Below are 142,349 nucleotides of genomic sequence, written 5' to 3'. Positions count from 1 at the left end.
TGCATCAGCAACTGTGCGGTGCTCACCAGCTAGTGCCTCCGAAGCCTGTCCACTAATGTCACCCACCGAGGTGTGTGTCTCTGTGCTGGTGGAAGGTGCAGGTGATAGCTGTGATACCTCGCCTATGTTCTCCTCGGAGCTCTCCTCCGAGGTGTTCTCTTGGGTGGTGGAAGGGAGGTGGGGGGGCACGGCTCCGGATGGCCCAGCCTGTCAGATGGTGATCCTGCGACACAAGGACATGTGGTCAGTGAGAGGGAAGGATCATTTTGTCTGACATGAACTACTCACCTGAGACAAGTCACCTGGATTAAGGAGTGGAGTATCCTCTCCTCTCTGGCACCGGCCACCTTCGCAGTCGGTGATTGTTCTCTCCTCGGGGAACCCTGCAATCTCCAAGGCTCATTCCTTATTGGAGGTGACAATTCAGGGGCGACATTCTCCGATCCCCTGCCGGGTCGGAGAATCGCCGGGGGCTGGCGTGAATCTCGCCCCCGCCGGTTGCCGGCACCGGAGATTCGGCGGGGGCGCGAATCGCGCCGCGCCGATTGGCGGGCCCCCCCGCTCGATTCTCCGGCCCGGATGGGCCGAAGTCCCGCCGATAAATTGCCTGTCCCGCCGGCGTAAATTAAATCACCTACCTTACCGGCGGGACAAGGCGGCGCGGGCGGGCTCCGGGGGGGGGGGGGGGGGGGGCGGCGGGGCGATCTGGCCCCGGGGGGTGCCCCCACGGTGGCCTGGCCCGCGATCGGGGCCCACCAATTCGCGGGCGGGCCTGTGCCGTTTGGGCACTCTTTCCCTTCCGCCTCCGCCACGGTCTCCACCATGGCGGAGGCGGAAGAGACTCCCTCCACTGCGCATGCACGGGAAACTGTCAGCGGCCGCTGACGCTCCCGCGCATGCGCCACCCGGAGATATCATTTCCGCGCTAGCTGGCGGGGCACCAAAGGCCTTTTCCGCCAGCTGGCGGGGCAGAAATTCCTCCACCGTCGGCCTAGCCCCTCAATGTTGGGGCTCGGCCCCCAAAGATGCGGATCATTCCGCACTTTTGGGGCGGCGCGATGCCCGTCTGATTGGCGCCGTTTTGGGCGCCAGTCGGCGGACATCGCGCCGTTTCCGGAGAATTTCACCCCCGATCTCTGGGATTCCTCCCTCCGTCTTTGCCTTTTCCCTATTATTATGGTCTATCTTCTTTTGCGGGGGACAAAGAGAAGGCATTGTGAGCCACACGCTTAATGGGTCAGGGGGGTCCATAGCAGGTGGCATGTGAGGGCATCTCACCTAGACATGAAAAGATTGTGCTAGTGGGTACCAGGTGGTTCTGAAGTACAAGCTTGAAGATCGGATGTTGGGAGGGTGTGAGGTGTCAGCCATTGGATTTGGGGAGGAGGAGAGGGGGAGTTTGGGAAATGGAAGGCTGGCAGGTGGGATTTATGCCTGGAGAGAGTAGGAAACTTACCCTTGCACCTCATTCGAGGTCATTTGTCTTCTTCCTTCACTGGGCCATGGCCCTCCCGGTCACAGTCACTTCAGCTGCCACTGCCTCCCAGGCGGCAGTGCTGACCCTGCTGCTGGTGCTCCGACCCCCCCGGGCGAGCAGAGTGCCCTTCCTTGCATCCATGGTTTAGGGAAACCTGGCCAGGTTGACATTCCCAAAGTGAAGAGCAGGTCTTCAAATAGCCATTCTCGTGTCTTGACTGGCCTTGAGTGTTGAGGGAGCGTTTAAAAGCTGCTCCCCCTTATTAGTGGCAAGCAACTGATGCGCAAGTTGGGAAAATTAGTTCACGAGGGAGCCAGGCATGGCGAGATTCACATGGGGTTTCATTTTTGGAATTAAGTGCGGGTGAAAGCAGGCCACGATTTTGCCATTGCAGCCAATGCGAAATATCCCGCCAAGTTGCCCAAAATGACAGTACAAATTTTTGGGGGTGGATTGTGCATGTATCTGAAACCCGAGGGAAGAAACTTCTAATGGAATCTGCTGAAGTTTGTCCCTGAAAATAGCCAATAACTGATGACGAATTTGCATGGTTTCCGGCTTTCTCCTATCAAAGGCACCCAGAACTCGATCGAGATAATATTACATGGTGGCAGTGGTCTTCGAATCATTCACTAAGGATCCCAAGTCACTTTTCTTTCTATTCACAGCCTCAAATTTCTCACACTCACTAAATTTTGTTTTAGCATATCTTCACACCTAAACTGTTTTTCTTTACTTTTGGGGAATAGTGGGGGATGTGTTTGGAGGCTTCCCGAGCTGGTTATCAACCCATTGAACCACGTTGAATGCTCCTTCCACACCCAACAAGACCTGGCGTTGGACTCAAATCCAGAACTTCTGGTCCAGAGGTAGGGACTCTACCACTGCACCACAAAGCCCCCACTCATTGAAATCACTGCCTTATGCACACAAACCGTACATTCACTCACCCAACTCTGTGGCCGATAGTGCCATATGGCTATGATTTCCTGCGCCGTTTCTAACCACCCACTATACCACTCCTTGAGCAGAATTTTGTGGTACTCATCTATTCTACTCTATCCTCAGATCCTGAAAGTTTACACTAATTTCCACTTGTTTACACCAATTTTATGTGTATGCAGAAGTTGAGACATTACCAGGAAATTTAAGAGAAAGTTGATATAAGTGGATGATTAGGTTTATTTTTTGGTGTAACTTTTCAATTATGACCCTGCAAAAAATTCTACCCACCATGGGCAATGCCGGAGGCTATAAACAGAATCTATGAAAACTATGGTTAACAAAGTTAATGCATTTTTGTGTCCAAATTAGGTCCAAGAATATATCTGGTATTAATAGGCACAGCATAACTCAAGTCCACTTCCACCATGAGAAACTAAATGAAATGCCAAACTATTACTGGTTAATGCATTTTTACTTAGTTATTTTGAAACCAAATTCAGAAACTAACTGAACTTTTTCCATCCTTCGGGCAAGATTCTTCCTCCTCCCAGCCGCGTGTTTCGCGGTAGTGGGAGGTGGCGCGCCGTCCGCTGATGTCTGGATTCTCTGCTCCCGCTGCTGTCAATGGGAATTCCCATTGAAGTCCCCTACATGCTGCCGGGAAGCTCACGGTCAGCGTCGCGCTGCCAGTGGGACTGGCGAATTCCGCCGGCGTGAATGGACGATGAATTCCAGTCTTCGCCAGATTTGAATCTTTTTTTTTCTAAACATTTTATTGAGGTATTTTTGGTATAGAAACAACAACAAAATAGACAAGATACATGAAACCATCAACACAGTGCAAAAACCGTTAACCTGTCGCACAGGACCCAACCTTATTACCCCCCTACTCTAACCTAAACTACTCCCCCCCCCACCCCCATCTGCTGACGATTAATTTTCCACAAGGAAGTCGACGAACGGTTGCCACCTCCGGGTGAACCCTAACAGTGAACCTCTCAAGGTGAACTTAATTTTCTCCATACAGGGAAAGCTAGCCATGTCCGATAGCCAGGTCTCCAACTTTGGGGGCTTTGGGTCCCTCCATGCCAAAAGTATCCGTCTCCGGGCTACCAGGGAAGCAAAGGCCAGAACGTCTGCCTCTTTCTCCTCCTGGATTCCCGGTTCCTCCGACACCCTGAAAGTCGCCACCTCTGGACTCAGCGCCACCCTTGTTTTTAAAACCTTGGACATGACGTCTGCAAACCCCTACCAAAATCCTCTAAGCTTTGGACATGTCCCAGACATGTGGACATGGTTCGCCGATCCTCCCGCACATTTTGCGCACCTGTCCTCCACCCCAAAGAATCTGCTCATCCGGGCCATTGTCATGTGAGCCCGGTGCACAACCTTAAATTGTATCAGGCTGAGCCTGGCACATGTTGCGGACGCGTTGACTCTACTCAATGCGTCTGCACATAACCCATCCTCTATCTCACCTCCCAGCTCCTCTACGCTTCAGCTCCTCGGTCTGCGTCTCCACCGACCACATAAGCTCCTTATAGATGTCCGAGATGCTCCCCTCCCCTACCCACCCTTTGGAAATTACCCTATCCTGTATCCCCCTCAGCGGTAGGAGCGGGAAGGTTGCCACCTGTTTACGAAGGAAGTCCCGCACCTGCAATTATCTGAATTTGTTTCCTCCAGTGCCCTCATACTCGGAAACCTCCCCTCTATGAACACATCCCCCATCCTCTCAATGCCTGCTCTCCGCCATACCCAAACCCCCCAACCATACTCCCCGGGGCAAACCGGTGGTTATCACAAATTGGGGTCCAGACCGATGCTCCCATTGCTCCCACATACCGCTTCCACTTGCCCAAAACTCTCAGTGCCGCCACCACCACGGGGCTGGTGGAGTACCGGGCCGGCGGGAGCGGCACAGTTACCAATGCCCCCAAACTGGTGCCCTTACAAGAAGACCAGATTTGAATCTTTAACCATTGCTCACCATCACTTGCAGCAAATTGTTGCAAACAAGTATTCTTTTCCAGTACTGAAATCTTCTGTGCTGCTAAAGGCAAAACAATTATTGTATTGACAGTTGTTTGTGATAACTGTATATTTTGTTAGCTCTATCACATGAAATGCATTAACACATAGTGATATTGGGTATTGCACACTTCTCAAGATTGTGCAAATGTTTTGTGGAGCCGGAATGCTGGAATTTAATGTACATTGGCCGGGATTTTCTATCTGGCAGCAGGTTTTCCAGTGGCGGAGGCGGCTTGCACTAGGCTGCCAGAGGGCTCTTCCGGTCCCATTGAAATCAATGACCATGTGTTGGCCGCGCCACGGGGGGGGGGGGGGGGGGGGGTCGCCTTCAGCGGCACTGGAAGATCCCACTGCCGGGTAGGGACGGAAAATCCCGCCCGCTGTCTTTATTTTGTGGATAGGTCATTGCAATTGGGAATGAACATTTCGTGAAACATTTCAAAAAACCAAACGCTAAAAAAACAACTGTTTCTGAAGATTATTATAAGAAACTGTTCAGTTCTTAAGGGCCTAATTATTCAGACCAGTTAATAAGAAAATAGCAACAACAAAAAAATTACAGACCAAGTTTGGATTTTGGTGATGAAATTGATTCAAGTGTTTTGTCCATGCTATAATTTAAATACTGTTCTCTGTGGTACTTGATGCTATACAGCAATAATGCACCATCTAGTGGATGAAGCCACAAACTTCGGTCAGATATCTAGTTTTGCCTTGATTACATTGGGCGAGATTTCCAGCACTGCCGGCCATCAGCCGGGAGGATGAGAAAATAACAGCTCTCCAATTTTTCCTGTCCGGCCTACCACAATTTCCCTTGGAGTTAGGGTCAACTGTTTCTCTGGAGATTCTGCTAATTTTCTGTTGAACTTGTGGCAACCGATTGGTCGGCTTCCATGAAAACTATCACTACAATTCTGGAACAAACCAGAAGTGGAAAGTTCAACACACTGAAAAATGGGGCAATCATTCTTGATAAGCTTGCAACATCTACCTGTCTGATGGCCCACAATCAGCTGCACACCATTTTGCATTATTCTGGTCACCAAGGCCCTCCTTGCTGTTGTGTTATGCTTCTTCACATAGCATAAGATGCTTCCTTGATGTATACTCTGACAAAGGAAGGTTGAGACTTGGAGATAGGTTTAACACATTTATTGAACGGTTAACAATTCTCCTACATTGGGTTCGACTCTTCTGCTAATCTTACTACAGTAACTCAATCTAACTAACCAGTCTGCTCTAATCCATGCAGTGGGTGCGATGCTTCCTGATCTGCCCCTGTCTCTCTGAGTGTCGCCTATGGAAAGAGAAAGAGCACGTGTGCCCTGTCCTTTTATATGGGTTGCCCCCTTGTGGTAGTGTCACCTCTGGGTGTGTCTTGACTGCCCATTGGTCGTGTCCTATCTTACTGACCTATTGGTTGAATGTCTGTGTGTCATGATGTCTCTGGTGCTCCCTCTAGTGTTTACTTGGTCTTAGTGTATTTACATTAACCCCTTATGTCTTTACAGTGATGCATATCACCACACTTGCAAAAACTGGACAGTTCATTCAATTCATGACAGCTGCGGCATCACAGACATAAAAGACAGTGGTTTCATCTCCATCGCTAGATTCCCCCTGATGCAGGACATCATTGATTGCACCAATATGGCCATCAAGGCACCCGATGACCGAACAAGCAAATAACAAGAAGGGTTTCCACTCTGTTCAATTTTGGTGTTTGATTATGTGTGTCTGTTGACTGCTCACTGTGTCTGATTAGTTATCCCTGAGCAGTGTCACTAAGAGATAGGGTTGCACATAGTGGCTAGTCGCAGTAAGCATGAAGATAGACGTTTTAAATCATTGAATCAAGTTCCTACACACATAGGGCAGGATTTTCCAGCCGTTCTCACCAGCAAGATATTTTGATCCCGCCAATGGTGACATCTGCTGCAGATTCCCTGGCAGTGGCAGGACCGGAAGGTCCCACTGCCAGCCAATGGCGGGCCACCTCAAAACAAGCTCAATCTCAAACCACCTTCCCACATGACTGGGACTTGAGCTCTTTAAATTACTTTAATTATATAGCTTTGAGTTCCATCTTCTGTCACTGTTTAACCTCAGAAGAGAACCAGGACTCCAAGTTAACACCTCTTCTGTCGACCATTTGCCACCGAACAGGTAGCAACAGAAAGCACATTTAATTATTTTGGGCTATTTGAACTTATATATATGTGCCTGTAAGACTCACTCATCTCTATATGCCTTCTTCCATTGTGGAAGTCATCACTTCCGGAAAGATGGATCACCCTAAAACTATTTCAGCCTGCGAAGGAATACGCCATTGAACATTTTCATTCTGGACTCACATAAAACCGTAATTCGTATTTTTTTGCTTGCCTTAGCCCTGAACCCTTTTCTTTCCATTATCCCCCTTTTATTGTATGAATGCAAACGTGGGGACGTTGCGAACCCTCTTCCCGCATTTTTTGAGAGGTTGCTAAATAAATTAACCCTCTGATTTTACCCTATCTCGAGTTTGCTGTAGGGGTATTAATAGAGGATTGGATCACTTTGAAACTGAAGGGTTGGGGAAAGTATGCCAGCACTTATAAAAGGGGAAATCAAAAATCAAAAACACCTTTCTGTTTATGGATCAGTACTGAGTAGAAAAATCAGACCTATTCTGAATGAATAAAAGCAAAATACTGCAGATGCTGGAAATCTGAAATATAAACAGAAAATGCTGGGAAAACTCAACAGGTCTGGCATCATCTGTGGTGAGAGAAAGAGACTTAATGTTTCAAGTCTGTCTGCCTCTTCTACAAGGCTGAAGAGGAGCAGAAATTAAATGGATTATTTAGCTGGAGAGAGATATGGAGAAGATGGAGCAGAATAGGAGGTCAGGGATAGGTGTGATTTTAGGAGAGATTGACAAAGATGTCATGGTGACAAGACAAAGAAAGTGTAAACGGTAGTGTTGAAGACTAAACAAGGTGCTAATAATGGCATCAAAGTGAGGTAACAGAACATGTTTACGGCATGATGCGACTATCAATTCACACGAGACGAAGAGTTGAAGTGAACAGTGGTTTTAATCAGCTAGATCTGTGCCTGCCTGCGACTGCTCTGTACTGAGTGCCGCCTACGAGGGGGTGGAGCCATAGGCGGAGCCCACAAGGGCATCAACATAATACAATACAATGTAATGCAAAACAATGGTGAATGGTAGCAGTAATACATTCACCACATTCACCCCCTGTTAAAAAATTGAAGTCCAGCGGGGGTGAAGTGGGCTCACAGATCGAGTCTGTCCGGCGCCTTGATCGTTCACTGCGATCGTCTGAGCTCTGGCTTCGCTGCGGGCACGGGTGTTGAACTCGTCGCTGCGGGCAAGGGTGCTGGGTTTGTTGATTCCGTGAGCGTGTTGTCTGGAGCTTCATCACTGTAGGTCGGCGATGGGGGGAGGATGGGTGTAGGCCATGTAGGGGCGGGGGTGGTGTTCGGTGTAGGGTGGGGGGGGTAGGTGATGATCGCAGGGGAACCGGCGGGTGCCAGATCCCGGAGGGTGACTGTATCTTGTCGGCCGACGGGGTGCGCCTCGTAGGCATACTGAGGGTTGGTGTGAAGGATCTGGACCCTCTTGACCTGGGGGTCGGACTTATGGCTCCTCACGTGCTTCCGGAGGAGGACAGGCCCCGGCATTGTCAGCCAGGACGGAAGCGAGACCCCAGAGGTGGATTTCCTGGGGAAGACAAATAGGCGGTCATGAGGGGTCTCGTTCGTGGCTGTGCAGAGGAGCGACCTAATTGAGTGGAGTGTGTCGGGGAAGACCTCCTGCCAGTGGGAAACTGGGAGACTTCTAGACCGTAGGGCCAGAAGGACGGCCTTCAATACCGTCGCATTCTCCCTCTCCGCCTGTCCGTTTCCCCGGGGGTTGTAACTGGTAGTCCTGCTCGAGGCAATGCTCTTACCGTGCAGGTACAGACACAGTTCGTCGCTCATAAATGAGGAGCCCCGGTCACTGTGGACGTAAGTGGGGAAACCGAACAGGGTGAAGATGCTATGTGGGGCCTTAATGACAGTGGCCGTGGTCATGTCGGAGCATGGGATAGCAAAGGGGAAGCGGGAGTACTCATCAACGACGTTAAGAAAATACACGTTGCGGTCAGTGGAGGGGAGGGGCCCTTTGAAATCGACGCTGAGGCATTCAAAGGGGCAGGATGCCTTCACCAGGTGGCCCTTGTCTGGCTGATAGAACTGCGGATTGCACTTTGCGCAGACTTGGCAGTCCCTGGTCATGGCCCTGACCTCCTCGGTGGAGTAGTAGTAGGAGCAGGGCAGGTTGCGGGCTTTGATGAAGTGGAGACGCCGGGTGACCCCCGGGTGACAGAGGTCATTGTTGATGGCCCGTAGTCGGTCATCTTGCACGCTGGCGCATGTGCCGCGGGACAGGGCATCTGGGGGCTCGTTGAGCTCCCCGGACGATACACAATATCGTAATTATAGGTTCGATTCTCCACCTCAAGATTTTATCATTCTTGATCTTGCCCCACTGTGTGTTGTTGAACAAAAAGGCTACTGATCATTGGTCGGTGACGAGGGTGAACCTCCTACCAGCCAGGTAGTGCCTCCAATGCCGCACAGCTTCCACAATGGCTTGAGCTTCTTTTTCAACCGAGGAGTGTCGAATCTTGGAGGTGTTAAGGGTACGGGAAAAAAAGGCTATGGGCCTGCCTGCCTGGTTAAGGGTAGCGGCCAGGGCGAAATCTTTGGTGTTGCTCTCCACCTGGAAGGGGATGGACTCGTCCACCGCGTGCATCGCGGCTTTGGTAATGAATGCCTTGATGCGGCTGAAGGCCAGGCGGGCCTCAGTCGTCAGGGGGAAGATGGTGGCTTTGATAAGTGGGCAGGCTTTGGCCGCATAGTTGGGCATACTGGGCATAGTTTGAAAAGAACCCGAGGCATCTTTTCAGGGCCTTGGGGCAGTGGGGGAGGGGGAGTTGCAGGAGGGGCGCATGCGGTCGGGGTCGGACCCTTGGACTCCGCTTTCCACGACATAGTCGAGGATGGCTAGTCAGGCTGTGCGGTAAATACATTTCTCCTTGTTGTAGGTGAGATTGAGGGCTTGGGCGGTTTGGAGGAACTTCTGAAGGTTAGCGTCATGATCTGCTGATCATGGCCACAGATGGTGACGTTATCCAAGTACGGAAACGTGGCCCGCAGCCCGTATTGGTCCACCATTCGGTCCATCGTTCTTTGGAAAACCAAGACCCCGTTGGTGATGCCGAAGGAAACCCTGAGGAAGTGGAAGAGGCGGCCGTCTGCCTCAAAGGCAGTGTAGTGGTAGTCTTCCGGGCAGCCTGGGAGCTGGTGGTATGCGGACTTCAGATCTATCATGGAGAAAACCCTGTCGTGTGCAATCTGATTCACCATGTCTGCTATCCGGGGAAGGGGGTACGCATCAAGTTGCGTGTACCGATTTATGGTTTGGCTGTAGTCTACAACCATCTGGTTCTTTTCCCCGGTCCTGACGACCACCACTTGGGCTCTCCAGGGGCTATTACTGGCCTCGATGATCCCCTCCCACAGGAGCCGCTAGACCTTTGACTTGATAAAAGTCCTGTCCTGGGCACTGTACCGCCTGCTCCTGGTAGCGACGGGTTTACAGTCGGCGGTGAGGTTCGCGAAGAGCAAGGGAGGGGTGACCTTAAGGGTTGCGAGGCGGCATATGGTGAGCGGAGGTAAGGGCCCGCCGAACATCAGGGTCAGGCTCCTGAGGTTGCACTGGAAGTCCAGTCCTAACAGGAGAGGCGCGCAGAGGTGGGGGAGGACATATAGTTTAGAATTGGGGTACTCGGCGCCCTGTATCGCAAGGTTCGCGACACAGTACCCCCGGATCTGCATTGAATGGATTCCGGAAGCAAGGGAGATTGTTTGGGATGCGGGAAAATCTGGAGAGAACAGCCTTACCGTGTCTGGGTGTATGAAGCTCTCCGTGCTCCCAGAGTCAAACAGACAGGGCGTTTCGTGCCCATTGACCTGGATGGTCATCATCGAGTTCCTGAGGTGCTTGGGCCATGACTGGTCGAGGGTGACAGCGCCGAGCTGCGGGTAGCCGGTGTGGTCGGAGGTAGCGGAGTGGTCCCAAGATGGCGGCCCCCGTCGGTCGCACGTGTCGGGCGGCGTTGAAGATGGCGGCCAAGATGGCGGCCCCCATGAGTCGCATGTGTCGGGTAGGGTTAAAGATGGCGGCCCCCACGGATAGCACGAGGCTGATGACGCGTCCGAAGGGGGCTGTACCGGCAGGCACGCAGCCACGCTGCGGCGTCTGCGTGCCTGTGAGCCGGGCCTGCGATTTATGAGCTTTGGATCTGGCAGGGCAGACTTTGGCAAAGTGTCCTTTCTTGCCGCAGTCGCTACAGGTCGCCTTCCGAGCCGGGCAGCGCTGCCTGAGGTGCTGGTTCTGGCTGCAGAAATAGCAGGGCAGTGCCCCAGGCTGGGCGGGCAGCCGCATGGCACAGGCCTGGGACACCCTCTGGTCAGGTGGCCACGAGGGAATCGCGTGGTTGGAGGGGAAAGTATTGAGGCTCTGGAAAGCTACTTCTAAGGAGGTGGATAGTTTTACCGTCTCTTCTAGGTCTTGGCCTTTCTAGGCCTTTTCGAGCAGGCGCTGTCTGACATAGTTGGACCAGACTTCCGCCACATAGGTGTCCCGCATGGCGAGTTCCATATGCTGCGAGGCCGTGACGTCCTTGTAACTGCAGTTTCGGGCGAGTACCCTCAGGTCGTGTAGGTATTCCTCCAGCGATTCCCCGGGGCATTGGTGACGAGTGGTGAGGAGATGCCACGCGAACACTTCGTTCACTGGCCTCACGTAGTGTCTTTTCAGGATCGCGACCGCGTCTGCGTACGTGGTCGCTTCCTCAATAAATACGGAGATTCGGTGGCTCACCCGGGCGTGGAGGAGACTCCGTTTCTGTGCCTCTGTGATGGTGGGCGAGGAGGAGGCGGCGAGGTAGGCCTCAAAACAGCAGAGCCAGTGTGAAAAGATTCCTTTGGCTTCAGCTGCCTGTGGGTCGAGTTCCAGTCGATCAGGTTTGAGGGCGTCTTCCAAAGCGATATCTTAGCTGATTAAATTGATGCGATCATCAATTCACATGAGACGAAGAGTTGAAGTGAACAGTGGTTTTAATCAGCTAGATCTGTGCCTGCCTGTGACTGCTCTGTACTGAGTGCCGCCTTCAGGCTGCAGGTCTATATACCTCCCCTGAGGGGGCGGAGCCATAGACGGAGCCCACAAGGGCATCAACATAATACAATACAATGTAATGCAATACAATGGTGAATGGTAGCAGTAATACATTCACCACACAGCAGAACAAGGGTCATCAGCACTTTATGAAAGAAAAACAAGGTACAGATGACCCTTTCGGGGAGGGGGTTGGGAAAAATCTAAATGGATGAGAGAGCTTATTGTCTGAAGTTGTTGAATTCATTGTTAAGTCCAAAGGCTGTAAAGTGCCGAGCTGGAAAACGAGGTGCTGTTCTTCCAGTTTGCGTTGGACTTCACTGGTCTAAATTAAACTCCTTCTTGTCCATAACAATATTATTGCCAATTAAATCTTTGAAACTATTTTCTAATGGAAAATCTTTGAAGACCTGCATGCTAGATGCTGCGTATGTGTCCATAGTGGCAAGCTTTTGTAAATACTAGCCTACAAAAAACCAGTCATTGAAAGAATCAATGGTCTCAAGAATGACTTTCCATCCCCAAGACCTGTCGGGAAGGGTCAAGCATTCATCAAACATCTTTATTATGGTGCTGGATATAATGGAGTCCAAATGGCCGATTGTGGAGATGTGGGATATTTCATTAATATATTTAAGTCAAACTCCTACTATGCAATTGGGAGCACAGATTTAAAGCTGACTACTGTTGTATAAATTGCCCAGGTGTCAGGAAACTGAAAGTCAAAGGTAGGTGGAAGCTTCAGGATTCACGATATAAGTGTCTCTACTAGCACTCCTTCTGGTCTCCTTATAGGCTAAGAGGCAGAGTTCTCCCCTGGCCTGGACTCCCAAAGAATCATTCAGCTTCACCTACATTGGTCATGACCACTTTCTCTCGACTGCTGCAATGTCTTCACTTGCACTCCAAACCATGTTGGACAACCTCCCCCTCCATCACAATTGCCAACGCATCCCCGAGGCTCACCAGCTGTGGCGTCCTACTGATTCTCTCTCCTGGCTGATGATCAGACTGTCAGATTGTCCAATTGCCAAACAGGAAATGAAACAACAACAAACTGTATCGCCATTAGGTTCAGTCGGACCTCTGGGTCCCAAGCCTTCCTGGGTTCTTCAGCCATTCATGACTTTCCCACAAACTCCCAGCCTCCCTGTAAGTAGCGCAGCCAATGATTTAACTGAGAATGTGAATGGTCAGCTCTGTAATGGATGTGTCTCAGCTGGTAATATTTAGTTTGCGAGTTCAAAGAATATTTGCATAACAGAGGAGTTTGCACAATTGACGATGACAAGAGACGTAACAACAATAAATGACCTCTTTGATGAGCTTGATGAGAGCTCAGGAAACATTGCATGTAAAGCAGATAAAAGCTGTGAGCCTGCCACACATGTAGCACACTCAATGGTGGGCAAGAAAGCAGTGGCAAAATTGAAACCAATAATGTAAATGATCAACCTAAACCAGTAATTTCATTATTTCTGACAGCTTTTTTAAAACAAAAAGATCTGTGTAATAAAACTCTGAAATTTAATCATATGAATGTTGTCCTGAAAATTGTATGTTTTGTTGGATGTTCAGGTCTCAACTACTGGCAGTTAAGTCAGCCATTAGAAGAATGTAAAAATTGAGGAGCTGTTTTAAAATATTACTTGAATTGCGTGGTGAAAGGGAAATATATTGATGATCTTGTTTTCATGGTGGATATTACAGAACACCTAAACTCACTCAATGGAGGTCTTGTGGCACAATGGGTAGCGTCCTTGCCTCTGTGCCAGATGCTCCAAGTTCGAGTCCGACCCCAGGATTTGAAGGCCATTACACGGCCAAACAGGTTTGTGTCAACCTGCAAATCCTTCCAACATGCTAATGGCTGGTGCACCATATGCCTCTGGTGAAAAATTAGCGACCTGTTCCAGGATGAAGTAGCTATGGAAACAGACAAAAGTCTGCCATGCAAGTGCGGGAAAAGAATTGGATGAAAACTGCAGAATGCAAGGGCACAACCAGGATGTGACTGAATACAACGTTCAGATCTTTGAGACAGATCTTAACTATGGGAGAAGCAGCGTCCCATACTAAGGAGGCATGTTTTCCTGCCTTGAAATCACTATGTGGTATTGTTGGGACTCAAAGTCACAGTGCTACAAAATTGGTATGTGGTCAAAATTGCTGAATGTAGAATGTAGAAAAGAATTTGAAGACTATAAGATGTAGGAGCAGAAGTAGGCCATTTGGCCCATCGAATCTGATCCACCATTCAATGAGATCATTGCTGATCTGATATAAGCCTCAGCTCCACTTTCCTACCTTATCCCCATTCCCTTACTGATTTGAAATCTGTCCATATCAGCCTTGAACATACTCAATGACCCAGCCTCTACAGCCCTCTGGGTTAAAGAAATTCCACAGATTCACTACCTTGTGAGAGAAGAGATTCTTCCTCATCTCTGTCTTAAATGAGTGACCCCTTAAATGAGATTATTTCCTCTGGTCCTGGATTCTCCCACAAGTGGAAACATACTCAGCATCTACCCTGTTAAGCCCCTGAGAATTCTATGGGCTGGATTCTCCGCTGGCGGGATTCTTCGTTTCGCCAGCAGCGCACCCACGCCCGGGGATTTCCCAACGGCGTGGGGCTGCCCACAATGGGAAACCCCATTTGCCGGCTGGCAAGACGGATAATACCGCCGCTGGCAGAGGTGCGCCGTATCAGAAAATGGAGAATCCCACACCATGGGCGAAATTCTCCCCCAATGGCGCGATGTCCGCCGACTGGCGCCAAAAACGGCGCCAATCAGACGGGCATCGCGCCGGCCCAAAGGTGCGGAATGCTCCGCATCTTTGGGGGCCGAGCCCCAACATTGAGGGGCTAGGCCGGCGCCGGAGGGATTTCCGCCCCGCCAGCTGGCGGAAATGGCGTTTGTTGCCCCGCCAGCTGGCGGAAATGGCGTTTGTTGCCCGCCAGCTGGCGTGGAAATGCGGCGCATGCGCGGGAGCGTCAGCGGCCGCCGACAGTTTCCCGCGCATGTGCAGTGGGGAGAGTCTCTTCCGCCTCCGCCATGGTGGAGGCCGTGGCGGAAGGGAAAGAGTGCCCCCACGGCACAGGCCCGCCCGCGGATCGGTGGGCCCCGATCGCGGGCCAGGCCACCGTGGGGGCACTCCCCGGGGTCAGATCGCCCCGCGCCCCCCCCAGGACTCCGGAGCCTGTCCACGCCGCCTGGTCCCGCCGGTAAATACCAGCTTTGATTTACGCCGGCGGGACAGGCAATTTCTGGGCGGGACTTCGGCCCATCCAGGCCGGAGAATTGAGCGGGGGGTCCCGCCAACCGACGCGGCCCAATTCCCGCCCCCGCCCAATCTCCGGTACCGGAGACTTCGGCGGGGGCGGGATTCACTGCGGCCAACGGCCATTCTCCGACCCGGCGGGGGGTCGGAGAATGACGCCCCAGGTCTCAATAAGGTTGCCTCTCATTCTTCTAAATTCCAATGAGTCCATCCCCTTGTTATTTCTTACCCCCACCAAATGGAGTCTACATCTTCCAATCCAAGAGCATTTCTTGCTATTGTACTTATTTCATAACTACTCTTTCCTTCCTGCCTGTCTTTATAAAAAGTCACATACCCCTAAATTTTTAATTCCCAGTTTTGATCTCCTTGTAACCACATCTCTGTAATGTCTATAAGATCATACCCATTAACCTTAATTAGTGTTGTTAATTCATTTATTTTATGCTGAATGCTACATGGATTTAAATAAAGAGCCATTAAATAATAGCTTATTGTCACAAATAGGCTTCAATTAACTTACTAGTCGCCACATTCCGGCACCTGTTCGGGGAGGCCGGTACGGGAATTGAACCCGCGCTGCTGCCTTGTTCTGCATTACAAGCCAGCTGTTTAACCCACTGTGCTAAACCAGCCCCTATAATTTAGCCTTGTTACCATTTTTTTCCTTTTTGACCCTATTAGTTGCTTTTTTAAATATGTGTACACTCTGTCCCTCCCTATCACAGTCTGGCCAGCATGAGCTAAATAGCTGGCTTGTAATGCTGCTGTACCCTTTTGCTTTATAAGACTACATATCCCCATCTGCAGAAATGCTCCCCGCCCCTACCCCTCTTTTTAGTTTAAAGCCCTCTATACTTCCTTAGTTATGTGGTTTGCAAGAACACTGATCCCAACACAGTTCAGATGTAGGCCATCTCAATGGTACAGCCCCCACTTTCTTCAGTACAGATGCCAGTGCCCCATGAATCGAAACCCACTTCTCCCACACCAGTGTCTGACCTAAGGAACCATGAAAGAAGGTTTGGAATTTTCAACACACCGTTTTCTGTCAATGTGCAAGATGTACACCAAGCAAAATTTTTGTGTGTCACTTTTGTTGTCGGACAATTTTTTCAGATTTTGATATCGCCAAACGTAATCAATACCTGGCACGAAATGATTCAAAACCGAAGATCTTTACAGCAAAATTCTTTCCATGGACATGTCTGAACAAATATTTTCTGTCAAATATCAACAAGTCGAGACCACATCCACCAGCTAATGTCACAAACCCAATCCAATATTCAAGGTAACCTCAGCCCAGTCACTTGCTATTTATGCAATAGTTCAAACTAAGGGATGCCAGATATTGGGGAGCAACAATAATATAAGGATAGAAGATCTAAATGTAATTAAAAGGCGATATAATTTATATTCATTGAATTCTATATTAATAACTTTTTTCTGAAGGTGGCCAGCATCAGAATATTAGATCAAGCCCAGCATATAAAATTAGTTTGTGTGTTCTAGAACCAAGTTAATCCCCCGTTGCAGATTTGGTATTCTGGGGCGTCATTCTCCGACCCCCCGCCGGGTCGGAGAATCGCCGGGGGCTGCCGTGAATCCCGCCCCCGCCGGTTGCCGAAGTCTCCGGCACCGTAGAGTCGGCGGGGGCGGGAATCGCGCCGCGCCGGTTGGCGGGCCCCCCCGCTCGATTCTCCAGCCCGGATGGGCCGAAGTCCCGCCGATAAATTGCCTGTCCCGCCGGCGTAAATTAAAGCACCTATTTACCGGTGGGACAAGGCAGCGTGGGCGGGCTCCGGGGTCCTGGGGGGGGCGCGGGGCGATCTGACCCGGGGGGTGCCCCCACGGTGGCCTGGCCCGCGATCGGGGCCCACCGATCCGCGGGCGGGCCTGTGCCGTGGGGGCACTCTTTCCCTTCCGCCTCCGCCACGGTCTCCACCATGGCGGAGGCGGAAGAGACTCCCTCCACTGCGCATGCGCGGGAAACTTTCAGCGGCCGCTGACGCTCCCGCGCATGCGCCGCCCCGACATGTCATTTCCGAGCCAGCTGGCGGGGCAACAAAGGCCATTTCCGCCAGCTGGCGGGGCGGAAATTCCTCCGGCGTTGGCCTAGCCCCTCAATGTTGGGGCTCGGCCCCCAAAGATGCGGCGCATTCCGCACCTCTGGGGCGGCGCGATGCCCGTCTGATTGGCGCCGTTTTGGGCGCCAGTCGGCGGACATCGCGCCGTTTCGGGAGAATTTCGCCCCTAATCTCTGAACCAAGCAGGTCCACACTACTCCAGGATGCATTTATTGACTAATCATCCAACATTGGTCCAGATCAAAAGTTTGGAATCCTGTGCAGCAGTGATTTAAAAGCAGCAGTGGCAGAGATCAGTCATTGATACCGGCAAACAAAGAGAAAAACTCCAAAAGTGAGATCCTGACCACTGTAGAATGAGGAATGGAGTCGGGAGCACAGAATTGGCAAAAGGCCAGACTCGGTGCCCCCGTGACCCTTTATAGCCCTATGCTAACTCAGTGCCAAGCCATACCAACCCGTGTCCCCCACCCACCACTCTTTGCCCTTACACCAATAGGACAACTCACCCAGTGTCCAACATGGACACACTGCATGGGCAGATCTCAGGACTCAGGACCTATAATCCATGCTGAGATTAAATACGTCCTTAAGTGTCTATTGAATTCACTATATCAAAGAAATGCACATTGATAAAAACCCATTCGCTACATTTAACTTCCTTAAATTGCTTATGAAATAAAGCATTTGTATTCATAATTCCACTTCAAAGAACTTATCTGGTGTCCACTGGTGGTGGGAAGCCTTGAGGTAAGAACATAAGAACTAGAAGCAGGAGTAGGCCATCTGGCCCCTCGAGCCTGCTCCACGATTCAATGAGACCATGGCTGATCTTTTGTGGACTCAGCTCCACTTTCCGGCCCGAACACCATAACCCTTAATCCCTTTATTCTTCAAAAAACTATCTATCTTTATCTTAAAAACATCAATGAAGGAGCCTCTACTGCTTCACTGGGCAAGGAATTCCAGAGATTCACAACCCTTTGGGTGAAGAAGTTCCTCCGGAACTCTAGGAAGTTCAGTCCTAAATCTACTTCCCCTTATTTTGCGGCTATGCCCCCTAGTTCTGCTTTCACCCGCCAGTGGAAACAACCTGCCCGCATCTATCCTATCTATCCCCTTCATAATTTTATATGTTTCTATAAGATCCCCCCTCATCCTTCTAAATTCCAACGAGTACAGTCCCAGTCTACTCAACCTCTCCTCGTAATCCAACCCCTTCAGCTCTGGGATTAACCTAGTGAATCTCCTCTGATGACACCCCTGAGCTGCCGGCTGGTGCTCCTCTGCCCTCTCGGTGCCCAATGGCACCTCCCAGTGTCCCTGAGGATGAAGAGCACCTGGAGGGTGTTCTCCTTTGGCGAGACATTGCCATACTGAGTACATGGCCAGAGTGAGGAATGCAGGTCTGAGCACAGATCATAGACTTGACTTTCCATGGCAATCACTAACCACTCGATGGAGGAAGCCATGTGCTCCGATTCCAGAGCCATGGCAAAGCCCAAGACATGGATGGAATCCACCACGGCCTGGGTGAAGTCCTGCATAGTCCCCAGCACCTCTGCCATATTTCCCCTGCCTGTTGCTGCATCACCAGCAAGCTTATTATGGTCGAGACTAGAGGTCCATCATCAGCCAGGGGCTCAGTGTGTGCCTGAACCCCAACAATTCTCCCATTGTCAGGGACCTTGGCTGACACAGCCTTCTTCAGCTTTTGGGATGTATCTGTGATCACCAGCATGTACCCCTGATTCTACACACAAGTTCGAAAACCCACGTAAGTATAACTACGTTAGTGGAGGATGAAGGAGAGGCCGATGATGGTGCATTCTCTGAATGTTGTTGATCTTCATTAAAGGTGGCGTCATCAGTTTCTGCTATGGCTTTGGCCTTTTTTGCCTCAGGCAATAACCTGCAGCGGCGAACAACAGGAAAGACACTGAGGAGAAGCTATCAGGAAACCAGTTTTATGTGTGCCTCTGATTTGCCAATGTCTCAACAGCAGGTTGGGGGCATTCTCACTCCGCTGGCAAGTTTGTCCAGCCCAGCTGTCTGCAATTAACTGGCCGCCCTGCTCTTCCACAATCCCCAAGGCTTCCTCTGCACACGGTATTCAGGCTTTCAGTTTGGGCATTCCTCCTCCTCCGGTCTTCATCCTCTCCACATTGAAGCTCTCCTTATCCTGCCTGACAAATTGGAGACTTTGTGACACTTAACTCCCTTGTCCCAATGCATCCCCATGTCACATACTGGCCAAACATTCTAACTGGTACTCAGTTACCTTATAAAGCATAATTGTCACATGGTCTTGTTTCTTTTGCCACGTGGGACTCATGATGACCAGACATTTCCCAGTCTGGCCTCTCCCCCTTTTGCAAAGTTCCATTGCTTGATACCCTTATGAGAGAGCCATTGATGCAATGTCGCATTTCCAGTCGATAAACATAAGCAGAGTCTGACAGAAAGGGACAAACTATTCAAGAGTAATAATGCATTAGTCAATAAGGTCAACTCAGGAAAAAATGGTCAGAAGTTAAAATTAGAGGCACTTTATCTGATTGCGCAAAGAATTCTTCACAAGATAGGTGAATTAATGATGCAAAATTGGAAATGACTGGGTTTGATCCAATAACCATTAGAAGTGTGACTGCTTGGTGACAGGTTTGGCAACTAAATATTCCAAAGCACTTGACATTATAAAATAACTGACAAAAAATGGAAAGGGGAGTTGGAGGGGAGGGAGGGGGGATGGGTGGTGATGGTCATAGACCTGATACTAAAGAATGACATTCAGACAGTAATGAGGAAGCATCTTGGAGCAGAAGGTCAGGAATTACAATCAGTATGGCTGGAAGTAAGAAATAAAAAAGGGAACAAGAATATTATTGCAAGTAGTTTTGCTATTGGATAGAGTATTTGTTATAACCTGCCTGCTTACCGTCGGCTGGGGATTAATGACAATCCCAAAATCCTGTGGGAGTATGAGTTTCCCCAATGAGGGAGGCGGAGAAACGATTAGCAGACTCCCTGTATAAATAAAGCTGGCCAGTTTGGAACCAGCCAGGAAGGAGTGAGCAGCAAGCGAAGTTGCTGCTGCTGTTATATATATATGTTATAGTAAATAAATGTTATTTCTTTGTATCCTTAAAACTCGTGCTGGATTCTTCGTGGCCCTCACAAAACTGGCGACGAGGATGGGATGCGTGTGATTATCCCAGAAAAAGGACAAGAGCTGATACTAAGAGACTTGCACAATGGGCATCCAGGTGTGACCAAAATGAAAATGTTGGCCCGGAGTTATGTCTGGTGGCCAGGCCTCGACAGCGACATTGAGAAGGTGGCGCAAAACTGCTCCATTTGCCAGGAGCATCAGAAGCTTCCGCCGGCCGCGCCCCTACATCACTGGGAATGGCCAGTGCGGCCTTGGGCGCGCTTGAATGCGGATTTCGCCGGCCCTTTTCAAGGATCCATGTTCCTTCTATTAATCGACGCCCAGTCTAAATGGCTAGAGGTGCATAAGATGCTAGGCACAATGTCCTGCGCAACAATTGAGAAGATGCGTTTGTCTTTCAGTACGCACGGCCTCCCCGAGGTGCTGGTCACGGATAACGGCACTCCATTCACGAGTGAGGAGTTTGCGAGGTTCATGAAGATGAGCGGCATATGCCATATCTGCACTGCCCCGGCTTCAAATGGGTCGGCAGAGCGCGCAGTGCAGACATTCAAACGAGGCCTAAAGAAGCAGTCTTCTGGGTCAATGGACACGAGACTGGCTCGCTTTTTGTTTTCACATAGGACCACCCCCCATGCGGTGACTGGGGTAGCTCCCGCAGAACTCCTAATGGGCCGGAGACTTCACACCCGCCTTAGCATGGTTTTCCCGAACATTGGCGCAAAAGTATGCCGCACACAAGAACGGCAGGGACATGGTTTTTCTCGGCATCGGCCAAATCAGCAGTTTGCGCCCAGTGACCCAGTGATCATTCGGAATTTTGCTGGTGGTGCCCAGTGGGTCCCTGGTGTAATCTTTTGCCAAACGGGCCCTATATCTTACCAGGTGCAAGCCCAATGAGGGGGGGGGGGGGGGGGGCGGAGAAATCATTAGCAGACTCCCTGTATAAATAAAGCTGTCCAGTTTGGAACCAGCCAGGAGGGAGTGAGCAGCAAGCGAAGTTGCTGCTGCTGTTGTATATATATGTTATAGTAAATAAATGTTATTTCTTTGTATCCTTAAAACTCATGCTGGATTCTTCGTGGCCCTCACAAAAGTATTAATTTAAAAACTAAGAGCTCATAACAATGGTAATGCAATAATTGTGGGGCTTTGATCTTCATATTGACTGGCAAAATCAGATTGGCAAAAGTAGTTTGGAAGGAGAGTGCACAAATGCAGTCAAGATCATTTCCAAGACCAAGATATAGTGGAACCAACATCAGAAGAGGCTATTTAGATCTTGCTTCTTGTCTTGTGCAACAAGATGGGGTTAATTAGTAATCTCATGACAAGGGATGCCCTGGGCAAGAGTGATCATAATATGATAGAACTTCACATTGCGGTCAAGGTGGCGTACTTCAGGCCACTAGCGTAATAAACTCAAATCATAAAATGAATTCAATAAGTTTGAAGGGCGGGTAAGCTAAGCTAGATTGGGAAAATAGATTAAAAATTATGATGGTAGATAAGCAACTGTGAACATTTAAATAAGTATTTCATAAATCTCAATGAAATGAAATCTCTGTGGAAAAGGTGATCCACCAGTGGCTAACTAAAAAAAGTCGAGGGTAGTATTAGATTTAAAGAAGAATGGGGGGATTCTCCGTCGGCCGATGCCGCAACTGGGAAAGGTGATTGGGCGGAGAAATGGTCTTGAGGACAAAATTGTGGCTGCCGCCGGGTGCCTGCCAGAATGCCATGCTCCCAAGCCTCGAAAGCGGCGTCAATGTTCTACTCCGCAGGTACAGTAAACGCTATCCGGGGCCTCCGCGATGCTGTGCCCCCGCTGGGAGGAAATACCAACGGTGTGTTTCACTTGTGGCTTCAAAAATTGGGAAACAGATGCCAAGGCTAATGAGGGAGAGAGAAGGCAGGACATGCAGAGGCATGACTGTCGACCGTGGGCTGTCTGTACTACCACTGGCAGGGCTGGATGGAGGGGGGAGGGGGGGGCCTTTGGCAGGCTGTGGGCGGGGGTGCGGCAGGGGGCGACCAGGAGATGGGCTGTGGGGTCGGGGTGACTCCCCATAGGGCCAGGGTATCCAGGCATGGATCACTACCTTGCTGCGCACCCTACTGACCATCCACCATGGCCCGTGGTTGTGTAGAGTGACACCAGCCGTATGGGTGCTCCCATCCCACCACCTCCCACACACCAACCCTAAACTCCACCCCACCAGCCCTGCACCCCAGCCCCCTACTCCACCCATGAACCCGTATACTGCCCCCGACCCCACCAACTCCACCCCTCCCCGAACCAGCCGCCACCCGCCAGTGGGACAGCATGCAGCTCACCTAAGGGCAATGTCTCAGTAGCTTCTGCAGGAGGGCGCTGGACGGGAGCCATGGAGCATATCACTGGAATGGGTAGCGGCAGCCAAATATACCCCTGGCAGCAGGGACTGGCGCCAGGGCCAGAGGCCCCCACAGTGCCAGACCCCCGTTGGACCTGGTCGGGCACGGGGGTACGCACTATGCCAAAATGTCTGAATTTCACCCACTGCAGACAATGGCTATCGGAATCCAATCATGAATGCAGGCCTTCACCCTGGCCGCTACAGCCCTGAAGGACGCACTGAGGGTGTATGAGCAGGAGTGCTTGAGAAGGACTCTGCAGCAGTGGAGCCTGTCCCAGAGGAACAGGGGCCAGCTGGTGAGGATGGAGAGCTGGCCCCCCAACAAGCTGAGGAGGAGGTGCGAAAGAGGCACCGCATCAGGCCTCATGTGTACCAGCAGTTCTGTCATTCGAGGACCTGCCATCAAAGACTCCGGCTGAGCAGGGAGACAGTGCAAAATATCTGCCAGATTATGGCACACCGGGCCCAGGCGGGGGTATGGCGGAGGACTCCCACTCCCTGTGGCCGTCAAGGTGACAGTCACCCTGAACTTCTATACCACAGGGTTCTTCCAGGCGACGAGTGGGGACCTATCCGGGATCTAACATGCCATAACAGAGGCTCTAAATGCCCAGTCGGTACAATACAGAGACAGAGCCCACCAGGATGCCAGGGCAGCGGGCTTCGGCGTCATCACTGAGATGCCCCGGGTCCGGGGGTGATAGATGGGATGCATGTTATCCTACGGGCACAACCGAAAGGGGTTCACTCAATTAACGTGCAGCTGGTGTGTGACCATGAGATGCATATCAATCATATCTGCCCCTGATACCTGGGCAGTGCGCATGACGCCTTCATCCTGGCACACTCTTCGAGGTGCACCCCTGGATGAGGGGTCGGCTCCTGGGCAACTCGGGTTATCCGCTGCGGTCATGGCTGGTGATGCCTATCTGGGGCCACAGACCGACGTGCAGACCCGCTACAACGATGCCCATGCAGCGACCAGTGGCGTGATCGGGCAGTGCTTCGGCATCCTGAAGATGCATTTCAGGTGCCTGGTGCATTCTGGAGGGGGCCCTCCAGTATAGCGCAAGAAGAGTCTCTCACATTGTGGTGGCCTGCTGCATCCTCCACAGCAGGGGGGCAATGTGCTGGAGGAGGAGGATGAACACTAAGCCTCCTCCAACAAGGAGGAAGCGGGGGTGGGTGAGAAAGGGCAGGGCATGGGGACGGCACGGTGGCACAGTGGTTAGCATTGCCGCCTCACAGCGCCAGGGATTCTGGTTCCTGACTGTGTGGAGTTTGCACGTTCTCCTCGTGTCTGCGTGGGTTTCCTCCGGGTGCGCCGGTTTCCTCCCACAGTCCAAAAATGTGCAGGTTAGGTGGATTGGCCATGCTAAATTGCCCCTTAGTTTCCAAAGGTGGGTGACGGGGATATGGAGGGTGAGTGGGCATAGGGAGGGCGCACTTTCAGAGGGCCAGTGCTGACTCAATAGGCTGAATGGCCTCCTTCTGCACTGTAGGAATTCTAAGATTCTATGACATGGGCCCTGGCAGGCACAGGAGGCCACACAATATGTGCGCCTAGGCCCGTGCGCACGAGATGCTCTAATCGCATCCAGGTTCAATGACTAGGAAGCTTGGCCAGAGACATGGACATCAGATCCCACCCTACAGCCCCCTCCCGGTCGACCACCATCTTCCATGAACACCCTCCTTGCGCCGCCACTCCTCCTCGCAACCCCCTCCATGATTCCTATCAGCCGCACTGCGGGATGCAGGCCCTGGGTTGGCAGTAACAGCAGTTCTGGTCCATATGATGGAGGATGATGATGATCTGCTCTGCGATGAGCTCTGATGCTCCTTCCCACGGTCGCACTTTCCACCATCCATCATGTTGATCCCTGCATATGAGCTGGCCATTCCATCACACGGTCCCATGGAACCCCTGAGGTGGCGGAAGTGGAGATGGGGTGTGGGGGGTTGGGGTCAAAAGGAATGAGGGTGGGGCACCGGAGCGGTGAGCGGTGGCTGTATTGGGGTCCCTTGCCCAAGCCCACCACTAATGCCTGCCCTGTCCTGTGCCTCAGCTACCGCACACGCAGAATGCCCCAGGCCTTGGACATCCTGACCCATGGCCGATACTTTCGCCTCCTTCCCAAGGCTTCCACAGTGGACGCCACCCATGCGGTGTTAAACACTAAGCCTCCTCCAACAAGGACTCGGCACCACCTGTGTTTTTAGCACCATGGACATTGCCTTAGCAAAACCCTGCCAAAACCCTCCAAGCTTCGGGCACTAAGCCTCCTCAACATGGCACACATGGTCGGTGTCATGTTGTTCACCCTGGGGTAACACGGATTGCACACGATGCAATTAACTGATCAAGTATACACCAAATGAAGGCATTGGTTCAATAAAAGATTTATTGAACTCCAGCAACAAAACACACAGCTGCCTGTGGGTTGACTCTCTACTACCCTAAGTAAACTAAAGCTAACTATCTAGACCAGGCTATCTCTGATCCACTTGTTGGAGGTATTGAATGATTTGTACACCCTGACTATCACGATAGCTATCACCAGTGGAAAGAGGCAGAGTGCTGATGCCTCGTGTGTTTTATAGGTGTAAGTCCCCCTCTGGTGTCCTGTCTTGTGATTGGTCGTGTTCTGTTCTGCACATTGATTGGCTCACCTGGGTGTCTGTCACTGCCTGCTTTACCTCATTATGTGCATGGGTGTATATTATGACAGTACAGGAGGCCGTGCAGGCGGTTGGACTCCTCCAACTGCACCTGCAGGCCCTGGATGGTTGCTGACAACCACTCATGCAGTCCCTGGCTCTGCGACTGGATCTCCACTTTAGATGGTGTGCCCTTTCCAGAAGCTTGAAACCCATCTGGACAGCAGCTAGTCCTTGCAGCCGGGCCGTCCTCTGACTGTTTGCCCCCTCGGGAGTTGCTACCTCTCCTGATGTACAGTAGCACGTATGTGGTACGCACCAGATAGTGCCCAGGAACCTCTTCGCTAAAGTGCCCAACCGAGGTGAGTGTCTCTGGATGGTGGAGGGGCATCTTCCTTGCTACTATCTGTGTGGAGTTGGGGCCTCGGGGGGGGGGGGGGGGGGGGGGGTGCATGTGGTGCAGGGTGGGGAGCATGCACACTGCCAGCACGTGTGGTCCAGTCATCTCTGGGTGGGGGGCATGGGGTTAGGGGTGTGTAGGATGGGGGTTCACGCCAGGGGCAGAGTGTTGGCTATCCTGGCCACCCTAAGGAGGTTTAAGGAGGTTGTGAAGTGTTCTGTGGCACTGGTGGCCGGTTCTGGCGGTGGGGCCAACGGTGCTTACAGCCTCAGCCACCTGCGCCAAAGCCTGGTGTATGGCAGTGTGCGGCAGCTTCCTTTCCACCCCGAGGTACTGAGTAGCCCACCTCTCAACCATGGCATCCAGCTCTGCATCCGTGAACCAGGGAGCCGCTTTCCATGCAGCCATCATGTTGGCTGGGATGAGTGTGTGTGGGGGGCCGAATGCCAATATGTGGCTGCAGCTTGTCAGCCTCTCCAGTGTCAATCCCTACTCCGGCGTATCCAACTCCATTTCTCATTGGAGTCAATCGTGTTCCACGTGGCTTCGGTGCTAGCCCTTTAACAGTTGTTAATTTGCTCCGGGAGTGGCACCAATTTTGCTGTCGTAGAACATCACCGATTATGTCCCGGTGTCAACATATGCAATGGAGATCCCGCCCGAGGTTTCTAATGCTGCCAGACTAGTATAAACCTGACGATATGGAAAGTTTTACAAGTGAGCAAAGTGCTAGAGGGGAAAAATAGAATATGACAGTAAACTAACAAGAAATACAAACACAAATTGTAGTAACTTCCATTAGGATGTTAAAAGATAATAGCAAATGCAACTAGGATCCCTTCGAGGTAGAGACAGGAGAAATTATAATGACTGATAGGGAAATAGCAGAGATGTTGAACAAATACTGTTTGCCTTTGCAGTAGAAGACACAAAAATATAATAGCAATAGCGGAGAATCAAGAACTAATGTGAATGAAGAACTTAAAGTTAATAATTAATATTATTTAAGAAAATATACTGGAGAAATTCATGGTACTGAAAGCTGACAAATGGCCCGCCCCGCCGGTAAGGGGAGAATCCCACCGCTAGTCTTTTGGAAGAGAACAATTACTACTATCTCTGCAGTCACCAATTCTAGCACCCAAGGATGTAGGCCATCGGTTTAAGGTATTTGTCAGCTTTCAATACCATGAATTTCTCCAGTATATTTTCTTAAATAATATTAATTATTAGCTTTAAGTTCTTCATTCACATTAGTTCATGATTCTCCGCCATTGCAGTTTGCCTGATATTAACAACCTGCTCACTGATGCTCAGTTTGAGTTCCAATAGGGTCGCTCGGCTCCAGACCTCAGTACAGTTTAAGTCCACACTGAATTTCAGAGCATGTGATTGGACTGGAGTGGATACAGAGGAGGTTCACCAGGATGTTGCTTGGGATAGAACATTTAAGTTATGAAGAAAGGTTGGATAGGCTTGGATTGTTTTCGGTGGAGCAGGGAACACTGAAGGGCGTCCTGATCAAGGTGTACAAGATTATGAGGGCATGGACAGGGGCCATTTGTTTCCAAGACAGTGTATCAACAATCTTTCTTTCCTTGAACAATCCCACAGTGGAAGAAGGTGCCAAAGAAAGGTAAGTAGTCACAGTCCCACAACTGAAAATCTTGAAGACCATCTTCAGGCCACTGCACAGTCCTTGTGGAGAGAAAGACCCTTCTTCACATTGACGATACCCTCCATTGTGTTGTGTGACACTACCACCATCCTAAATGGGATAGACTTTGAACAGATATAGCAACGCAAGGCTGGGCATCCATGAGGCGCTGTGGGCCATCAGCAACAGCAGAATTGTTTTTAACCACAATCTGCAACCTCATGGCCTGGCATATCCCCCACTCTATCACTACCATCAAGCCAGGGGTTCAACATGGTTCAATGAAGCATGAAGGAGCAACATCAGGCATACCGAAAAATGAGGTGTCTGTTCTGTTTGTTCTTTGTTCTTTAGAGGAATATGGCATGAGGAAGTGCTGAAGGTTTTGGCCAAGGGTGGTATCATGAGCGTTACAGGCTTGGAGGGCTAAAGAGCTTGTTCCTGGGCTGTATTGTTCTTTGTTCTTTCTGTTGACCTGGTGAAGCTGCAACACAGGACTACTTGTGCACCAACCAGCATAAGCAGCAAGTACTAGACAGAGCTAAACAATTCCACAACGAACGCATCAGATCTGAGCTCTGTAGACCTGCCACATTCAGCCGTGAATGGTGGTGGACAATTAAACAACTCACTGGAGGAGGAGGCTCCACAAATATCCCCATCCTCAATGATGGAGGAGCAGAAGACAAGCCTGAGGCATTTGAAGCAATCTTCAGCAAGAAGTGCCGAGTAGATGATCCATCTCGGTCTCCTCCGGAGGTCCCCAGCATCACAGATGTCAGTCTTCAGCCAATACGGTTCACTTCACCTGATATCAAGAAACGACTGAAGGCACTGGCTACTGTAAAGGCTATGTGCCCTGACAATATTCCGGCAATAGTACTTAAGATATGTGTTCTAGAACTTGCCACAACTCCAGCCAAGCTGTTCTAGTACAGCTATAATACTGGCATCTACCCTGCAATGTGGAAAATTGCCCAGGTGTGTCCTGCACACAAGAAACAGGACAAGTCTAACCTAGCCAATTACCGCCCTAACAGTCTACTCTCCATCATCAGCAAAATGGTGGAAGGAGTCATCAACAGTGCAATCGATTGGCACTTATTTAGCAATAATCTGCTCACGGACACTCAGTTTGGGTTCCACCGGGGTCATTCAGCTCCTGACCTCATTACTGCCTTGGTTCAAACATGGACAAAACAGCTGCATGCCATGCCAGAGGTGAGGTGAGAGTGACTGCCCGTGACATCAAGGCAGCAGTTGATCGAGTATGGCATCAAGTAGCCCTAGCTAAATTGGAGTCAATGGAAATCAGGGCGAAAACTCTCTGCTGGTTGGAGTCATACTTGGCATGGAATTTGTGGTGGTTATAGGTCAATCATCTCAGCTCTAGGACATCACTGTAGGAGTTCTTCAAGGTGGTGTGCTAGACCCAACCATCTTCAGCAGATTCATCAATGACCTGCCTTCCATCATAAAGTCAGAATTAGGGATGTTTGTGGATGACTACACAATGTTCAGTACCATTCCTGACTCCTCAGATAATGCAGCACCTCATGCACAAATGCAGCAAGACCTGGACAATATCCAGGCTTGGGCTGACAATTAGCAAGTTACATTCGCGCCACACAAGTTCCAGGCAAAGACCATCCCCTAAAAGAGAGGATCTAACCACTGCCCCTTGACATTCAATGGCATAACCATCGCTGAATTCCCACAATCAACATCCTGGAGGTTACCATTGATCAGAAACTGAAGTAGACTAACCACATTACTACTGTGACTATCAGGGCAGGTCAAAGGCTAGGAGTTCTATGGCGAGATACTCACCTCCTGACACCACCCCCCAAACCCTATCCACCATCTACAAGACACAAGTCAGGGGTGGAATGGAGTACTCTCCACATGCCTGGATGAGTGCAGCTCCAACAACACTCAAGAAGCTCGACAACATCCAGGACAAAGCATCCCGCTTGGTTGCTCCCCCTTCCACAAACATTCAAACTCTCACCACTGACGAACAGTGTCAGCCGTGTGTACCATCTACAAGATGTACTGCAGTAACTCACCAAGGTTCCTTAGACAAGACCTTCCAAACCCAGACCCACTACCATCTAGAAGGACAAGAGCAGCAGATACCTGGGAACCTCACCAGCTGGAGGTTCCCCTCCAAGTCACTCACCACCTTGACCTGGAAATATATCGCCGTTCCTTCACTGTCGCTGGGGCAGCATCCTGGAACTCCCTCTCTAACAGCACAGTGGGTGTACCGACACTTCAAGGACAGCAGCGGTTCAAGAAGGCAACTCACCACCACCTTCTGAAGGGAACTAGGGACGGGCAATAAATGCTGGTCTCACCAGTGATGCCCAAATCCCATAAATTAATTTTTTTTTAAAATTCCATTTCTAAGATTTTCATTCTCATGACTACCATGTCAGCAGGTCATGTCTGTTTCAGATCATGCTAACTCCATTCATAAACATTGGCAGAATATGGATGTTAGTCTGTGATGCCAACACAACCCAAAGCAGGAGACGTGGACAACATGTAGACTTTATCTGATATGTGGCAAGTAGCTTTTGTTCCACACAAGCACCAGATAACACCCATCTCCTGGGTGCAGTGTATCCAAGTTTGCTGATTATACAAAGCTGGGTGGGAAAATAATCCATGAAGAAGAGACAAAGGGCGGGATTCTCCGCGCCCCAGCCGGGTCGGAGAATCCCCGGGGGGGGCGGCATGAATCCCGCCCCGCTGTTCCGACACCGGCTGCTGAATTCTCCGGCGTTGGTTGTTGGGCGGGGATCATGCCGCGCCGGTCGGGGGCCGTTGGCAGCGGCTCCCCCGGCAATTCTCCGGGCCCCGATGGGCCGAGCGGCCACCCGTTTTCGGCCAGTCACGCCGCCGTGAAATCGACATAGTTCATCCCGGCGGGACCTGGCTCGGAGGGCGGCTAGCGGGGTCCTTGGGGGGGCGCGGAGGGATCCGGCCCTGGGGCCTGGCCCGCGATCGGGGTCCACCGATCTGCGGGCGGGCCTGTGCCATGGGGGCAATCTTTCCCCCTGCGCATGCGCAGGAAACACGCCAGCAGTGCTGTGCATGCGCCAACTCTCACCGGCCGGCGGCGGCCCTTCGGCGTCGGTTGGCGCTGCGCCATCCCCTCGCAACTTCCGGGCGGTCCGACGCTGGAGTGGTTTATGCCACTCTTGGCGCCAGTACGGGCTGTCCCGCCAATTGCGGGAGAATCCTGCCCAAAGTGTTTGTGAAAGGATATAGAAAAATTAAGTGACTGGGCAAGAAGTGGTAAATTGGAATATAATGTCCACTTTGGTAGAATGAAACACAAATACTTTGGAACAATGAGAAGCTAGTAAATGTTAGATATTCTGAGGGATATTTGTATCCTTGAACAAGAAAGTTTAAAAAAAAAAATTTAGCGTACCCAATTCATTTTTTTCAATTAAGGGGCAATTTAGCGTGGCCAATCGACCTACCCTGCATCTACCTACATCTTTGGGTTGTGGGGGCGAAACCCACGCAAACACGGGGAGAATGTGCAAACTCCACATGGACAGTGCCCAGAGCCGGGATCGAACCTGGGACCTCGGCGCCATGAGGTTGCAGGGCTAACCCACTGCACCACCGTGCTGCCCTGAACAAGAAAGTTAACATGCAGGTATAATAAATAATTAGGAATGCAGAAGTTATGTTGGCCTTTATTGCAAGGATGTTGGAGTGCAAGAGTAAAGAGGTCTTGCTGCAATTTAATATGGCTTTGTGAAATTACACCTAGAGTGCTTGATATAGTTTTGTCTCTGCACCTAAGAAAGGTTCACTAGATTGAATCCCCGGGTGGGAAGGCTGGCCTATAAGGGGGGATTTGTTCTGTTCTGTTACCTTGTCTAGCAATGATTCAACAGAACTGCTGGTGACTAAGTCAGAATGATGTTTAATTGATGTACACGTGATTAAGTAACAATATGAATCTTATAGAGATTAAATTATTACAGAGTTTCTCTAGACTCTCCTGGAACTTGACTTAGTGTGACTGTCCTTGTGTACGCCTTACAACTTTCTGAGGCTGGCCGGATGACACCTGACTGATATCTTGTGCCACCTGCTGGTGGGAGGTCACACTGCTGAATATCTGTAATATTATCTACAGGCATATCACCACAGGATTGAGTAGTATGTGTTGATATTTTCTGGTTTATATATAAGGACAAGAAGTGACCTCATGGAAACATATAGGATTCTGAGAGGACTTGGCAGGGCTGGACAAGGGTCACACTTCCAGTGGAGCCATGGAGTGGTTGTGCACAGGGCAGCTCCGGCTCGAAGGCATTAGTTTTGGTACTTTATACCCATTAGCAGGGTAGTTCCAGCAGAAACAAGGAGCAGAAGGTGTAGGAGCAGAAGTTCTCCCCAGGATTGGCATGTCTACTGGCTATCAGACTCGGCAGAAGCCAGTTAAAAACCTGGCTAAGAGGTTGGAGGAGACCTGTGGTGCAGCACCAAATGTGAGAATGGCGGAAGAGGAAGGATCGTGATTTTATTTTTTCAGGAAACACGTCTCCGGGTGAAGGATCAGGTTAGGCTGAGGAAGGGATGGGTGGGACAAGTATTCCACTCAGGGTTTGATTCGAAGTCAAGGGATGTGGTCATTTTGTTGAGCAAGAGTACGGACGGGGTTTGTGTAGGCCAGAGAAGTGCAGGACCCGGAGGAAAGGTATTTGATATTGAGTGGGATGCTGGAAGGGGCACCAGTAGTGTTAGTTAACGTATTATGCGCCTAATTGGGACGATGTGGTGTTGTAAAGGGGTCACTGGGGGTGATTCCGGACTTGGATCCGCAAAAGCTGATTATGGGCGGAGATTTCAACTGTGTAATGGAGCCAAAGGTGGACAGGTCGAGCCCCAAGTGGCAAGGTCGAGGATGACGAAGGAGCTGGGAGGGTTTATGGAGCATATGGGGATTGTAGATCCGTGGAGGTTCAGAGAATAGTCCTTCTGGGGCTGGTTTAGCACAGTGGGCTAAATAGCTGGCTTGCAATGCAGAACAATGCCAGCAGCGTGGGTTCAATTCCCGTACCGGCCTCCCCGAACAGGCGCCAGAATTTGGCGACTCGGGGCTTGCCACAGTGACTTCATTGAAGCCTACTTGTGACAATAAGCGATTATTATTATTATTATTCTCACATGTACATAACGTGTATTCTAGAATCAATTTGTTTTTGTGGTGAGTCGTGGAGTGCTGATGGAAGGGGTGGGGGTGGAGTATGCGGGAATTGTGATTTCGGACCATGCACTGCATTGGCTGGAGGTTAGGCTCAGTTCTGGACAGGTGCAGCGGCCAGGGTGGAGGTTGGATTTGGGACTTTTGGGGGATAAGGCGTTTTGTGAAAAGGTGAAACTGCGATTGGGAATTATGTGGAGCTTAATTTGGCATGATTTGGCAAGGAGGATTTGGCAGCCACGTTTTGGGAAGCGTTGAAGACGGTGGTTCGTGGTGAGATTATTTAATTTAAGGCTCATAGGGTTTGGAGGAGGAGGGAGGAGCACAGTTGGACGAGATAGTTGAGGTGAATAGGAGATACTCGGACGCCCCCTCAAAGGAGTTAAGGGAATCAAGGAATATGGGGATCAAATGGAAAGTGAGTTAAAGTCAAAGATCAGCGATTATCTTTTTGAGTAGCCTACTTCTGCTCCTGGTTCCAGTGTGGTTATGACTCATGCATAGATGTGTGATCTGGATCCCTCCCACTTGGCTACAAGTAACCTTGTACTATAATGCCATGATCATATTGAATGGCGGAGCAGGCTCAAGGGGTTGAATTGCCTAATCCTGCACCTAATTCTTACATACCCAGCTCTTATAATGGCCCAATGGATTGGGTAGACAAGAATGGGAAGCTTATCAGCACCTCGCTTTCATAGGCTGCATTGCTTCAGCTCCTTCAACTCCAGCATATTTGACATTCTTTAATTCATCGCTCTTGCCCATCTGCGCTTAAACCTTCTCAACTTGGGCAACCTACAGATTGTGTCCCGACAACATTCCACATTGGGAGACCCCATTCCACATTGGGAGTCCCGCCCGCCAGCCATTCCACATTGGGTTGGGAGACCCCCCCAGCCATTCCACATTGGGTTGGGAGACCCCACAGCCATTCCACATTGGGTTGGTAGACCCCCCAGCCATTCCACATTGGGTTGGGAGACCCCACAGCCATTCCACATTGGGAGACCCGCCCGCCAGTCATTCCCCATTGGGTTGGGAGATCCCCCAGCCATTCCACATTGGGTTGGGAGACCCCCCCCCAGCCATTCCACATTGGGTTGGGAGACCCCCGCCAGCCATTCCACATTGGGTTGGGAGACCCCCAGCCATTCCACATTGGGTTGGGAAACCCCCCAGCCATTCCATATTGGGTTGGGAGACCCCCGCCAGCCATTCCACATTGGGTTGGGAGACCCCCAGCTATTCCACATTGGGTTGGGAGACCCCCCCAGCCATTCCACATTGGGTTGGGAGACCCCCCAGCCATTCCACATTGGGTTGGGAGACCCCACAGCCATTCCACATTGGGATGGGAGACCCCCCAGCCATTCCACATTGGGTTGGGAGACCCCCCCAGCCATTCCACATTGGGTTGGGAGACCCCCCAGCCATTCCACATTGGGTTGGGAGACCCCGCCAGCAAATCCATATTGGGTTGGGAGACCCCCCAGCCATTCCACATTGGGTTGGGAGACCCCCCAGCCATTCCACATTGGGTTGGGAGACCCCACAGCCATTCCACATTGGGTTGGGAGACCCCCACCAGCCATTCCACATTGGGTTGGGAGCGCCCCCAGCCATTCCACATTGGGTTGGGAGACCCCCCAGCCATTCCACATTGGGTTGGGAGACCCTCGCCAGCCATTCCATATTGGGTTGGGAGACCCCCCCAGCCATTCCACATTGGGTTGGGAGACCCCCCCAGCCATTCCACATTGGGTTGGGAGACCCCCCAGCCATTCCACATTGGGTTGGGAGACCCCCGCCAGCCATTCCACATTGGGTTGGGAGACCCCCCCAGCCATTCCATATTGGGTTGGGAGACCCCCCCAGCCATTCCACATTGGGTTGGGAGACCCCCCCAGCCATTCCACATTGGGTTGGGAGACCCCTCAGCCATTCCACATTGGGTCGGGTTGGGAGAACCCCCCCCCCCCCCGGAAACTTAACTCTTTAAAAAAAAAAAATTATTAAAGTTTTTAACACAATTTTTCTCCCTTACAAACAATAACCCCCCCCTCCCCCGTAACAATGACAAAAAAAAGAAACGAGAAATCACGTGGAGCAAGATATATACATGGCAAAATTGTATATTTACATAGCTTTGTACACTGGCTCTCTCCCGTACGTGCCAGTTTCCCCGACTCTTCATGTTATTTCTTGCTCACCACCCCCCCAGGCACCACTCCCCCCCCTACCCCCCCCCCCCTCCACCCCCAGGTTGCTGCTGCTGACCGACCTTCCTCTAACGCTCCGTGAGATAGTCTAGGAACGGTTGCCACCGCCTGTCGAACCCCTGCGCAGACCCTCTCAAGGCGAACATAATCCTCTCCAACTTTATGAACCCAGCCATATCGTTTATCCAGGCCTCCACGCTGGGGGGCTTCGCCTCCTTCCATATTAGCAAGATCCTTCGCCGGGCTACTAGGGATGCAAAGGCCAGGATACCGGCCTCTTTCGCCTCCTGCACTCCCTGCACTACTCAGAATATTGCTAGCCCCCAGCTTGGCTTGACCTGGACTTTCACCACCTGAGATATTGCTCCCGCCACTCCTCTCCAGAACCCCTCCAGTGCCGGGCATGACCAAAACATATGGACATGGTTCGCCGGGCTCCCTGAGCACCCCCCACATCTGTCCTCTACCCCAAAGAACCTGCTCAACCTCGCCCCCGTCAAGTGAGCTCTGTGAACCACCTAAAAATGTATCAGGCTGAGCCTGGCACACGAGGAGGAGGAATTAACCCTACCCAGGGCATCAGCCCACAGACCTTCCTCGACCTCCTCCCCCAGTTCCTCCTCCCATTTATCCTTCAACTCTTCGACCAGCGCTTCCCCCTCTTCTTTCATCTCCTGGTGTATTGCCGACACCTTGCCCTCCCCGACCCATGCGCCCGAGATCACCCGGTCTTGAATTTCTTGTGCTGGGAGCAACGGGAATTCCCTCACCTGTCGCCTCACAAAAGCCCTCACCTGCATATATCTAAAGGCATTTCCCAGGGGTAACTCAAACTTCTCCTCCAGTGCCCCTAGGCTCGCAAACGTTCCGTCAATGAACAGGTCCCCCATTCTTCTGATCCCCGCCCGATGCCAGCTCTGGAACCCCCCGTCCATCTTCCCCGGGGCAAACCGATGGTTACCCCTGATCGGGGACCACACCAATGCTCCCATTGCACCCCTGTGCCATCTCCACTGGCCCCAGATCCTTAGCATTGCCGCCAGCACCGGGCTCGTGGTATACTTTGTCGATGAGAGCGGCAGCAGTGCCATCACCAATGCCCCCAGACTCGTTCCTTTGCAGGACGCCATCTCCATCCTCTTCCATGCCACCCCCTCTCCCTCCATACCTTTTATAAGGTTGAACTATTGATGTTACTTTTTATTCAAGATGTTTTGTGGGTTTTTTTTGTGTGTGGCCTGCACGTACTCATTTGGTACGTGCAGGGTTAAAGCAGCGCCTGCCACTAATCGGCGTGGCGCTAGTTCCAACTTAGCAAAACGAACAGAAATAACTGGGGGATAAAATCAAATGTGGGGGGTGCCCCAAAACAGCGGGTGGAGCATGGCCCAAACAAAACAGTAAAGGCAACAAAACCTTATCGAAATTCCCGTTAAATCAAAGTGCAAAGATCGGGACCAATAAGGCAGTCCAACCCCTGCGGTGCCCACCGCGCACGGCCCTCTCCCTCCAAAACCCACTTGCGGATCATCGACACATTTGCTGCCCAGTAGTAGCTCCCCAGGTTTGGCAGTGCCAGACCCCCTCGGTTCCTACTGCGTTCCAGGAACCCTCTCCTTACCCTCAGGGTCTTATTCGCCCACACAAACCCCATAATTCTCCTGCCTACTCTCTTAAAAAAAGGCCTTGGTGATCACGATGGGAAGGCACTGAAACACAAAACAAAAACCTCGGAAGGACCACCATTTTGACCGACTGCACTCTACCCGCCAGCGAGAGCGGTAACATGTCCCATCTTTTGAAATCCTCCTCCATTTGCTCCACCAACCTCGTCAGATTCAGTTTATGTAGGGTCCCCCAACTCCTGGCTATCTGGATCCCCAGATACCGAAAGCTCCCCTCCGCCCTCCTCAGCGGTAGGTCCCCTATCCTTCTTTCTTGGTCCCCCGCCTGTAATACAAAGAGCTCACTCTTCCCTACATTGAGCCTGAAAACTCCCCAAACCGGAAACTTACTCTTGAGGGTTTCTCAGTGACTTGGTGGAGATTCTTAAATAGGATGATGGGCCTTGTACTCATCCGAAGCAGCTGGCGAACAAAGTAGGCACAGCTGTAATTCACCTCTGCTTCACGCAGAGGGAGTCCTAGTTCGCTGCTGATACAATGCATGCATTCTGCCGAGAGAGGGCGCACGACCGCTCTGGATAGTATTGTTGGCGGGGGCGGGGCGGGGTGGAAGTGTGGGCGATATTTGTAATACGGCAGGTCACAGGTCGAGGGGGGGGGGGCGTCCAAAAACTGTCGTAAAACCGCATTTAAAAAAAAAATCTCTTTGCAAACCGGGAAGAAAAAGTCCAGTATGAATCGAAGCAGGTGTCCCTGAGTTGTGCAATGACAGATATTCTAAAACAAATATATATTATTACATGTTTTATAATATAAAGGCACAGGCTTTGTAAGACGACCCAGTGAGAGAATTTTAAGCGCTTTTGGTTCTTGCAGCGGGGGTTGAGCGCACGTGGCTGGAGGAGGGGGAAGAGTGCGTGCTCCGGGCAACGTTCTACATCTGGGCCAAGGTTGGGTGAGTGAATGGAGCCACGCGCTGTCAGTAACAAATGTAACAATATGGTTCAGGGCGATACAAGCAGCAGGCTCTGTGCACACACGTGTCATCCCCTCAGGATCACATTCCCTAGACAAGGCATGGATGGGTCCGCAGCCCAGACACTCTTTACCAGGAAGGCTGTCCCAGAAGCCGGTTGGCCGATCAGCTGGCTTTACCTCAGTTTTTAATCTTTCCTCCTTTTTTTTCTTTGTTACGTGCCTATAATTGTCCTCTGCAGGAATTATTTTCGTTTTACAATCGCGGCATTTGAAGGACTGAGTTGAGAAGAGGTCGATCCCACCCCCATAAACTAATCTGTTGTTGCAATAATTCCAGTTATTTCTGGTTCAATGAAGTAAAATTGAGTTAAAGTGTATTCTGCCCCATAAAGTGACTAAATGATCTGCAGTCCGGTACAGACTTTGCACGTGAATCATTGGTGGACTAATGTAGGCCTCTCGAAACTTTTTTAGTTCATCGTTATTTTCTCCTTTTTTTCCACGTGGAAACAAATAATTTTATCACTATTTTCCAATTGTTCTACACTGAGCGGCAAGAACTTGAATGGCATGTTTAATCATATAGAAAATGTCCTAAAACTGCACGATGAATGAATACTGATCTGGGAAGAAAAACTCAAGTGTTTATGTCAGAAAACTTGTCTGAATCAGATTTCGGGTGGAAAGGGATAATGTGAGTTAAGGGTTCCATGGAACGAGAGTTCTAGAAAGTATGACCAAAGTGTCTGAAAACCATCTTGCAAATGGTTGTGGTGAAGAATGTAGATGTGAATAGGTCAGAAGCAAAGAAACCTGAGCGGTGGAGGTTTCTATGGCATGGAGAGATTCCAAAGTGGGTAGGGCAAAGCTGTGGACAGGGAATACACAGGACCTGAAGGAAGGGGGAAGTTGAAAATGTGGAGGTGGAAGGAAATGATCTTGCTGATGGATAGAATATGGGTTTTAAGCTTAGGTCACACTTGATACATGAGCGTCATGGTAGCACAGTGGGTAGCACTGTTGCTTCACAGCACCAGGGTCCCTGGTTCGATTTCTGCTTGGGTCACTGTCTTGTGCGGATTCTGCACATCATCCCTGTGTCTGCGTAGATTTCCTCCAGGTTCTCTGCTTTCCTTCCACAAGTCCCGAAAGATGTGCTGTCAGGTGAATTGGACGTTCTGAATTCTCCCTCTGTGTACCCGAACAGGTGCCGGAATGTGGCGACTCGTTGATTTTCACAGTAACTTCATTGCAGTGTTAATGTAAGCGTACTTGTGACAGTGATAAAGCTTATTATAATTATGCCAAGTTCCAACTGAAAGAATAGCCAGAGAAAGGGATGACATCAGCTCAAGAGAGTGGAGTTTGCTTATTCACTGAGAATGCATTCTGTCAGTTCAGGGAGCTGAAGGGGTTGAGAAGCACTGGAAGGGTATGAAAACAAAATGCTTAAAACAATTCGGGCAACATCTGTTGAGGGGAAAAAACAGTTATTGTTTCGGGTCGCTGACTTTTTCATCAGAGCGGACTGAATGAGGAATTCTGAGATACCGTAGGAAGATTTGCCTCAGGGTGACACAGTAGTCAACACTGCTGCCTCATAGTTTTAGGATCCTGATTCAATTCCAGCTTTGGGTGGTTGTCTGAAGTTTGCCCTTTCTCTCAGTGTCTGTGTGGGTTTTCTCCCACAGTCCAAACAAGTTTAGATAAGGTGGATTGGCCCTTAGTGATGGGTTGTAGATGTGCGGGTTATAGGGATAGAGTGGGGAAGTGGGCCAAGGTAGGGTGCTCTTTCAGAGGATCCGTGCAGACTCAATGGGGCGGAATGGCCTCCGTCTGCACTGTCGGAATTCTATGGTCCTATTCGTACATCGCCGTGCGACGTAGACCGTTCAACTTGGGCAGGGAGCCGGGAAGCAATGTGCTGAACAGCTTTAGAAAGGAATTGGAGATTGAGAGGGTAATAAATAAGGAGATAAATAGGTCAAGTCTACTTTGAAGGTTACAGGTACAGCCTGAGGAACAATATCAGTTATTATGAGGAGAATTGAGTCGAGAAAAGATCAAGAAAATCAAGGGTGTGTCTTGTGAACTGAAGTTGGGAAATGACGAGGGTTTGCATACAAATAACTATGGACAGGAAAATACACCATTTATTCAGCCTGTTGTTGTGATGCCTTGTGCATAATAGTTTTTTTTCCCCACGCTGTCCGAAAGCCATCTAATCTGGCAGAGGTCTAATACAAATAAAAACCGAGGCCAATTAGGGGGGGGGCGGGGGGGGGGGAGTATTTTTCAACCCTTTTTGTAGGCAATCCGAACCACTCCACATGCTCATTGAGGTTTTGGAGATTGAGTAGTAGCGAGCACCACTGTTTCATTTGCAAGGTTTTTAAAAAATATATATATTTTTATTTGCATTTTCTAAATTTATAAACAGTTATATGCATTGTTGGCTGTGTTTATTTACTGTATTATACAGAACGGTTTGTCTTGTCCTTCCCTTAATTTACCCTATTTACATTCTGCTGCCCTCTGGCTCGGCATGTGGTCCCTCCCACACCCTAGCCCCCCCACCTCCCTGCCCCCTCTCTTCTCTCTCCCCTTCCTCTCCCCCCCCCCCCCCCTTCTTTTCTTCCCCCGTCGTCTTCGGCTGTGCTTCTGCCATGATTTGGGGGGGGGGGGGGGCGTTTGCCCCACCCTCATTGTTCCCTTTTGTGTCTTTTCTCCTCTCTTTCCCCCCCCCCCCCTCCCTGCTGCCCACCAGGTTGCGTGTTTCTATGGTTTCTCCCCCCCCCCCCCCCCCCTGTTTATTTCCTTTATGCTTTCCCTTCTCTTTCTATCTTTTCCCTTTCCCCATCTTGCTCGTTGTTGCTGGCCTCGAACAAGTTCTGGAACAGGCCGACGAACTGCCCCCATGCATTTGGGAAGCCTTCCTCCGACCCTCGGGTGGCATACTTAATTTTCTCCCAGATGGAGGAATTCCGACAGGTCAGCAAGCCAGTCTGCAGCTGTGTGTGGAGCTGCTGATCGCCAACCGAGCAGGATTCCCTATTAGGGAAGCGAAAGCTAGGGCGTCTGCCCTCTTCCCCATGTGTAGCTCTGGTAGCTTTGAAACCCCGAAGATTGCCGCAATTGGGTATGGCTGTCCAGAACCCGACAAGTCTGGGCAGGCACAGAACATGTGGGTGTGGTTGGCCGGGCCCCTCTGGCACCATTCACACTTGTCCTCCCTCCGGGAAGAACCTGCTCATTCGGGTTCTGGTCAGATGTGCTCTGTGCACCACTTTGAGCTGCATGAGGCTAAGCCTTACGCAGGAGGAGGTAGAGTTGACCCTGCTCAGTGCTTCGCTCCAGAGTCCCCACCCCAGTTTGTCCTCCCATTTCCGTCCAGTGGTGTTCAGGCTCTGTCCAGTAGCTGTCTATACATTTTCCCACAGAGTCCCCCCTCCCCCCCCCTCCTCGTTGTCCGTGGTCATCAGGTAGTGTAGTCTCCGGGGTACCCTACTGTCTCTTTGCGGAGGAGGTGTTTTATTTGCAAGTGTCTCATTTCCTGTCTTGTCGGCAGTTCCCGCTCCTCCGTCAGTTCGTCCAGTGTTGCCAGTCTGTGCCCTATGCAAAAGTTAATAAGTTCCGCCGCCCCGTCTTCATTTCCTGAAGTGGGTGTCTAGTATGGCTGGCTGGAATTTATGATTGCCGCAGATGGGAGCCATGGGTGTCATGATATTCAAACACACACATCATGATGGACACACTAACAGGCAAATCAGAGTACACAACACCACAACCAATCACAGACAAGAACACCAACCACATAAAAAGCACGAGCACGACACCTGGAGGTCAGTAGGTCTGGGGAGAAGGAAGCATGAAAGAGCTGTTGAAACACCACAAGCAGGGAGCCCCCCACGTGCAGAGTGCAAAGACCAAGTTGTAAATAGCAAGTTTAAATAAACAAGTGTTGTACCATATGCAACTGTGTTGGCTCTTCTGTGTGTTAGAACACCCAACACCACATGGTACAGGAGTGGATCGATACCTGCCTACCAACCTGCCATTCTGGACATGGACCACACCGGCAAACCGCAGCCGATGCAAGTCACGGGGAACCTAGGCACCAACTGGAAGCTCTACAGGCAGCGATTTGACCTGTACATCCGTGCCACCGAAAAACAGAATGTCTCGGATGATTCGAAGATTGCAATGCTCCTCTTCTACGCAGGCCCCCACCCAAATGATGTCTTTAATTCACTGGTGTTCGAGGAAGGCGAAAACCAGGCCAAATATGACACGGTCATCCTCAAAATGGACCAGCACTTTCAAACTGAAGTAAACGAAACTTTCGAAAGATACATCTTTCAGCAACGCCTGCAAGGTAAGGAGGAGCTTTTTCAACCCTTTTTGACGCACCTCCGGATTCTAGCGCAGTCCTGCGGTTACGGCACCACCACAGAGTCCATGATCAGGGACCAGATTGTTTTTGGCGTTGCCTCCAGTGGCCTACGCCAGCAGCTTCTTAAAATAAAGAGCCTCACCTTAGCGTCTGCTGTGGAAGCCTGTGTCCTCCATGAAAATGCGACCTGCCGTTTTGCCCGATTTCAGGCGTCCGAGTTGGCACGGAGGGGGTCCCCAGCCGTCGAATCGGCAAGCCAGGCCGCCCACGACGTTGAACGCATCCAGGCCGTCGATTTCTTCCCGCCCCACGGCCCGGACGACAGCGGCCGCTTCCCGCGCTTTTCGCGGTCTCCCGCGCAGGTGCGCGCCAAGAATAACGGCCACAACGAGGGACGCACTGCGCAGGCGCGCCCACCGCAAGATCGCACTGCGCATGCGCAGTGGCGCAACGAACGCCGTGACGTCATGACGTGCAGCAAGTGTGGAGGTCTACACTTAAAAGGGCAATGTCCTGCAAAATACCAACAGTGCAACAGATGTGCCATGATAGGCCACTACGCAGCCCGCTGTCGTGCGGCTCAACCCATGGATCCGGCGCATCCTCGACAACCTCGCACACGAGTCAGGACCGTCCAGCCCACGCATCAAGACTTCCAGTTAAGTGATGCAGATGACCAGGATGACTTCAGAGTTGCCGTCATTGATGTCAATAAGGTCAATGCCATCAATCCAGACGATGAGTGGTGTGCCACCCTGACGGTCAACCGATCGCGCGTCGCCTTCCGTCTGGACACCGGCGCATCCGCCAACCTGATTGCTTACTCTGCAGTCCAGGCCATGAAGGTCAAACCACTCATCACACCATCCCGGCTTAAGATGGTTGACTATAACGGGAACGTTATCCCGTCCGTAGGATCTTGCCAGCTACAGGTGACTCACAAGAGGTACACGGCCACACTCCCCTTCGAAGTTGTGGGCTCATCAAAGGACTCGTTACTGGGCGCACAAGCGTGTAAGGTCCTTCACCTGGTACAGCGCATCATGTCTCTCTCTCCAGATGAGATATCCGACTTCCCGGATGCTGAGTTCCACGCGAATCTCCATTCCCTCCTCGCTCACAACCAGGAGGTTTTTGAAGGCATGGGGACATTGCCACACACGTACAAGATTCGACTCAGACCGGACGCCATCCCTGTCGTTCACGCACCTCGCAGGGTTCCTGCGCCTCTCAAAGACCGCCTCAAGGCACAACTGCAGATTCTTCAGGACCAAGGGGTCCTATCCAAGGTCACGGAGCCCACGCCATGGGTCAGCTCCATGGTCTGTGTAAAGAAGCCCTCTGGCGAGCTCCGTATATGTATAGATCCAAAAGATCTGAACAACAACATCATGCGGGAACACTATCCCATCCCAAAACGAGAAGACCTCACCAGCGAGATGGCGCGAGCCAACATATTCACTAAATTGGATGCGTCCAAAGGATTCTGGCAGATCCAACTGGACCCGGCCAGCCGAAGACTATGCACATTCAACACCCCTTTTGGCAGATTCTGCTACAACCGGATGCCATTCGGCATCATTTCGGCATCTGAAGTATTCCACCGCATTATGGAGCAGATGATGGAAGGCATCGAAGGGGTACGTGTATATGTGGACGATATCATCATTTGGTCCACCACTCCGCAGGAACACATGCATCGTCTTCGACGTGTCTTCACCCGCATACGGCAAAATGGCCTGCGTCTCAACCGTGCGAAGTGTGCTTTCGGCCAGACGGAGCTGAAATTCCTCGGGGACCACATCTCAAGGTCCGGGGTCCGTCCCGATGCAGACAAGGTTAGCGCCATCACAGCCATGCCACGACCGGCTGACAAGAAGGCTGTCTTAAGATTCCTGGGCATGGTCAACTTCCTTGGGAAGTTCATTCCCAACCTGGCTTCTCATACAACAAACATGCGCCATCTCGTAAAAAAATCGACGGAATTCAACTGGCACCAGTCGCATCAGCAGGAATGGGAGGAGCTCAAGCACAAACTGGTCACGGCACCAGTGCTGGCCTTCTTTGACGCGACTCGCCCTACAAAGATCTCAACAGACGCCAGCCAATCTGGTATTGGAGCGGTACTCCTGCAAAAAGACAGCACGTCATCATGGGCCCCGGTTGCGTATGCCTCACGAGCCATGACCCCTACCGAACAGCGCTACGCGCAAATCGAAAAAGAATGCCTGGGCTTGTTAACTGGACTGGACAAGTTCCACGACTATGTGTATGGCCTGCCACGATTCACGGTCGAAACTGACCACCGCCCCCTGGTCAACATCATTAACAAAGACCTGAACGACATGACTCCTCGCCTCCAGCGCATCTTACTCAAACTCAGGAGGTACGATTTTGAACTGATCTACACTCCGGGGAAGGAACTCATAGTGGCGGACACTCTTTCCCGAGCAGTGAGCACACCACCAGATGCGGAGGGGTTCGTGCGTCAAATTGAGGCACACGTGACTCTGACAGCAGCAAATATGCCAGCTGATGATCCTTGTCTGGCCCACATACGCGCAGAGACGGCGACTGACCCTCTGCTGCAGCGAGTGATGCGCCACATGACGGAAGGGTGGCTAAAAGGGCAGTGCCCCCAGTTTTACAATGTGCGAGATGATCTCACCAATATAGACGGGGTCCTTATGAAATCGCATAGGATCGTCATTCCACACAGTGTGCGCCAGATGATTCTTCGTCAACTACACGAAGGCCACTTGGGTGTCGAAAAATGCAGACGAAGGGCCCGGGCGGCGGTATATTGGCCGGGTATTAATGAAGACATAGCCAACATGGTGCTCAACTGCACAACCTGTCAGAGGTTTCAGCCGGCGCAACCTCCGGAAACACTTCTACCACACGAGATGGTGACGTCCCCCTGGGCGAAGGTGGGTGTTGACCTATTTCACGCGCTCGGCAGAGATTACATTGTTATTATAGACTACTTCTCAAACTACCCGGAAGTCATGCCTCTCCATGATCTGACGTCGTCCGCAGTCATTGGGGCCTGCAAGGAAACGTTTGCTCGCCATGGCATTCCAAGGACTGTCATGTCAGACAATGGACCTTGTTTTGCCAGCCGTGAATGGTCGTCCTTTGCCGCAGCATATGGTTTCACTCATGTGACATCCAGCCCTCTGCATCCACAATCGAACGGGAAGGCTGAAAAGGGTGTCCACATCGCAAAGCGGCTCCTGTGCAAGGCGGCTGATGCCGGATCGGACTTTAACCTTGCCTTGCTGGCCTATCGATCGGCCCCGTTATCCACGGGCCTCTCGCCAGCGCAGCTACTAATGGGTCGCTCCCTCAGGACGACGGTACCTTCCGTCCTGGCACCGACAACAGACCATGAGGCGGTTCTTCGGGACATGCAACTGCAGCGTGATCGCCAGAAAGGTCGGTACGACACACGAGCGACGGACCTGCCCCCCCTGTCCTCCGGAGACAAAGTACGCGTCCATCAACCGTATGGTGGCTGGTCAGCACCGGCCGAAGTCCTCCGACAAGTGGCTCCCCGCTCGTTCCTGGTTCGCATGCCGGATGGTTCCGTGCGTCGCCGCAATCGGCGCGCCCTTCGCCGACTTCCACGTTCACAGCCACACAACACGCCAGATCCTCAACAGGCTTCCGAGGATGACTTTGTGGAGCTGCCGCACATCACGCCCTTTCCATCGCCACCCATGGCCATGCCTGCACAGCAGCCGGTGGTTCTTGATCCACCCTTAAGGCGGTCAACCCGAATTCGTCGCAAACCCATTAGAATGGACTTATAATACAGTTCATATGTTTAATAAGTTGGACAATTTTACATGATAACCTGTTGTTGTTTATCGTTCCAGATGTCGTCTGACTGGACAACTGTTCAAAATTTTTTTCTTCTTCTCTCGTTCGCATTTCTGTTATGTTATGGTACAACTGGATTCATGTGACGCACTCGACATCGCCCCATGTACATAGTTCCGTCATAGACACATGCTGCACACGACACACACACACTCTTAGATGCACTCACGTCACGATCATATTTATTACCACGTAGGCACATATCTTTGTAAAAAGGGGGGATGTCATGATATTCAAACACACACATCATGATGGACACACTAACAGGCAAATCAGAGTACACAACACCACAACCAATCACAGACAAGAACACCAACCACATAAAAAGCACGAGCACGACACCTGGAGGTCAGTAGGTCTGGGGAGAAGGAAGCATGAAAGAGCTGTTGAAACACCACAAGCAGGGAGCCCCCCACGTGCAGAGTGCAAAGACCAAGTTGTAAATAGCAAGTTTAAATAAACAAGTGTTGTACCATATGCAACTGTGTTGGCTCTTCTGTGTGTTAGAACACCCAACACCACAATGGGGACATCTTAGTTAGCCCGATGTGCTGCCTCAAATTGGGCCCACTGGGCTTGATGTGTATTTTGCCGAGGAGGATGGGAGTGCTACAGTAGCCAAGGCCCGGAGGGTCATCTCCTTGCAGGATGCCTCCTCCATCTGTACCCACTCTTGATTTGGTTAGTTTACCCATCCCCTCAGTCTCTCTGCCGTTGCTGCCCACTGGTAGTACTGTAGGTTTGGTAATGCCAGGCCACCCTTGATTTTCCTCCTTTGCAGTGTCAGTTTGGGAATTCTCGGGTTCTCTCTCCCCCCTCCCCTGCCCACACACACGCACACAAATGCCTTGATTAAGCTGTCTATGCTTTGGAAAAAGGCCTTGGGGATGAAGATCGGTATGGATCTAAACAGGAAGAGGACCCTTGGCAGTACGTTCATCTTGATCGTCTGCACTCCCGCAGGGAGAGTGGGAGTGTGCCCCACCTCTGTAGGTCCGTTTTTACTTTCTCCACCAGACTGGTCACGTTCCACTTGTGGATCCGTGTCCAGTCGTGGGCTATCTGGATCCCCAGGTAGTGGAATTTGTTCTGGGCCATTTTAAATGGGAGTGCCTGCCAGCTCAGCCCCTCCCCCCTTTGGGTTCAATGGGAATGCCTCACTTTTGCCCAGACTAAGTTTGTAGCCTGAGAAGGTTCCAAACTCTTTCAGAATCTGCATGATTGCCTTCAGTCCTTCCTGCGGCTTCGAGACATATGGGAGCAGGACGGTAGCATAGTGGTTAGCACAGTTGCTTCTCAACTCCAAGGTCCCAGGTTCGATTTCGGTTACTGTCTGCGGAGTCTGCACGTTCTCCCTGTGTCTGCGTGGGTTTCCTCCGGGTGCTCCGGTTTCCTCCCACAGTCCAAAGATGTGCAGGTTAGGTGGATTGGCCCTGCTAAATTGCCCTTAGTGCCCAAAAAGGTTGGATGGGGTTACTGGATTACGGGGATAAAGTGAGGGTGTTGGGTTACGGGGATAGGGTGAACATGTGAGCTTGGGTCGGGTGCTCTTTCCGAGGGCCAGTGCAGACCCGATGGGCCGAATGGCCTCCTTCTGCACTGTAAATTCTATGATCCGCATAGAGTGAGACTCTGTGCTCTCTGTCTCCTCTCTGGATGCCCTTCCAGCTTTTTGCGTCCCGCAGGGCAATCACCAGGGGTTCGATCGCTAGCACGAACAAGAGCGAGGACAATGGGCATCCCTGCCTTGTGCCTCTTTGTGGCGAGAAGTATTCAGAGCTGGTGGTGTTGGTACGAACGCTCTCCTTGGGAGCGTTGTACAGGAGTCTCACCCAGGCGGTGAATCCCGCTCCTAGCCCAAACCGTTCCAGTACCCCGAGGAGGTAGTTCCATTTGACTCTGTCGAAGGCCATTTCTGCATCCAGGGAGACGATCACCTCTGGTGTTCTCTCCCCTGGGGATGTCGTTATTACGTTCAGCAGTCGCCTGATGTTCGCAGTGAGTTGCCTACCCTTGACAAAGCCCATTCTGTCCTCTGTGACCACCTCTGGTATGCAGCCTTTTGGCGAGGACCTTTGCGAGTATTTTCGCCTCTACATTCAGTAGCGAAATGGGTCTCTATGATCCGCATTCCGTCGGGTCTTTATCCTTTTTGGGTATCAGTGAGATTGTGGCCTGCGCTAGCGTAGGAGGCAGAGTGCCCCTTGCCAGCGAGTCCGAGAACATGTCCCTTAGGTGTGGAGCCAGGGCTTGCACAAATGTTTTATAGAAGTCCGTCGGGAGGGCTCGGGGGTGTACAGTCTCCAGTACAAGGTCTTGAATGCCTGATTGACCTCTTTTGGTTCTGATGCCAGTCTGCCTCTGCTGTTCTTTACCTGCGCTATTTCCCTCGTGGCTGCCTGCTTTCTCAGCTGGTGAGCCAGTAGGCGGCCAGCCTTGCCCCCGTGTTCGTAGAAGGTTCTCCCGTGTCTGGCGGAGTTGGTATACTGCCTTCCTGATGGATAGCAGGTTGAAGTCCATTTGCAGCTTTTTCAACTCCGCCAGCAGCTCTACGGTCGGGGGCTTGGAGTACTTTCTGTCGACCTCCAAAATGGAGTCAACCAGCTGCTGCCTGGCCGCCTTCTCTTCCCTATCTCTGCATGCCTTCTAGGCTATAATCTCTCCTCCAATCACGGCCTTCAGTGCCTCCCAAAATGTGGAGGGTGAGACCTCCCAGTTTTGGTCGTTATTAACGTGATCGCCTATGGCCCGCGATGTTTTTTGGCAGATAGCCTTGTCGGCCAGGAGGTCCGTATCCAGCCTCCATGCGGGGCGCTACTCACGGCCCATCTCCAACCTCACATCCCTGTAATGTGGTGCGTGGTCGGAGATGGTGATCGCGGAGTATTCCGCTCCTATGATTCCTGGAAGCACCGATTTTCCCCACTGCAAAGAAGTCGATACAGGTGTACACCTTGTGCACTTGCAAAAAGAACAAAAACTCCTTTTCTCCCGGGTGTAGGACCCTCCATGGGTCCACTGCCCCCATCTGCTCCATGAGTAATCCAATTCCCTAGCCATGCCAGTCTTTTTCCCTGCTCTGGGGTTTGATCGGTCGGTCCGTGGGTCATGTACGCAATTCAAATCGCCCCCCCCCCAAAAAAGATCAGTGGGCGTGTGTTGCCAATGTCGGGGATTTCCGCCATGGTCTTTTTTATAAATTCGGTGTCATTTCAGTTGGGAGCGTACACATTTACCAGTACGACTGGTGCCCCTTCCAGGACGCCACTGACCATGACGTACCGTTTCCCCTGGGTCCGTAACCGTCTTGGTCTTCGTAAACATCGTCCTCTTGCTGATCAGTATGGCTACTCCCCTAGCCCTCGTCCCGTAACATGATTGGTACGTCTGTCCCACCCAGCCCTTCCTTACCCGCAGTCGGTCCTTCTCCCTCAGGTGCTCTCTGTAGGTAGATTATGTTGGCCTTCATGCTTCTTAGGTGGGCGAAGACTCGATCTTTTCACCGGACCGTTATAAGTCCCCGTACGTTCCAGGTAACAATCCTGGGGGGAGGGTTCTGACCTCCCCCTGTCCTGTGGGATCACCCATACTTACCCGGTGGATGCGCCCCTACACTTCGGGGTTTCCCTTTGTTAGGGGGCCGTCCAAAATGGCCGTGGTCGGCGCTCACGCCATGAGGGCGGGCCCCTGCGCTCCGGGGTTTCCCTTCGCCCAGGGGGCACCCAACATGGCTACCAACTGTGTGTACGCCACGTGGTTGTGCCCCTGCACTCCAGGATCTCCCTCTGCCCAGGTGTCCTCCCGAGTGGCTGCTTGCACGCCATCTTGGTTCTTCGCCCTGCTCCATGCCTGCCGAGGCCTGTGTCTGTCTCGTTGCCTGTCTTTATCTGTCTTTTTGTTCTCGTTTTGTTCTGCCCGTCCCCGCTTCCCTCTGCCCGCCCCCCCCCCCCCCCTTTTGGCCAGGTGCTCTCTGCCCAGAGAAGTGTGCTGTGTCCTCGCTTACTGTCTGTCTTCCCGTGCTAGCCCTCCTTACGGTGGCTCCCCGCCCAGTGCTGGTCTAGCCCTGGCCCTGTTTTACCTACCCATCTCCACCCTTTATTTCACCACTTTTCCTGCTTTTCCTATTCTCACTCCCTTTTCACTGTTTCCCCTCAAACTGAGAAAAGAGACCAACCGGAAAACGAGGCAGCACAGTCTCGCACAAAAACATAGTCCATATCATTGTCTTTGTTTTCGTTCCGTCCTCCACTCTCACTCCCTTTCGTCCTCTGCCCCTGCCACTTTCATCGCTGCCGCGTCTGCTCTCCGTCCAGTTTGTTCGTTTTTACGAACTCATCGGCCTCCGCCAGGGTGCTGACGTAATGTTCTTTCCTCTGGTATGTCACCCAGAGTCTGGCAGGGAATAACATGCCAAATCGCACCCCTTTTTTGTAAAGCGACGATTTTGCTCTATTGAATTTGGCTCTTTTTTGCCAGGTCTGTCCCAATGTCCTGGTACACCCTGATTCTGTGCCCTTCCCACGAGCATGACTTCGTCTGACGGACCCACCTCAGGATTTTTTTCCCGGTCCCGGAATCGGCGCAGCTTCGCAATTATCGCCCTCGGCTGCTCCCCGGTTTTGGGTCGAGGCCGAAGCGACCTGTGAGCCCTGTCCATCTCTGGGGGAGGGTAAGGAAAGCCCTCCTTCCCCACCAGCTTGTCCAGCATTTGGCCATTGTAGCCCATTGGGTCCCTTTCCTCAATCCCCTCTGGCAGACCCACGATTTGGATGTTTTGTCGCCTGGACCTATTTTCCTGGTCCTTGACCTTCCCTTTTAGGTTCCCCTGGGCCCTTCGCCTCGGCCTCCAGAGCCACAATCCTGTCGCTCTGGTCAATTGATGCTTTCTCCTGGTCTAGGATCGTCTTCTCCTGCGCCGCTACCTTCCGTCCCAGGCCTTCTATCATGTGCTGAAGGGAGGCTATCGCTGCTGACACTCCTGATCACTTCCTTCATGGCGGTCAGTTCCTTTTTCAACACGTTCCTCCATCCGTCCCCCTGTTGCGTGTTGCGGGGGGATGGGGGTGGGGGCGGGGGCGGGGTGGTCGTAGTCTGCTCCTGTTCCACCATTCGAGTCGGTAATCTTTCCCCCTCCTGGTTCGCCTGGATCTCTGCCACGCCTCGTGGGGCCGCCGGTCCGCTCGCCCGTTATTCCTGCCCCTTTTGTTCGCAGGCATCCTCTTTCCTTCTAGTGCTGTTGGTGCCTGGTGTGTTCGGGTGGGTTTTAGGAGGCTCTTTGGGCCAAAGGGACTGGTTTAACACACTGGGCTAAATCGCTGGCTTTGAAAGCAGACCAAGGCAGGCCAGCAGCACGGTTCAATTCCTGTACCAGCCTCCCCGAACAGGCGCCGGAATGTGGCGACTAGGAGCTTTTCACAGTAACTTCATTGACGCCTACTTGTGACAATAAACAATTTTCATTCATTTTTCAAATCTCAAGTAAATTTACTGTGTTGGGTCTGACTGGGAGGAGAGCCACCTGACGTGCATCCCTGGAAGGATCAAAGGCAGAATCTATTTGGGTGGAGCTAAGAAATAGTAGAGGTACCGTTACACTGTGTATTCTATAGGCCACCAACTAGTGGGAAAGATATGTAGGAATACATTTGCAATGACATTGCAGAGTGGTGAAAAACTAGAGTCGTTAAAATGGGTGTACTTTAGTTATTCTGATATAAACTGGGATAGTAATCGTGTAAAGGGCAGAGAGGTAGAAGAGTTTCTAAATTGCATCCAGGAGAATTTTATGCACCTATGTTTCCAATCCGTGTTTGTGTCGGTTTCCTCCGGGTGCTCCGGTTTCCTCCCACAGTCCAAAGATGTGCAGGTTAGGTGGATTGGCTATGCTAAATTGCCCTTCGTGTCCAAAAAAGGTTAGGTGTAGTTATAATTATTGTTATTAATTATAACAATATTGGGCGGGAACTGAAGAACCTAGATTGGGGGCGGATGTTTGAGGGTAAATCAACATCTGACATGTGGGAGACTTTCAAGTGTCAGTTGAAAGGAATTCAGGACCGGCATGTTCCTGCGAGGAAAAAGGATAAATACGGCAATTTTCGGGAACCTTGGATAACGAGAGATATTGTAGGCCTCGTCAAAAACAAAAAGGAGGCATTTGTCAGGGCTAAAAGGCTGGGAACAGATGAAGCCTGTGTGGAATATAAGGAAAGTAGAAAGGAACTTAAGCAAGGAGTCAGGAGGGCTAGAAGGGGTCACGAAAAGTCATTGGCAAATAGGGTTAAGGAAAATCCCAAGGCTTTTTACACGTACATAAAAAGCAAGAGGGTAGCCAGGGAAAGGGTAGCCAGGGAAAGGGTTGGCCCACTGAAGGATAGGCAAGGGAATCTATGTGTGGAGCCAGAGGAAATGGGCGAGGTACTAAATGAATACTTTGCATCATTATTCACCAAAGAGAAGGAATTGGTGGATGTTGGGTCTGGAGAAGGGTGTGTAGATAGCCTGGGCCACATTGAGATCCAAAAAGACGAGGTGTTGGGCGTCTTGAAAAATATTAAGGTAGATAAATCCCCAGGGCCTGATGGGATCTACCCCAGAATACTGAAGGAGGCTAGAGAGGAAATTGCTGAGGCCTTAACAGAAATCTTTGGATCCTCACTGTCTTCAGGTGATGTCCCGGAGGACTGGAGAATAGCCAATGTTGTTCCTTTGTTTAAGAAGGGTAGCAAGGAAATTCCAGGGAACTACAGGCCGGTGAGCCTTACGTCAGTGGTAGGGAAATTACTGGAGAGAATTCTTCGAGACAGGGTCTACTCGCATTTGGAAGCAAATGGACGTATTAGTGAGAGGCAGCATGGTTTTGTGAAGGGGAGGTCGTGTCTCACTAACTTGATAGAGTTTTTCGAAGAGGTCACAAAAGTGATTGATGCAGGTAGGGCAGTGGATGTTGTCAATGTGGACTTCAGTAAGGCCTTTGACAAGGTCCCTCATGGTAGACTAGTACAAAAGGTGAATCACACGGGATCAGGGGTGAGCTGGCAAGGTGGATACTGAACTGGCTAGGTCATAGAAGGCAGAGAGTAGCAATGGAAGGATGCTTTTCTAATTGGAGGGCTGTGACTAGTGGTGTTCCGCAGGGATCAATGCTGGGACCTTTGCTGTTTGTAGTATATATAAATGATTTGGAGGAAAATGTAACTGATCTGATGAGTAAGTTTGCAGACGACACAAAGGTTGGTGGAATTGTGGATAGCGATGAGGACTGTCAGAGGATATAGCAGGATTTAGATTGTTTGGAGACTTGGGCGGAGAGATGGCAGATGAAGTTTAATCCGGCCAAATGTGAGGTAATGCATTTTGGAAGGTCTAATGCAGGTCGGGAATATACAGTGAATGGCAGAACCCTCAAGAGTATTGAAAGTCAGAGATCTAGGTGGACAGGTCCACAGGTCACTGAAAGGGGCAACACAGGTGGAGAAGGTAGTCAAGAAGGCATACGGCATGCTTGCCTTCAATGGCCGGGGCATTGAGTATAAGAATTGGCAAGTCATGTTGCAGCTGTATAGAACCTTAGTTACGCGACACTTGGAGTATAGTGCTCAATTCTGGTCGCCACACTACCAGAAGGATGTGGAGGCTTCAGAGAGGGTGCAGAAGAGATTTACCAGAATGTTGCCTGGTATGGAGGGCATTAGCTATGAGGAGCAGTTGAATAAACTCGGTTTGTTCTCACTGGAACGACGGAGGTTGAGGGACGACCTGATAGAGGTCTACAAAATTATGAGGGGCATAGACAGAGTGGATAGTCAGAGGCTTTTCCCCAGGGTAGAGGGGTCAATTACTAGGGGGCATAGGTTTAAGGTGCGAGGGGCAAGGTTTAGAGTAGATGTATGAGGCAAGTTTTTTACACAGAGGGTAGTGGGTGCCTGGAACTTGGTGCCGGAGGAGGTGATGGAGGCAGGGACGATAGTGAAAGGGGCATCTTGACAAATACATGAATAGGATGGGAATAGAGCGATACGGACCCAGGAAGTGTAGAAGATTGTAGTTTAGTCGGGCAGCATGGTCGGCACGGGCTTGGAGGGCCGAAGGGCCTGTTCCTGTGCTGTACTTTTCTTTGTTCTTTGTACGGGGATAGGGTGGAGGTGTGGGAATAGGGTGGATGTATGGGCTTAGGTAGGGTGCTCTCTCCGAGGGCCGGTGCAGACTCGATCGGCCGAATGGCCTCCTTCTGCACTAAGTTCTATGATCCAGTGAAGATTTTTGAATCTGGTTCTGGGAAATGAGGTGGGCCAAGTGAATTAAGTGTCAGGGTGAACATTTAAGGGATGGTGAACCATAGCATCACATGATTTAGGTTAGTAATGGGAAAGATAATCTGGGACAAAATATCGCTTGGACAAATGTGGATTGTTTAAGGCAAGCCAAATTTACAGATTGTTTGCCTAACAACCATATCTGGATCATTAATGGAAATAATGAACTGTAACAATCCTCACACTGATCCCTGTACTAACGACCTGCCTCCAGATCAAAATCCACCTACAATAACTGTCTCGTTGGGGCCTTCCAGTCAGTTCTCGCTCAAAGTACAGAAGACTTTCGTGAATACTTGAAGCTTTGATTTGTCGAGAACCGACTTATATGGTACTTAATGTGGGTTTACCTCAATTGCAATATTGGACTTCATCGAACAATATGAATGCTGCGAGAATTGTTTTCATTTGCGATGGATTACCTGAAAAGGTGGTAGAAGCAGATTTAATATCCTTCAAAAGAGAATTGGGTAAATACTTGAAAGCAGAAATTTGCAGGGCTATGATAAAGGGCAGAGATTTGAGCCATTCAATTAGTCCTATGAGCAATAACAATGGACCAAAAGAAGCAATATTTGAAGCACAGTCATGGCAATTGGCCCTGATATGTAATTCTGTGTCTGAATAATCATATAGCATTCCCAATGATTCCCTCAAGAATATTTGTTATTCCCGCTGTCCAGTGGCCTCCTTCCAGTCTAAAGAAACAACCCTAGCTTCTAACTCGCTGATGAAATACAGGCCGGGATTGACACTGTACTTGTTCCCTCCTCTCTCTGGATTCACAGGTGGATATCATCTGGATTGGCTGTCCTGACTTTTTTAATATGCTGAATTCTATCTGAAACATTCCTAATATTAGCTAGAATATTTTGGCTGTCCTATCTATTTATTTTATCTGGATGATGAAGAAACTGAAATGGTGGGTATCATGATTAGCATGGGGCTGAAGGCATAATCTACTTTCTGAGGCCAGGGAAAAGAGACATGGACCTGAAATTTCAGGATGACGAGCGTTCAAAGCCTGTCATCCAAAATGTCGACGGGGATCACATCCCCGCCAACTCCTGACTGGCCTGCTGCCATTTCACGCTCCTAGTGAGCATTGATTGGCAGCAGGCGGAACTTCGAACTGCACTTGGAAGGAACTCCTATCTTGGAGAGCTGTCCGCCTAATCCAGGCACAGTGCTGCAGTGGTCAGAAGATGTACTGCAATGCCGTGCCTGAGACCAAATCCTGGAACTGCATTGATGGTAAGTATTGGGGTCACAAGGTGGGGTGATCGCACTGTCAGTGGATGGGCGGTGTGGAGGTCTCCGGTCTTAGAGGGGAGCGTACCCTCCATCTGAATGGGCCTTCCAATCGAGGCTCTTTCTGATCATCGAGACCTGGTGAGAAATAATGGGGAGATGGGCGGGTTTCCCACCCGATGCCCTGTCCGCCCCACGGTGAAATCTCGTCTGACTCAGGGTAGGATCCAGGAGAGAATCCTGTCGGTGCTATTTTTCTATAAATGTTCTTTTATTGGGCTTTTGAACAAAGTATATTTACCGTTATGTACACAGAATAAGAAACAACTGGCAAAATTATTTACAACACATAAGTAGGCAATTGTTTGTAGGGGGAGGGGCCTGGAGACTGGAGAGGTAAATATACATTTGGTTGCCGGAGAAACAATTACAGTGGCCAATACTCGAATGGGTTTGGTGTTGGTGTTGTCACTTGCTTCTCCCGGACGGATCTCGCTGCCGTTGTCGTCTCGCGCTCACCTCCGCTTCAGCCGTTCCTCCCATCTTTCGCCTGTATTCTCCTTGTTCTCTGTTCCTGGAGATGCCAAGTTTGTTGTCGTATCCCGTGCCCTCCTTCCGGCTGTCATTTCCCTGCCTCCCCGCCCACCTCCCTGGTTCTCCTCTCTTGTTCCCTGTCCCTTCCCTCTTCCTCCCCCCCCCCCCCCCCCTCCCCTCCTGTGGTTCGCCTTTCTTTTCTCTTAGGTTTAGCTGTCCACCCCCCTCTCCCGGTCTATCTCTCCCTCTCGTGCTTTGGCTACTTTCTCCTGACTTTTGGCTACCTGGCTATTCTTCTGCTTGTTCATTGGCCACAAACAAGTCCCGGGACAATTGGGTGAATGGCTCCCACGTTCTGTGGAAGCCGTCGTCTGACCCTCGGATGGCGAATTTGATTTTCTCCATTTGGAGAGATTCCGAGAGGTCGGACAGCCAGTCTGCAGCTTTGGATGGTGCTGCTGACTGCCAGCCAAACAGGATTCTATGGCAGGCGATCAGGGAGGCAAAGGCAAGGGCATCCTCCCTCCTCCCAAGGAATAGATCTGGCTGGTCTGATACCCCGAAGACCGCCACTTTCGGGCATGGCTCCACCCTCATCCCCACCACTTTGGACGTTTGCTGCGAAGAAGGCTGTCCAGTACCCCGCAAGTCTGGGGCAAGACCAGAATATGTGGGCGTGGTTGGCCGGGCCTCCTTGGCATCGTTCACATCTATCCTTCACCTCCGGGAAGAACCTACTCATACGGGTTCTTGTTAAGTGGGCTGTATGGACCACTTTTAGCTGCGTCAGGCTGAGCCTTGCGCACGTGGAGGTGGTGTTGAACGTGTGCAGTGCTTCGCTCCAGAGTCCCCACCCTGTTTCAATCCCCAGGTCCTCCTCCCATTTCTTTCTTGTTGCGTCCAGTACGGTGTCGGCCCTTTCTACCAGTCATACATGTCGCTACAGTTTCCTTTATCAAGTATGCTTGCGTCCAGTAACTCTTCCAGTAATGTCTGTCCTGGCGGTCCTTGTCTCCTTCCGCAGGAAGTTTTTGAGTTGTAGATACCTTAGCTCGTTCCCCTGGCTAGCTGGAATTTATCTGTCAGTTCGTCCAGTGTTGCGATCCTGCCGTCCGTGTATAGGTCCCTGACTGTTGGTGTCCTTCCGTCCTGTCCCCACCTTTTGAAGGTGGCGTCAGTTAGCGCTGGTGTGAACCTATGGTTGTTGCAGATGGGAGCTTTGTCCGACATTTTGGTCAGGCCAAATTGCTGCCGTAGTTGGTTCCAGGATTGGTGGGTGGCTATCACCACCTGGCTGCTGGAGTGTTTTTTGGTGTGGTGCCTCATCATTTTATTTCACTGCATTTCCTGGAAGCAATCAAGTCATGATTTGTTCTTGTTGGACTGAAACATACCAATTAGTTGACAGTCTTGAATATGTTCTGAGACGCATTGCCAGTCTGACAACAAGCATTATCTTTATCCCTGTCTGCCTCAGATAATTAAAATGGCCCATCTTTGCACTGTTTTATCATTAAATGTATTACGACCTACACAATACCCTGTTGGAACAATACCATTTGAAAGTGCTGAAATCAGATGGCTCTGCTTGCCTCTTAGCAACCCATTCATGGTGAATTCTGTACCCTGGGATTTACTGTATGCTCTGTTCCAGTCTTTAATTGAAAGAATCAATACTCACCTGCTGACTAATCCTTTTTTTTTTTCGTTTCAGAATTGTTGATTGAAATGTCTTTTCATGGAGGTAGGGGTGGTGGAGGAGGAGGTGGTTTCGGCAGAGGAGGAGGCGGCTTTGGAGGAAGAGGAGGCGGTTTTGGTGGAGGAAGAGGAGGTCGCGGTGGTGGAGGTTTCCGTGGGGGTGGGCGAGGAGGCTTCAATAGATTTGATCAGGGACCTCCTGATTACGTAGTAGGTAAGGACGTTACAATAGTCTAAAATACCACTATCCTAAACCGAAGGTTAATTGCAGTTCCGGTAAATATTTGAAATACTTCTGTGGCTCAGTCTTAATCCACTTGGCATAATGATCAAAATTTTTCAGAGATTAGTCAGGCGGATTGGCTAAAGAGGTTACCAACTATTTGGTATTTATTGATGACACAAATAACTTAAATGCTGCAGCAGGTAATGCTTCAGATCTCATGCTGTCCCTAGTTAAAAAGAAAAAGCAGAGCCGAATGTTGGAGAGTATTCTTATTGATGATGGGATCCTGGTTTTCTCTCTACTCTGCACTTCCTAAAGCAAATCGTAATGATCTACGGTGGTGCAGCTTAAAATGGTTCACATCACAAGTGCCTCATTGTTATTGTAGACCTTGCTTTCTAAAGAACATTGCCTCTATGAATTAGCATGAGTTTTCCATGTGCACTATGCACCGTTGGTCACTTTCCACACCAGTGTTAATGAAGTGAGGTGGCACGTATCGGTGCATCCCCTCTGTGCCCGAAGATACGCAGTGTGTGATGTCATGATGCTAGTGACCTGAGTGAGTTGATAAAATGTCAGGATACCAAATTGGGCCAACACAATAGTTGTAGTGGCAGTAGCCCCAATACAACGTGCTTTGCAGGTGAGGAGGAGGCGGAGAAGTTCTGCAAGGAGGAAGGAGAAGGCCCTACCCGCAAAGGATCTTCTGGGAGATCCAGTCCTTCATAGCAATGAGTCAACAGCAGTGCTGAGGGAGGATACAAAAATAGACCCGTCAAAACAATATATCCATCTTAATTGTCCATTACAAAGTTCTCTTGTTCACATCAAACAAAACAGCCAATAGAAAATACCTTTAGCCAACAGCTTTATCTCCTATCACATCAATGAAACAAAACAAAAGCCTAATTATTTTTGCATCACCATTGTGCCTGGCTTTGTCTGATCTAGCTACAGTGTGCTACTCTGGTGACTACAGAATGGCTGGTGGAAGGCTACTGCCTCTCACAAGGGGAAACTTCAGCTGGTCTTCCACGATGCCCTAGAGCAGCTTTGGGCATCAAGAGCTCAACTTCAGACAGCACCATCTCGGCATGGGTGAGAGCAATCAGGGCTGGCTGGCCGAGTGGCAACAGCCGGGCACAGAGATTGCCATTGGTGGGAACACTGCTATCATACTGAGAGAGAGCAGCTGAGTCACGCTCCATGGCCTCCGTGCATTGGCCCCAGGCTGGCACCTCCGAAATCCTTAGAACCTTCTAGAAAACAGATTTCTGTGAGAGACTGAGACTGTATATCCTGCTGGGCAATGAGATCTGCACCCACGACGGCAGCAATTGTAGCCTGCATGGCAGCAGCCAGGGATCTTGTGACCACGATCTGAGTTTCCACTGAAGCACTGGCTCATTGGAAGCTATTTATGCTGCTGTGCAACTCAGATGGTGCTCATGAGGTCCTTGGTTGTGCTGCAGTGACTAGCAGACACACCACCATGGATCAGTCTGGATGTGCTGATCAAGAGGTTGTATGGCTGAAAGGATGGCCTCTAAGCTGTGTATGATGCCCTGTGCCGTGTTGAAGCTCGACTCCTCCCATGATGTGACCTTGTTTCTGATCTGTCTCGTCTGACAATGCACTGAGCATCTCACCATGCATTATCATGGTTTCCCTGCAGTTCATCCCAATGAGGTCTCCATCTGAGTTTCCTGTAGGTGAAACTGCCTGTGAAATCACACTCTGGGGAGTTTGTACATGAGCTGACCTATTAGCCTGCCCTAGGTGCAGCCATAAGTGGTCGAGAACTCTGATCTCAACTCTATACAGGCCTTTTAAGGATCATGCAGTGCTGTTATCTGAACTGCCGACTGCAAGTGTTAGGTTCAGTCAGTATCCAATATTTACATTCCTTTAAGAATCATTTTCAGGAGACTCTTGGTAACATTGACGGAGTCTGAGTGGAGCAGTGAATCGGCACACTTTTGCCTCTTGTATGTTAACCAAAAATAGTGGGAGGAAAACGTTTAATGGTGTGTTTAGTTCTGTGTATATCATGGTTTACATTAAATCTGCGAATCAGAATTTGAGATTATACTTGTCTAACACTTGCTATTTTAAAAAAATACAGAATTAGGACATTTCATGCATCCTTGTGAAGATGAAATTGTTTGCAAGTGCACTTCAGAAGAAAATAGAGTCCCGTATTTCAACGCACCGGTTTACTTGGAAAACAAAGAACAGATTGGAAAAGTTGATGAAATATTTGGGCAGCTCAGAAATTTTGTATCCTTTTTTTTGAGTTGGTTTTGGGAAAGACCCTGAGCTAATGTGGCAACACATAAATGCTGATTATGATGTAACGCTATAATATTGTATTGAAGGTATAGTACCAGCCAGTATTATGCTTCTGTCAGGCTCATTCCAATGGCACCCCTATCACATTATCTGACTGCACACTAGGTTAAATGTGGGCATACTTTTTTAATTCTGTTCATTTTACATTATGGCAAGAATCCTAAATGGAAACATGAATGATGAAGCTGAGGAATTCTGGGCTGGAGAACTGTTTCACTTTGCACTCTACTCCTCAGCAACAGGTTCAGTAAGGGTTAGCCATAACTTCAAGAAAAGTACTCCTTCCTGCATGTGTGTTTTCATTTTGGCTCGCTTACTATGCTGGCATTGTTTTGAATTGTGGTATCGACTCTTTTCCTCAGTAAACCATGTCATTAGACCCTTCCTTCTCCAGTCAGCCCAAACCCACCTCCCGCAACTAATCTCATCTAACACCTTTATACCCAGTATAGGGAGAATGTGGGTTTGGGGTGAGACTGGGCCCATTTCTGAGAATTAAAACTAGCCAGCCTCCTTTGTTGTCTTTTGCTGCTTTCGAGTGCACTGTTGATAAATACTGTACCAGGACCTACGAAGGTTGTGGCGGATAGTCAATGCAGAATCCATATTTTTAAAGGATTAAAGTGTTTCTCAAGATCAATGTGAAAAGCGAAATCACTTTTTCCAATTAAGGGCCAATTTAGCGTGGCCAATCCTGCACATCTTAGGATTGTGGGGCGAAACCCAAGCAAACACGGGGACAGTGACCCAGAGCCAGGATCGGACCTCTGCCATGAGGCAGCAGTGCTAACCACCGCCACCATGCTGCCCTAAAAACGAAACAGTCATAAAGAATTTTCAATTATCTGGACAAAAAGCAATCATTAAAAATGTTTTTGACCGAGTGGGATGCAAACACAAGTTGCTGCAATTTGAATCCTTTTGTGTACTGACGCCTGATGCACTGGTATAAGTTTTTTTAAGTGTGAATTTCCCCCATTTTGTTTTGCTTCCTCTTTACACTCCCTTCTGCTTGCCTCTCATTTTGGCTGTGCTACTTTCGGGAGGATGGGGTGAGCAAATGTCAGAATGAGAAGGAGAAATTCTATGGAAGTTTATTCCTGGGCTGGTCAGAGCAGATTGTTTGCAGGATGTACAACTTGAGGACAGGCACAGAGACTGATGCAAATTAAATACTTCCATAGTTCCTTTTTTCTTCTTTAAATTTTTTTTAGCGTATCCAATTCTTTTTTTCCAATTAACGGGCAACTTTAGCGTGGCTAATCCACGTACCTTGCACATCTTTTTGGCTTGTGGGGGTGAGACCCACGCAGACACTGGGAGAATGTGCAATGTTAACTCATGTTTAAACTACAGTTATTATGTTATGTGGTGTATGATTGAAGTAGTCTCTTATTTGGTTACAATTACGTATAAAGTAATGCTATCTAATTTACCCTTAACTGAAACTAACAGTATTTTTCAGTTAAATTATCAGATAACATGAAAGCTACATCCTTTAAGAAACTACAAAAGGTGGGTTTTCTAAGGAAAATGGTGGCAAGTTATTCTGCTTTTGAAAATATAAGTGATTGCAGAATGATTGGGAATATTGTACAGATGCCGAAGAAACGGGGCTCGGTTAACAGCTATTTCTTCAGCTCTGGTTGAAATTATAATTTTTACAAATGGCCCAGAAAATTCTACCTAACGATATTTGGATGTCCTGCAAATATGTGAACACCATATAAAATCCCGAAATACAAATGTAAAAATGCCCTCTTATTATTAGTTTCTCTTTCTTCTTTGGAGCAAAGTAAAAGCAGCTGTTTAAAAAAGGAGCAGACATATGTGAAACCACCCCTTTTTGGCTGCACTTAGTTTGATCTTTCTTTTCCTGTAGTTTTTTGTTGATCCAGCAAAACTACTCCCGCTTCAACGATTTTTGCCCCGGCCAGCTGGTGAAAAGGGCCGAGGAAGGGGAGGTCGTGGAGGAGGACGAGGGGGTCGAGGCGGTAAGAAGTTCTCCATTAATTGATATCATCGGTAACACTGGTTACCTTGGTAAGAGCAGTAGGTTTGTTGTGCAGCATAAGGCAGGCGGAGATTAATGGAAGTGAGGAGTGTTATATTCCTGATAACCAATCGGTGAAGGGAAAAAAAAGCTAATCTTGGTACAGATTTATTTAGTGTGATTCATTATACGTACATACCTCATCGCTTGATTGCACTCTCTCACATGTCAGTAAGTGTCTCTTGTGCGCTCAAGTCACCATCCAATCAATGCCATCCACCTCTATACTTAGTTCAATTGAGACAATTAATATGGGCTGACCATATGCACGTGAAGCTTCTAGTTTGTTGATTGAATGACAAAATAAAGGTGATGCTAGAGTTAACACTTTTCCCCCATATAACATTTCAACCATTAGATGCAAGTACAGTGATAACAAAAGACTGCTAATTAGTCTCTCAAAACAGTTAATGTTTGTGCCCTAGCGTATGAAAAGCATCAAAATGAATGTTGGGGTCAAGGTAGGACAAGACGAGCTTCTACATGAGTCACACATTAAGCACTTGTAGGGTAACTGCAGCCCCAGCTTGGCTACAGCAGTCCACACTCTCCGATCTCGTTACATTATAATTGAGAGCGAGCTTTACTGTGTAACCTGAATTCAATATATGCTGTGGTGTAATAAAAAAAATTGCAATGAAAAAGTCAACTTAAAAAGATTTTGTAAGCATGCAATAACGTTTCTTAATTTATTTAAAAAAAATGTTTTTCCTGATTGGCTCAGCAATGAGGTTTTATTTTTAAAGGGATGATGGACAAAATTAAGGTGGTTTCAATGACTGATGGTGTAGTCGATCCCCAGGAAATTTCTATGGAGTTATTTAGAAACATAGATTGTGCCACGTCAGCAAATGTGGCACATTGTTTCAGACCGAGAAAGAGCAATCTAGTCTTAATACCCTTTCACAATTCCTTAGATCGTTTTTTTTATATGACTTAGAAGAGATATTGAGGTTGTTGTGCAATTTACATTTCCATATGCCTGTGACATTCGGATATGGACTTGAAGGGCTGAATGGCCACCTTCATTGTCATAATAACCATGCTACCAATCTGAGCTTTTGCCCTCTGCAAAATAGCTAACAATTAGGAGACACCTTTTTATATGGTCTCTGGAAAATGTTATTTTTGTAGTTAACGGGTAAATTTTTTAACGTGGATTTTTTTTTTGTTTTGCTCAGAAACTAGACTGTCAAATTTAATACTGTGCGTTTTTACCCAGTAATTCTAATGAGGAGCCATAACTCACCAAAACATTAAATACACCATTTTGATGATTGATTCTTCTGAATGTGTATAAATTTGGAAATTTTGTTTCTGTAAAGTTGAAGTTCAGCAATCCTTGGCAATGATGAAAGGACATTACTGAATATTTTATTTGTAGTTGTAAAATTTAAGCCCTTAAATTATTAAAATAATTTGAGCCGGTGACATTTTTGAATCGAAGAACTTTGATCGATTACATTTTTTCTCGTCTTATCATTTCATTTTTGCTTCTTATCCAGGCGGTTTCAGAGGAGGCAGGGGGGGAGGCGGTTTCCGAGGAGGCAGAGATGGAGGCGGTTTCAGAGGAGGCAGAGATGGAGGCGGTTTCAGGGGAGGCAGAGATGGAGGCGGTTTCAGAGGAGGCAGAGATGGAGGCGGTTTCAGAGGAGGCAGAGATGGAGGCGGTTTCAGAGGAGGCAGAGATGGAGGAGGACGTGGTTTTAGAGGTAAGCGCGAAGTGCCAGAAAATGTCATGGATGCCTTATACCTTCAATATTTCACAATCACTTTTCTCATTTAAATGTTCACAATCCTTTAAACGGTTGTACAATATTTGAGTAAAGTTCCATAGACGTTTGAACCCAGAAGGAGGTAATTTTCCCATTTTAGCAGTGGCAGCTCTGAGAGTAACCTGAAACTAATGCCATAGCCCCCCTCTTCTCCATCATAGCTCTATCTTTCTCTCCTTTTTTGGTATTTATTGAATTTTACCAATCCAGATCCAATGTTGTCTGTGTAAGCCACTCCCTGTGGCAAGGCATTCTACATTGCAACAAACTTGTCCATAAAGAAATTTCTTCTATTGCTCATCACTCTTGGTGACTATCTTAAATTGAAGAATCCTTGTCACTGACTCCCAAACCAAAGGGAAATGAACATTAGGGTTCACTCCCTTCAAAACACAGTTCAATTTTTGAGCATTCCTGAGGAAATAGCTCGAGTATCTCCAGTCTCCCCATATATTTAAAGTTTTCCTAGAACCCCGACAGTGCAGAAGGAGACCATTCAGCACATTGAGTCTGCATCGACCCTCTGAAAGAACGCCCTATCTAGGCCCACTTCCCCGTAAACCTGTAACCCCATCAAACCTGCACATCTTGGATACAAAGGTGAAATTTAGCATGCCCAATCCACCTACCCTGCACATCTTTGGACTTTCTCTTGCATCATCCAAGTGAGTGTACACAAAGTGTTCTCCAACTCTTTTGCCCTTTCTGTAATGAGGTGCCCAAACCCTTTCTGTAATGAGGTGCCCAAAATGACACATCCCGCTCTATAACTGGGATAACCAATGTTTTGTTCATAATTACTTCTTTACACTGATACTCTGTTCTCCTACTTATAAAATCTCAAATTCTATATATCCTTTTTAATGTTTTTTACCTACCCATGCATTCTCAGGGAATTATATGTATTTATGAAGTACATGCCCTACTGCTCCAGCCAGTTCTGTTCGTTCATCATATCCCACAATAATGTTCTATTGCATTGTATGGTTCCATTATGGCATTTTGTTGCCATAATGAATTACTGCACATTTTAAATTGCATTTACCACCGTTCCATTTATTCCAGTAGACTATCCATTTTTAAATCTTTTACCATTCTCCTTGCTGTTTTCCCAAAATCTCCCACTCTCGTGGGAGACAACAACGATTACATTTCCTATGCCAAAGTTAAAACTCTTTATATATGCCCAGAAAAAAAATGAACCCAGCACTGATCCTCAGTTACAACATTTCCCAGCCTTCTCCAGTGTGAACAACCATTTGTCCTAATTCCCTATTTCTTGTCTGTCAGACATGTACGTTTCCTCTTTTACACCTGGATATTTCTAACAGGTCTCCAGTGAGACACCCTGTCAAATGCCTACTGAAGGTTCATCTGCTGCATTGCCTTTATCTGCCTAGTTTGTTCCTGCAAAGAAGTGCAAGCACTAACCTTTTCCAGTGGGGTCACTTGTAGATGTGCAATGTTTTCCCTTGTATATAGCTTGTCATGATTTGCTCTGTTACTATGTTTGTGATTGATATCCCATTATTTACCCTAATAGGTGGAGGCGGAAGGTGAAATTACAAATATTTGAAGATTGGGCAGCAACCCACAAGTTTTAATCCTCCTTATTTTGCCAGATATGAACTACAACAAGTTGAAGTTTTTTTAAATAAAAAATTGTGGTTTATTGTATGCAAGAGGTTTTTGTATTATTTGCATAGTGATAAATCACGGCCGGAATTCTCTGGCCGCTCACTGGCGGCGGGATTCTCTGGTCCTGCCGGCAGTGCACAACCGCCCGCGGGACAGATATTGCTGCCGCCAGCGAACGGCGCGCTGCCTCCCACTGCCTAGAATCACGTGACTGGGAGGCTGGAGAATCCCGCCCAAATCTGTATGTATTGATATAAATGTATTTAAGGGTCCACGGTGCCACTCCATAATTTGTTTATAAAGTGATGGAAATATCAATGCAACTAGTTCTGAACACATTTGTGCACATGTATACAAAGAAAGTAGTTAGTATTGAACCAAGTAGTTTGTATTGTACAATGTTCCACTGATTATTAAAAAAAACTTGGTCTTTAAAATAGTACAGTTTGAGAATGTTTCAGAACAACATTTCTTTTAAAATAAATGTTTTTACATAAACTTGTGAGCATATTTTTTAGCTGAGAGTCACCTGACTGAGACCATGCACAAGTAGTCCAAGCAGGGTGCAATTGTTGGAACTACGTTAACATAAAACATTCAAACCTTTTCAGTCTGGGGGGCTGAGAGGGTGCCCCATTAAATATTGTGCTTAATTTTTGAAAAGTAATTTATCCAAATGAAAACAGTGTAGATATTTTGCTACATGGTAGTAAATTGCATGCTAGCACCCAAGTCAATAGGTGGAAATGGTTTATCTAGGTCCTGCATTTGCATCCCCAAAAGTGTGAAAGAATGCTTTTACAGTTGGCACCATTGTCTCTGGATGGGAAGTTTTAGATACCTCGATGGATTCTTTGGGTTTGAAATGAGGGACTGGCAAACTCTGAAAACGTAGGGTGGAAATTAGACTGCATACTTAAAAATTCTGGCTGCCCATAGATCACCTATCAAAATTGGAACTAACAAGTTCACCTTTTAATATTAATCCGTTGTACTTTTAGAACCTTTTGTAACAATTTTATCTTGGATCAGTTTGACTCTTGTAATGGTTACATCACCCTCCTGGCTGAGTCCCAACTTCTCTACACCCTTAGCTTAAAATCTAGGTAACCTTTGTATAAAAAGCTCGAGAGAAAACACTGCAAACCCAGTCTGGTAATTGACGGACGTTTCTCCTTCAGATCTGACTCCAGTCTTCAACAGAAATGCAACATCGTTATTAGACCTCTTTGTTTTTTTTTGAAAAGGGTGAATTATCTAATTTTAAAAACCACCTAACAGATACATCATTACATATTGACAGGCACCCATTTAATTGGAGAAAATTATGAAAGAAAGTTCAATATTTTAAGGACTAAGTTCATCCTTTGTGTTTCCTTAACTACCGTTGGGTCTTATTTAATCTACAACATTTCTCGGAAACCTTCCCTCCACATTCTCTTTCAGTCCTGTGAAACCGATCCGTTTTTTTAAAGACTTTTATTTGGGCCGAATAGATTATTTTTCATATGTTCCAGAAAATTGTTAACAAGGTTTTCTAGATTTTGAATATTGTCATGCAAACTTAAAATAATGAACTGTTAATCATGTAGATTGAACCAACTGCACGGCTTTTTAAAAAAAATTTAATTATTTTTCTCTAGCTTGAAACATTTTTAATAGCACACATTTGATAATGAATCTTTATTTTTGTCACTTCCTAATGGTTGCAAATAACTTAAATATCCATGCACATGAAAAGCATCTGAGAGTTTTGCTTTTGAGATTAAAAATGTAGCCCAACAGCTTGTATATTGAACTCCCAACATCCTATTGTATTCCCAACTTTCTCTCATTGTACAATATAGAAATGGTTGGAGAATTCAGGAGGCCATAGGAAAAAAGAGATGCTCAGATGTTGGGGGAAAATTCCCAATTACAATGTGAAAGAATTCTCTTCCCGTTGTTTGTGCAGATGTATTATTTGACTTCAAAATAATTGTTAGAATCACAATGTAATTCCAGCTGAAAGAGAAGTGATGGGAAGGGAGAATCTCGTGTGGATTTAACAAGGGGATGATCAGAGGCAGGAAACTACAGCTAAGGGAGATTTATCAATCTTAAGCAAAAGATCTTTAAAATAATCCATTAAATGGAAGGGAACTTTGAGGTATGGTATGAGCTTGGAGAGTCAAAAGGACAATGGGCACACAAGGAAATTTAAGCATGGTAGGAGCAGCAGGCAGCTGGTATTGAAAAGGGGGGCCTCGTTTCCTCGGATACTGGTGCCAGTATTGGCGATGAAGAAGGAGCTGTACTTATGGAATTGTAATGACCTCCAATTGGCATTATTGGTTGGCCAATTGGAGTATGAGCTCCCTCAATTATAGCTCATTCAGGGGGCCCATATAAGCACCTGTGTAGGCTTTGTGAGGCAGTCTTAAGTTGACTGGAATGCTAGCAGCACTGTTTGGAGCTGCTCTTGTATATAAGTTATTGTAAATAAATACTGGTGTAGTGATGGAACACATGCCTCCTGTGGATTATTACAGGAATCAAATCAATAAGTTGCAACAATGGTTAAATAGGGGGATGGCAAAGGCTTTAAACCGGTAAGGTGGGAGTAGGAATCCACAGGAAATGAAACTAGTCCAAATATAAATTCAAAAGCTTAAACAAAGGGTAGGCATAATTCACCATGTAATAATTATAACTAGAACTGGTGTGTAAAAAGATGGTTCAAATTGAGGTTGGAGGAATTAAAAATGAATTAAATTGTCTTCAACAATGTAGTGTTCATAATAAAGTGAGGAGCTTTATTGCAGGGTTGAACTTTTAAAAATGATGGAGATGAAACAGCTGTGTTTATTAGAACGAATAGCAGCAGAAAACATGACAACCATCAGTAGACAAACAAAGTCTATGTGGTTGGAGATAAAGGATGTGTTCAATCATACTGACGGGGGGGACTAAAAACGCTGCTAATATTGTACAGTAGAAGATATATAAAACCAAATTAGGTATGAGTTTAAAAAAAGACAAGCAATGGGAATTACCCTGAAATAAATTGGATGATAAAAGCAATAAGAATGGAGTTCCTACCATGTGTAGCAGATTCCTTTTTAACCCAATAATGGCAATGAAACAACAGATTTTTTTTTTAAAAAGGAGGGGAACATCTAGGCAATAGTGACCATAATATACTCTTGAGTTCAAAAACATATTTGGACCATTCTCATTTATATTGTTGCTACAAGAGTAAATCAGGCTGCGAATTTTGTAATTACTAACTCATCTGAGTCCTTAAGGCCTATCCATCACCTAAAAGGCCAGGTGTGTGATAGAATATTTGCCACTTGCCCAATGAGTTTGGCTTCAACAACTAAGTTCAACATCATCCAGAATGACATAGCCCATTGGATTGGCATACTTATGCATTAATTTGAACATCTGCTCCCTACGACCAACACATTGGCTGCAGTGTGTGCTATCTGAAAGATGCACAGCAGCCAGATGATTCATCAGCACCTTCCAAACCCATGACCTGGAGAACAAAGCATTAGGTGCATGGAAACACTGCAACCTGTAAATGCCCCTTCAAAATGTGCACCTCTGATTTAAATCTCCATTGCTTCATCATTGCAGAGCCAAACTCACTCAGTGGTTGTACCTATTTAAAACTGCATTAGAAAAAAGTACAGTGCCAGAGGACGGAGATTAACTAACATGTCACTTATATTTAAGAAAGGGGCGAGAACATGTCCAGAGGACTATAGGCCAGTTATCTCAATGTTGGTTGGAAAAATCATGGAATCCCTAAATGGAAAACATCTACAAACCAAAGTTAGAATGAATAATCCACAAGACGGATTTCAAAGGGAAAGTCTTGCTTGATCAGAATTGTTAGTAGACCAGGATAATGCAGTAACTGCCATTTATCTAGATTTCCAAAGGCTTATGATAAGGGATACCAGCATAGTCAGGGTATGAGTAGTACTAACTACCTGCCTCCAAAAGCAGAGAACAGGTGAAAAAGTAGCATTTCAGAATGGCAGGAAGTGGTAAATGTGGGCCCACAAGGATCAGTCCTGGGGCTACTGTTGTTCACAATGTATATTAAATATTTAGACAATGGAATCAAAAACACAATTTCTAAATGTATGATGACAGCAAGAGTCTACACTGATGACTTCCAAAAAACATTAGCAATTGGGCTGTAACCTCCTAGGAATTGCCATCAGTATTGGATTGCTGCTCTGTGCCCAATTACCTGCATGGTTAATTGGGAAGGCCTCTGGGGGCCAGGGGTGTGGTGGGAGTCCTGGGCAGGTTGGGTTGAGGATGTGGGTGGTCTGGGTCTTTACAGTAGGTGTCCAGAAAATTTTCTGGGTAACTTTTGCTGTGACTCAGTCGGAATCATCCAAAGTTTGCGATTGAAAGCACATTTTTGGATGGTTCCCCGCGCAGGATAATTTCCCAGAGGAAGCTGGCTGTCCTAGGCAGTTGTCATGCAAACCCTTGTGAGGTTCTGAGAGGGATTCCCCCGCATATCTTTGCAGTACCCCCAATCTGACATTGGGCGGCTCATAAATTAATGTACCTGAAGAATGGGCATTTCATTGACAAATAAGTTTCAACATAGATATGAGTTATTGCACTTTGGTGCCAGAAAGCAGGATATTACTTGGCAAATTAAAATCTAGATGGGCAAAGGGCTTTGGAAGTACAAATACACAAATCACTAAAAGTAGTATTGCAGTTTGATAAGGTAATTTACAAAAAGCAAAGTTTGGTAGGCTGTAACTTGGGGTGTACCACAACGATCAACACTTGCTGCTTAACTATTTACAGTCTATATTCATGACTTAAATAAGGGAACTGAGTATAAAATATTGAAGTTTGGTGACAATACAAAGTGGACCGGGACGGTAAACAGTGAGGAAGAGACTAGGGAGATATAGATAAGCTGGGTGATGGATTACAATGTAGTGAAGTGTGAAGTTATTTATCCACTTGTAGCAAAGGTAAAATAGAATCTATTTTGAGCAGTAAGAGACAAGGGAACGTTTGCACGCAAAGGTACCTGGATGTCATATATGAATCACAGAATATTTACATGCATTTATAGCAATTGGGAAGGCAAATGATTTGTAATCTTTGTTAAAATGGGATTTGAGGATATGAATAAAGAAACCTTGTTATCATGAGGATGTCTTGTGGCACAGCGGCTAGTGTACCTGTCTCTGCAGACACTCTGGTTCAAGATCCAGCCCAGGACTGACAGCCAAGAAAAGTGCATTCATAATGTGGCCAACGCGGTTGAGTATGTATCAAACTGCAATCCCTTCCAACACATGCAGATGGCAGGTGGTAAGAGTGGGAGAGATTCCTGGTTGGCCGTGTGATGGAAAGAATGTTAGAATCTCTTTCACTAGCCATAATAATAATAATCTCTATTGTCACAAGTAGGCTTACATTAACACTGCAATGAAGTTACTGTGAAAAGCCCCGAGTCGCTACATTCCGGCGCCTGTTCGGGAACACGGAGGGAGAATTCACAATGTCCAATTCACCTTACAGCACATCTTTCAGGGCTTGTGGGTGGAAACCGGAGCTCCCTGGCGGAGAGAGTGCAGACAATCAAAATGAACGTGCTGCTGAGGTTCCTCTTCCTGTTTAGATCCATACCGATCTTCATCCCCAAGGCCTTCTTCCAAAACGTAGACTGCTTAATCATGGTGTTTGTGTGGTGGGGCAATAATCCAATAGTTCCCAAACCAACACTGCAAAAGAGGAAAATCAAAGGTGGCCTGGCATTACCAAACCTGCAGTACTACCACTGGGCTACAACGGCGGAAAGAGTGGGGATGGGTAAACAAACCCAACTCAGAGTGGGTGTGGATGGAGGAGGCCTCCTGCAAGGGGACGACCCTCCGGGCCTTGGCTACAGTAGCACTCCCCCCTCCACTTGGCAAAATACACATCACACCCAGTGGTAGCAACTACACTGAAAACATGGGCCCAATTAAGACAGCACTTTGGGCTGACTGGGATGTCCCCCATGGCTCCCATCTGTGGGAACCACAAATCCCCCCCCCCCCCCCCCCCCCCATCCATGCGAGACACTACCTTTATAATGATAATATTCTTTACTGTCACAAGTAGGCTTACATTAACACTGCAATGAAGTTACTTCATACCAGCCTCCCCGAACAGGCGCCGGAATGTGGCAACTAGGGGCTTTTCACAGTAACTTCATTTGAAGCCTACTTGTGACAATAAGCGATTTTCATTTCATTTTCATTTTTCAAAAGCCCAGAGTCCTTTAGGAAATGGAGACGGGAAGGGGGCTCACTGACAGTTAGGGACTTTAACGTAGGGCACAGACTGGCTACACTGAACGAACTGACAGAGAAACGCGAACTGCCGACAGGACAGGAAATGAGACACCTGCAAATAAAGCACTTCCTCCGCAATGAGACAGGGGCCTCAGAGACTACACTATTAGACGACCTGATAAATACAGACAGTAAAGAAAGGGGTCTATGTGGGAAAATGTATGGACAACTACTGGACAGAGCCCGAACACCACTGGATGAGCCCAGATGGAAATAGGAGCACGAACTGGGGACAGAAGTGGGGTGGGGATTCTGGAGCGAGTCACTGAGCAGGGCCAACTCCACCTCCTGCGCAAGGCTCAGCCTCATGCAATTCAAAGTGCACAGAGCACACCTGGCTAGAACCCGAATGAGCAGGTTCTTCCCAGAGGTGGAGGACAAATGTGAACAGTGCCAGAGGGGCCCAGCCAACCACACCCACATTTTCTGGGCATGTCCCAAACTTGCTAGGTTCTGAACAGCCTTCTCCGAGGCAATCTCCAAGGTTGTGGGGGTGAGGGTGAAGCCATGCCCAAATGTGGCAATCTTCGGGATATCAGAGCAGCCAGAACTACACATGGGGAAGAGGGCCGATGCCCTAGCTTTCACTTCCCTAATTGCACGCCGGAGAATCCTGCTCGGCTGGCAATCAGCAGCACCACCCACAGCTGCAGACTGGTTTGCTGACCTTTCGGAATTTCTCCATCTGGAAAAGCTTAAGTATGCCATCCGAGGGTCGGAGGAAGGCTCCTAAAAGCATGGGGGCAGTTTGTCGGCCTGTTCCAGAACCTGTTCGAGGCCAGCAACAATGAATAAGGTGAGGAAACGGGAAGGTTAGAAAGAAAAGGGTGAGGAAAAAGGAAAATGAAGACAGGGAAGGAACCGCAGGAACGCGCAACCCCAGGGGAGGGAGTGGAAGAAGAGAAAAGGCTGGAAGGACATAAAAAGGACAACATGGGAGGGAGGGGGTAACCCCCCCCCCCCCCCCCCCCACAATCACCCCTCCCCCCCCAACAATCACAGGGGAAACACAGCCGAAGTTGACGGGGGATGAAAAGAAAGGAAGGGGGGAACCACCCCCATAAAATGAGCAGAGGGGAGACAAGGGGGGGGTGATGGTGAGAGGGCGGGGTGGGGAGGTGAGGGGGGGCGGGAGGGACCACAAGCCGAGCCAGAGGGCGGCAGAATGTAAATAGGGGAAATTAAGGGAAGGAAAATACAAACCTTTCTGCATCGTACAGTGAATAAACACGGCCAACAATGTACATAACTGTTTATGAATTTTGAAAATGCCAATAAAAAGATTTTTAAAAAATGAATGTGTCCACGGTGGATCTACCCAGCGCCCGGGACTTAACGGCCTCACCTCGGAGACATCAAATGGGCGCCATTTAGCACTGGTTTTCACTGACAGAGGCCAGGCGTACCGGCACTTGTGGGTTTCCCAGGCGATCGGGGGCCACTGGGTGGTCGGGCACTGGGCAGGGTGTTATCCCGCCAGGCACTGTGGCACTGCCAGCCTAGCACCTTGGTGGTGCCAGCCGGGCACCCTCTCAGTATGACCTGAGTACTACCTTTGCAGTGAAACGGGACTAAGTGTGGCCATGGGGACGGTGTTTCTCACCGAGGCCCAGGTCTGTTTAATAGCGGGGTCTTTCTTGGCTCTGCCAATGCCGTGAAAAACCTGGCTAAACGCGCTCGACACGGGACTGTTTCATTTGCGTTCACTCGCACCTAATGTTTCCACACAAATTTCTTATCAACAAACTATTTGGTAAGTATAGTCAGGAGAGTCCATCCGCATTCCCATGAAGGCTTGACTAACAATACTTGATCATGTGTGTGAGTGCTGACAAGATCTCTGCATCCTGCTCCCTGCCATTGACGGAATCCCAGTATGCGGTACAAGAATCATTGTTAGTGGACAATGATTCATCGATAAAGTGAATTTCCTCCAATACTGGAATTGGAAGATCCATTTTATGTCAAAAATGATTCCCAGGGCTTCTTTCTCTACCTGCATATAATTGAATTCGACCTTATTCAAGGTCCTGGACGTGAAGGCTAATAACTTCACTTCACCTCTGGGCCTTATGTGGGAAACCACCGCCCCAGGCCCATAAGGTGAGCCATCTCATGCAAGTTGCAGGGGTAAATGTGGATCAAAATGTGTCAGGATTTCTGGCTTGAGTAGTGCCTTTTTGTTTTTCGCAAATGCTCCCCCACATTGATCCAATCATGTTCACTTTTTATTTTGACACAGTAAATTGTGTAAGGGTTTTAGAATATTAGCCAGATTAGGGATAAACCTTCTGTAATAATTTAGTACGCCCAAGAAAGATCGAGGTTGGGTGACCTTTTGAGGTGCAGGCGCCTCGATAATGGCTTTGACATTCAAAGGTGACTTGGCATGACCCGGATATTCAAGTGAAGGTGGGAAAAATTGACACTCGTCTTTTTGGATTCTTAATCCCTAATTTTCTAATATCTGAAGTGTGGCATCTAGGTTGCGGAAATGTTCTTCCTCGTTCTTTCCAGTAACCAAGATGTCATCTTTTTTTTTAATAAATACTTTATTGAAAATTTTTGGTCAACCAACACAGTACATTGTGCATCCTTTACACAATATTATAACAACACAAATAGCAATGACCTATTTTACAAACAAAAATTGAATAAATAATAAATAACAAAAATGAAAACTAACCCTAATTGGCAACTGCCTTATCACAAGTAACACTCTCCAAAAATATAATTTAACAGTCCAATATATAATTATCTGTAGCAACGACCTATACATATTATACAGTATATATTAACAACCCTGAGAGTCCTTCTGGTTCCTCCCCCCCCCCCCCCTCTCCCCCCCCCAGATCCTGGGCTGCTGCTGCTGCCTTCTTTTTTCCATTCCATCTATCTTTCTGCGAGGTATTCGACGAACGGTTGCCACGGCCTGGTGAACCCTTGAGCCGACCCCCTTAGGACGAACTTAATCCGCTCTAGCTTTATAAACCCCGTCATGTCATTTATCCAGGTCTCCACCCCCGGGGGCTTGGCTTCTTTCCACATTAGCAATATCCTGCGCCGGGCTACTAGGGACGCAAAGGCCAAAACATCGGCCTCTCTCGCCTCCTGCACTCCCGGCTCTTGTGCAACCCCAAATATAGCCAACCCCCAGTTTGGTTCGACCCGGACCCCCACTACTTTTGAAAGCACCTTTGTCACCCCCATCCAAAACCCCTGTAGTGCCGGGCATGACCAAAACATATGGGTATGATTCGCTGGGCTTCTCGAGCACCTCGCACACCTATCCTCCACCCCAAAAAATTTACTGAGCCGTGCTCCAGTCATATGCGCCCTGCGTAATACCTTAAACTGAATCAGGCTTAGCCTGGCACACCTGGACGACGAGTTTACCCTGCTTAGGGCATCTGCCCACAGCCCCTCCTCGATCTCCTCCCCCAGCTCTTCTTCCCATTTCCCTTTTAGTTCATCTACCATAGTCTCCCCTTCGTCCCTCATTTCCCTATATATATCTGACACCTTACCATCCCCCACCCATGTCTTTGAGATCACTCTGTCCTGCACCTCTTGTGTCGGGAGCTGCGGGAATTCCCTCACCTGTTGCCTCGCAAAAGCCCTCAGTTGCATATACCTGAATGCATTCCCTTGGGGCAACCCATATTTCTCGGTCAGCGCTCCCAGACTCGCGAACTTCCCATCCACAAACAGATCTTTCAGTTGCGTTATTCCTGCTCTTTGCCACATTCCATATCCCCCATCCATTCCCCCCGGGGCAAACCTATGGTTGTTTCTTATCGGGGACCCCCCCAAGGCTCCAGTCTTTCCCCTATGCCGTCTCCACTGTCCCCAAATCTTCAGTGTAGCCACCACCACCGGGCTTGTGGTGTAGTTCCTCGGTGAGAACGGCAATGGGGCTGTCACCATAGCCTGTAGGCTAGTCCCCCTACAGGACGCCCTCTCTAATCTCTTCCACGCCGCTCCCTCCTCCTCTCCCATCCACTTACTCACCATTGAAATATTAGCGGCCCAATAATACTCACTTGGGCTCGGTAGTGCCAGCCCCCCCCTATCCATGCTACGCTGTAAGAATCCCTTCCTCACTCTCGGGGTCTTCCCGGCCCACACAAAACCCATGATGCTCTTTTCAATCCTTTTAAAAAAAGCCTTCGTGATCACCACCGGGAGGCACTGAAACACAAAGAGGAATCTCGGGAGGACCACCATCTTAACCGCCTGCACCCTCCCTGCCAGTGACAGGGATACCATATCCCATCTCTTGCAATCCTCCTCCATTTGTTCCACCAACCGCGTTAAATTTAACCTATGCAATGTGCCCCAATTCTTGGCTATCTGGATCCCCAGGTAATGAAAGTCCCTTGTTACCTTCCTCAACGGTAGGTCCCCTATTTCTCTACTCTGCTCCCCTGGATGCACCACAAACAACTCACTTTTCCCCATGTTCAATTTATACCCTGAAAAATCCCCAAACTCCCCAAGTATCCGCATTATTTCTGGCATCCCCTCTGCCGGGTCTGCCACGTATAGTAGCAAATCGTCCGCATAAAAAGATACCCGGTGTTCTTCTCCTCCTCTAAGTACTCCCCTCCACTTCTTGGAACCCCTCAACGCTATCGCCAGGGGCTCAATCGCCAGTGCAAACAATAATGGGGACAGAGGGCATCCCTGCCTTGTCCCTCTATGGAGCCGAAAATATGCAGATCCCCGTCCATTCGTGACCACGCTCGCCATTGGGGCCCTATACAACAGCTGCACCCATCTAACATACCCCTCTCCAAAACCAAATCTCCTCAACACCTCCCACAAATAATCCCACTCCACTCTATCAAATGCTTTCTCGGCATCCATTGCCACTACTATCTCCGTTTCCCCCTCTGGTGGGGCCATCATCATTACCCCTAACAGCCTCCGTATATTCGTGTTCAGCTGTCTCCCCTTCACAAACCCAGTTTGGTCCTCGTGGACCACCCCCGGGACACATTCCTCTATTCTCATTGCCATTACCTTGGCCAGGATCTTGGCATCTACATTTAGGAGGGAAATAGGTCTATAGGACCCGCATTGTAGCGGGTCCTTTTCCTTCTTTAAGAGAAGCGATATCGTTGCTTCAGACATAGTCGGGGGCAGTTGTCCCCTTTCCTTTGCCTCATTAAAGGTCCTCATCAATACCGGGGCGAGCAAGTCCACATATTTTCTATAGAATTCGACTGGGAATCCATCCGGTCCCGGGGCCTTTCCCGCCTGCATGCTCCTAATTACTTTCACCACTTCTTCTACCTCGATCTGTGCTCCCAGTCCCACCCTTTCCTGCTCTTCCACCTTGGGAAATTCCAGCCGATCCAAGAAGCCCATCATTCTCTCCCTCCCATCCGGGGGTTGAGCTTCATATAATTTTTTATAAAATGTCTTGAACACTCCATTCACTCTCTCCGCTCCCCGCTCCATCTCTCCTTCCTCATCCCTCACTCCCCCTATTTCCCTCGCTGCTCCCCTTTTCCTCAATTGGTGTGCCAGCAACCTGCTCGCCTTCTCCCCATATTCGTACTGTACACCCTGTGCCTTCCTCCATTGTGCCTCTGCAGTGCCCGTAGTCAGCAAGTCAAATTCTACATGTAGCCTTTGCCTTTCCCTGTACAGTCCCTCCTCCGGTACTTCCGCATATTGTCTGTCCACCCTCAAAAGTTCTTGCAGCAACCGCTCCCGTTCCTTACTCTCCTGCTTCCCTTTATGTGCCCTTATTGATATCAGCTCCCCTCTAACCACCGCCTTCAACGCCTCCCAGACCACTCCCACCTGGACCTCCCCATTATCATTGAGTTCCAAGTACTTTTCAATGCACCCCCTCACCCTTAGACACACCCCCTCATCTGCCATTAGTGCCATGTCCATTCTCCAGTGTGGGCGCCCTCCTGTTTCCTCCCCTATCTCCAAGTCTACCCAGTGTGGAGCGTGATCCGAAATGGCTATAACCGTATACTCCGTTCCCCTCACCTTCAGGATCAACGCCCTTCCCAGCACAAAAAAGTCTATTCGCGAGTAGACTTTATGGACATAGGAGAAAAACGAGAACTCCTTACTCCTAGGTCTGCTAAATCTCCACGGGTCTACACCTCCCATCTGCTCCATAAAATCTTTATGTACCTTGGCTGCTGCCGGCCTCCTTCCAGTCCTGGACTTCGACCTATCCAGCTCTGGTTCCAACACCGTATTAAAATCTCCCCCCATTATCAGCTTTCCCATCTCTAGGTCCGGAATGCGTCCTAGCATCCGCCTCATAAAATTGGCATCATCCCAGTTCGGGGCATATACGTTTACCAAAACCACCGTCTCCCCCTGTAGTTTGCCACTCACCATCACGTATCTGCCCCCGTTATCCGCCACTATAGTCTTTGCCTCGAACATTACCCGCTTCCCCACTAATATAGCCACCCCCCTGTTTTTCGCATCTAGCCCCGAATGGAACACCTGCCCCACCCATCCTTTGCGTAGCCTAACCTGGTCTATCAGTTTCAGGTGCGTTTCCTGTAACATAACCACATCTGCCTTAAGTTTCTTAAGGTGTGCGAGTACCCGTGCCCTCTTTATCGGCCCGTTCAGCCCTCTCACGTTCCACGTGATCAGCCGGGCTGGGGGGCTTCCTACCACCCCCCCCTTGTCGATTAGCCATCACCTTTTTCCAGCTCCTCACCCGGTTCCCACGCAGCTGTATCTCCCCCAGGCGGTGCCCCCCCCGACCATCCCCTCCCATATCAGCTCCCCCCTCTCCCCAGCAGCAGCAACCCAGTAATTCCCCCCCCCCCCCCCGGCTAGATCCCCCGCTAGCGTAATTACTCCCCCCATGTTGCTCCCAGAAGTCAGCAAACTCTGGCCGACCTCGGCTTCCCCCCGTGACCTCGGCTCGCACCGTGCGACGCCCCCTCCTTCCTGCTTCTCTATTCCCGCCATGATTATCATAGCGCGGGAACCAAGCCCGCGCTTCTCCCTTGGCCCCGCCCCCAATGGCCAACGCCCCATCTCCTCCACCTCCCCTCCTCCCTCCATCACCACCTGTGGGAGAGAGAAGAGTTACCACATCGCAGGATTAGTACATAAAACTCCTCTTTCCCCCCTTTTTAACCCCCCTCTTTGCCCCCCACATTCGCCCCACCACTTTGTTCAAAAGTTCTTTTTAATAACCCGCTCATTCCAGTTTTTCTTCCACAATAAAAGTCCACGCTTCATCCGCCGTCTCAAAGTAGTGGTGCCTCCCTCGATATGTGACCCACAGTCTTGCCGGTTGCAGCATTCCAAATTTTATCTTCTTTTTATGAAGCACCGCCTTGGCCCGATTAAAGCTCGCCCTCCTTCTCGCCACCTCCGCACTCCAGTCTTGATAAACGCGGATCACCGCGTTCTCCCATTTACTGCTCCGAGTTTTCTTTGCCCATCTAAGGACCATTTCTCTGTCCTTAAAACGGAGGAATCTCACCACTATGGCTCTGGGAATTTCTCCTGCTCTCAGCCCTCGCGCCATCACTCGGTATGCTCCCTCCACCTCCAACGGACTCGCCGGGGCCTCCGCTCCCATTAACGAGTGCAGCATCGTGCTCACATATGCCCCGACGTCCGCTCCCTCCACACCTTCAGGAAGACCAAGAATCCTCAGGTTGTTCCTCCTTGCGTTGTTCTCCAGTGCCTCCAACCTTTCCACACATCGTTTCTGATGTGCCTCATGCGTCTCCGTCTTCACCACCAGGCCCTGTATGTCGTCCTCATTCTCGGCTGCCTTTGCCTTCACGACCCGAAGCTCCCGCTCCTGGGTTTTTTGTTCCTCCTTTAGCCCTTCAATCGCCTGTAATATCGGAGCCAACAGCTCTTTCTTCATTTCCTTTTTGAGCTCTTCCACACAGCATTTCAAGAATTCTTGTTGTTCAGGGCCCCATGTTAAACTGCCACCTTCCGACGCCATCTTGGTTTTTGCTTGCCTTCCTTGTCGCTGTTCTAAAGGATCCACTGCAATTCGGCCACTTTCTCCTCCTTTTTTCATCCGTGTCCAGGGGGGATTCCCTTCTGGTTTACCGCACAGTGTTTTTAGCTGTCAAAATTGCCGTTGGGGCTCCTATCAAGAGCCCAAAAGTCCGTTTCACCGGGAGCTGCCGAAACGTGCGACTCAGCTGGTCATCGCCGCACCCGGAAGTCACCAAGATGTCATCTAAGTAACACTGGACTCTGCCAAATCCGTTTAAAATTTGGTCCATAGATCGTTGGAACAAGACTGGTACGGAAGTGATGCCAAATGGTAATCTTTTATATCAAAATAACCCTTTGTGTGTCACAATCGTGAAGAAGAATCTGGATCTACGTTCATTTGAAGATATGCTTGACTGAGGTCAATTTTACTGAAATGTTGGCTTCCAGCTAACCCAGCGAATAAGTCACCAATGAAGGGTAGAGGGTAGTGTTCTGTACACAGTACAGGATTAATCGTGACTTTATAATCACCTCAAATGCGTACAGATCCGTCTTTTTTCATCACGGTATGGCTGGCGTGGCACAATCACACACGCTTATGGGTTCAAGGACTCCCATATTGATCAGTTGTTGTAATTCTGCCTCTACCTTGGATCTGATTGTGCACGGCACTGACTTAGCCTTTAAGCATCTCACCTGACTTTCATCCTTGATCTTCAGCTTTACTGAGATATCCTTAAGGCTTCCCAGCTCACAGTTGAAGACAATGGCATGTTCTTCAAGATTTTGGGTAGGCGTGATTCAGAATCTGTCATGAGATTCACCTCGGCCCAATTTAACTTGACCTTTTACAACCAAATTCTTCCCATTAGTGCTGGATAATTTCCTTTGACTATGTGCAAGGACAAATCTGCATTCTGTCCATTTAATTTCATTATTACATCAATACAGCCCCTCAAAGGAATTACTTCTCCAGTACAGGTTTTTAACACCATCTGCAAAGGTTTCAGAGCAATATGTTGGAGTTTTCTTAATAAACAGTTTCTGGTATCAACGAGACAGCTACCCCAGTTTCTACTTCCATTTTCACCAGCTGACTGTCCAGTAATGGTTTGTTTCACCAGCAATAGCCAGTATCCTTAATGACACTTCATCTTCGGACTGTGAATCAAATTTTTTCTCGTGTCCTTTTTGTACCACATGGATGTTTTTTCCTTTATTCAGTTTCCCATTTGACTTATTCGGTTCTTGCTTTTGGCAACTTTTGCCTGAAGTTTATTTCTTTTTCCAACATGCATGTTCAATGTGTCCTTTTCTGCCATAATTCCTGCACATGATATCTTTGCACCAACAATCTGCTGCTGAGTGCTTGGTGTTTGCACACCTATGGCAAGTGCGAGTCTGTATCTGTGTTTGAGTTTTGACCGACGTCCTGTGAATTCTTGTGTTCAAACTCAACTGCTGAGCTTCTTTGGCTGCTAATTCCATGGACTTTCAGTGACTTCAATAGCTCTCTTTAAGGTCAGGTTGCTTTCGGTTAACAACTGCTTTTAAATAGCTTCACTCCTTAAGCTACAGACTAATCTATCTCTGATGGTATCGTTTAACACATCCCCGAATTTGCAGTGTTCAGCCAATCTTTTCAGGGTAGCTACAAACTGCAATCGATTCACCTTCTTCATGGTTGCGCTCATGAAACCTAAACCTTTCTGTGATGAGTAAAGGTTTCAGCGAAAAGTGGCCCTGCACAATTTCCACTATTTCATTTTAGGTTCTCGTATCTGGCTTCTCCAGCTGTACTGGACTCCTCAGGAGATTAAATGATCCCCCCAGCCCCCTGCCATTATGCTCAGGAAAGTTGGGACTTTTATATCTGTTGCTGCATTGTTCACTTGAACAAAATATTTAAATCTCTCAGTATACTAGCTCCATCGCTCTGCATTCTCATCAAAAGGTTTTTACAGAAGGACCTGCATGTGCACAATGTGCCACAAGTTTCAAGCACTATCTTGCTTCCTTTCTCCACAAAACAAGGCAAACCTGAGCTCAGCCTGTTTTCCTTTTGTGTTTTACAACACCCCCGCCTCTAAATTTGTTGTTGCTGGGGACGTGCTACTCATGGTTACCGAGTTTGTTTTGGGCAGAGCCCGTGGCGAGCTGCTTCTCAAAGTTGTTTTCTTCAGATTCCGCGATGATTTTTTGGTTTGTCTGGTGGCTGCAACCATTGTTTGGCTCCTCCATCGCCAGCTTTCATAGGTATTCATTTTTCCTTTCGGGTGCCTACAAACTCTATTCATCTTGTTTTTTGCCAACAAATGCTGTTCACCTACCTTGTCGCCAGATTTTACATGGGGGTTTTAAAATTAAGTCTGCAGGCCTCGGAGGTTCAAACAGCCAAAGACGTTTACTCAGGAGCCATTAACTATCAGCTGCAAGGTTACACTGCCCCTTTGCCGGATGATTTTATCTGATTGGTCTCTTAAAGTTCCCCTGATCTACTGCAAGGCTGCTAGTGAGGAAACACAAAAAATACTATCAATTCACAACAAGCAGCATGTGACTTAAATCTCCTCCAAATAGTTCTCTGCATGGTAAAGTACCAGATCTGTGGAGCTCATTGTTCAAGTAACAAGGAGTTTGAGTTCCAGCTTTTAAATCCCTTTCACTGGTTGCTCCAAATAACCTTGCCGCGGTCACAGTGAGAGAGTCTTTGTGGGCTGGAGACGAGCTTTTGTCTCCAATTTTACTCTTGAATAGAGTAGATAAAAAGTTCTCTCTTAATTTTATTTTGGAATCACCAGCGTTTTCTCCATTGTGATATGGAAGATTCTTCCGAAACCCTATCTAGGAATACTACCTTCAATTCCTCCATAGGCACCGCTGAAATGGAATCCAAATCTGTCTTCTCTCAAAGGGAGCACAACATTGTTGCAGCTTATTTGATAACTGCAGGTACTTACTTGAATGTTCACGTTTAAAAGTACTTATGGAAAGTGAACAAAATCATGGTTAAATATTTTGAAATACATTGCAGCTTAAGATGCTAGAATGTATTCAATTGAATTTTTTACTTTGGTCTAACAATGAAACTTAATCAGCCAACCTACGTTAGGATTGCATAGAAATGAATTGAAAGAATTTATGAAATGTAAGCTCCACGAACTCATAACTGACACTCATAATAGTAATAAGTTTGTGTCAGGCAATCAACTGCGTTTTTCCTGTTGACAATATGTAAAAGCTTGATGCCATTGTTGATGAGCTGCAACTCCACACATCTTAAATGTGAGGTTTATTTTGATAGCAGTGGAAACATTAATGAGAAACTTGACTTTGTGTTTCATTGCAGGAGTATTAAGTCTGCTCAGCAACATAGTAGTGTTAATGATGTTTGTTAAGTTCAAAGAGTTCCGCACAGCCACCAATGCAATTATCGTGAATCTGGCTTTCACTGACATTGGGGTGAGTGCCATCGGTTACCCAATGTCAGCGGCGTCAGACCTGCACGGCAGCTGGAAGTTTGGCCATTCGGGCTGCCAGGTCAGTTTGCTGACAGAAAATGTATTTTTAATGTAAGGGAGAAAAAAAAACATTTTTATCGAATTTGTGAAATGTATTCAGTTCTCCTAATTATTACCGCTTCCTTCTTGCAGAATTGTTTTGGTAACTCGTACCTCCCTTTTCTCCCCTGCTGATCTCTATTCTCTCAATTTGGTGTGATAATTCTTTCACTGTCACGAACCAGATAATTAAATTTAAGTACCATTTCCCGAGGTAACCCCATCCAAAGCAGTATATTCCAATTAACGTAATCAAAAGTATATCTAATCTAATCTACCACTGAAAATCATGTATAATTCTCTTTCTTACAAGAGTTTATAAATTTGTCTTTTTTTGCTCATCTGATGATAGTGACGGAGTGCAGGCAGGAGAGAATTTTTATTTGATACAGACTAAAATGCGTGAATGAATGCGAGCCACTCTCTTCTGATTCATTGCGAAAATGCTAATACCCTTGTGAAAGCTACAGGCTAAATCTTCCTGTTTCCGGATGGTTGGAGACTGAACGCACTACTATCAAAGATGTGACATTATGATAAATGCACAGAACTGTAAGGGTTAATGTTATGTCCAACTCAACCACTCGAGGGAGCTAGATGCAGAACTATATAAAGCATCAATGCTAAGCCTTCTGGGAGAGTGTTGAGGAGAAGGCTAGAAGACAGACTGTAGGAAAGATAGTGTGAGTGAGAGCAGATCATAGTTATTGTATTAGTGTAGAGATTGGTCGTAGATGAGGGTAGATTGTATGTTTATTATCAACTGTATTATATAGGAATGAGTGACAAATCCAGTAAGTAGTGTAAATAAATCTTTAGCTTTGTTCAATATAAAAGCTAGTTGTGGTCTTTGTGAACACTACACCAACCATCCTCGGATCAGAACCATAAAGAACACCATAAAAGATGCGCGCCCTATCACACGGACCTCCATGGGAATTAACTGGAAAGTTTGAAATTCAAATGGGGAGTTCACCTGCTCCCTGGGACCCTCCATGAATTTCTCCAACTCCGAGTGGGAGTTGGAGGCTTGGGACAGTTAGACAGTACCCACAAAATCGTAGACAGATTGAAACTTAGTCTAATACTTGCTAACTGCACAACTGACCCCCCAATCACACCCCTTGAACACCCTGTCTCGAACACCCTGACTATACACTTGACCCCTCTGAATTAACCCCTTGACCCCCTAACTACCCCAACCTCCTGACTATTCTACCAATCATCTGACTACCACCGACCCGATCCAACCTGACCTGACTTCCCCCTGATCCGCCCCCCCCAACACTGAATGGATCCCACTGTGCCCCGACCTGACCTCACTTGATTAACCCCACCGACCACCCAACTACCCCCATTGACCACCCGAACTGAACTTACCTTACAGTAGCTAACAAGCGCAGGAACTTGGGTTTAATTTTGACCTTGGGTGGCTGTTCATGTCGAGTTTGCACATTCTGCCCTTATCTGCATGGGTTTCTTCCAGGTGCTCCGGTTTCCTCACATAGTCCAAAGATGTGCAGGTTAGGTCGATTGGCCATGATAAATTGACCCTTAGTTTCCAGGAATGTGCGGGTTAAGTGGGGTTACAGGGTTGCAGGGTTAGAGTGGGAGCCTGGTTAGGGTGCTCTTTCAGATGGTCGACTTAGGTTTGATGGGCTGAATGGCTTCCTTCTTCACTGTAGGGATTCTATGATTCTATGTCTTGTTTTCCCCGACTCTACTCTGCTCCGACGGAGTTCCCCAATGTAGACTTGTAGAAGCCAGGTATTTCAAATACAACTAGTATAGGTAAAAGATAGTTGTTTTAGTACTCATTTTTAAAAATGAGAATTTCAGCACACATAAATTCAGGACTTCAATATGACACATGAAACAGCATAAAATTCCATTATAAGATTATAGCAGCACAGTTGCAAGACAATTTGACACTGCTTGTGCTAATTGTCAAGGCCAAGGACTGAGTTCCATGGCAACTAGGTGGCAAGAGTCCAATGCAGTTTGTAAGAGCATTGAATCATATATATATTCTCGATATGAAGTCTCAATTGTTACATTAGCCAAGCCAGCTAAAAGATTAGCAAAATATCACATTCCATAACATGTAGACATGAAACAATTAAAAAGCTGATCTTGCACATTGAAGATGGATGGCTTGCCATCAAATCAAATGTGTTTGAGTCTAACCCAAACCAATTAGGATTATATTGGGGTGTAATTAGATGACTTAAGACAGATATGAAAGTGTATAACTGAAAAGTTTCCGCCCGCCATTTTTGGGTGTATTGTCTTTGGGGGTGTGTTGTGCTGTGTTGTCTGTGTGTATTGTCTTTGGGGGTGAGTTGTGCTGTGTTGTCTGTGTGTATTGTCTTTGGGGGTGTGTTGTGCTGTGTTGTCTGTGTGTATTGTCTTTGGGGGTGTGTTGTGCTGTGTTGTCTGTGTGTATTGTCTTTGGGGGTGTGTGTTGAGGAGATGTCTTTGTGTTATCTTTCTGTTAGTTTAGTCAGTTTTTGCCTTTGTTTCTAGTCTCCATTTTAGAGATGTCTTTTGGGGGTTCTGTCAGTGTAACAGTCTGTGTCAGTGATGTTAGTCCACTTTTGACTTTGAGTTTGAGTTTAGCTGAAGATTAGCTTTCTCTCTCTCTTCATGTTTCATTGCCAGACTTTGACCTTTTAAAAGTTACTTTTGAGCTGTCTGCCTAAGCAAAGAAAGATAATGGGCGTCATTCTCCGACCCCCCGCCGGGTCGGAGAATGGCCGTTGGCCGCCGTGAATCCCGCCCCCGCCCCCGCCGAAGGGAGAAAAGTCGGCGGGGCGTTAATGGCGCCGCTGCCGCGGAGAATGTCACGGGTCTGCGCAAGGCAGCCGATTTTCGGCCTGCCGATATTCTCCCTTCCGGATGGGCCGAAGTCCCGTCGACGTGATGACCGTTCACATCGACGTGAATCAAACCTCCTTTTCATCGGCGTGACCCGGTGCTCCAGGCTCACGCCGACCAGCGAGGAGGTGAGTGACGGCCTGGGGGGTTGGCTCTGGGCAGGAAATGGCGTGGCCGCAGACTGATTGCCTGAGGAGAGGTGTGTCTCGGCTTGTGTGTGTGTGTGTGTGTGCGGCGGGGGGGTGGGGGGGGGGGAGGGGGGGGGTGGTTAGAGTAGGCTGGGCTCCGGGGGAGTGCCGGGAGGGGGTCCGGGCCGGGGTGGAGGTTGGGGGTTGGGGGTCCGTGCCGGGGTGGAGGTTGGGGGGGGGGTCCGTGCCGGGGTGGAGGTTGGGGGTTGGGGGGGGGTCCGTGCTGGGGTGCAGGTGGGGAGGGGGTCCGTGCTGGGGTGGAGGTTGGGGAGGGGGTCTGTGCCGGGGTGGAGGTTGGGGAGGGGGTCCGTGCCGGGGTGGAGGTTGGGGAGGGGGTCCGTGCCGGGGTGGAGGTTGGGGAGGGGGTCCGTGCCGGGGTGGAGGTTGGGGAGGGGGTCCGTGCCGGGGTGGAGGTTGGGGAGGGGGTCCGTGCCGGGGTGGAGGTTGGGGGTTGGGGAGGGGGTCCGTGCCGGGGTGGAGGTCCGTGCCGGGGTGGAGGTTGGGGGTTGGGGAGGGGGTCCGTGCCGGGGTGGAGGTTGGGGAGGGGGTCCGTGCCGGGGTGGAGGTTGGGGAGGGGGTCCGTGCCGGGGTGGAGGTTGGGGAGGGGGTCCGTGCCGGGGTGGAGGTTGGGGGTTGGGGAGGGGGTCCGTGCCGGGGTGGAGGTTGGGGGGGGGGGGGTCCGTGCTTGGGTGGAGGTTGGGGAGGGGGTCCGTGCCGGGTTGGAGGTTGGGGGGGGGTGTCCGTGCCGGGGTGGAGGTTGGGGGGGGGGGTCCGTGCTGGGGTGGAGGTTGGGGGGGGGGGTCCGTGCCGGGGTGGAGGTTGGGGGTTGGGGTCCGTGCCGGGGTGGAGGTTGGGGAGGGGGTCCGTGCCGGGGTGGAGGTTGGGGGTTGGGGGGGGGTCCGTGCCGGGGTGGGTGATGGGAGGGCAAATGAGTTGGTCCACCTGGCCAGGTGCCAGCCTCCAACAGTTGGACCCATGCGGTCCATGCCACCTGGCTGGGGGGAGGAGGGGATATGGGCAATGATGACATGTCGTCGTTCCCCTCCCCCCCACCAGGCCGTCATGTTTTCAGACCATCCAGCGATGTTGGCCGCCGTGGTGGCAGCCGCTCATGTCTATGTTGCCCTGGATGAGGAGGAGGAGGAGGAGGAGGAGCATGCCAGAGAGGCGGCGCATGCTGACGCAGAGGGGCAGGCAGAAGCCGCCCAGGCTGGAGGGACACCTGACCGACAGGACGAGGAGGGGGAGGAGGACGTCGCGGCCCCACGGCAACGGAGGCACCCGAGGGCGCCCCGTGTGTACCGGCCCCGGCAGTCATACCAGGACCTCACGGACCGGGAATGCAGGAGGAGACTCCGGATGAGCCGGGAAACCGTGGCACACATCTGCCACCTGCTGGCACACCTGTCACCGCGTGGCACTGGCGGGGGACACCCTCTCCCCGTGTCCGTCAAGGTTACGGTGGCCCTGAACTTTTATGCAACGGGGTCATTCCAGGCACCGAGTGGGGACCTGTCCGGCATATCGCAGACATCGGTGCATCGGTGCATCCGGGCAGTGACAGATGCCCTTTATGCCATGGCGCACCGCTACATCTGCTTCCCCGTGGACCGGGCCAGCCAAGATGCCCGGGCCGTGGGCTTCTCTGCCGTTGCCGGGTTCCCCATGGTCCAAGGCGCGATCGATGGGATGCACGTCGCCGTGCGGCCACCTGCAGAGAACAGGGCCGTGTTCACTAATAGGAAGGGGACCTATTCAATGAACGTACAGGTGGTCTGCGACCACCGCATGATGATCCTGCACGTCTGCGCCCGTCACCCAGGCAGTGTACACGACTCATTCGTGTTGTCGCGGTCATCCATCCCCGGCATGTACGAGGGACGCCATCCCCGGCTGAGGGGCTGGTTGCTGGGCGACAGGGGCTACCCATTGCGATCGTGGCTGATGACGCCTATACGGAGGCCACGCAATGAGGCGGAGAACCGCTACAATGATGCCCATGTAGCGACAAGGGGAATGATCGAGAGGTGCTTTGGCGTGCTGAAGATGCGTTTCAGGTGCCTGGACCTCTCTGGGGCGCCCTCCAGTATCGGTCAGATAGGGTCGGCCGCATCATTGTGGTGTGCTGCGTCCTGCACAACATAGCCCAGCAGAGGGGCGATGTGCCGCAGGCAGAGGAGGGCGGAGTGGAGGAGCAGCAGGAAGAGGCCCAGTCCTCCCCAGATGAGGGGGATGGGGGCAATGGTCAGGGCAGACGGGGTAGACACAGGCGGGTGGCTGTCCACCGTTACCGGCTGGCCCAGCGGGCACGGGACAGACTGATAGACGCCCGCTTCACTGACTAGATGGGCGTGGGAATCGGGTAGTATGGCCACAGACCGCACACCATGACAACAGCCGACCACCCACACCCCCCACCCACCCAGCACCCTCACCCCCCTCCCCAACCCCACACACCCCACCCGCATGCACACCACCCCCCCACCCCCAATTGCCGATCCACCGGCGGCACAACGGGCCGGGCTCACCCAGTTGCGGGTGGACGCGTGTCTATCGCAGGCCATGGAGAATGATGACAACCCGCCTCCGATGAGCTCCTGGCTCTACATGGTTGTACTATGCCTGACCCATGGCCACAGTACCACCATCCACCCGGACCATCCCTGCATGCGGCTGTGACACTGCAGCGCACGGTCCCGTCCTCTGCCCGGGGGATGTTAATGGCGGCCCAGGGGGAAGGGGGCAGACTCACCTGGGGCTGAGGTAAGACCACCCCTCACACACACACTTGCGCTCAACGTACATGACACCCCCGCACGCTTTGGACAGAGCACAAAGGCAGCTTCGGTAGGTGTAACATTGACTTTAATAACCAAAGGAGTTCATGCACGTGCCCTAGCCCCTAAAACTCATCTGTGCCCTGCACCCGTGCCAACTTACACAGTGTCTAATTTTTTGGCATTACGGGCCCTTTGACTACGTCTACGTGGTTCCCCAGACGGTACAGCAGAACTGGAGGTGGACTCCTGTGATTCCTGCCCTCTGACACTGGATCCCTTTGGCGGCCGTTTCCTGGGGCGTCCTGGCCTAGATGGGCCAGGCTGCGGCCCGGGCGACTGGGATGGCGAGCTGCCAGCCTGTCCTGCCCGTTGCCCACCCGATGCACCTGGAACGGAAGGGGGGGAGTCCGAGGTGTCGCGGTGTACCGGGACCTCCCCTACAGAGGGAGCCGGGATGGACCACACCACCTCCTCCTCCCTCGGGGTGCCCGATGGCCCCCAGGCCTCTACATGGGTGGGGGATGCGAACGGACTGGCCATCCGACGCGCCCCCGACATCTGGCGCTGCCAGTCCTGGAGGCCCGTGCTGGTATCGACAGGGGTCTGCAGGTTTGCAGCCATGGAGCCCAGGGGGTTGTCGAACCCTGTCTGCGACAGTGCGACGCCAGCTCGCACATGGCCACTGGCGCCGATGCCCTCAGCGATGGCCTGCTGAGACTGGGCCATGGCCTGCAGAGACTGGGTTATGGCCTGCAGAGACTGGGCCATGGCCTGCAGAGACTGGGCGATGGCCTGCTGAGACTGGGACCACTCCCAGCTCCTGGACGCGGGTGGACTCCTCCACCTGCGACCGCAGCCGCCGCAAGCCACCCGTCACCCTATTCGCTCGTCTCCGTGTCGGTGGTTGCATCGGATCTATGTGTGGGTGTGGTAACTGCAGGAACCCGGGATCCATCTGGGCGGCAGATGTTCGCTTGGCCTGGGCTGCCCTCCGACCGCCCGGTCCCTCTGCTGCTCCTACCTCCACCTGCTGTACCGGGACGGCTGTGTTGTGCGCACCAGTGAGTGTACCAGACGCCTCATCACTAAAGTGCCCAACCGTGGTGAGTGTTTCTGCGATGGTGGAGGGTGTTGGTGACAGCAGTGGCGTTGTGTCGTGCTCTTCGTCCCACTCTGAGTCCATGGCACTTTGGGGTGGGGGTTCGTCTCCACCCATCCACTCTGAGTCACTGTCCGGTATTTCGTCTTCCCGGGTAGGGCTGTCCTGGGTAGTGCTGTCCTGGGTAGTGCTGTCCCGGGTAGTGCTGTCCCGGGTAGTGCTGTCCCGGGTAGTGCTGTCCCGGGTAGTGCTGTCCCGGGTAGTGCTGTCCCGGGTAGTGCTGTCCCGGGTAGTGCTGTCCCGGGTAGTGCTATCCCGGGTAGTGGTGTCCCGGGTAGGGGTGTCCTGGATAGTGGTGTCCCGGGTAGGGGTGTCCTGGATAGTGGTGTCCTGGGTAGTGGTGTCCTGGCTCGGATGTGACGGGGGCCTGTGGCTGCCCCTCTCATCGCTGGGTGGTCGCTCCCGCACGTGACGGGGGTGTCGTCTCCCTGTTGCTCCAGGTCTCTCCGTCTCCCGTGGTGTGCGAGGGGCATCCTGCGGGCGTCGCATGCTGGAGGGTCCGGGTCTCTCCGTCTCCCGTGGTCTCCGAGGGGCATCCTGCGGGCGTCGCATGCTGGAGGGTCCGGGGGTCTCTCCGTCTCCCGTGGTCTCCGAGGGGCATCCTGCGGGCGTCGCATGCTGGAGGGTCCGGGTCTCTCCGTCTCCCGTGGTCTCCGAGGGGCATCCTGCGGGCGTCGCATGCTGGAGGGTCCGGGTCTCTCCATCTCCTGTGGTCTCCGAGGGGCATCCTGCGGGCGGTCTGCATCTGCGGGGCTGGGTGCCTGGACGTTTGGTCCTGCGATACACAATGAAGCATGCATGGTTAGACATCAGGCAGTGATCAGGTGATACGGGGGAGGGGGATATAGGGGAGGGGGGATATGGGGATGGGCTGTTGGTGGCTCACTTGCTCGTGGGGCCCCGACCTCTGCATCAGCAACCTCCCGGTCCTCAGGTCCGCCAGCCAGTTCCAGGGCCCTTTCCTCGTGTACGGTCAGTGGCCTCTCATTAGCGGGCCCTCCTCCAGTCCTCACATGCTCCCTATTGTTGTGTGCGCGCTTCTCCTGGGGGGGGGGGGGGGTGGTGGCAGGGGTAAAAGGCAACAGTGTTAGGCAGGTATATGAATGCACGCCATCGGTTGCGCGTGCATTGCAGAGGTTAAGGTTAGGGCTGGATTCACTTGGGGATATGGGGGAGGGGGGATATGGGGGAGGGGGGATATGGGGGAGGGGGGGATATGGGGGATATGGGGGAGGGGGGATATGGGGGAGGGGGGAATATGGGGGATATGGGGGAGGGGGGAATATGGGGGATATGGGGAGGGGGATATGGGGGATATGGGGGAGGGGGGGATATGGGAGATATGGGGGAGGGGCGATATGGGGGAGGGGGGAATATGGGGGATATGGGGAGGGGGGATATGGGGGAGGGGGGGATATGGGGGATATGGGGGAGGGGGGATATGGGGGAGGGGGGAATATGGGGGATATGGGGGAGGGGGGATATGGGGAGGGGGGATAGGGGGGAGGGGGGGAATATGGGGGATATGGGGGAGGGGGATATGGGGGATATGGGGGAGGGGGGATATGGGGGATTTGGGGGAGGGGGGATATGGGGGATATGGGGAGGCTCACCCTGCCTGCTCTGACGAGGTCGTTCACCTTCTTGTGGCACTGGGTGCCTGTCCGTGGTGTTAGGGCCACAGCGGTGATGGCCTCTGCCACCTCCCTCCACAGACGCCGGCTGTGGCGTGGGGCAACTCTGCGGCCGTGCCCGGGATACAGGGCGTCCCTCCTCTGCTCCACCGCGTCCAGGAGCGCCTCCACATCGCGTGACTCGAACCTCGGGGCTGAGCGACGGCCAGCCATCAAGTCGGGTGTTGCGGTCGGCTGTTCCGGTCGGGTGGGGGGGAGCTGCGCGGCCTTATGAGCCGTCACGCTGTGCAGCGCGTATGACGCTGCATGGCGTGAACCACTGCGCAAGCGCGGATCCCGTTACGTCGCTGCTAGCCCATTTCGGGCCGCAGACTATCGGCCCATTTTTATGACGTGACGCAAGTGGGATTTGTGCCGTTTTTTGCGCCGATCGGCGGACTTTCCGCCGATAATGGAGAATTTCGCCCCATGTCTGTAATTCTCTGAAAGCTTCGAATTGTCTACGAATTGCCTTTTAAATGACTTTCAAATTGTAATCAAGTGACTACAAATAAAACAATTCTTTTTGGCACCTGAGAAGTTTATACTGCAAATTTCTGCTGAGTTCCAGTATTCGCAAAGTGCTACTGATAACCGAATAGCCGAGATAATATAAATTCCTTCAACTATACACAGTCGAATAATACAAGGAATCGAACAACTTGAGATAGTCTACAAATATTACAAATCTTACAACTTGTCGTATTGCGCCAGGACTTGATTCATCAACTAAGCTTCCCCCAAACTTGGTGTAGTTCGACAGGTTAAGATCCCATAAATTAAAGATTCTTATAAGACTGCACTGTGTATTTCTGGGAAAGTCGAACTCCGATGGTCCCGGAGGAAATGCGAAACAGCTTTGAGTCGGGGGCATCTTCAAATGAAGCAGCAATCCATTGATCAGTGCTGCTGCTCGGATCATCCGAGCCAATATGGAGCAAGACATTTTTAAAAGGATAATTACCACTTTAAGTGATCGTCTTTGTGCTAAGTTGAGTAACAATGAATTCCAAATTCTGTCAGTCACTTTATCTGTAGCACTGATGAATGGACCTTTACACTTCTTCAGGGGTACTGTTGAATCATGTCCTATTTAAGTAATGGGCAACTTTCAATAAACACGCGCAAGAGTTTTTTTTAAAAAGAAATCGCTTCAACAGTTTACTTGAATTTCCAAAGAGAATTTTGATTAAACTGCACAGATGGTTATGAGAAAAGAAGGATATTTCAGTATTTTTGTAGAAATAACAAATTGATTGAGAATTGATTGAAATTTGATAACCAGTATTTATCAATGGGAAGAGTCAAAGTGCGATGAGTCAAGCTTTTCATGGTGTCTGTTCTGGGGTTGTGTATTGTTTGTTTCTTTTCTCCCTGATCTTGAGAAGTGATTTCACAATGCTAATATCGAATTTACAGGTGATACCAAAATATCTACAAAAGTTGGCAATAAGGAGTTGACCTAAATGAATATGAATTATGAATAACAGATAACATTTTAAGCAGAGGAGTGCTACGTTATATGTTGGAAATTTTAAGTAGCCAGCAGATAAAGTTTTACATGCAAATATAAGTTAGTTCCAGACAATTCAAATGGAATTCAGGGAAACATTGCAAAACATTTCAAAGAGTAACACTAAATGTGAAAGGATAGCATCACCTCCCAGTTCTGCTCCAAATCATAAATATTTACTTAGAAGTAAATCACAATTCCTTAATCATTACCAAGTCAGTATTCTGAAATTTCCTATCCCACACCTTGATCCAAGTATAGTCATTGAACGTCCTCAGCAGTTCAAGAAGAAGTTCCATCAAAATATTTGCAGGGTATCCAGAGATGAATAATAAATGTAACCTCCTCAATGTTTCCAACATCTCAAGAACAAGTGCAAGTCTTTGAGCTCCTGTGGGACAAAAAATGAATGACTTTCAATCAATTATCCATTATGCACCCACTCAATATTTCTCAGCAAATCTGATATCATGTGCCTTACACTCCAATCAATCTTGAAAATTCCAGTGCAAATTTAACAGAATGGATGTTTAGAGTGTCACAATGATGGGAAACTGTGACTGAATAAAATCAACTTATTACTTTACCAGCTATCCAAAAATATATTGAACTGTTTCAAGATGTTAACCAAATTCCTTTTGTGGACTATATAGACAGGAGGTTTAAGAGCTGGTTTTGCAAGCCCGTCAGAGAGAGAAATCATCAAATTCATCTGTGAAAAACTGTTGAAAGAAGTACTAAATTTAATAATCTTTATTGTCCCACAAGTAGGCTTACATTAACACTACAATAAAGTTACTGTGAACAGCCCCTAGTCGCCACATTCCGGCACCTGTTTGGTACACTGAGGGAGAATTCAGGATATCCAAATGACCTAACAGCATGTCTTTCGGGACTTGTGGGAGGAGACTGGAGCACCTGGAGGAAACCCACGCAGACAGGGGGAGAACGTGCAGACTCCACACAGACAGTGATCAAAGCCGGGAATCGAACCTGGGACCCTGCGCTGTGAAGCAACAGTGTTAACCAGTGTGCTACCATGCCTTCCAAGGAATTGCTGCCTCTTTTTCTCTTCCTCAGAAGTAAATATTGTCTCCAGCAAAGTGCAGTTACCAGAACTTCAATTGAACTCCAGGATTTTAAAATATGTTTATTAAAATTTTTCATATTAAACAAAACAATCAAACAGAAATACACAATAGAAAAGAAAAACAAAGAAGCAAAAAAGCACATAACACCTCATTAAGTTTGACACAAAAACTAAGCTAAACCCCCTAACAGCTGACAGTGACAAACTCCTTACAAAAGGGAATGAATAGTTGCCATCTGAGGTAAACACCCCTGATGGTGTACTTGACCTTCGCTAAATGCAGAAATTATGTGAGGGCACGCAACCAAGTTGTGGCACTAGGCGGACAAGGAGACCTCCAGCCAAGCAGAATTCCCTTCCCGGCTATCAGCGAGCAAAGGTGAGGATGCCCGCTGTCACCCCAGATTGAAGCATTGGCAAATCTAACACCCCAAATGTGCTCATCAGCAGACATGGGTCCAAATCTCTGACATGGTGTTAAAGAAAGAAGTCCAGAAGTTTATCAACTTGGGGGACAGGATCAGAACATATGTGTATGGTTAGCCAGCCCACAAGAGCTTTGCCTACACTTATCCTCAACCACAGAGAAAAATCAGCGCATCCATGGTAACCTGCGTCCTATGCAAAACCTTGAATCAGACTCAACCAAGCACATGAAAACACAGAGTTAACCCTGTGGTGGGCCTCTTTCCAGACCTCACCATTAAGAATGGGACCCAATTCGCCCTCCCATTTCATCCTCACCTCATACAACGGAGGAGAATCCATTGAAAGGATATGTCCGAAATAGTCCCCCCTTAATCAAAGACAAAATCTTCTTCAACAGGAAAGGTGGAGGCACCAAAGGAAAGGAAGGGAAAGCCTTGTGTGAAAGATCGCAAATTTGAAAATGCCTGAAAAGACTGGAACCAGAGAGTTGGAATTTCTCAGCCAACTCCTTAAAACTAGTGAACCTCCCCTGCACGAACAGGTCCCTAAACCCCTCCAGACCCTTCCCATCCCAAGACTTAAATGTCGTGTCCAAACCAGCTGGTAGGAAAAGGTGGTTGTTGTGTTATGCTTCTTCATGTAGCATAAGCTGTTTCCTTGATGTATACTCTGACAAAGGAAGGTTCAGACTTGGAGATAGGTTTAACACATTTATTAAACAGTTAACAATTCTCCTACTTGAGTTCGACTCTCCTTCCAATCTTACTATAGTAACTCAATCTAACTAACCAGTCTGCTCTAATCCATGCGGTGGGTGTGATGCTTCCTGATCTACCCCTGTGTCTCTGAGTGTCGCCTATGGAATGAGAAAGAGCATGTGTGCCCTGTCCCTTTTATATGGGTAGCCCCCTTGTGGTAGTGTCACCTCTGGGTGTGTCTTGACTGCCCATTGGTCGTGTCCTATCTTACTGATCTATTGGTTGAATGTCTGTGTGTCATGATGTCTCTGGTCCTCCCTCTAGTGTTTACTTAGTTGCAGTGTACCAACATTAACCCCTTCTGTGTTTACAGTGATGCATATCACCACATCCTCCCATTTTTTCATGTTACATATTTTCCGTACAGTGTTAAAGAAAATTGAACAAAATTGGCAGATAAGTGATGACATGTACAAATCATGATGACAGTGATGATTATACAATACCAAATAATATTTAGGAGTCCAAAGTTCATGAATTAATATGGTCGAGTGGCTTTCTTGTTTTGTTGGTGAAGTGGTGATGTTGATGTTGGCATGTCCTTGTGAATGCCGTAAGTTTCCCTGTGCTTAAGGAACCAAGAAATGATCAGGAGGTGTGCAAATGGGCAAATCACTTCATTGTCTGATTTGGACTCTTTTTTTCTATGCTTGTGGTAGCGATGCAGTATGTCATCTGTGTTGCGATATTGATGCCGTATGTCAGCTGCCTTGAAAGCTGGTCTGCTTGTTTGTAGTGGAGCAAACTCATCTGCCTTGAAAGCTGGTTTGCTTGTTTGTAGTAGAGCAAACTTGGATCGGTGAGATTTACTGTCATGCCTTGTATGGCTGTAGTCTTGCCAGTGTTAGGAGCTGTCCTGTTACATTGTCCTGCATTTGCAGAATTGTACCATGTCGTACCAGTCGTTGTTCCAGTGTTGTTGTCTTTGTCGTGCTTGTTGTTGATGTTGGTGCCTTTGGTACGCCTCTTGTTGTTGTCTTTGTTGTTGTTTTCGTAGGTTTTGTTGTTGTGTTTGTTGCGCTCAATGACCACACCGAGTGGATAACGTGAGTCCTTCACAAAGTTACTCATGTCAGTGTCCTTTGTGGCATCTGCTGTTTCATTGAGCGTGCCGTCTCTGATTCCTCGGCGCTCCCCGTCTGGAGTCATGTTCGGTTCACTAGAATCATCTGAGGTGTCTTGATGCTCCCCGTCTGGAGTCAAAACGTTCAGGAAACCATTTTCTTGTGGAGAGGCTCAAGTGGATGAGGTTTGAATTAATGTGGTATCACTGGAGTCACTAGTAGCCTCACTTTGATTGTCAAGTGCCTCTGTACATACTAGCTGAGGTCTGTCAGTCTCGGTGTGATGTCGCACATCTTGTATGGGAATTGTGAAGCCTTTGTCACTTGTTGCACATACAGTGGGTAGACTTTCAGTGTCTTCTTGTCGGTTAGATGAGCTGGGTAGACTGTCAGTCTTCTTGTGGCTCAAGTAATCGGTGTAGACTGTCATAGTCTTTGTTGTTCATGTGAGCGTGGTAGCCTGTCATAGTCGTCTTGCTGTGCACTTGAGCATGGCAGACTTGCATCGTCAGCTGCTGGTTGTCACACCTTCATGGTCTTGTTCATGCAAGGACTGCGCTCTGGAGTCTTTCATTGCTCCCATTGTGGAGTCTGTCAACGAGTTCACCATGGAGGCTTGTATCCCCCTCTCTGTGGAGTCTGGCATCATTCCCTGTGTGGAGTCATGCAGTGGTCTCACTGTGGAGTCGATCTGTGCGCTCTCAACGGAGTCGTGCAGTGGTCGCGCTGTGGAGTCTTTCTGTGTTCTCTGTGTGGAGACGTGCAGTGGTCTCGCTGTGGAGTCTGACATCGCTTTTTGCACGGAGTCGGGGACTCTTCGTGGTGCGTGGACCACTCTCTGTGTGGAGTCGGGGACTCTTTGTGGTGCGTGGAGCACTCTCTGTGTGGAGTCGGGGACTCTTCGCGGTGCGTGGATCACTGTTCGTGCTGGGTGGACCACTGGTGTGGCGTCAGGCCGCTCTCTGTGGGCTTGGACCTCTCTCTGTCTCTTGGCGCCAGGCCGCTCACTGTGGGCTTGTACCGCTCTCTGTCTCTTGGTGTCAGGCCCAGCAGAATCCTGTACTTCTGGGTTAGGATGTCGTCTGTGCTGGGCTGAGGATCCTCAAATCCGAAGAACTCGTCCATGTCTGTGTCGGATTCTTCACTGTATAACACATCTCGTTGCGGTTCGGACTTGGTACTGAGGTTGCCACGTCCAATGATGAAATCACCTTACGAGTCGTAGTCTTCAAGGACCATATCATCACTTTTTGTGTCGCAGCTGTCATTGTGCTCGCGATGTCCAAAGAAGTAATCAACGTCTGAGTCGTAGTCGTCAAGGACTAAATCATCTCTTAGGGCGGTGCTAACTGCTTGTTGCAGGGTTCTGCGGAGGTTACTTTCAGCTACTGGTTGAAGTTCAGGCATTGTGCTGTAGTTCCAGGTGAAAGAATTGTGTTTTCCGGCTTTAAATTTTTTTCTCACTATTTTGGGACATTTCCCCTTTAAATGGGCTTCTCGCGCTTGCGCAAAACACTATTTTGCCGGTACGTTCTTCTGGGGAACTGCGCATGTGCGGCTCCTTTCTCAAGATGGCTGCCAATCAAAACTGCTGTTTTCTGCATCTGCAGGCCTACCTTGGCCTCCTGGTGAGTATTGGCGCCTCTTTTACCGTTCTCTCTTGAGTTTTCCTCGCAGTATTCTTGAAACTTGTCCAGGACTGTCTCAACGTCTCTCTTGTCTTGCATGTTGGAGTACTTGAAGGTCTTGAAGATTTCTGCTACAGTTTCACCCGCAATGGTGAGCAGAAGCTTTATTTTCTCTGCGTCCGCCACGCCATCTAGGTCGGACGCTACCAGGTAGATCTCAAATCTCTGCCTGAATGCACGCCAGTTTGCACTGAGATTGCCGTGGTACCTGAGCTGCTGTAGAACCGGAATCTCGAACATCTTGCCTGGGTGCTGTTGCTGGTAGTCAAGGATTTGTTGAGTTGAACTATAGAGATTCAACAGGCTACTACTGGTACCATGTTGTGTTATGCTTCTTCATGTAGCACAAGCTGCTTCGTTGATGTATACTCTGACAAAGGAAGGTTCAGACTTGGAGATAGGTTTAACACATTTATTGAACAGTTAACAATTCTCCTACTTGAGTTTGATTCTCCTGCTAATCTTACTATAGTAACTCAATCTAACTAACCAGTCTGCTCTAATCCATGTGGTGGGTGTGATGCTTCCTGATCTGCCCCTGTGTCTCTGAGTATCGCCTATGGAAAGAGAAAGAGCATGTGTGCCCTGTCCTTTTATATGGGTAGCCCCCTTGTGGTAGGGTCACCTCTGGGTGTGTCTTGACTGCCCATTGGTCGTGTCCTATCTTACTGACCTGTTGGTTGAATGTCTGTGTCATGATGTCTCTGGTGCTCCCTCTAGTGTTTACTTAGTTGCAGTGTACCTACATTAACCCCTTGTGTATTTACAGTGATGCTTATCACCACAGTGGTTATTGCAAATGGGGGCTAGCGAAGACAGGAAAAGGAGCTTGAAATATTGCCAAGACTGCTTCCAAATTCTCAGGGTGGAGACCATCATTGGTTGTGAGAAAAATCTAATCGGGGAAAAAGGGCAACGGTGCAGCAGCTATTGCACGAAAACTAAGGGGCTGTTTAGCACAGGGCTAAATCGCTGGCTTTGAAAGCAGACAAAGGCAGGCCAGCAGCATGGTTCAATTCCCATAACAGCCTCCCCGAACAGGTGCCAGAATGTGGCGACTAGGGGCTTTTCACAGTAACTTCATTGAAGCCTACTTGTGACAATAAGCAATTTTCATTTCATTTTCATTTCATTTCATTTCAAGTGGTGCAGGAGCTCGCTTCCATTTGTCACCATATGGTGCCGGGTTCGCTAAACCACAATATCTTCTGAATACTAGCTGCCCAATAGTAAAACAATAAATTGTGGTGGACCAAGCCCCCTGACTGCCTGTCTTAATATCATATTTTGTATCTTTGTTGACAACATAATTTTATTTCCACTATTTCAGGTCAGGCAGCCATCCTGTCCTGTCACAGACCTTAACTTCCTCAAAGTGGCAATTGGCGTCGGAAGGACTTACCCTCGCTGTCATTCCAAAGCCCCTGTCCTGCCCTACCTTCCTCACTCAGGCTGGATGAGACAGGAGCAGCGGAGTGTGCCCCCAACTGCATCGGCATGGAGGGGGAGCGGTGGGTCGGATGGGAAGCGGAGGGGAATGGGGCATGGTGGGGTGGACCCGAGGGAGGGGAGTGGGGTGGACCCGAGGGAGGGGAGTGGGGCGGAGACAAGGTGTTGAGGCAGACCAGAGGGGAAGGGGTGGACGTCGGGGAAGGGCCTGGGCAGACAGGGGTTGGAGGTGGGGGAGGGGGTTGGAGGTGGGGAGGGGGTTGGACGGGGGGGTAGGGGGTTGGACCTGGGGGGGGTGTCGGAACGGGATGTGTGTGTGTCAGACCGGGGGGGGGGGGGGTCGGACCGGGGGGGGGGGGGGGGGGGGGGGGCGGACCAGAGCTGGGATTTCTTTCAGGAGGGGAGGGTCAATCTGGGCTGGGGATGTCTGTTGGGTTGGGGGTACTGAGCCGGGAGGGTGTCTGGCAAGGTCGGGGGTGGGGCAGGGCGGGGTCTGGCAAGAGTGGTTCGGTGGTGGTGAGGGGGGGGGGGTGGAATTGTGCTGGGCTTTGGGAGGAGTCGGGTCTGGTCAGGAGGTGGAGTGAAGGGGTAAGTTCGGGGGGTGGGGGGGAGATGTGGGATGGTTGTGTCGGGGGAGGGGTGGTTGGTTTGCGCGGATGGGGGAAGTGAGTTCGGACCGGAGAATGGTTTGGGTCGGGGCAGTCATGTCAGGCAGGGGAGGAGTTCGGGTTGGGGGGATTTGGGTTGGGCCTGGGGGCAGGTTTGGGTCAGAGTGGAGGTCGGTTGGGGGTGGTGAAGTCAGCCGGTGGGTGAGGAGGTGTCAGGCAGTGGGGGTCAGGTCGGGGTGGTCAGGCAGTGGGGGTGGTGATATGATGGGTCTCCTGGGAGGTCGTGGGTGTGAGAGGAGTGTCCACAAGGCTGTCTCTGGGTGTTTAAATAGTTACTCTGGAGTTAGTAATGTGTTTTCCCTTCTAACTCTTTCAGAGTAACTATCAGGGTAAAACTGACAGAACCATCTGAAGTTAGTGATTTAAGTCGCTTCTCTCAGATGGTTCCCAACCCGGTACAATTCTCTAGAGGAAGTTAGCACTTCTGTGCAATTACCAGGTAAACCCTTACGTGAGAGCTTCCTAGAGCAATTCCCAAGCGCAACATTGGGGTACTCTTAAATGCGACGCTGGGGTACCAGGAAGTTATTTTGTAACTTTGTTGACACATAATTTAATTTCCATTATTAGGCCAGGCAGCCATCTGTCCCGTCACAGACTTTACCTTTTATTTATTGCCCTCCTCCCTACTTTCCTGCCCCTGCATTTGCCTACATCTAATGCGAACTCTGATTTTCTCTCCACAAATGTTGCATGACCTACTGAGCATTTGCTGTATTTATTTCGATTTCCAGCATCTGCCATCTTTTACTTTTGTCTTTCATTTCCACCAATGCTCTTGTACCCAAACACTGTCATGGTTTTCACTCTATCAGATATACAAATGATAAGATATAGGCAAATGATAAAATGAACAAAAATGAATACTAAAAAAATGTACATTGGTATCATGGCTGGAATTCTCCAGCCGTTGTGATACTCTGTTCCCGCCGGCCACACCCCCCCACCCGGGGAGCGTGTATTCAATGGGAAATCCCGTTGACAGGTGACAGGAATAGAGAATCCCGCCACCAGCTATTGCGATCCCTGACCAGACCCCAACAGTGGCTAGGATACTGGACTAAAACCCCAATATTTTAGTTGATTTGAAAAACTATGCAGAAAGAAAATGATTCGCTCCAGGAATGATTGCATGAATAAATAGGGCTAGGTTATTTTTAAAACAAAACTTTATTAGGAATACAATATTAACTTCACACCCAAAAAAAAAAAGCTCGCAATTTACTCCTTAAACACTACAACTCAATTTCACATTAAACAAGAAAAGAAACATACAGCCCTTAATCTATCTTACTGTGGGAGAAGTGTTGACTCAGCATCAGACAGATCAGAATGCAACTCCTCCCTCCAAGGTTTTCTCCAAACTGCCTCCCTCCAGTTTTCCCCAAATAACTGCCTCTTTTCACAGCTTTCTCCAAAAACTGCCTCTCTTCACAGCTTTCTCCAAAGCTGCTTCTCTCCATCTTTCTCCATGAACCATCACTCTTTCAAAATGTCTCTCTGCATTCCTTGGCTCTACCCAGCAACAACCTCATCTCCCCAAGCTAAAAAACAAATTCCCTCTGCAAGCTGCTAAGCACTTTAACTCCCCAGGGACTTCCCTAGTCAAACCATTAGTCTAGACTGAAAAATACATTCCTTTGTCAATTTCACCTTCTGGCTGCTAAAAACACCCAGCCCTGCAAAACAGAATTCTTTTTTTAAAGAAACATGACCACAGCAGTCAAGCACACTCTAATCCCAGGCTTTTAACTTTTAAATTTCCCAATACTAAGAACCCAAAATTCCTTAAGGCTTCCAGTTGCCACAGAGCGAACAGCACTCCTTTGAGAAACATGCGTTCGGGGGATCGAAGAATCCAGCCCCATGGGCGGGATTCTCCCCTACCCGGCGGGGCAGGGGGTTCTGGCGTAATGGAGTGGCGGGAACCACTCCGGCGTCGGGCCGTCCCAAAGGTGCGGAATTCTCCACACCTTTAGGGGCCAAGCCCTCACCTTGAGGGGCTAGGCCCGTGCCGGAGTGGCTTCCGCTCTGCCGGCTGGCAGGATAGGCTTTTGGCGCCACGCCAGCCGGGGCCGAAAGGTCGTCACCGGGCGACGCATGCGTGGGAGCGTCAGCAGCCGCTCACGGCATCCCCGCGCATGCGCAGGGGAGAGGGTCTATTCCGCCTCCGCCAGAGTGAAGACCATGGCGAAGGCAGAAGAAAAAGAGTGCCCCCAAGGCACAGGCCCGCCCGCGGATATTTGGGCCCAGATCGCGGGCCAAACCACCGTGGGGGCATCCCCCGGGGCCAGATAGACCCGCGCCGCCCTCCAGGACCCTGGAGCCTGCCCGCGCCGCCTTATCCCGCCGTTCATAAGGAGGTTTAATCCATGCCGGCGGGTGAGGGTTGACAGCGGCGGGACTTCAGCCCATCAAGGGCCGGAGAATTGCTGGGGGTGGGCCCGCTGACCGGCGCGATTCCCGCCGACCAGCGCGGTGCAATTCCCGCCCCCGCCGAATCTCTGGTGGCAGAGAATTCGAGACACGGCAGGGACGGGATTCACGCCAGGGGGCTGGCGTGAATCCCGCCCCCACCGGAATCCCGCCCCCGCCGTGTCCTGAATTCTCCACCACCAGAGATTCGCCGGTCGGCGGGAATCGCGCCACGCAGGTCGGCGGGCCCAACCCCGGCGATTCTCCGGCCCGCGATGGGCCGAAGTCCCGCCGCTGTCACCCCTCTGCTGCCGGCGTGGATTAAACCACCTGCCTTACCGGCGGGACAAGGCGGCGCGGGCAGGCTCCAGGGTCCTGGGGGCGATCTGGCCCCGGGGGGGTGGCTCCACGGTGGCCTGGCCCGCGATCGGGGCCCACCGATCCGCGGGCGGGCCTGTGCCGGGGGGGCACTCTTTTTCTTCCGCCCTCGCCCTGGTCTTCACTATGGCGGAGGCGGAAGAGACCCCCTCCCCTGCGCATGCGTGGGGATGACGTCAGCAGATGCTGATGCTCCCGTGCATGCGTTGCCTGGCGAAGAACTTTCGGCGCCGGCTGGCGTGGCGCCAAAGGCCTTTCCCGCCAGCCGGAGGTGCGCCAACCACTCCGGCGCGGGCCTAGCCCCTCAAGGTGAGGGCTTGGCCCTTAAAGGTGCGGAGACTGCCGCATCTTTGGGGCGGCCAAACGCCGGAGTGGTTCCCGCCACTCCATTACGCCGGATCCCACGGCCCACCGGGTAGGGGAGAATCCCGCCCCAGATCTTTGATCACAAAGCATTTCACAGAATAGTGCATTTTAAGAACTTTGGAAGCTCTCCTTACTTTCCTAATAGTGGCATAACTTTCATCCTAAGTAGCAGAATAACTCGATGGAAGTCATTTTAGCATGTCATCTAAAGGAGATCAACCCCCACAATCTCTGAACAATTATGTCCATTACACTGAATGTATTTCTCTGCCTGTTTTAACGCATGTCTTATTTTATTTTCAGGCTTATGCAGCTCTAAATATCTTTTTTGGAATGGCAAGCATTGGATTACTTACTGTAGTGGCTATTGACCGGTACCTGACAATTAGTAAGCCTGAAATAGGTAAAGCTATATCATGTGGAATTGTCAAGATATTGATATTGACATGAACATTTTCAACCTTGATCTGGGTCAAAATCCTGGAACTTCCTTCCTGACAGAACGGTGGAATTGCCTACACCATATTGATTTGTTACGCTCTAGGTGTAGCATAAGCGGCTTCCTTGTGGTGCACTTGACAAAGGGAGGTTCAGACTTGGAGATAATTTCAACACGTTTATTAAACTATTTACACTTCTATTACTCGGGTTCGACACTACTGCTAATCCTACGATAGCTACCCAGACTGACTAACCAGTTGCTGCAATCCACGTGGTGGGAGTGATATTGAATCAACCCTGTGTCTGTAGTCACTGACTGTCTCCACTGGAAAGAGGCAGATCATGTGTGAGGTGTCGTTTATATATGGGTTGGTGTAATGCCCTCCTGTGGTCATGTCACCTCTGTGTGTATCGTGAATGTCCATTGGTCGTGTCCTATCTAACTGATCTATTGGTTGAGTGTGTGTGTGTGAGGTGTCTGGTGTTCCCTCTAGTGTCTGGCTAGCCTACATGTATTTACATTAATCCCCCGTGTACCCACAGTGATGCACATCACCACATCCCCCCCCCTTTTTAAATGTTACATATTTTCTGTACACTTTAAGAAAACTGAACAAAAAACAGGTAGATAAGTTAAGGTATGTACAAGTCATGGGAACAGTGATTAAACAATAAGTCCAAATCATTCGTGTGAGTCCAAAAACCATCAATCATCATGGTCAAATGTCTCTCTTGGTTATGAACGCCATCAACGTCCCTGAGCCACAGGAACCAAGAAGTGGTCAAATCACTTCGCTGTCTGATTTGGAGTCCCTTTCTTTTTCCGATGTTTGTGATGGTGCTGTCGGATGGCATCTTGTAGCTGATAAGGTGTTGACGTTGAAGAGGTACCATCAACAGTATCATTCAAGGTCATGGATGAGCCATATGTTGAAGTTGGATAAGATTGTACATATTGGTTCTGGCCACATGCTGTGCTGGAAGGGTGATCCTGCTGAGAACCGTTGAAGCTTGTCGAATTGGAAACAGAATTTCTGCTCGCATAAATACCTGGTGATGATGTGAAACTAGAACCTTGCATCTGATAGGAATATGCTGTCTGGCCTGGCTGGGGTGCAGCAAATCCTGGGCTGTAACTAAGGCATCCAGTCTGTAGTGCAGATTGCGCTTGCGGTAGTCCTCCTTCGGTCTTGATTCCATTGTTGCCAATCCGTACTGCTGGCCTGTTTGAGAATATGCTGCATAGACTGCTGGCTGCTGCATGCCTGAATACTGGGTTTGTCCAGCATGAGCTGTCAATGGCTGCACTGCTGGTGTGGAAAAAATGTGTGGATATAGCTGTGGTGAATATTGGCGTATTCCTCTTGGACTGTAGCCGCTGCTTGTTATTACTGACCTGGTGTAATTATTAAGTGATCCATCTCCTGTCGTTGTGGCATCTGCTGTCACCCTGAGCATGCCATCACTGAGGTTGTGGCACTCCCTGCCTGGAGTAAAGTCCGGCTTACGTGAATCAGAGTCGGCGTTTGGTTGCTCCCCATCTGGAGTCTGGTCTGTTTTAACTGAGTCAGTGTTGGTTTGTTGATGCTCCCCGTCCAGAGTCTTAGCAGGTTCACGGGAGTCAGCTGAGATTTCTTGAAGCTGGAGTCGGAACATGCAGGAATGCATTGACTTGTGGAGAGGTTCGAGCGAATGAGGGTAGAAGTATCATGGTGTCACCGGAGTCACCAGTGGTCTCACAGTGATTGTTGAGTGCCTCTGTACACACTAGCTGAGGTCTGTCACTTTGCACATCTTGCATGGGAAGTGGGATGCTGTCGTCACTCGTCTCACATACCGTGGGGAGAGCCTCAGTAGCTGCTTGTTGTTCACTTGGGTTGGGTAAATTGTCAGAGTCTTCATCTGGTGGCGCAAACAATGTGGGTGGACTGTCATTGTCTTGCTGTTGTCCTTCATTTGAGCTTGGACTGTCATCGTCGCTTTGTTCTTCACTGTAGCCTGATAGACTATCATGGTCATCCTGCTGTGCACTGGAGCGTGATAGACTGTCATAGTCCTCTTGCTGTTTACTTGAGCATGGCAGACTTGCATCGTCTGCCGCTGGTTGGTCAGAGGAGGTTGCTAGACGCTCATGGTCTTGATCCTGCAAGGACTGCACATCGGAGCCTTGCGTTGCTTCTATCGTGGAGGCTGTCCACGAGCTCGTTGTGGTGGCTTGTGATACTGGAGTCACTTATTGTTTGTGCAAGGACTGCGCTCTGGAGTCTTGCGTTTCTGCAGTTGTGGAGTCTGTCCACGAGCTCGCTGTGGAGGCTTGTGACACTGGAGTCACATCTTGTTCATGCAAGGACTGCAGTGTGGAGTCTTGCGTGTCTTCTTTCGTAGAGTCGGGAACCCTGAGCGGTGTGTGGCGCAGGCCGCTCTCTGTGGGATTATACCGCTCTCTGTCTCTTGGTTTCAGGCTGCAGCATAATCCTGCACTCACGAGTCGGGATGTCATATCTGCTGGGCTGAAGATCCTCAAATCCGAAGAACTCGTCGGGGTCGTCAATGTGCAACACGTCTAGTTGCAGTTCGGATTTGTTACTGGGGTAGCCTCCCATGGTGAAAGCTTCATCTGAGTCATTGTCTTCTAGGACCATATCATCACTGTTTGCGTCGGAGCTGGCATTGGGCTCGTGAGGTCCAGAGAAAATGTAACGGTCGGTTTCGAAGTATTCAAGGTCGGAATCATCAGTTTCAGCATATGTAACTGCTTGTTGCAGAGTTCTTCAGAGGTTAATTTAATTTCCTGGTTCAATTTGAGGCATTGTGCTGTCATTCCAGGTGAAGGAAGGTTGTTTTATGGCTTTAAATGAGCGTGGTCCAGGGCCTCTGACGTCATGACGCATGTGACATCATACGTAGGAAGCTTTGCTGTTCCTGTACCGGGGCCGTTTTCGTGATTGCGCATGCTGTGCGTTTCTCGCGCAACTGCGCAAGTGCAGTCCCTTTAGAAAGATGGCCGCCGATCAAAATTGTTCTCTGCTCCGGGATCTTGGCCTTGTGGTGAGTACTGGCGCATCTTTTACCTTTTCTTGCTGGTTGGAGTGTGTTTTCCTCACAGTATTTGCCGAATTTGTGTAGGACTGCCTGGACGTCGCTCCTGTTTTGCCCTTTGGAGGACTTGAATTTTTAAAAGATTTCTACTGCTCTGGCACCGGCGATGCTGAGCAGAAGCTCTGTCTTTTCAGCATCGGCCAGGTCTTCTAGTTCGGCTGCGACCAGGAAGATTTCAAACTTTTGCTGGAATGCCCGCCATTTTCCGCGGAGATCGCCGTGGCACTGGAGCTGCTGCGGAACCCGGATCTCGAACATCTTGCCTGGGTATCATTGCTGGTTGTCACTGTACGCTGAGGTATGGCTATATGGATTGAAACAGTTCACTGCTGGTACCATGATTTCTTATGCTCTAGATGTAGCAAAGGCGGCTTCCTTGGGGTGCACATGACAAAGGAAGGTTCAGACGTGGAGATAACTTCAACACGTTTATTCAACTATTTACACTTCCATACTCGGGTTCGGCACTACTGCTAATCCTACTATAGCTACCCAGACTGACTAACCAGTTGCTGCAATACACGTGGTGGGAGGGATATTGAATCAACCGTGTGTCTGTACTCCCTGACTGTCTCCACTGGAAAGAGGCAGATCGTGGGCGAAATTCTCCGGAAACGGCGCGATGTCCACCGACTGGCACCCAAAATGGCGCAAATCAGACGGGCATCGCACCGCCCCAAAGGTGCGGAATGCTCCGCATCTTTGGGGGCCGAGCCCCAACCATGAGGTGCTAGGTCGGCGCCGGACGAATTTCCGTCCCACCAGCTGGCGGAAAAGGCCTTTTGTGCCCTGCCAGCTGGCGCGGAAATGACATCTCCGGGCGGCGCATGCGCGGGAGCGTCAGCGGCCGCTGACAGCTTCCCACGCATGCGCAGTGGAGGGAGTCTCTTCTGCCTCCGCCATGGTGGAGACCGTGGCAGAGGCGGAAGGGAAAGAGTGCCCCCACGGCACAGGCCCGCCCGCGGATCGGTGGGACCCGATCGCGGGCCAGGCCACCCTGGGGGCACCCCCCCCGGGGCCAGATCGCCCCGCGCCCCCCCCAGGACCCCGGAGCCCGCCAGCGCCGCCTTGTCCCGCCGGTAAGGTAGGTGGTTTAATCTACGTCAGTGGGACAGGCATTTTAGCGGCGGGACTTCGGCCCATCCGGGCCGGAGAATCGCGCGGGGGGGCCCGCCAACCGGCGCGATTCCCGCCCCCGACGAATATCCGGTGCCGGAGTCTTCGGTAACCGGCGGGTGCGGGATTCACACCAGCCCCCGCCGATTCTCCGACCCGGCGGGGGGTCGGAGAATTTCGCCCCATGTGTGTGGTGTCCCTTATATATGGGTTGGAGTAATGCCCGCTGTGATCGTGTTACCTCTGTGTGTATCGTGAATGTCCAGTGGTCATGTCCTATCTAACTGATCTATTGGTTGAGTGTGTGTGTGTGATGTCTCTGGTGTTCCCTCTAGTGTCTGGCTAGCCTACATGTATTTACATTAACCCCCCGTGTACCCACAGTGATGCACATCACCACACATATTGGCTGTAGCATATCAAGAAGACAAGCTCACCACCATCTTCTCAAGGGCAATTAAGGATGGGTGTTGAACATTGGACTTGCCAGCGATGCTTACATCCCATGAATGAAATTTGAAAATACAACTTTCACAGATCCTGCTTTCGAAACAGATATACAAACATAGGGCGGGATTCTCCGACGCCCCACCAGGCCGGAGAATCGCCGGAGGACGGCGTTTATCCCGCCCCCGCCGGCTGCCGAATTCTCCGGCGCCGGGGTTTTGGCAGGGGCGGGAATCGCGCCGCGCTGGTCGGCGGCCGCTGGTAGCGGCCCCCCCCTGGCGATTCTCTGGCCTGTGATGGGCCGAGCGGCCGCCAGTTTAAGGCTGGTCCCGCCAGCGTAAATTAGACCTGGTACGTACCGGCGGGACCTGGCTCTGCGCGTGGTCTCCGGGCTCCTCGGTGGGGCGTGGGGGGATCTGGCCCCCGGGGGTGCCCCCACGGAGGCCTGGCCCGCGATCGGGGCCCACTGATCCGCGGGCGGGCCTGTGCCGCGGGGGCACTCTTTCCCTCCACACCGGCTGCTGTGGACCTCCGCCATGGCCAGTGTGGAGATGAACCCCCCTGCGCATGCGCTGGGATGATGCCAGCACACGCTGGCGCTCCTGCGCATGCGCCAACTCGCGCCGGCTGGCGGAGGCCCTTCGCCGCTGGTTGGCATGCCGCCAAGTCCCGCCAGCGCCGGCCTAGCCCCTGAAGGTGCGGACGATTCCACACCTTCCGGGCGGCCCGACGCCGGAGTGGTTCACGCCACTCCACGGCGCCGTGACTGCCAGCCCCGCCGGGTATGGGTGAATCCCGCCCATAGACTATGTAAGAAGGTCCATTAATAACAGTTCAATACAGAGGTACACTACGCATCACAGATGGAATCTTAGAATTTTGTTTGCCTCTCTCCCTATTTGTACCAATTTTTTAGATTCTCTCTCTGTTCAGGCACCTGAGGGTGAAGCATCATTCCCTGTGCTAGCGTCTGAGAGTGTTCACAGGTCTCTCTCTGTTAGAACAGCCTCTGGGATTTGTGGGAATGGTCCAAATTGAACAGCCACATCCTTTTTCTTTCCCTATCTGTGAAGATGTGTCTGTTTTCCTTTCGATCTTTTCTCCAAAAAGCTCAACTGCGATGAGAAATTTGTCAGATGGAGAAACCTTAAAAATAGCATTACACGCTGACATTTCCTCAGCACAGTGCAGTTAAGCACAATTGGGCTGTCATGGGACATTTTCAGGCTTGACTATTCCAATGCATTCCTGGTTGGCTTGTCATGCCTTTATCCTCCATTATCTTGAGGGCATCCAAAACTGTGCTGTCCCTTTCCAAACTTGCACAATGTGCTGTTCACCCATCACACCTTGCTGACCCGCATTGACTCCCATAAGCAAGGCTTTTGAATTTCAAATTCTCACCCTTACTTTCTCATCCCTCCAGGGCTTCATCTCTCCCAATCTCTGTACTCTTCTTCAGTCAAATAATCCTCTGAGACATCTGCAGCCTCCTTCCTTTAGCTTCCTGAGCTTTCTTGGCTTTAGTCACTCTGCCATTGACGGCCGCACCTCACAGCCTAGGCCCGAGGCTGTGGAATTCACTGATGAAACCATTCTGCCTCTCTACCTTCCTATTAAGACCTATCTCTGCTGCCTCATGGCACGGAGGACTCGGGTTCAATCCCGGTCCCGGGACACTGTCTGTGAGGAGTTTGCACATTCTTCCCATATCTGCATGGATCTCGCCCTCACAAACCAAAATTGTGCAAGGTAGGTGGATCGGCCATGCTGAATTGCCCCTTAATTGGGAACATTAAAAAAAAAATTAAGACCTAGCTCTTTCACAAAGCTTTTGATCATCTGTCCTAATATTACCACATGTGTTTTGGGCTGGGATATCCTGATCGCGCCATGATGGGTTTCCTCGTGGTGGACGGCATTCAAATATCCGTTGACTTCACCGACACCAGAAGATCCCTCGCGCTGGTGGGAGGGATCTCACCCATGGTGTCTAATTCTACTTCATATTATTCCTATGAAACACTTTGGGGCACTTTTTTACACAAGAGGCACAATATAAATACAAGTTTCTTTCTTCTTTTAAGTTAGAACATAGAACATACAGTGCAGAAGGAGGCCATTCGGCCCATCGAGTCTGCACACACCCACTTAAGCCCTCGCTTCCACCCGATCCCTGTCACCTAATAACCCCTCCTAACCTTTTTGGTCACTAAGGGCAATTTATCATGGCCAATCCACCTAACCTGCTCCTCTCTGGACTGTGGGAGGAAACCGGAGCACCCGGAGGAAACCCACGCAGACACGGGGAGAACGTGCAGACTCCGCACAGACAGTGACCCAGCGGGGAATCGAACCTGGGACCCTGGCGCTGCGAAGCCACAGTGCTAGCCACTTGTGCTACCGTGCTGCCCGAAGTTGTGTTGCTTTCAACTCATTTTTCCAAATAGTAAGAATGTAACTCTGACAAAACAGCAAACGATGAAGAAGTAACTTCTCCAATGCTTTTCCTTGGTGTGGTTTCCATAATCTGTGATGGATATGGAGTCATCTAGCATGGCAGTACCAGTATCTCGCTTACACTCTGAACAACCACTTACACTGTCTTTTGAAGTAAACTCTTGATTACTAATTGGGTAATATTGTAGCAGACATTGCTGGTCCCCTGTTTCTACTGAGTGCAAGGGTAACCAAAGCACTAGAGGTGAAACAAAAACAGAAAATGCTGGACAATCTCAGCAGGTCTGACAGCATCTGTGGAGAGCGAACCGAGCTAATGTTTTGTGTTTGGATGACTCTTTGTCAAAGCGCTGTCAGTGAAGATGCCCTTTGTGTTCTGGTGTAGTACAATCCAAAATTTTATGAATTTGAGGTACACCGAGCCCAGAAAAAAAGGTTGACATTTTTATTGCACAAAATTGCGGACAAATTCAAGTGACTTATATGTCGCAATATAATCTTCTGGTTCAGTTCTCGTGGTTATCATCTTATAACATGTATTGTTTAGTAGTTAGCTGACTTGTCTACAGTTGTGGGCAGCACGGTAGCATTGTGGATAGCACAATTGCTTCACAGCTCCAGGGTCCCAGGTTCGATTCCGGCTTGGGTCACTGTCTGTGCGGAGTCTGCACATCCTCCCCGTGTGTGTGTGGGTTTCCTCCGGGTGCTCCGGTTTCCTCCCACAGTCCAAAGATGTGCAGGTTAGGTGGATTGGCCATGATAAATTGCCCTTAGTGTCCAAAATTGCCCTTAGTGTTGGGTGGGGTTACTGGGTTATGGGGATAGGGTGGAGGTGTTGACCTTGGGTAGGGTGCTCTTTCCAAGAGCCGGTGCGGACTCGATTGGCTGAATGGCCTCCTTCTGCACTGTAAATTCTAGGTTAAATTGTGTCGTCAGCTGCAGTGGTCCATTAATCAATAAATGTTTTCAACAGGAAGGAGGATGACCGGTGCCACCTACACAACTCTGATCACAGTGGCCTGGGTGAATGGTTTATTCTGGGCTCTGATGCCAGTAATAGGCTGGGCAAGTTATGCTCCAGACCCAACAGGAGCTACATGTACCATCAATTGGAGCAACAATGATTTGTACGTTTTCTTTTGTTATGTTCTCTGTATATTTGTTTTAATTAGAACATTGATCTTGTAAATCAATATTAAGCTTCATATTAACGGTCTCTTTTATCCCCATCGATAAATTCTCTATTTCAGACATTGAAAATCAAATAAGCATAAATACAGTGTGTAATGGGAAATATTACCGTGGGGATTGTTTTTAATTAAAAATTCTCTCAACATTTAGGTGTCAAATAATTTCTTTCTCTTCCATCCATTTTCTTCAATTCTCACTGAAAGGTGTTGCCATGCTGATGACACAAGCTGTGTTTACTTGTAAATAGCGGGTAGGTGCCGCAAATACACACTCTTGATAAACAGGGGCTGCTTTAGCACAGTGGGCTAAACAGCTGGCTTATAATGCAGAACAAGGCCAGCAGCACGGGTTCAATTCCGTACCGACCTCCCCGAACAGGCACCGGAATGTGGCGACTAGGGGCTTTTCACAGTAACTTCATTGAAGCCTACTTGTGACAATAAGCGACTATTATTATAGTCGCTTATCAGCGGGTACTCTTTAGTACAGCTTGTGGAGGAGCAACATGCATTTGACTGTGTATGTGTGCACTCCCAAAATTACTCTCCGATTTACTCCATTATAAGAGTAAGCGTCAATCTCAACACAAAATCTGTGCCATTTAGTTGCCCATATAAATCAATTCCAGAGTTAAAATTTATAATCAATTGCTCGTATCTTATTCTTGAGTACGAAGAGGTCTTGTTTGCTATGCAGAGTGATGTTGCACCTATTAAAACACCATGACCCCCACTGCTACTGCCTCTCGCTCTCACGCAGATCATTTCATGTTCTTTTAGCTACAATGCATGGAAAGCATGCATGCACACATGCAGCATTTTTCTGTTTTCCTGTTCTTTATCTTTTTCCTCAACACTTCACTCAGATTGCACGTGACAGGCATGGGAGATAGGGAGAATATATTTAAATGAAAGGGCAGGAAAGCTATTTTTTCAAATATTGACTCCCAGTTTCTGCTTTAAGTGACAAATTACTGTCCACCTGGGAGGGGTTCAGGAGCAGAGGAGAAGCCCGGCATGTCACCCACCTTTGGCCTCGGATAGGAAGGGTAGGGGCACCTCCCTCACGTGCTCCCTTTCCACATCAGGTGCCCCTCAAAGTCTGCCCCCTTGGGGGCTTCCTCAACCCCTTATTCTCTCCATCAAAACATCCCATCCATCTCTCCCACACACCCCTCCCCAACCTTGGGCCCTCATTTTTCTGGCCTGCCATGAGACCCCTCTGACGCTTATCACATGCAGCATTTTTCTATTTTCCTGTTCTTTATCTCCCTCCACAGCTCTTCAGCCAGGTTGTACATGACAGGCATGATAGATAGGGAGAAAATATTGAAATGAAAGGGCAGAAAAGCATTTTTTTATGTTGACTCCCAGTTTCTGCTTTTCCCTCATACTTCTGACTTAGTTGAGTTCAGATTTGGGGGTTGATGTAGATCCATACCGATCTGAGGATGTGGAGTTTGCATTATTTAGTTTGCAAAATGAGGCATAAATGTCTACTCCGAGAAATTAAACTTCAACCAAACTTGAGAATTGGTCTGATTCATTGCATGGCTTTGTTTCCAGGCTGTTTGTTTCCTATACCATGACAGTAATTGCGGTTAATTTTATGGCACCACTGTCGATCATGTTCTTCTGCTATTACAACGTGTCAAAAACAATGAAAAGATTTAAACACCACGATAGTCTGCAAAATATAATCTTGGATTGGTCAGATCAACTGGATGTGACAAAGGTAAGAAAGTTACCCTTTCAGAATTCAATTACAATGGGCAGAATTTTGCTGGTCCTCTACGTGTGGGTTTGAAGGCAGTGGGGGGGCTATTATAATCCATGGGTGGTCTTCCTGCCATCCTTCAGCACTCCCCCAACCGGCCAACAATTTTATGTGGGGCAGGAGAGGCCTAGGACAAATCACTCATCCTCACCCTAATTGAGTCTCTTCAGTGGCAGATTAGTGGCCAGCTGGGATGAGTTCAGGAACAGGGGAAAGCCCAGCATGTCACCTTACTCAGGCCTTGAAGAGGAAGGGTAGGGGTATCTCCCTCACAGGCCCTGTTCCACATCAGGGGCGAAATTCTCCCGAAACGGCGCGATGTCCGCCGACTGGCACCCAAAACGGCGTCAATCAGACGGGCATCGCGCCGCCCCAAAGGTGCGGAATGCTCCCCATCTTTGGGGGCCGAGCCCCAACATTGAGGGGCTAGGCTGACGCCGGAGGAATTTCCGCCCCGCCAGCTGGCGGAAACAGCCTTTGTTGCCCCGCCAGCTGGCGCGGAAATGACATGTCGGGGCGGCGCATGCGCGGGAGCGTTAGCGGCCGCTGACGGCATTCCCGCGCATGCGCAGTGGAGGGAGTCTCTTCCGCCTCCACCATGGTGGAGACCGTGGCGGAGATGGAAGGGAAAGAGTGCCCCCACGGCACAGGCCCGCCCGCGGATCGTTGGGCCCCGATCGCGGGCCAGGCCACCGTGCACCCCCCGGGGTCAGATCGCCCCGCGCGTCCCCCCAGGACCCCGGAGCCCGCCTTGTCCTGCCGGTAAATAGGTGCTTTAATTTACGCCGGCGTGACAGGCAATTTATCGGCGGGACTTCGGCCCGTTTGGGCCGGAGAATCGAGCGGGGGGGCCCGCCAACCGGCGCGGCGCGATTCCCGCCCCCGCCCAATCTCCGGTGCCGGAGACTTCTGCAACCGGCGGGGGCGGGATTCACGGCAGCCCCCGGCGATTCTCCGACCCAGCGAGGGGTCGGAGAATGACGCCCCAGGTGCCCCCCAATGTCTGCCCCCCTTGGGTGATCCTTAACCCCTTAGTCTCTCCATCGAAACTTCCCACCCATCTCTCCCCATCGCTCCTCCCCCCCACCCCCCCTTCCTTTGGCCCTCACCTCTCCTGTCCGCCATGAGAACTCCGAAACATAACTGGTCCTGGGCTCTGGGACTTAAAATCTGGAGACTGCTTGTAGTCCCAGTTCTAGCCAGTGTTATCACTGGTGCAGTTGGGATAACCAGTGCTGCCGGCCAATAAGATTGGCTGGCAGCTCACTAAGCCAGAGCTTCCAACTGAGTCAGAGTAGAACTCCTGTCTTCAGCCAATTAGCACTTTTTAGAGTATTAAATGAATGTGGAGCTGTTGTAATCGGTGGGGATGCACCCCCCACCGTGCCTTTGGGTGATGGTGGGGTGGGGTATTCGGAGGGGGATGCTGGTGAGACACCCCACCATCTTTGGGAAACAATATGGTGTTAACTAATGGAAATTTAGGTCTTTGTTCAGTATCATCCTGTCACCTTCTAAACAGCTACCATCAGCTTCTTCTTAAAATTCCTGCCCTCAATTCTCTGCCCATCTCTGCAATCATATTGTTTGATTATTTCCAGTCTGGTTTTCATCCATATAAGCATAAAGACCTCATTATGCACTTTTTGCCTGCAACATGGCATGCTGTCACTTCTTGTCCTTTCTGAAGTTTATGCAGGTACAGTGTCTCAAAATCAGCAAGCTTGGCATTAAGACCCTGCTGGATTTCAGAGCATGGTGTATTTCAGATCAGGTGGTTTGGGCAGTCCGGCCATGGACTGGTCAGGTCAATCTGAGTTGGCTGGAACCAAGTGGTAACTCAGACCATGTGGTAAAGGATATAACCAATCAGGTGCCACACCATGCCAATGTAGCGCCTAACTGAATTGTTCAGTTTTTAAAATATTAATTAAAATTGAAACATGAACATTCAAAAAATGTTTGGTTTTGAACAACTATGGATTATGGACAACTGGATTCGAGACACTGTACTCAAATACTCCTCCGTTCTTCGTCCCTGTATATTCTCTGTATTTTTGGCACTACTCTGTCAAAGTTCAAATCTTTGCTGTCTCAGCACAGTAAATACACAACCAAAGGATTCTCCTCCTCCCAGTCTATGCCGAATGGCCTCCTTCTGCACTGTAAATTCTATGATCTATGCAGTCAAGGCCTGGTGTGCTCCCAAATCTTCCACTTTTGCTCACAGTCTATTCTTTATTGAAAGGGTTTGTGGCCTGAGGTCTTCCCATCCCCCAAAGTATGTTTGATGATGCATCACAATGGTCAAAAGAGCAATGATGAACACAAATAAAATAAATATAACTTGTTTTCCCTTTCTCACAGATGTCTGTTGTGATGATTGTGATGTTCCTTGTGGCTTGGTCTCCGTACTCCATTGTTTGCTTATGGTCTTCTTTTGGAAATCCCAAACTCATTCCACCCGCAATGGCAATTATAGCTCCACTTTTTGCAAAGTCATCCACTTTCTATAATCCCTGCATTTACGTCATTGCAAATAAGAAGTAAGTGTTTATTTTGTTGGCGATATAGAGGCTTTTTTGCTCATCCAGAATATATCCATGTACATTTCTTCTGTTTTTCAGGTTTCGGAGAGCCATCATTGCAATGATATGCTGTCAGACTCAACAGGACTTAACTATCAGTCACACTCTGCCTATGACCATCTCAAAGGGACCTTTTACTGAATAAAACTTAAATGCCCCACAATATTTTGCTCCACTGCCATACATTTTATCCAGTGCCCTTCATTTTATCTTCCTACTGCCCGGTGGCTGGAGAATCCTGCCCGAGGTCAATGGAATTCTGCATTGCACACGGCTCGCCCATGATGTTCTTGCAGCGGGCGGGGAGGGAGAATCCAGCCCTCTGTCTTTTTATCTCTGATACTCTTAACTTCAAACTGTGTTCTAAATCCTGAACATTAATGAGGAACTTTCCTACATCTACTTTTTTCATATCCCTGAAAATTTTTAAGACCTTTATTAAGGGAGGAGGCAGTGATGCAGTCGTATTGTCACTGGACTAGTAAACCAGAGGCCCAGATTAATGCTCTGAGGGCTCAGGTTCAAGTCTCGCCATTGCAGATGGTGAAACAGGAATTCAATAAAAATCTGGAATTAAAAGTCTATTGATGACCATGGAACCATTGTTGATTGTTGTAAAAACCCATCTGGTTCACTAATGTCCTTTAATGAAGGAAATTTGTCGTCCTATCCTGGTCTGGCCTACACGTGACTCCTGACCCATAGCAATGTGGTTGACTCTCAACTGCACCCTCAAAGGCAAATAGGGATGGGCAATAAATGCCTCATAATATACTCCTCTAATATACTCCTCTCAAAACAATCAGCCTGATAGGCCCCTCATGATTGGTTCAATTACCAGTGACCAAAACTGAAAGGGACAATCTTAACTGTGCCGACAATTGGGGCTGGACTGCTATTTTAACCCAAGGGGTGAACGGGGAAGTCAATGTCCCTTTCCAATCAAGTCATTTTTGGGGGGGAGAAGTTGAGGACTAGAAGAAGCCCAAGGAGATGTTTTTACTTCAACTTTGCATAGTATTGTCTCCTTATTTAAGGAAAGATGAAAACACCAGAAATGGACATGTTGGCTTATGAGGAAAGGCTGGAGAGGTTAGGTTTGTATCCACCAGAGTTTAGAAGAGTAAGAGAAGACTTGAACAAATTTTTAAGATCCTGAGGGGTATTGACAAGGTGGATGTGGAGAGGAGGTTTCCTCTTGTCGGAGAATCGAGAACTAGGGGTCATACTTTAAAAATAAGGGTCGAAATTCTCCCCCAACGGCGGGATGTCCGCCAACTGGCGCCAAAGCCGGCGCCAATCAGACGGGCATCGCGCCGGCCCAAAGGTGCGGAAGGCTCCGCATCTTTGGCGGCCTAGCCCCAACATTGAGGGGCTAGGCCGACGCCGGAGGGATTTCCGCCCCGCCAGCTGGCGGAAATGGCGTTTGTTTCCCCGCCAGCTGGCGCGAAAATGCGGCGCATGCGCGGGAGCGTCAGCGGCCGCTGTCAGTTTCCCAGCGCATGCGCGGGAGCGTCAGCGGCCGCTGTCAGTTTCCCGCGCATGCGCAGTGGGGAGAGTCTCTTCCGCCTCCGCCATGGTGGAGGCCGTGGCGGAGGCGGAAGGGAAAGAGTGCCCCCACGGCACAGGCCCGCCCGCGGATCGGTGGGCCCCGATCGTGGGCCAGGCCACCGTGGGGGCACCCCCCGGGGTCAGATCGCCCCGCGCCCCCCCCAAGGACCCCGGAGCCCGCCCACGCCGCCTGGTCCCGCCGGTAAATACCAGGTTTCATTTACGTTGGTGGGACAGACAATTCCTGGGCGGGACTTCGGCCCATCCGGGCCGGAGAATCCAGCGGGGGGTCCCGCCAACCGGCGCGGCCCGATTCCCGCCCCCGCCCAATCTCCGGGAGCGGAGACTTCGGCGGGGGCGGGATTCACGGCGGCCAACGGCCATTCTCCGACCTGGCGGGGGGTCGGAGAATGACGCCCAAGGAGCGAAATTCTCCATCCCGCCCCGCCACATTTCTGCCCCGACCCGCCGGCGGGATGCTCCGTTACACCGGCCGGTCAATGGGGTTTCCCATTGTGGGGCAGCCCCACGCCGTTGGGAAACCCCCGGGCTGCCGGCAAAACGGAGACTCCCGCCGGCGGAGAATGACGCCCAAGGAGTCTCTCATTTAAGACAGAATTGGAGAATTTATTTCTCTCAGAGAATCTCTGGAACTCTCCCTCAAAAGGCAGTGGAGGTAAAGCCTTTGAATATTTTTAAGGCAGAGCTCGGTCTATTGTTGGTTAATAAGGCAGTGAAAGGTTATCGGGGATTGAAGTTATTACAATCAGATTGGCCATGGTCTTATTGAATGGCGGAGCAGGTTCGAGGGGTCGAGTGGCCAACTCCTGCTTCTCATTTGTCTATTTGGATGTAACTTCCGTTGAAAAGCCAGGGAAAGTAGGAATCTTTCTCAATTCCCCACAAGGTGAATTCAGTACCTCCCACCCCTTACCCAAACGTTCTTCTCACCCATTCTGCAACAACCGTATGACAATTCCAAACTCAGTCCCAGCCACTTAGGCAGCCTAAGAGTTTGCTTTCTATATGATCAATTATTGTATTATACAGTTCTATGTCATATAATTTTGAAATTCAAGTCGATAATAAGCCTACATTACCATTGCCCACCAGATTTACAATCTCCTTATAACAATAAATTGATTATGCACAACCTACTGTTTCTAAAACCGCACTGCTTTCACCAGTTCATGGAATTTACAGTGCAGAAGCAGGCCATTACCACCTTGTTACCTCAATCGAATCCGCGCCGGCCCTTGTAAAGAGCACCCTACTCAAGCCCACACCTCCACCCTATCCCCGTATCACAGCAATCCCACCTAACCTTTTTGGACACCAAGGGCAATTTAGTATGGCCAATCCACCTAACCTGCACACCTTTGGACTGTGGAAGGAAACCGGAGGAAACCCACGCACACACAGGGAGAACGTGCAGACTCCAACACAGCCAGTGACCCAAGCTGGGAATCGACCTTGGGAATCTGGAGCTGTGAAGCAACCACTGTGCTACCGTGCCGTCCCTCACCATCTTTATACCGGCAGCCTACGCATTTTCCTGTTCTTTCTTAGAATCTGATCTTGGCCTTTCTCAGCCTGCCTCTTGTTATAGATGATACTATCGTGTTCCTTTCTCCAATACGTTAAATTTTGTACACTTCCGTACCCCAGACTCATTAAATAGCTTCCATAGTTATTTATACTGAGTTAGCTCTTTCATTTTTGACTTACTAATTCCAACAATAAATTGCTTAAGAAAAACTTTATTTTTCCTATTTTTCCTATCCTATTTCAATACTTTATATTCATTTTTAAAGTCCACGTGGTTCGCTTTCTGCATTCCTTACACCTTAAAGTTAACTCACAAAATTACATTAGGTTCCTTTTAAGTTCAGTCATTATCTTTACTCTGAAAGTAATGACTTTAGGGCTGAGATCCTCTGGATCCACCCGCTAGATGCCTGCAGAACCAGGCATCAGGCCAAAATAAGGTTTGTCCCAGGCTGCAGACCCTTGGCAAATCTCTGTGCCTGCACTGCCGGCTTTCGAGGGTTTTCTGATGTCCCAGACAAGCTTCCTGCCCTGACTCGACGGGGCCATGCAATTAACTCATTAGAGCTATTTTACCGTAATTGACAGGCAGGTTGCACCTTTCACAAGCCAGCTGGTACCCACCCCCCACCCCCCACTAACCCCCCCATCTCCCGCCGAGAGTCCTGCGGCTTGCAGTCTGAGGTAACAAGGTGGTAAGTACCCGCCCAACAATTGCCGCCACAGTGCCGAGTGGGATCCTTCATGGGAGGTAGGCGTCAGGGGGGCTTGTGTTGGGCTGGAGGGGTTGAGGTCAGGGAGCTTCCCTGGGATGGGGCTCGTTTGACTGCTGTCCCCATCTGCAGCCTTTAAACCCATTAAACAGTCAGCCAGTGTGTAAAAAATAAAGTTTTCTCATGATAAAGTGGAAGTGGCCTCATCTGTCTGCTAAACCATTTATCAGTCATTCAGTATCTCAGAAATGCACATCCCTCACAATAAAGTGAAAGTATTCTCATCTGTACCCTGAGACCCTTTAAAAAGGGTCTGACAGTGTGCCAAGTTTAAAGGTCTGCGAGAAAAAGGTAAAAGTTATCTCTTTAAAGCGTTGGAAAAAGAATTAGATTGTTTATTTTCAGAGCTCTGTAGGGATCTATTAACTCAGGGTAGCAGGTGTTTTCCTAACCACAGTTTATTTTAACAGTCTGCCTCTTTGTTTTCAAGTGCTTCCTAAAATGTGCAGCTGTCAATTTGTATAGTCTGGATTGTAGTATCACCATTTTAAGTGACCATGTTATAAACTGTAACTACTCATTGCTAGATCATATAAAATGTTTATTTGTGCATTGAGTACAATGTATTTTGAAGATTATCATTATTAAAAAAAGGAGTAAAATTAACTTCCAACATTTTCATATTATCTAAAGTCCTGAAAGTTGGATGCGATGTTAAGTAATCCATTCGAATCTTATTTTGTGAACAGCTGTACTTGAGGAAACCTCAGCCAATGTAAATTGCAGTCATTAAAGTCAAATTTGCCAAAGATGCCATGATGTTTATCAATTGAAATACATCAAATTAGCCCAAGTAGAAAAGTAATCTCATGTGTTTATATGAACTTGAATGGAAATCATCAGTTGTATTGAAAGCTTTCAACACAGCATATTATCGCTCTGCTGTACGTAAAGGTGTATGTTTAAAAGTGGAGTTGATAATCCTGCCCAACAACCATTCTCATCAAGGTCAGTGTATGGATTGCAGACTGCCTGCAAATTTGAAACATGGGCATACCTTTGTAACAGAAATTTCTGTATCTCCCCACTGATTAACACTGACCACTAGAAAAAGAGATAACAGATATTGGTGGGAACGTCCTGCTTGAATATCTCTACTAACCCAATCAGTTAAACAAGCGAGGAACCACTTGGGAAATTTATAAGGACATCTAATGATTCTAGATTTCGGTGCAACATCGTGGGCCGAAGGGCCTGTACTGCGCTGTATTGTTCTATGTTCTATGTTCTATACCCGCATGTTGCCACTTAATTTGGGAAATTGTTTCAATATACTAGGAATTTTTCTGATGTGTTCATGTTATACTTAAGTTTGTTGGTTACACTTTTGGAAACAAACTATTGAAACACACTTTGCCTCTCATTTACTAAGAAGGCAAAAGATATGAGTATTGAAAATTGTATTGTACATTTTGTCTGCATAAGGCTACCATACACATGTACCAGCAGGGGGAGTCTTGGAGGAGAATAAAGGAATCAATGTTTTAACAGTACCTGCAATTCTGATTCGGAATGCATCTTGTTGCATCTCATACTAGACTACACACCTGTGGATCCAAGCATGATGCAGTGCCCGATGGCTGTTAATGTAACTTCCACTGAAGCACAAGCAGCAGCCACCCAACATCTGAGTGCTGAGTGGAAACTTGGACTGCTGCAGTGCAAGCACAGACTACTGTCGGTATCACTGTCCATGGCAGTATGGAAAGGGTCTTGTAGGGGGTCACTGCATGCCAGCAATCTGTCCTCCAATATATCACCAGGATAGCTAAAGTACCGCCTTGTGAAGTGATGGTGGCTCCATGAAGCACAAACCCGCTGTCCTCTCTCAGGAAGACAGCATTTGTCCTCCCAACTTAGTCACTCTGCCTCTTGGGGCCACAGCTAAGTCAGCAGCCTTCCAGCAGCCACGCTGCATCCATTGAGGTAGCACTGCACAAGAGCACTAGGAAAGACAAAGGCTCATGGAAAGAGAGGCCCCAGGGAAATGCACAAGGATAATTAGTTGACTTTTCTATGTAATATGGCATAATTACATTTATAAATTTGGTTTGAAATGCATTATTTGTGTTGACATTTATTTTCAGCACCGTGGTCAAGCTGATGCTGTGATGGTCAATAACAGAGGGAAGGTAAGGTGTGGGATTGTCGGTGAATGGGGATTTGGCATCACACTAATTGATATCGCACACAAATAACTCATTCATGTATAACTCAGGGATATAGGGGCCGTCTCGGTTTCTTTCTCCCGTTGTCTTCCTCATTGTTCTCTTCATTCTCGTTTTTTTCATTTCATGCCGGAGCACAGCGAGTGCAGCTTGGGATTCAGGTACGTGTTTAAACTTGCCCCCAGGTTCCAGCGGCCTTCATTTTTCGGAGCGGGAGAGAGGGAGCCGGAGCACAGCGAGTGCAGCTTGGGATTTAGGTACGTGTTTAAACTTGTCCCCAGGTTCCAGTGGCCTTCATTTCCGGGAGCGGGAGAGAGAGAGAGAGCCGGAGTGCAGCTTGGGAATCTGGTAGGTGCTTAAGTGTTTGATTTTTACCTCTATTTAAGTTGGGCGGTTGCTAAACCTGAGACACTACACTTGTAGTGTCTCCCACCCTTCCACCTCCTCTAACCTAAGGGGGTGAGTGAATATCAGGTAAGCTCTCTCTTTTCTTTTTCTTTTATCCGCAAGTTATAGCTTCAGATTTTCGGCGGGAGCAGTGGCCAGGGGTCTGTGGGGAAGGTAAGTAGCTGGGAGAAATGTAACTCTTCCTGGGGTGGTAAGTATTGTGATAGGTAATTAAAATACTTATTCCTTTCACTTATTCATTATTTGATATTATATTTGTAATCAGTTAAGGTAAAGTGTAAAAATGGCAGGAGATCCCAGACCCGTGTTATGCCCCTCGTGCTCAATGTGGGAGTTCAGGGACGCGGCCGATGCCCCTGACTCCTTCATGTGCGGGAAGTGTGTCCAGCTGCAGCTCCTGTTCAACCGCATGACGGCTCTGGAGCGGTGGTTGGACTCACTTTGGAGCATCCGCGATGCTGAGGAGGTCGTGGATAGCACGTTCTGTGAGTTGGTCACACCGCAGATTAGGGTTGGTGAGGGAGGCAGGGAATGGGTGACCAAAAGGCATAGAAAGAGCAGGAAGGCAGTGCATGCATCCCCTGCAGTCATCTCCCTCCAAAACAGGTATACCGTTTTGGATACTGTTGGGGGAGATGACTCACCAGAAAAAGGCAGTAGTAGCTGGGCTCATGGCACCATGGCTGGTTCTGCTGCACAGTAGGGTGGGAAAAAGACTGCAGGGCTATAGTCATAGGGGATTCAATCGTAAGGGGAGTAGACAGGCGTTTCTGTGGTCGAAAACGAGACTCCCAAATGGTATGTTGCCTCCCGGGTGCACGGGTCAGGGATGTCTCAGATCAGCTGCAGGACATACTGAAGGGGAAGGGTGAACAGCCAGTTGTTGTGGTGCATATAGGCACCAATGATATAGGTACAAAACGGGATGAGATCCTACAATCAGAATTTAGGGAGTTAGGAGATAAGTTTAAAAAGTAGGACCTCAAAGGTAGTAATCTCAGGATTGCTACCAGTGCCACGAGACAGTCAGAGTAGAAATTCAAGAATAGTCAGAATGAATACGTGGCTTGAGAGATGGTGCAGGAGGGAGGGATTCAGATTTTTGGGACATTGGAACCGGTTCTGGGGGTGGTAGGACCATTACAAATCGGATGGTCTACACTTGGGCAGGACTGCAACCAATGTCCTCGGGGCTGCTTTTGCTAACACTGTTTGGGAGGTTTTAAACTAATGTGGCAGGGGGATGGGAACAAGATTAGGAAGTTAGAGGCCAGTAAAGAGGCAGCAACTAAAGCCAGTAAGGTACTAGATAATAAACTCAATGTGACTAAGGGGAAGAGTAGAAAGGGAAGAGATGATGATCGCAAAGGGACAGGTGGTCTGAGGTGCATTTGTTTCAATGTGAGAAGTGTAGCAGGTAAGGCAGATTAACTTAGGGCTTGGGTTAGTACCTGGGAATATGATGTTATTGGTATTACGGAGACTTGGTTGAGGGAAGGGCAAGCCTGGCAACTAAATATCCCAGGGTATAGATGCTTCAGGAGGGATAGTGAGGGAGGCAAAAGGGGTGGAGGAGTTGCATTACTGGTCAGAGATGACATCACAGCTATGATTAAGGAGGGCATGATGGAGGATTTGAGCACTGAGGCAATGTGGGTAGAGCTAAGAAATAGGAAGGGTGCAGTAACATTGTTGGGACTTTACTACAGGCCTCCCAAAAGCGAGTGTGAAGTACAGGTACAAATATGTAGACAGATTATAGAAAAATATGGGAGCAATAGGGTGGTCGTGATGGGAGATTTTAACTTCCCCAGCATTGAATGGGACTCATGTCGTGTTGGAGGCGTAGATGGAGCAGAATTTGTAAGGAGCATCCAGGAGAGTTTTTTAGAGCAGTATGTAAATAGTCCAACTCGGGAAGGGGCCATACTGGACCTGGTATTGGGGAATGATCCCGGCCAGGTGGTTGAAGTTTCAGTTGGTGGTTACTTTGGGAATAGCGATCACAATTCCTTAAGTTTTAGAATATTCATGGACAAAGACGAGAGTGGTCCTAAAGAAAGAGTGCTAAATTGGGGAAAGGCCAAGTATAACAAAATTCGGCAGGAGCTAGGGAATGTGGATTGGGAGCAGCTCTTTAAGGGTAAATCCACATTTGAAATGTGGGAGTCTTTTAAGGAAAGGTTGAATAGAGTGCAGGACAGACATGTCCCTGTGAAAATGAGGGATAGAAATGGCAATATTAGGGAACCATGGATGACGGGTGGAATTGTGAGACTAGCTAAGATGAAAAAGGAAGTATACATAAGATCTAGGCGACTTAAATCTGATGAAGCTTTGGAGGAATATCGGGAAAGTAGGACAAATCTCAAACGTGTAATAAAGAGGGCTAAAAGGGGTCATGAAATATCTTTGGCTAACAGGGTTAAGGAAAATCCCAAAGCCTTTTATTCGTATATAAGGAGCAAGATGGTAACTAGAGAAAGGATTGGCCCACTCAAAGACAAAAGAGGGAATTTATGCGTGGAGTCAGAGGAAATGGGTGAGATTCTTAATGAGTACTTTGCAGCGGTATTCACCAAGGAGAGGGACATGACGGATGTTGAGGCTAAGGATGGATGTTTAAATACTCTAGGTCAAGTCGGCATAAGGAAGGGGGAAGTTTTAGGTATTCTAAAAGGCATTAAGGTGGACACGTCCCCAGGTCCGGATGGGATCTATCCCAGGTTACTGAGGGAAGTGAGGGAAGAAATAGCTGGGGCCTTAACATATATCTTTGCAGCATCCTTGAGGTCCCGGAGGACTGGAGAATTGCTAATGTTGTCCCTTTGTTTAAGAAGGGTAGCAGGGATAATCCAGGGAATTATAGACCTGTGAGCTTGACGTCAGTGGTAGGCAAACTGTCGGAGAAGATACTGAGGGTTAGGATCTATTCACATTTGGAAGAAAATAGACTTATCAGTGATAGGCAGCATGGTTTTGTGCAGGGAAGGTCATGTCTTACAAACCTAATAGAATTCTTTGAGGAAGTGACAACGTTAATTGATGAGGGAAGGGCTGTAGATGTCATATACATGGACTTCAGTAAGGCGATTGATAAAATTTCCCATGGCAGGTTGATGGAAAAAGTGAAGTCGCTATGGGGTTCAGGGTGTACTAGCTAGATGGATAAAGAACTGGCTGGGCAACAGGAGACAGAGGGTAGTGGTGGAAGGGAATGTCTCGAAATGGAGAAAGGTGACTAGTGGTGTTCCACAGGGATCCGTGCTCGGACCACTGTTGTTTGTGATATACATAAATGATCTGGATGAAGGTATAGGTGGCCTGATTAGCAAGTTTGCAGATGATACTAAGATTGGTGGAGTTGCAGATAGCGAGGAGGACTGTCAGAGAATACAGCAAAATATAAATAGATTGGAGAGTTGGGCAGAGAAATGGCAGATGGAGTTCAATCCAGGCAAATGCGAGGTGATGCATTTTGGAAGACCTAATTCAACAGCGGACTATACGGTCAATGGAAGAGTCCTGGGGAAAATTGATGTAGAGAGATCTGGGAGTTCAGGTCCATTGTACCCTGAAGGTGGCAATGCAGATCGATAGAGTGGTCAAGAAGGCATACAGCATGCTTGCCTTCATTGGATGGGGTATTGAGAACAAAAGTCGGCAGGTCATGTTACAGTTGTATGGGACTTTGGTTAGGCCACATTTGGAATACTGCGTGCAGTTCTGGTCGCCACATTACCAGAAGGATGTGGATGCTTTAGAGAGGGTGCAGAAGAGGTTCACCAGGATGTTGCCTGGTATGGAGGGTGTTAGCTATGAAGAAAGGTTGAGTAGATTAGGATTGTTTTTGTTGGAAAGTCGGAGGTTGAGGGGGGGACCTGATTGAGGTCTACATAATTATGAGAGGTATGGACAGGGTGGATAGCAACAAGTTTTTTCCAAGAGTGTGGGTGTCAATTACAAGGAGTCATAATTTCAAGGTGAGAGGGGGAAAGTTTAAGGGAGATGTGCGTGGAAAGTTTTTTATGCAGAGGGTGGTGGGTGCCTGGAACGCTTTGCCAGCGGAGGTGTTAGAGGCGGGCACAATAGCATCATTTAAGATGCATCTAGACAGATATATGAATGGGTGGGGAACAGAGGGAAGTAGATTGTTGGAAAATAAGTGACAGGTTTAGATAAAGGATCTGGATCGGCGCAGGCTGGGAGGGCCGAAGGGCCTGTTCCTGTGCTATCATTTTCTTTGTTCTTTGTTCTCCTCAGCTGCTTGCCACGTAACTGATGGAAAGGGCTGACCCAACACAATCGTGAGATTGTGCACCACACAGCAGACCACCAACAATCTTGACACCTGCTCTGCAGAACTATACAGAGATCCTGTACAGCGGGACAGATGGCTAAAGTGCCATACAACACCTTATAAGCTTTTGCAACTTGATGCAACTATAGAAAGCACTTGGAGAATCATGGCAAATGCCAGAAAAAATCAAATCAAGGAGCATCCAACCTGTAAGTAGTTAATGATCCCACTAGATAGCACTGGTGGTGGTGTCCTTCCTGCTACAAATATGTGCTCAGTTGTACAAGGTTAGATGGAGTTTCATGCTCCTAAATAGGATGATGTCAGATCTGCCTGCTCTGCTGGTCAGGCTCTGGGTAGGATGGTACCCTGACTCTCCCTCTAGCACCCAGGCACCATGACACTGCCAGCCTGGCTCCTTGGCACTGTCACCCAGGCCCCCTTGCAGTGACAATGTGCCCAGGTGCCAGGTTTGCCGTGCTAGGGGTTGGGCCAAGGATGATTTGCCCACAAGAGGTGGGGAGAAGGTGGGCTCGAGTACCCTGTAAGAGGTATAGTGGGTGCAGTGCAGGCCCAGGGGCCGTGATGGGGTGGTTGAGTGGTGTCGAAAAAGATTGGGACGGCATTTAAAAACGGCACTCCGATCAGCGAATCGTCTCCCAGCACTCGCGAGCTGAGCTTGTCAGTGCAGGAAATGATCTAAGTATGGCCTTGGCGGGGAGTTCCTGCCCTGGCCAAACAAAAAGCAAAGTGCTGTTAAACAGTGGAGTGTTTTTTGGTGCTACAGCCCTCGAAAAACACCCTGTTACCCGTGCCCAAAATGGGACTCTGATTTTGTCCCAGTAAATCATGCCCAGAGCTCTCAGAGACAGTGGTTAAAATAAGCTCAGATTGCAATCAGAGAGGGTAGCACGGTAGCATTGTGGATAGCACAATTGCTTCACAGCTCCAGGGTCCCAGGTTCGATTCCGGCTTGGGTCACTGCCTGTGCAGAGTCTGCACATCCTCCCCGTGTGTGCGTGGGTTTCCTCCGGGTGCTCCGGTTTCCTCCCACAGTCCAAAGATGTGCAGGTTAGGTGGATTGGCCAAGATAAATTGCCCTTAGTGTCCAAAATTGCCCTTAGTGTTGGGTGGGGTTACTGGGTTGTGGGGATAGGATGGAGGTGTTGGCCTTGGGTGCAGTGCTCTTTCCAAGAGCCGGTGCAGACTCGATGGGCCGAATGGCCTCCTTCTGCACTGTAAATTCTATGATGTGACCCAGCTCTTGGGTGTAAAATATACTGGATTTGATCTAATAGTCAGACAGACTGCCACAAGGGACAGAAGAGGGTAACAGCCTAACCCCTCTTTCTCTGAAACTTTCCTCATTGAAGCTGAGCTGATTGTGATTTGAAAACCACCAGAAGACCTCATTGCTATGAACTGAGAGTTGTTAAAGGAGGATCCTGAATCAGCAACACTTTGTCCGAGAGAAAAGAAAATCAACGGCGGCAGAATGACTATTTCAAAAGAAGCCCAAGTACCAGCCGCTACTGTAGAAATGATCTGATACTCTGTAAAGTATTATTTCTTTTTTGCGTGTTTCAAGGGTCAGGAATGAGTTGAGGGAAGGGGAAAGGGGCCAGGGGTTTGTATGTGGTGGTTTTGCATGTGGTTCGTTGGACATATTTGTACATTTTAAACCTTATGTTTATAATTTTTGCATCCTTACCTGAGTGAGATTTTACAGTAAAATTAACTCTTTATTTGTTAACTTAGGGGACTTGACTGGCTTATGTTTTACACTGAGCTATGCCCAGTTAAGTGTAGATAGATTGAATTGGCAAAATTACTTCCTTTTAAAATTCAAACTCTGTTACAACTAACCCAGGAATGGGACAAAGAGAGGAGTCAGTTCACCCTTCCTAAACTGACCAGATCAGTGTGGAACATTTTATATTCCATTGACAACCTTCTGAATTGTAATCACCAAGTCTTCAAATATTGGTACACCCAGGTAGAAATCCAAAGAGTGAAGCCAAAGATAACGGGCGCGATTTAACTAATTGTGAGCAAAGTCCCATAGTCAGTGATGTGTAAGGCAGGTAGGTTCGATGTGGACTGCACTCAATGCAGGTAAGCTAGAAACAGATGTCTAACACTGGAGAAGATCCAACACTGTTTTATTCAACGATAGACTGATATACATATTCAGCTGTGGGTCGACACTATACTGATCTGACCAGTGACCTTGTAGTAGCCTGACCAGACTTACTAGCTACCGCATGGTGTTTGCACTGTGTTAGCTCGTGGACTCTGACTGTCTCAGTGGCTGGGTCCCGAGATCGCGGGAAACCTAGTGCCCTCTGGCTTTATGGTAGTGTCCTGTCTGGCTGCACTGTGTTGTGTGCTTACTGGTCATCCTGTGTGTCAATCACTGCCTGTCTGCATCTCATTATATACATGAGTGGATATTATGACTTCTCACCTCTTTTTCTTTAGATAAATAAATACTAAGCTGTGCGTGTGTATATATATATATATATGCTTGACTATATACAAAAGGTGTCTAAATGAACGTATATACATAGGAAGGTGTCGATGGTGCAGATACTGGCAAACAAAACAATATATACAGAGGTTAAATCGATGAAGTCACAAAATGTCCAAAAGTTCAGTCTACAGATTCAGTCTTTGTGGTGGGCGACGAATTCTTGCCGATCGCCGCCGAGGTGTATCAGGAGCCTCCTGCACGTGGATAGGCGAGATTGCTGGCTGCTGAGCGGTGAAGCAGATCTGCAAAGGGCTGCGTGGTGGCCAAGCTTGCCACACTGTAGACACCGGCGTCCTTTTGCTGGACATTACCGCTTTAAATGGGCGGAGCCACAATTTGGACACGTCATGACGCCGACGTCAGCGCGTTCTGTGCGCCATCGCACATGCGCAGTGCGGTCGGTCGACGTACGCACCTGCGCAGTCGGGTTGTTGGGCTTGTCGTCCACTCGGTCGTGGCGCGCATGCGCAGGGACCCGGGAAAAGCGAGCGAAACGGCCACTCTCCTCGATGCTCAGGCCCTGCATCTGTGCAGTGGCCTGCACCCGTTCCGCCTTGTGGGAGGCCAGCTTTGCAGTTTCTGTCGCCCTGATGTGGGAGTAATGATTCTTAGCATGCTCATGGACAACGCACGTCTCTTAGCGACAGAGAGGGTCAACTGTTTGACTTTCAGGAGCTGCTGCTGAAGGGAGTCGGAGTGGACCCCGAAAACGATCTGATCCCGGATCATGGAATCAGCCGTCGAGTCATAGTTGTGTGGTAGTATGCATTAGGGGTCATGTGGGACTGTGAAGCCGTGATGTCATTGGCTGACAGATCCCGGGTCCTGGTTGGCTGTTGACCTCTAGCTCCGCCCTGAAGGCGGAGTATAAGAACCAGGAGTTCTCCCCCGCAGGCCAGTCTGTTACTGAACTGCGGGGAACCAAGTCACGCTTAATAAAGCCTCATCGACTTCATCTCTATTCGTCTCTCGTGAGTCTTTGTGCGCTACAATTTATTAAGCGTGACTTGGTTCCCCGCAGTTCAGTAACAGACTGGCCTCAATGACGCTGGACCAAGCACGGCCCCGGACGCTCCAGACGACGACAACAACGGTGCTGATAAACGGGCACGAGCCACCATGCCTGCTCGACTCCGGGAGCACAGAAAGCTTCATCCACCCCGACACGGTAAGACGCTGTTTTTTGACCATCCGTCCCAGTGCGCAAAAGATTTCCCTAGCCGCAGGATCCCACTCCGTACAGATTAAAGGCTTCTGCATAGTAACCCTAACGGTGCAAGGGAGGGAGTTTAAAAACTACAGGCTCTACGTCCTTCCCCAACTCTGCGTGCCCACATTACTGGGATTAGACTTCCAGTGCAATCTGCAGAGCCTAACCTTCCAATTCGGCGGCCCAATACCCCCACTCACTATCTGTGGCCTCACAACCCTCAAGGTTGAGCCCCCATCCTTGTTTGCAAACCTCACTCCGGATTGCAAACCCGTCGCCACTAGGAGCAGACGGTACAGCGCCCAGGACCGGACATTCATTCGGTCCGAAGTCCAGCGGCTACTGAAGGAAGGCATAATCCAGGCCAGCAATAGTCCCTGGAGAGCACAGGTGGTAGTAGTAAAGACAGGGGAGAAGCAAAGGATGGTCATAGACTATAGCCAGACCATCAACAGGTACACACAACTAGATGCGTACCCTCTCCCCCGCATATCCGACATGGTCAATCGGATTGCCCAATATAAGGTCTTCTCCACCGTGGACCTCAAGTCCGCCTACCATCAGCTCCCCATCCGCCCAAGTGACCGCAAGTACACAGCCTTCGAGGCAGACGGGCGATTATACCACTTCCTAAGGGTCCCATTTGGCATCACAAACGGGGTCTCGGTCTTCCAACGAGAGATGGACCGAATGGTTGATCAACACGGGTTGCAGGCCACGTTCCCGTATCTCGACAACGTAACCATCTGCGGCCACAATCAGCAGGACCACGACGCCAACCTCCAAAAATTCCTCCAGACTGCTAAAGCCGTCACATACCTCACATACAACGAGGACAAGTGCGTTTTCAGCACAAACCGGCTAGCCATCTTGGGATATGTAGTGCGCAATGGGATAATCGGCCCCGACCCCGAACGCATGCGCCCCCTCATGGAATTTCCCCTCCCATACTGCTCAAAAGCCCTAAAACGCTGCCTGGGGTTCTTTTCATATTACGCCCAGTGGGTCCCCCAGTACGCAGACAAGGCCCGCCCCCTGATACAGACCACGACCTTCCCTCTGTCGACAGAGGCTTGCCAGGCCTTCAGCCGCATCAAAGCGGATATCGCAAAGGCCACGATGCGCGCCATCGACGAGTCCCTCCCCTTCCAGGTCGAGAGCGACGCCTCCGATGTAGCTCTAGCAGCCACCCTTAACCAAGCGGGCAGGCCCGTGGCCTTTTTCTCCCGGACCCTCCACGCCTCAGAAATCCGCCACTCCTCAGTGGAAAAGGAAGCCCAAGCCATAGTGGAAGCTGTGCGACATTGGAGGCATTACCTGGCCGGCAGGAGATTCACTCTCCTCATGGACCAACGGTCGGTAGCCTTCATGTTCGATAATGCACAGCGGGGCAAAATTAAAAACGACAAGATCTTAAGGTGGAGGATCGAGCTCTCCACCTTCAACTATGAGATCCTGTACCGTCCAGGAAAGCTGAACGAGCCGTCCGATGCCCTATCCCGCGGCACATGTGCCAACGCACAAATTAACCGCCTCCAAACCCTCCACGAGGACCTCTGCCACCCGGGGGTCACTCGGTTCTACCACTTTATAAAGTCCCGCAACCTCCCCTACTCTGTGGAGGAGGTCCGTACAGTCACAAGGAACTGCCACATCTGCGCAGAGTGCAAACCGCACTTTTTCAGGCCGGATGGTGCGCACCTGATCAAGGCTTCCCGTCCCTTTGAACGCCTTAGTCTAGATTTCAAAGGGCCCCTCCCCTCCACCGACCGCAACACATACTTCCTGAACGTGGTGGACGAGTACTCCCGTTTCCCCTTCGCCATCCCCTGCCCTGACATGACAGCGGCCACAGTCATTAAAGCCCTTAGCACCATATTCACACTGTTCGGTTGCCCCGCATACGTCCATAGCGACAGGGGGTCCTCCTTCATGAGTGACGAGCTGCGCCAGTTCCTGCTCAGCAAGGGTATAGCCTCGAGCAGGACGACCAGCTACAACCCCTGGGGGAACGGGCAAGTAGAGAGGGAGAACGGCACGGTCTGGAAGACCGTCCTACTGGCCCTACGGTCCAGGGACCTCCCAGTTTCACGGTGGCAGGAGGTCCTCCCGGACGCTCTCCACTCCATCCGGTCGCTACTGTGTACTAGCACTAACCAAACGCCTCATGAGCGCCTCCTTGTCTTCCCCAGGAAGTCCTCCTCTGGAACGTCGCTGCCGACCTGGCTGGCGGCCCCAGGACCCATCTTGCTCCGAAAACATGTGCAGGCACACAAGTCGGACCCGTTGGTCGAGAGGGTTCACCTCCTCCACGCGAACCCGCAGTACGCTTACGTGGAGTACCCCGACGGCCGACAGGACACGGTCTCCCTGCGCGATCTGGCGCCCGCCAGCAACACGCACACCCCCCCCGACACCAATCACCCCCTCCCTGCCACCGGCGCACCCCGCCACCGCCCCCTTCCCGGGAGGATCGGTCCTCCTCCCAGGTCCGACCAGAAGTGAAGCTGACGCAGAAACCGTAAGGCTCCCGGAGACGACAACACGGGAACAAGCACCACCACCGGGGCCGAGGCGATCGACAAGGACGACCAGACTGCCCGACCGACTCATGGCATGGATGTAATACTACAATGTTGTGGACTTTAACGAGAACCTTTTTCTTTTCCCCCTTACGACTACTGTAAATAGAGCAAAACAAAAAAAACCCTGTACATACTGTGATGACATGCAAAAGTTTTCCTCCCAGGAACAGCCTTGTAAACCCCTACCACCATGCGAAGCACAACCCCGCCGGGTTCATTTTTAACAAGGGGTGAATGTGGTAGTATGCATTAGGGGTCATGTGGGACTGTGAAGCCGTGATGTCATTGGCTGACAGATCCCGGGTCCTGGTTGGCTGTTGACCTCTAGCTCCGCCCTGAAGGCGGAGTATAAGAACCAGGAGTTCTCCCCCGCAGGCCAGTCTGTTACTGAACTGCGGGGAACCAAGTCACGCTTAATAAAGCCTCATCGACTTCATCTCTATTCGTCTCTCGTGAGTCTTTGTGCACTACAAGTTGCTTGCTGTAGACCCCGGGAATGGGGCCTCCTGGCTTTAATCGGCCATGCACCCCCATGGCAGACTTACCTTCGGGCGCAGGATGAGGAACATGTGGCCACCTCCGGGGAGGAGGACAAGGAGGAGGCGCAGAACCAGCAGGGGCTGGAGGCCCATCCCAGGAAGGGGCCGGAGGACCAGCCAGTGGCTGGAGGACAGGCAAAAGTGACGAGGGTCCGGCAAGCCTGGAAGGCCAGGGAGGCCCTCATCCTCGTCTGCTTCAGATAGGACCTGGCGTCCGTCATCGCTACACTCCTCCGCATCCCCATTTCCCACACTCCCAGGGTCTGTGTTACAGCAATCCAGGGTGCTGGAACTGTGCCAGCACTGTCAGCGGGTCACTGATGAGGGCAGAGGGGTGATGATAACCCACAGAGAGCTGAGTGCCGGTGCTCCTCAACCTATGCAACAGTCTGATCCCTACCTATCTGCAGAGAGCTCGCTCACAACCTAACCTGTGCATAGTGTGCCTGGGGGTGGGGTGGGGGGGGTGGGGCGGAAAGGGTTTGGAGGGCGGCCCGCATTGTGGAAGAAAGAGACAGAGGCGTCATACTGATTGTGGTGAAGGATTTGTAACCTATCACAAATAAGTGTCCACCACTGTCCCTCTCTCCCGATAGTGCCACCCCACCCCCAGCCCCCAATTCACACTCCCCCCTTTACCCCCTACCTACTCCCCTCTTCCACACCCTACACCCGTGCCCTCTTAGTGGTCCTCGGTATGCTTAGCCGTCCTTACTCTACCGCTGCGTCTAGGTGTTTCCCCGGGATGCACATCAGAGGAGGAGGCAGCCAGCTGATTACCATGTTGGTGACCAATGATGCCCCCCGACGGGCGTCCTTTGGGGCCGGAGGGCCCCGCCGCACTTGACAATGGCACATGCACAGCCGTGCCACCCTGTCCTGGGTGCTGACTGTGAGATGCAGCGTCGTCAGGTGGGTGGAAATCAGGGGAGCTTGTGGCCACCATCAACACTCCATAGGAAGGGTCCAGGTGGGCACCGAACGCCCCCTCCACCTGGTCGGTGCCCCAGGCCCTGGGGTTCATCTTGGGATGGAGGGGCAACTGGTTTGAACCCCGGTTGCCCCAGTGTCTTGTGGCTCTGCCAATCCTGGCGGCTCCCCAATGTCTGCATCATGGTGTCGACGCCCTCGGCGATGCTCTTCAGTGACTGGGACATTTTCTGCAGTGACTCGTCGGTACCCACCTGCGACTGGGATGAGCTCCGCAGTGCCTCGGCCATCCCCATCTGAGACTGGGACATGGCACTCAGCACCTCATCAAGGTCAGCCTGGTACTGGGTCATGTCCCCCTCACGTCGGACAGTTTACCGAGGTTCTCAGCCATGGCCGTCACTGACTGAGCCACGCCTTGGACTACTCCACTCATACTGCCGATGTTGTGCACCAGGCTCTCTACTGCGGTAGCCAACCTGACCCTGTTGGCCTCGGTGCCACGCATTGCTGGTGCCATCTCCTGTGCCTGTAACCACTGGGACTCCTCCAATCGCTATGGACCTGCTGGAGTGTCACTGACCCCCCCTCCATCTCTGAATATCATGGACGCACCCTATCGTTCCACAGGCTCAGCATCTGACTGGGGCCAGCTGGGATCCAGCAGACCTCCGACTGCTGTCTCACCCTGAGCGTTACTGCCTCCACTTGATGTGCATCTGCAACTGTGTGGTGCTCATTAGAATATGCCCCAGAAGCCTGACCGCAACCGTTGCACCATCGAAGTGGGTATCTCTGCACTGGGGGAAGGTGGGGATGACAGCTGCGATGCATCAATGGTGGCATCTTTGGAGCTCTCCTCTGGTGTTCTCATGGAAGGGGGTGGACCACACCCGATTGGATCATCGTGGTCGGGTGGAGGTCCTGCAAAGGAATGGCCATGTGGTCAGTGGGAGGGATGGGTCATTCTGTATGACATTAACAACTCGTGTGTGAAAGTCCATCTGGGTGGGGCCCAGTGGATCCTCACCTCTGCCCCGTGACCAACCTCTGCATTGGTGACGGCTCTGTCCTTGGCCACCCCCGTCACCACCAGAGCCCATTGCTCGAAGGTGGTGAGGATTCTGATGTCTGGCACCCTGCCGCCAGTCTGGACCCTCGACAGACGGCCGTGGGACAACTTCACAACTTCTCCTGTGGGGAGACATAGCTGCACACATGGTTCACTGCGGGGGGGAAGGGAGAGGTTCTGGGGTGACAGTGGTGGTGGTTAGGTAGGGGGCTTGGTGTGGGGGGAGGGGGGAAGAAGGTTTCACGGAGGGTTTTGGGGTGGGAGCGGCATGGGCGGGCCAGGGCATGGCATGACACCGGGTGGGGACAGTGCCAGGTTCAGTCTTGGGGGGGAGGAGGGGGGTAACTCACCCGTGTGGCCTGGTGCAGGTCGTTGACCTTCTTACGGCACTGGGTGCCGGTCCTCCTGGTCATGCTGCCCGAGCTGATAGCCGCCGCCACTTCCTCCCAGGCAGTACTGGCTGCCCTGTGACTGACCATTCCAGGACCCTCGGAGGACCAGAACATCCCTCCTGGCCTCTATTGCATCTAGAAGCCTCCTGAGGTCTGCAACCCCGAATCGTGGGGCTGGTTGTCTCAGCGCCATGGCTGCGAGCTGAGTGGGTTGGCTGCGCAAGTGCAGTTGAGATGCTGCTCTACCTGGTTATCGGGGGGCTGGCAAGCGTGGTCCCGGTGAATCGGCTGGCGAGCCTTGATTGGTGGCATAGGTATGAGGGCCTCCTTGAGTGGACCAATTAACGTTGGATTGCGGTGATGGTCTCACCAGGCTGAGCATCAAGAAGCTCGTGGCAGTTCTTGCTCATTACCACACTTCGAAATGTTTTCATTGAATCGTGCCCATACATTTTACTATTTCCCCTGGCAACTATTTCTGGCTTTAGAATGTCAATTTGGTGCCAGACTGCGGACAGTTCAACACCATGGGCTTGGGTCGAGAAGGGAGTGACTGAGTCTGATAAAATCCATTTCATGTAGGGTCTTTACAGTCAGCGGAGAGTGGGGAGGAAATCTAAATCTCATCAACTGGATATGAATTTGAGAAATATATGGCCGAGATTCTCCGAAATCCCGGCCAAGAGTTGATACCGGCGTCAATGAGCCTCCAGGCCCAGTCATTCTCCCCTTCCTCAGGAGATCGAACGGCACCTGAGTGCTGTGCGCTGCTCCGGCGCTGGAAGCCGGCCCTACACGGCCGTCACAGGTCCACGCATGCACGCCACGGCCGGCACGTGCCAGCACCCGGGCAACATGGTGGAGTCCTAAAGGGGCCCGGCGCAGAGGAACATAGGCCCCCAATCAGTAGCCCCCGATCGCAGGCCTGGCCACCGGAATCGGCTCCCCCTGCCCCCCCCACCAGGATGGCCCCCGCAGCCAGAACGCCGAGGTCCCGCCGGGTAGGACCATACGCGAACGACGCCGGCGGGATTCAGCGGCTCTCGGCCCGTCGAGCGCGGAGAATTGACGCGGGGGCCGCTTTCAACGGTCCCGACCGGCGCCGCGGTGACCGCGCCGGCGTGATGGCCCCCAATTCTCCGACCCGACGCGGGCTCGGAGAATCCCACCCATAGCAATTTAAACAGCAGTTTTTAAAAATTGCCTGATGTAAGTGAAATTTTAAAAGTTTATGTGTCATTCTCTATTATATCTTCATTCGATTATGAGCTTTAGTTTCATTTAAGATTAGTTGTCTCATGTTTTCTTTCTAATAAATGGTGTTCATTTTAAAAATGGTTTGCACTCTCACTTTGGTTAATTTGTGTGGTACAATTATTGCCTCTGACATCAAAAATCTAATGGGATCCATGCTTCAGCGTGCTTTATTTTGTACATAAAGTACTGTGATATGGCTGTGAAGTGGAGGACTGATTCAAAGAGCACTTTAATCAGTTCAGTCACCTATTTAAAAGTGGATCTTCCTCAGTGATGCACCATAATTAATAGCCAACTCCTTGGGCTAAACCATTTTCCATTTATTTCAGGGAAATGTTTTCATTCTGCATTTTTCCTGTAGATAGTTAGAATTGGCGAATTCATTATAACAATGTGCTCAACAAATCTTTTTTATTTTGTATAGTTTCAGGATTTTTTTCTCACAATATACATATTCCCACTATAAATTCTGAATTATTGGACAACAAATCAAAATTTTAATTTACTAACTATCATTTAAGAACAAGATTTAAATCTGATGCACTGACAAAGTCCCAGTCACAAAAACATAAGGATACTATATTTACGCGACAGAAACACGCATAGGTTAGGTAATGAAACAATACGTCACTAAGTACGTCTGACTGAAAACTAAGCTCTTCCCAGGGATACCTGAAGGTTACTTGACCTACAAATCTCAGCTAATCCCAAGTAATCCTCTGTTTCCAAATGGATTGCTCCATGTACTGAAATAGAAGACGTGTTGAAATAGGACCTAAAAGCTTTATTTGTGCCTAGTTTTGTTTACTTTGAAACATGTATCTGATTGCTGTCCTTTGCTCGTTGGCCACAATTTTCACTAAAGTATCTTCCTTCTGCCCTTCCCAGTGCACGTGTATTTTTCACAGTAGAAGTGATGGCACTGGGACCAGGTAAGTCAATTAAAATGAATAGACAGCAGATAGTAATAGTTTTATAGCTTGACAATGCTTCGTAAAATGCAAAGTAATGCGTAAAATTTTGAATCCAGTTACTTTTTGAAACACTCCTGCAAAAAGCACATGTTTAAATAATCTCAAATAATCCATACGATGTTTTTTCTTGATGCTGTTCAACAGTGTGAGAATGTAATTTATTTTCATTCTGCAGCAATGTCAATGAAAGCAACCATTACATTACAATGTGCTTGCACTGTAGAATTTAGCATCTTATAACGCAATGCCAATAAGGCAGAGGTACATTTTAAATTTTTCCAAATTTAAAATATTCTGTTTCTTTGATTTTTTTGCATCAATAACGTTCATGCCACAGTGGGCTAAGACGTAAGCGCTAACTTTACAAATAGTCTTGCCAACAGGAAATGCACATTGGGGATCTGGACATGTGCTCCCAATGATTTTTTCATCCATTAAAATTAATGCATGAAAAATTGTTGGGGGAGGGGTAGGTGTCTTTTATCTTTCCTTCTTGCTTACTGAGTTAGGAGAAATAGAAATATATATGAAATGTGGTTTTGCGACAGTAGGAAAAAAAAACATTTTCCAACCTTGATATGTTGCTTCTCACATCACTTTTGACTTTCATCCTTGGTTCTAATTCCATCTCCCTGCTCTCCCTGGTGGGAATCTCACTTGGAAGGAATGTGGATCGGAGATGTGGCTATATTCTGGCCCCAATTCTCAGGCTAGAACCCCTTACAAACATAGCTATGCGCTGGAAGTTTGATAATAGCCCTTTAGTGTCCATGGGTTGGGGAAATGTGTTGCCACAGGGCACTTATTTTTTAATTAAGTTTTGTTTTATTTGTTCATGCGATGAGAGTATCGATGTCAAGGCCAGCAGCTTTTGCTCATCCCTAATTGTCCTCAAGAAGGTAATGGTGTGCCACCTTCTTGAACTGCTGCTGTTTAAAATTCATGGGTGGGATTCTCCCTTGGTTGGCGGCGAAATCGCAAAATGTGATTGGGCGGAGAATCGGTTCCAACGGCAAAATCGTGGCAAGTGCCGATTTGACACCAAATCGCAATTCTCCATCACCTCGACAGCGTCAGTGCTTCCAGAATGCATGTACAGTAAACACCGTTCGCATGTCATTAGCGAGCTTGACCTGGTATTCTCCTGGGCCTCCGCGATTCTCCGCCTCCAATGGGTCGAGTTCCTGACGGTTCATTTGTGCTTTTAAAAATCGTAAAACCAGCATCGTGGCTGCTGAGGGTGGGTGAGAGGAGGTAGCATATGGAGAGGCGTGACTGTGCGCTGCCTCTCCAGAGGCCGGGCTGGCTGGAGTGGGGGGGCCCTGCCAGGGCTGGGGAAGAGGGGGGGGGTGCTGGGGAGTGGCCGGGGTGAACCCCATGGAACTGGGGCAGTGTCCAGTCACGGACCGCCATTACCGCGGCCTGCAAGGCAGCCATCTTGCTGCGCACCCCACTGTCCACCAACCTTGGGCCCTGATTCTGTAGAGTGTCATCGACCGTATGAGTGGCCCCACCCCCCCCCCCCCCACACCCCTGCACCCCACCTTAATCCTTACCCCCTCCCCACCTGGCTGCCATCCGCTGGCAGGGTATCAGATGGCTCTTGCAAGGCAATGCCAACTGTAGCCCCTACCGGGGCGCCGGGGGGGGGGGGGGCTGTAATGCGTACTGCTGGTAAGGGTAGCGTCAGCTAATGGTACCCCGCACATCAGGGACGGGCGCCAAGGTCATGGTGCCAGTCACAGATGGGGCCAGGTGTGCGGGGATGTGGGAGTGGGGGCATGCGGGTGCAGAATCCGCAGTGTCAACTGGGGCCACCATGTAGGCAGTTGAACCAGGTTTGACATGGGGGTATGTACCATGCTAACATGTCAGCCTTTCACCCCCTGCAGACAATGGATATTGGAATTCAACAAGCAATGGTGGCCTTTCTGCTAGTCGTCGCAATGCTGGGGGATGCCCTGCGGCTGTACGAGCTGGCACTGCTGGAGGAGGAGGAGGCTGCATCAACGGAACGGGGAGCAGCAGAGCGTGCTGCAGAGGGACAAGAGGCGGCCGCCCAGGATGGAGAGCCGGCTGCCCAGCAGGCCAAGGAAGAGGAGATGCCAAGGAGGCGCCTCATGAGGCCTCGTGTGTACCGGCAGCGCCTGTCATTCGAGGACCTGCTGGACCGGGCATGCCGTGTAAGACTCCGGCTGAGCAGAGAGACAGTGCGACATGTCTGCCAGATCATGGCGCACCTGGCACCGGGAGAGTATGGGGGTGGACACCCGCTCCCGGTGGCATGCTGGAGGAGAAGGAGGAACACCAGGCCTCGTCCGATGAGGAGGATGCAGGGGAGGGCGAGGATGGGCAGGACATGGCACCCAGGCAAGCATGGAAGGCCGTATGACGTGTGCAGTGGCCTTGGACACTCTGATCGCCTCCAGGTTCACCAACTGGGTGGGGGGTTTGTTGGGGCAGGGGGACTGGCCAGGGGTACGGACACCGCATCCCATCGCCATACACCTCACTCTCCGGCCACCCTCCCGCCTGCAACTCCCTCGGTGATACATACCTGCCGCACTACGGGGTGGGGTCCATGGGTTGGCAGCACCAACGGGTCTGGCCCATGGGATGGAGGATAACCGCTCAGCGATGAGCTCTGGAGCTCCGCATCCTTTGACAACATTTGACTGCTGCCCATGGCAACACTTTCCACCGTCCACCTGGGTGATCTCTGCATGTGAACTGGCCCATCTGCAACAGCTTCTGCAAGACACAAGACAGTATCAATTGGCGTGGACTGAGGGCCCGGACACCGTTGGCTGCGGTGGTGGTGTCCCTTGCCAGAGCCGGTGGAAGGGAGGAGATGGGGGGAGACAGGCTGTGCAGCCGGGGTGACCCCCCCACGGAACTGGGGTGGTGCCCAGGCACCGACCGCCATCACGGCGGCCATCTTGCTGCGCACCCACTGACCACCCATCGCGGTCCCTGGCTCTACACTGTGACACCGGCTGTATGGATGCGCCCACTCCCGCATCCAACCCCCCCCCCCGCCACAG

General features: G+C 49.8%; 2 protein-coding genes across 2 annotated transcripts; both read left to right on the top strand.

Annotated features, from left to right (window-relative positions):
• The first annotated feature begins 37,129 nt into the window (after positions 1-37,129).
• gar1 (GAR1 homolog, ribonucleoprotein) lies at positions 37,130-66,042 on the top strand. The gene is made up of 7 exons (XM_072495910.1): positions 37,130-37,398; positions 57,514-57,711; positions 59,852-60,006; positions 61,534-61,593; positions 61,961-62,072; positions 63,637-63,843; positions 65,450-66,042. Exons 2-7 carry the CDS (start codon positions 57,528-57,530, stop codon positions 65,464-65,466), a joined length of 735 nt encoding a protein of 244 aa, XP_072352011.1. The 5' UTR covers positions 37,130-37,398; positions 57,514-57,527; the 3' UTR covers positions 65,467-66,042.
• A 16,575-nt stretch (positions 66,043-82,617) lies between these two features.
• Positions 82,618-121,688, top strand: rrh (retinal pigment epithelium-derived rhodopsin homolog). The gene is made up of 7 exons (XM_072495909.1): positions 82,618-82,844; positions 83,242-83,432; positions 104,251-104,350; positions 112,484-112,637; positions 114,267-114,435; positions 116,845-117,023; positions 117,105-121,688. The coding sequence occupies exons 1-7, from the start codon at positions 82,712-82,714 to the stop codon at positions 117,208-117,210; spliced, it is 1,032 nt and encodes a 343-aa protein (XP_072352010.1). The 5' UTR covers positions 82,618-82,711; the 3' UTR covers positions 117,211-121,688.
• The last annotated feature ends 20,661 nt before the right edge of the window (positions 121,689-142,349 follow it).

Source organism: Scyliorhinus torazame, chromosome 3 (genome assembly GCF_047496885.1).
Source record: "Scyliorhinus torazame isolate Kashiwa2021f chromosome 3, sScyTor2.1, whole genome shotgun sequence".
Lineage (NCBI taxonomy): Eukaryota > Metazoa > Chordata > Chondrichthyes > Carcharhiniformes > Scyliorhinidae > Scyliorhinus > Scyliorhinus torazame.
Note: the sequence above shows the minus strand (reverse complement) of the source record. Positions and strands in the feature narration are given on the sequence as shown.

Bases quoted from the DNA above. Each gene is read 5' to 3' on its own strand.
- gar1 (XM_072495910.1), top strand. From the start codon at position 57,528: ATGTCTTTTCATGGAGGTAGGGGTGGTGGAGGAGGAGGTGGTTTCGGC. The intron at 57,712-59,851 runs GTAAGGACGTTA...AAAAAAATACAG, and splicing joins ACCTCCTGATTACGTAGTAG to AATTAGGACATTTCATGCAT. The intron at 60,007-61,533 runs GTATCCTTTTTT...TGAAACTAACAG, and splicing joins TTGGGCAGCTCAGAAATTTT to TATTTTTCAGTTAAATTATC.
- rrh (XM_072495909.1), top strand. From the start codon at position 82,712: ATGGAAGATTCTTCCGAAACCCTATCTAGGAATACTACCTTCAATTCC. The intron at 83,433-104,250 runs GTCAGTTTGCTG...TTTTATTTTCAG, and splicing joins TTGGCCATTCGGGCTGCCAG to GCTTATGCAGCTCTAAATAT. The intron at 117,024-117,104 runs GTAAGTGTTTAT...TCTGTTTTTCAG, and splicing joins TACGTCATTGCAAATAAGAA to GTTTCGGAGAGCCATCATTG.